The sequence below is a fragment of the Callionymus lyra genome, chromosome 5, assembly GCF_982586985.1.
Source record: "Callionymus lyra chromosome 5, fCalLyr1.hap1.1, whole genome shotgun sequence".
Lineage (NCBI taxonomy): Eukaryota > Metazoa > Chordata > Actinopteri > Syngnathiformes > Callionymidae > Callionymus > Callionymus lyra.
The window spans coordinates 12,496,839-12,641,017 of record NC_141822.1 but is presented as its reverse complement, the minus strand read 5'-3'; the positions used below and the strand labels follow the sequence as shown (position 1 = coordinate 12,641,017).

Genomic DNA, 144,179 nt, shown 5'->3' with positions numbered 1-144,179 from the left:
TGGACGACCTTGACCCACATGTACTTCCCGATCGATAGAAAGTGAAGCTTCACAACATGTAGGGCCTGAAGGGTGATTCCTGTTTGGAACCTGCTGTGGCTCAAAGTGCAGCCACTTGCATATTATTAAGTCACAAGCCCCGCCCCCCTGGTCCACACCCGGTCAGGCGTGACACTCTTACCTACAGGTGAATCTACCTGTGTCGATGACATGCGTTCCATTGCAGTAGCATTGACATCATATATTGTTTGAGTTGCGACATCGGAGCAGACACCGGTGCAGTGTTTTCCACGAGACGGCGTTAATCGACGGATTAAGTCTAAATGCGTTTTTAAGACGTGACGCTTCGTAGCTGGTGAGGATGATTCAGAAGTTCTCGTGGGTGGAGAAGCTACCTCACCTGTCTACTCAGGTCTCACTGGTGCCAGCAGGGAGAGTCGAGGGTGTCTCATGTGAAAAGAATGAGACGCTCCCCACGGTGACGCTTCTCAGAAGAACTCGTACTAGTTCGATCGTCGTGTTATGTATCGTCGTGTTGCTGTGCTTTCACTTGACTTGTCAGGTCGGATGACGTAAGAGCTTGAACCCCTTCAACCCCTCCATTGCATGAATCATATGATGATGTCAAATAAAATGTCATAAGTATTGTGAAATAACTGTCCTCAAAGTGTCACGGTCAACAGGGATTTAGTTAGATTGTGTAACCCGGTGGTCTTGATGCCTTAAAGAGGCAGAAGACGGGCAGAAAAAGAGTCTGTGTATTAGCGAGAATTAAGCGTATCAAGATACAGGGACCACGATAGGATAAAGTGCGATATTTATAGTGTTATGATTAAGGATATACTTGTAGTGTTGTCGAGTACTTGACTCTGATTTTTCAGAATTTACAGACCACATGACTTTTGACAAAGTTTTAAATGCTTTGTTTTGATACCAAATTATATCCAAACTTCAGCTTTAAAACCAGCTGTAGTCGACTGTATCCTCTTGTCCTCAGTCAAAGCTTGCAGGTTTTCATTGTTCCTTCTAGGATCGTCACTATAGGTGTAAGAAAATATCGATATAACGATATATCGCAATTGTATTGATTTTTTTTATTTTTATACATATATTTTTGCGCTAATGGAATGATGTGGAGGAGAAATCACACATTAAGATTCAACAGCACTAACTTTATTAAACATCTAAAGACGCATCAAAAAAATAATATGAGCAGATCGAAGACACATAAAGACGAAACGAAACAAATAAACTTTCTGTCGACACATGAAAGTCAACAATGACAAACATTCTTGGAAGTACTAATGTTGACTTTATCTTTAGAATCAATAAATAAATCCAATAAAGAGTTTGTGTTTAATACTAGTTAAATAAAAGGCTGGCAGCGCTGAGTTCCGCGTGTGTGACGTCACCGGACCCTCCACTAATTTAACAAACTTCATGAAGATCAATGATGACACAAAAATTAATTTAACAAGTTAAGTTTAGTCATAACACCATTAAATAGTTTACTTACTTACATTTTTTTAAATTTTAATTAATGAATAAAATAACTATGAATTAAAGTACAATGTTATTTCAAAGTATATATTTAACATCAGATTTTAAAGCTGATATTTGGTCTCATTTTGTCTTTAAAATAGAGTTTAAAGTTAAATAATTCGACACTGACAGATACTGGATATTACACGTTGCTCCGGGTTGTTTGAGATGTTAACACACTTTTGTATGTTGTCAATATAAGTTTACATTTTTGTTAATATTGTGAGAAGCACTTTCACATTTGATTAGAGAAAGTATTTACTCATGTCTTTGCTGTAAAAGCCAGAAAAAGTATTGTATCTTTAAAAGAAACAATATATCGTTGTTACTACAGTATCGCAATATATCGCAATATATTAAATCGTCACACGTGTATCGTGATGCGTATCGTATCGCCAGATTCTTGCCGATACACAGCCCTATTTAGTCGATACCAATAACAGTAAATGTTTTCGATACTTCGATACCATGGCTTAAAAAAAAAGCCTATACTTTGTAGTACATAACTTTATTTAATAAAGAAAACTAACAATCAAGCATGTCACATTTAAAGATTGGTGACGGTAACATTTGTTACCATAAAGATGCAAAAACAAACGGAACCAATAAACAAAAATTATAAAATATTCAAACAGTGTTGAGAACGGAGATAAATAAGAGAAGATTTTGTAAACGTTTTCATAAATAGGTTTTTCAAAAGTGAAATCAAAAGAGCTTTGAGGGTATGACAAGACTGCTTCAACAAAAGGCTGCAGTGTAATAAACCCATGATGCACTTTGTCTCACATGTGATTTCCAACTTAAAAAAAAAAAATGTACCTGTGAAAATTACTTTATTTACTTTAACATTGGAATTATTTTAATTTCAGATACACCTTCGTGGCTTTAATAACGGTTTAATAATATTCAAGTCATAATAAAAATGTATATAAAACATGTTTTCTGAAATCATAAGATATCTTCGCCTCAACTATAATATAATTCCACTGTTCTTAAAATATATATTTGCTCCTGCAGCATAACAAACATGGCTCCACTGTATTACCAGCTACATGGAAACCTCTTCATGTCAAGCCTATAAGTAAAAGTTGTCTTATCTTCTGAGTTGTAGAGAATCACTGTCAACATACAATAACATACAATAACTCCATCACCTGCACAAATTGTTGTTTATTACTTGATTGTAAGTAATTACCATTTTTGTCTCTTCTCTGCATGATGTATAGTTCAATACATCATGTTATGATCCAATCCTTGACATCCATGTCACGCCCAAAGCAACATAAATAATAGTAATGAATCTGGTTGCAAGACATAAAAGCATATATTTTTCTTTGATTGACAGTTTAAAATCACCTACTTAACGCAAGTCTTAGTCGACACAGAACGATGTGTGTACACAGGCTGTGATAAACAACTCTTTTCTTAAGTTTTGAGAAGACGAACTGTACTGAACGAACACATGAACCGCAGACTCTCGTTGTGGAACCGAACCCAGAGGCAGAACCAGCCTCAAACATGACGCCTCCAGAGTTCCGACACCTGAAACAAGGCAGGCGTGAGACTCCGCCCACTCATCACTTCCTGCTTGTCAAGGTGTGTCTGAGCTGGCTCGCTGCCAGAGTCATCAGCCCTCCGCGGGACACACCCAGGTCTTGGATCAAGTCCTGTTGAGAGATGAGGACTTGAACCTTGCAAGCCCTGGCTTGAGAACGTCACGCTCATGTTTCTCATCAGGTTTTTACAAATTTTTGTCAACTGAGGTTTGACGTACCTGTTATTACCCTTGATGGATGGTGTTGTTTAATTGTGTGTTTTTGTTGTTGCTGTAACAATAACATTTTATAGAGGTAAACTTTTCCACTTCAGGAAATAAAAGACAGGTGTCATGGTCAGCTTTCCTCAAAATAAACATCTGTATGAACACAAGTCGTCCTTCGAACATCAGGGTAAAACTGAAAGTTTCTGTGTGTTTTAATTAAATGAAATATGTCAATAATGACTGAATTAATTTAAACGTGGTGCTCAAGCAAAGTCAAACACACATTTATTTACTTTGTACAGTATTTTATTTACTTTTCTTTTATCACGCTTTGATCTCAGCTCCTCGTTTAGTATAGTATTGTTCAAACTTTATTTAAAAATACATGTAAAACTGAAGCATACATGTACAGGGTTCACACAGAAGCTTATTTCATTATACTTGAAAAAACCCTCGAATCAGAAATTGTACTTCCTTAAATTGAAGTCTATTTTTTGAGCATTTCAAAAGTTTCTACTGGTCTTTGTTGTATGTTGGTTGGTGAGAGAAAGAAAAATACTTATTATTTTATTTTAAATATATAATATTGTAAAACATTTTAAATATATAGTTTAATAAAAGCAGAGGAGACATTTTAACAGCTAATATTAACCAATATTCACTTCTGTGTGTCAAATGTGTGTTTGTGCGGCTCAGCACTCAAGGGGGGGTTTCTTGTGTACATGGAGATGACCCCTTGACCCCTTCTACACTCTTGGTCACACACACAGAGTTCAGTCAGGAAACGAGTTCTACTTCGCTCGCATCATGAGTAGTTTGTCCCGTCGTCCTGAAGTGAGTATCTTTACACTATTTCAAGTGAAAAGTACATTTTCACTCCAGGAGCCTTGAATTATAAGATTTTTTTCTTAAAGTAAACCATGTGTTAGATGTTTAACCTAGAATAGTAGCTGGTGTATTCCATTTAAATCATGTGAACTTAAAGATTTACATGCATTCATTTCTCAAAACCTTTCTATATATGACTCTTAAAAGCATGGTTTGATCGACTCAAAGTTGTGATTTGTTGTTAGCAACCACAGGCGGGTGATGTATGGCTGTACTGCTGCACCTTTAACCTTCCACTGTTTATCCAACAGCGCGAGCTAACGTAGCATCACTGCAACAAAATGTTGTAAAGCTTGATGTGCAGTGACTTCAGCGCCGACAGGAAACGGCACTTAAGCCTTCTTTTGTATTTTCAAGTATCACCGAAAAGCTTTAAGAGCCGTTGGAGTTAAGGTCAAGTGGATGGTTTATTATAATTATCCTTTTATAATGTGATAAAATAAATGAGTGGAAGTAACATCATGAACACCTATTTATTAATGGTTCATTTTTACGTTTGAATATGACATTTCTTAACGGAAATATTTTTTCATTTTTTTGAAAAGATCAATTTTGTTTTAAAGAAAACAAATAGTCAAGATAAAAGCTTCAATCTGAGGGCTCTTTGTCAAGAATCTGTCGACACGATACGTATCACGATACAGGGGCGATATATTCTGATACTGTAGTAACAAGGATGTATTTGTTGTATTGTCGAGTACTTGACTCTTGACGAAGTCGTAACTGCACCAATTTGTTTTGAAACCAAAATATGTCCGAACATCAACTTCAGCTTTAAGGCTGTATGGACTGTATCCTCTTGTCCTCAGTCATCACTTTAGCTGCAGAGGACGTAATGATTGCTACTTTCTAGTTGTTGGAATTTTAATTGCAACACAAAAATATACTAATGCGGTGAATATTTGCATGTTACTATAACTTAAACTTAAACATTAAAAAAACAAACATAAAATAACTTTGATTAAAAAAAAAACAATTTAAAGCCACAAATTTTTTATATATCCATAATTCATTGAGTTTTGGTTTAATATAAATGTGTTATCATCAAAGAAAGTATTTTATCAATTTTTCTCACACCATTAATCGTCACGATGCTTCTGGTACGGATGAAAAGAAAAATATGTTGTTAATTGAGAATGTCTTTTTTTTCTTGCATATTTCCAAGTTTTCTTACTGTTATTCCAGGAACTTGTTATTTCAGGAACTTGTTATTTCAGGCGTGTACTGCTCTCTATAACCAAGCCTCGTCTTGAGTTTCCACGGCAACCGAAAACATTTAGAAAGTAAATTGTTTCTGATTTGTTTCGGCGTGACTCTGTTGATACGACAAATAAGAAAAACAACACAAACATGATCCCAGACTTGTTAAAAGTCCCCGTCAGGAAGAGTGAGAGAGTACGAATCTACCCACATTCTTCTTTGAGTTTCGTTGAGGTTCTGTGAACTCCGTTTCATCGTCCTCCCTCCATCATCTCTCAGACGCTCGTCTGTGCTCCTGCTCGTTCAAACCCTCTCTCTCAGGGGGATTAAAACACAATGGACTTGTTTTGATTGCTTTTAATGAGACAACGCAGACTGTGTGTGTCATGGACGCCCGGCCCACTCATGTCGTGAAGCTTGTGCTCGCATTCCACCGGAGGAATTAATTACCCGGCGTTCATCCGCGGGTTTGATTCTTGTCTCCGCCGTGCATATGGCCACTTCCTCATTTTTCCGACGATGTGATTGTTGTTGATGTAAAGGTGGGTGGAAAAGTTTCACCGTCTCTGTAGGTCCGAAGCTTTACTGACTTTTCTGACGGCACTGATTTAAACATGATCCGCGTACAACCATCCCAAGAATGTTACAATAAAATGTATTTCTGGTCCGGGTCAGTTTGAAGTGTCACTTCTTTTAACCACAAGGCTTTTATTTTGCTGCAACAAACTCTCGCTCGACAAACTTTGAACACGGAACACTATAGTATTACTTTCATGTTGAACGATTAAAGACAAAGAAAAGAAAGAAAACTTCTTCAAATCTGGTTTAAAAGCGGAATATTGCTTGTATTATTTTATGCATAAACGTCTCAGGAAGATTCTTTCATGCTTTTAATTGTCAGACACTTGGTTTTGTTTCAAAATATTAAATATTAGATTGATTCATGATACTCTAATACTTTAAAGTGAAAATCTTGGAAATATTTTGAATATATTTTGAAACAAAAAAAATAAATATAGTGGTACTCTACTGTACACTTGTTTTTGATTGAAAATGTTTTAAATATATATATATATATAAAACAAAAATTTAAGTTGTTACATTTTTTTCAAGTACTCATGTTACTCCTTGTTGTATGTTTATAAGATGTTAAACTCTTTCAGTTTTAAGTTGTTAAACTTTATTCTAATCCATTAAAGACATATTACGCTCTGCTATAAATTTGTTTTTGTATTTTCACTTTTGAGTTGTGTCACTTTCTTGTTATCCATTACGAATTTGGTTCCATTTCAAAATATATTTGAAATATTTGAAATATTCTCACATTATTTTTTGCAGTTTAACAAAACTGCAATCCATAAAGCACACAAGGTACTCTTACTATACTGCGTATCTGGTTTCGTTTCAATATCTCTTTTAAATATTTGAAATATTCACACTTCTGTGTTGTTAAACTGTCTGCAATCCATAAAGCACACACTGTACTATACTGTGTATCTGGTTTTGTTTCAATATCTCTTTTAAATATTTTACATTTTATTTAAATTTTTTCTTTAGTTGTTCAATTGTTTTCTTATCTATTAGGGACACGTGATACTCTACTGTATATCTAGATTCATTTATTAGTATTAGAGTTTTTACTCAGCCCCTACGCCGATGAAAAAAAACAACTTTATATTTTGTAAAATAAATACAAAAGTTGAATTATATTGAAGAATCTTTCGAGTGCAAATACTTGGTTTTTCTCACGTAATTTCTATTGTTATAAATTTGTCCAGTTCTTGATTCCTTTCAAACTAATTTCTGAACTATATTTAACCCCCGACCTGACTGATGGTTTCTATCTCTCTCTTCATTTATGAGGAAAATTGTCGTTTTGAAAGTGAATAATATTATCTCTTTAATCCATACTAGTCGAGGCAACACGTCACTAATCTGTCGACTCTTGTATTTTTCTCTGCAGACTCTCCTGCTGAAACCAGACGTCACCGCGTCACCAGAGAAGTTGCTGCGACTGATAGAAGAGAAAATCCTCTTCCTGCAGGATCCTCAGGTAAACATCAACAACCTGTTCTCGTCTCACAATCACGTCTATTGATTAGCGTGTGATTGCATTAATGATCAGGAGCTGACAGGTGAGAAAAAGTTCCTGCTGGGTGAGTTTGAGAGCAGTTGAACGAGAAACTCGACACCCTCTGTACTGTTTTCCTAAAGACGGTCCTCGTTCAAATACTTTTACTTCTCCCTCAATCACTTTAACCCCAAAGAGAAAAATACTTTTACTGACGACTTTTAACTACTTAAGAAAGTCTTTCCCTCTCCAAAGCTGTGTGATAACAGAGGAAGAGAAACTCCTCTTTAATTCTCTAAGAAACTCAAATACTAGTATTGGAAGGTCCACCCCTCAGCTAATGTACTGCTCTCTGCTCTTAATACTGATAAGAAAAAACTCTTTAAACAACATTTAATATAACCCTTTAGGGAGAGGGATTATATTATTTTTAATGGATATGTTTTTAATCTATTTATCAAATTAACAAAAATATCTTTATAGAAGGTTCCTTCTCTATGTGTGTAAAAGATAAAAGACTTGAACCCTAAAAAACTTAAATTATATTAGATATATTTTAAAATCTACCAGGCTTGGCCTCAAATGCTTTCCTCGTTTCATTTAAATCATACTTTTTTTTTTTTGTTTTCTTCATAATCAACACAATTATGATGGTTTTTTTTGTTACTCCTGACAGTTTTCTCTTCACCGCTACATGTTATTTTCGTCTACGCTGGCTGTCGTCATACTTCAATTTCATGGAGGGTTTAGACAGTTGTTTAAAAAATGAACCGTACAGTCGTATGTTTTCAGTTTTAATTTACTCATAATTAAACAGTAGGGAACAGGCCGCAGTGAATGGAAAACTTGAAATAAATTGTAGGTTAAATGTGTTTTGTTTTTTACTGTAAAAGCTGCTCACCAGTGGCTCCTCAGCATTCTCTTCTTAGTATATCGTTTTTAAAAAGTCTTAAGCGGATGTTTGTTCGGCTTCCAGACAAATTTTAAGACGTGTCGGCGACATTATTCAGCCTTTTATTGTCACTGTGTCTGAAGGTTTTGCAATTTTTGGCTGCAAAGATGAATGGCTACCTTTGTCAACAAGGTGTTTGTACGTTTGTTTTGTATTAGTTCAACACCAACAGTTTGACAATATTTGAGATAAGTTCCAAATATATTTGTTCTACCATGAGTTTCATCCAAACTCAAAAATGTACTTGTTAGTATAGGAAGAAAGAAAAGTGCGTGTCTGTCTTGAAATAGCTGTTTTTTTGCAGAACTAAATGAATATGTTCTGCAAGATTTTAACCCTTGTGTTGTCCCTGGGTCAAGGTGACCCGGAGGGCCGAAAACAAATGCGTTAGAGGTATCCCTTGGGTTGTCTCTGGGTCAAGGTGACCCGGAGGGCCGAAAACAAATGCGTTAGAGGTATCCCTTGTGTTGTCTCTGGGTCAAGGTGACCCGGAGGGCCGAAAACAAATGCGTTAGTGGTATCCCTTGTGTTGTCTCTGGGTCAAGGTGAACAACCTCCACCACTACATATACATTTCTGTTCACCTTGACCGAGTCAACACAAGGGTGTAGCAAAACTGCTCCAGTTTGTACAGTTAGTCAGTCATGTTGGAATGTGAGCCGAGAGTCGTCTACATGTGATGAAGGTGACGGTGAAGAATTCAAGTCTCAGTACATGTGTGTAGACGTGCTAAACTCAAGGTGTGATTAGTTGCAAAACACACACATTGTTGTTGTTTCAGGAACTTCTAAAACAACATGTTCATATTATTAGTTCTTTAGTTTGAATTTTTGTTCAGCTCCAACATCTGTGTTCCAGGACAAACTCTGCAACGTTGCCGCCCTCAGTGAAGGCCTGACCTCTGACCTCCTGCAGCTGCAGAGGACGACTGAGCAGGAGCTCGGCAGCATCAACACACAGTAAGTTCACGTCTCGGCTGCACAATAGCTGGTTTACGAATTTAAATACATTGTAAATACCTGCACCGTATATCAACTGTACATTTTTCTCAATGTCACCAAACACAAAAGACGGATCATGAACCAGAAATGATCCTCATGAACGTCTGTTTGCACGCGATCGTTCTAAGCTAAGATTATACCTCAGGGCTGTCTCAGGTCTGCTGTGTCTGTCTGTGTGTCGTTCTCACACTTCCTGGCAAACATGCCTGTCACATGCACACACTCCTATGGACGTGTGTTTGTGCAGGAGTGTGTATGTTTGTGTTGGATTATTCCACTGAAGTTTGGACGGGACACACTAGAAGGCATTTACGTTGGTTATAGTTACAGATGAGTTTACAGATGTAAAGTGTTTTAAATCCATATATTCTCGTATAAAAAGGCGAGTTAGTAGTTTCCTTTTTTTAATTTCTATTTTTATTAGAAGAAATAGACACTGTTTTAAATGAGAGAGTAAATGAATTAAAATGGAAGTTTACACAAAAATAATTAGAAAAATCACCTAAAAATATGTTTACAAGTCACATAATACACTACGCTCCATACATCCAATAATCTATTACAATAAATAGATTTTAAGAACATGTTATTTCTTAACATTTATTAACATTTATGTGATGATTCACCAAGAAGCCTTTATATGTAATAATTTAAGATTAAAAAAATATCATGAAATCCAATAAAAATGTGAAGTAATGAAGGAAACTGTATTTAAATGGGACAGTTTCAGTTCTGGTTAGGCATGAGTCCTGAAGTCTGATGAGGGAGGTAACAAGTATTCAAAGACAAAAGAGGGGGAGGAGAAGGAGAGAGAAGTGAGTTCTTTCAAGGCCACATTCATGGGATATTTGTAGTGATTATTAATTTCCATGACAGTTGTGATGTTGTTTTAAAACAAAAGGGATGTTTCTCAACAGAAGTAGCAGCACAGCAGACATGTCCAACACACACTCTGATTTGTTTGTTCTGTACACACTTGAGTGTCAGCCCAGCTGCCTGCTGGGAAATACATCCTTACTACACTCACGCTGAAGTACCCTGAAACACTTTAGATCAATATTGTGATTTTCTTTTAAGAAGTAAATATAGTTTTCAGAAATGATTACGTGATTTCCAGAATGAAGAGAGCAGCATAAAAGCACCAACTATATTCAACCCTTGTGTTGTTTGGGGGTCAAGGTGACCCGGAGGCCCGGAAATAAATGCGTTTGTAGTATCCCTTGTGTTGTCTCTGGGTCAAGGTGAACCACTTTCCTGGCTTCCAAGAATACACATGCAGTGGCGAAGTGAAACTCAACATTTGTTTCCGGGCCTTTGGGTCACCTTGACCCAGAGATGACACAAGGGTTAAAAAGAAAAAAGAAAATGTACATAGATGTGTAACATTTATGTTGCATTAAATAGTTGGTTCATATAACCTATGTCTTTTTAAAGGTGTTCAGTAAATTATTTTTCATACAGTTCTTATAACAAGGACGTAACACGACTGGATTAAAAATATATTTTTAAAAACCTTCCAGATGTCCAGTTTCCGACAATCTTCTTTAATTACATCTAAAAGGTTTTGTCTTTTTGTATTGAGTCACTTTTTTACGCTGCCGTCTCCATCATCTGTCCACTGATTGGTTGATGCCAAGCTTACCTTCGTCATCTCTATTCCATATTCTCGATTATATCTGTGTTTTCTATCATGAGCTTGATGTGCAAATTGACGGTTCAAAACAAAATCACACCATCGTCTACTATTTATATGTCTTTTCTCACCGTCAGTGTTTCAACGCAGGGTTCAAAGCGTTTTGGAAAAGTAGAAACTTGTCTGAGAATTAGAAACCAGCTGACACTATTTTTGAGTAGAAATACATTTAATAAAAAACAATGATAAACAGTTTAAAGTACGTGATAATATTGTTTAATATCAGTAAAAGTAATTATTATTATGTAAAGTAAGCAGTGAGTTATTGTGACAGCACAGGCTTCAGGCTCACATGTTTTGTAAGAAATGACGTTGAAGATTTCCTTGTCAGAACATTCCAGGTTGTTTGCCAGTGAGCATCAGAGTGAAAGTTGTTTGGTTTGACCTGCGCTTCCCTCTCCCTGCCTCGACAAGCCATTTTAACTATTATTTATCCTGCAAGATAAAACAGAAACCAAGGTGTGCCAGAACACACACGGCATTGACAATATTCCAGGTAATCTCCCCGTTTTTCTCATCATCTCCGCGGGGCTCGTCGCCAACGCTGATGTCACCGCTTTGATCAGACAGATAGAGAACTTCTTCCCGTCTGTACTTTACATCCTGGTCTTTCTTGTGAGGACACGACGCCGCTTTTATTCTCGTTTCTCAACGGCTTATGCGGTTTGAAGGCAGCGGCAACAAGGGCAGGGAAGGAGGATCGAGCTAATGCTGATTAGCAACAGTTGCTACGCCTCGATGTCTTTATTTTTTTGTGGCACAAAGAGACGCTGCTTTTGTTTGGTTAACAACTGAAACTGGTCTTGAGTCAGGTGAAGCACCTCCCGTCGCGCTGGTTCAGGACAAGTCGACACAAGTGTTGGAAAAAAGTTTTAGCGAGAAACGTTTAATATTTAAAGCGACAGAAATTGTTGTAACACGACCGTTCGTCCCTGGAGGGCTGCTGGCAGTTCATCCATCCATCAACTCTTCTCTCAACTCTTCTTTCAACTTTCACAAAACTGAATTACTTCTGCAAGAGTTGAGACGGAGAGAAACCTCTTGACAGCCGACCTTTCAAACATCAAAGCAGGAATCGATTTGTGGTCTTAAAGGGAGTTATGAGCTTATGAAGCTTCGTGATGCTTTTAGTTTAATCTTTGCTTTTGAACAATCATTTCAAAGCAGAAATTATTCTCAAGCTAAGAGCGCCACCTTTTGGGCTCTGAAAATAAGGACAATGCTTCATGAAGCTTCATCAGAACTTTACTTTTAGTTAAGATACGATATAAGATATTTCTTTATTCGTCCCTCATCGGGAAAATGTGTCGAGTTGTCAAAAACGGGTCACAAAAAATAAAACATAAATACACATTAGATTAAACGTTTAAAGCAATTCATTTTTGATTAAAACTATATTTGATATTGATATATTAATATGTTAATTATTATCATTTTTGTTGGATTTTAATGTTTGTTTTGCCGCTTATTCTGTCAAATCTTCATCTCTTTCCTTCAGTTTAATCTGGTTCTTAACCCTTGTGTTGATCCAGAGGCATGAAAACAAACGTGTTTGTGTTATCCCTTGTGTTGTCTCTGGTTTAACTGCATATAAACAACTTGTTTTGCGCTGGGTCACTTTGACCCAGAAGTAACACAAGGGTTAAGAGTTGTCCGTAATATTAGTGAGTTAAAAAGACACACATACTTTATATAAATATCATAATTATGTGTTTTTGAGTTCGTATCGTACAGTATATATGTTTTGTTGTGTAAAATAAATAAAGAAAAATAGTTGGAACATTACAGCTTAAATGTGAATTGCTTAAAAAAAAAACAAAAAAAAACATAAATATACTTAATTTTATTAAAAAAAGAAGAATTTTTAGAATAAATTACCAGTAAACGGGTAAACTATCGTTTCTAAAGTGTTCGACTCATTTTCCATACGTCCTTGACAGAGACGCTGCTAAAAATAAACGTACAATTACTAGAACTTGTGTGAGCATTACAGCAGCCACTGGTGCCATACATTAATGTCATTAAATAAATATAAATTAACACCCACACACTGGTTTCACCTGCAATTACCGAGAGGAATCTATTTGTCACATACATTCCTGTAATAAGTCTTTTTTCACACGGATGGTGCCGAGCTCGCTGACAGCTGGCTCTGTGTGTGAGTCTGTACACACATGTGTGTTTATGCACATGTGTGACTGTGTTTCCATGCGTTCCACGTTCTCCTATGTCGTCTAGTCGGGAGAATAAACACAAAAGTATGTATGATATTTTTGACTACTTCATTGAACCTGTGATTTCGGAAATAAAAATGGTGTCGTTGATACAGAATGTTTCTTGTGACATGAAGGAATATATCGCCAGTTAAACATTTTTACATTTGTGAGCCTGTTATGATACACCTAATGATCATGATTAATTATTATATATAGAATAATGATGCAATTTTAGCATCATTTTCTCGTCACAAGATTTTCCTCTGCACTTTCTCCAACGACGCAACTTTCAGCGAGCGCTGGAAGACTCCCATAATGCAGCTCTTTTACCCCCCACGGTCCAGCATTACGTGAGAAATGTAATTATTGCACTTGACGTCTCTGGCAGAGGTGAGACACGCATGTGAAAGGAGAAAAATCCATCACCAGATGTTTGAACAAAAGTAATGAAAACAGTGATAGATGTCATTATCATGTATGTATAATGGTGCCAATTAGGTTTGGGGGAAGAAAAAAAAGAGAGCCATGATTGTGTGTTTCTGATTGTATGATCTCTCTTCTGCTTCCGTTTTTTTTGTTGGCGTCAAGTCAATCAAATACTCTCCAAGAAGCGAGGGGAAGAGATGCAGCGACTCCCAGTGGATTGATTGAGAACTGCATGTTTCAATATAAGTGTGGTCGCATGGATGTTGGAGTAAAAAACGGTCAAAGTTAACCCTTTAATAAGGGTGTTGAGACTGTAATGGGAGCTTCATTTGTTAGAGTTGTGGATCTCAGTTTAACATGTATTAAACTCTGGCATTTGTTATCAGTTTTATCTTGCCCTTTAAAGTACTGTATATACTTTATTGAATATTGTTTTGATTGTTAAAGCGCTTTGTGACCCTGGTCTGGAAAAGCACTATACAAATAAAAATTACTTACTTACATTAATCTAAATTAAAGACGTGATGAAGAAGCTCCTTCAACAAGACAACAAAATATTCAGGTCCAGTCAGCCATCAGTTGAGCAAATAGAGTTGAGATGTTGTGACAGTGAGAGGATTTACTTCTGGAAGGATCTGTAAACATATTACTGTTTGAAGAAGGGCGTTCTCGGGTCACGGGAAGTGACCACGGCAGAACGCATGTGATGAGAGTCGTCGAAGTTTCAGATGTGTAACTGCTGGTCTGTGCTGTCAGACTTTTGCAGATCTGGGGTCGGCGCCGGTGCGTGACCAGGGAACTGTTGGGGCTTCAGGCGAAGAAGGAAGGGGTAGAGAGTGAACTCGCAAGAAGCACCAGTCTGCAGGCGTCAGCTGTAAGTGACCACAGGAAGTGATGTCATGCAGAAAATGGAGATGAAATTCTTCTATAGAACCACTTGTTTAAGCTCCAGACTTTCAAGCATTTAAATGTAGTCTTTTGCTTTGGGTCCGCACCATGGCCTCCCCCTAGCTTGACATGTCTCATAGATGGCAAGAATCAGAAATACTTTTTTTATCCTTAGGGTAAATTGCTTTTAAGTTGCAGTTACTCAGCATGAGAAGACCGTGCGTAAAGTAAATGGTCTAAGATGTCTAATATTACAAAAATATACATCATTATGGAAAATCTTAAACATATCAAGAATTAACTTAATACAATCTATGTTTAAAAACATTTAAAAGGTAATATAATGTGTCTTGTATCAAATATTTACATTAAATGTAAGTAAGTAAGTAAGTAAGTAATATTTATTTATATAGCGCTTTTCGAGACCAGGGTCACAAAGCGCTTAGACAATCAAAACAATACTCAAAAAAGTACATACTTTAAAGATCAAGATAATACTGAGAACAACACAGAATGTTACTGTATTCTGAATTTATTGCACCGTTATATACATTTTAGATGAAGATGTCAATATAAATAGGAATATTTGACGTATTTATTGAAAGATTATATGATTTTATCTACAGTGTATTTTGCCATTTGATATTTTTCTACATCTTCATTAATCAATTTATATTTGGTTGAGAAAATTACATAAATATAAAGAAAAAAAGTAAAAAAAAGTCAGGATATTTTGCGCTTGAATCTGTGCTTGTTTTCAACATCTCTTCTGCTTCTTTCTCAGCTCCAACTCTGTGCTTTTCGAGAGCTCCAGAGTCGCATCACAAGCTCTTTGGATCAGTCCCGCCAGCTGATCTTCCAGGAGAAAGCTCTGAGCGAGCTCGGACACCTGCTGACCCAGGACCTGCAGCGGTACCAGGAGGCGACACAGAGCCTGAGCGAGCCCCTCCACAGGTGAACATCCTTCGTGAGGTGACGTTCTAAGACGTGGTAGCAACGTCATGATCTCCTTCACAGGTCAGGAGCAGAAGAAGAATCTTGCCCGAGGGCCCCCGGCATGCAGGGAAAGAATCAGACCGAGCAAGAAAATACAATGGTACAGTTTGACCTTCAATTTTTCTTTTTTGCTTTGCAGCTGCAGATGAAAAATACGACTTCAGAGAAGTTAAATATTCTTAATGTGGTGGTGTTTAATGGATCCATTAGAAGCAACAAATCGTTTTGTTTCTATTTGAGTCTTTATCTGTTTTACGTTCATTAACTACAAAACATTTGTTTCTTCAAAGCTACAGAAACGACTAACAGTCTTTAGGAAATTGACTTAAAAACTCGCTCGATGTGGTCTTTGTCCAGTGTGAGTGTATTCACAAGGGATGTTCTGCATTTTCAGTCCCTGAAAATGTTTCAAAAGTACAAACAGTTTCAGCCAAAACTATTTTATCACTGAAATAACTTGGTCGAGGCAAGACTTTATTAAAACAATATGCAGTTTTCCCATTACAGACGACGGATGTTTCTGATTCATTCCTGTGGTCTTCAATGTAAACACGTTAATAGATCAACACAGGACTCGGAGAAACATGATGTTTGTTCACTCTTGCTTCAGTTGTCACACGTGAACGATGCATTTAATGAAGTTGGGATTGCTATGGTGCGTTCAAGAGCGTAGGATATGTTGTATTGAAATACAAAATTAATAGATAGGCAGTGGAGTTTGTTTTCTGCTTCTACTAACAGTTGCACTTGTTCTGAATGAACTTTGAGTCATAATAAAATAAAATACACTTTGTTTTTATGAGTGAAACAATTCACAATTTTACAAACCCTAAAGCAGGTCCATCATGGGTCTGTAGGTTAACTTTGATAACCAACATTTGGTTTTGAAAGGTCATTTTTCCGTGCCAAATAGATTTGTTTTGTAATGAAAAGAAGAATTAAAAGCAAAATGCTTTGATCTAAGTGAGGCACCAATAATAAGTAAGTAAGTAAGTAATTTGTATTTATATAGCGCTTTTCCAGACCAGGGTCACAAAACGCTTAAACAATCAAAACAATATTCAATAAAGTATAAACTTTAAAGATCAAGATAAAACTGATAACAACAACAGGAGTCCCAGAAAATCAAGAAAAAGCCTGAACAAATAAAAACGTCTTAAGATGTTTCTTAAAGGAGTCAGTAGACTCCATCAATAAGTAGAACTATTATATAGTATAACGATTTCTGTGCCTCGATGACCTGTTTTTCGGTTTCGGTTTCGACCAAGAATTTTGATTTCGGTACAAATATTTTTGTTTGTTGTCTGTGTTAGTAGTATTGATGATGGGCTGCTTGTGTGTGTGCTACGCCGGATCGAAAACATGTACTTTGTAACTGAAAATATCTCTGTCCTTTGAAGTGAAACACTCGCGAGTATGTGCGTGTGAGTATTTTGTGTGTGTGCATGTGTCTGGCATCGGTCCAGCTGTTGTCAGTCTTTCTCAGACAGTTGGATTAGATACAGAGGAAACATCTGCCTGCTCATCTGGCTCGCTCTCTCTCTTCCTCACAAACACGCACCACATCTTTCCCCCTAAAAAAAAAGAAAGAAAAGAAGCATAATAGAGTGATCCAGCAGTGACAGGAGATGCTGAAGGTTTAGAGTGTTATTAGAACAGGGAAGCTGTCAAAGTGTCATCACAGTTTAACTGCAGAAGCTTCAACACAAACAAGGCGACAGGCCGTCTGCCAACATGCTGCAGCGTCTATACTTTTTTACACACTATCACTCACAACAGCAGCTCCGCACCAAGATGCTGGATTGTTAAGGTTTTATTTACACGTGTATAATCGCGGTCCACAAATAGAAACAAACGGGAACCTTCATGCATAGACATGTAAAATATCTCTACGACAAAATTGTCTAAATTCCATATGAATAAAAATTAGGGCAGATCTTGCATGGAGGTATATCAGGTTTTTTTTTTTTTAACATTTCTGAAACATAAAGTTAAAAGTTGAATTAGTTTCTATTGAATAATTTAATTAATAATTGGTTTATTGAATGTTTGAATTTGTTGTAATTTAGTAATTCAATTTAAAATTTGTTTATTGAAAGGTTAAATTCTTGTTCTTTATATTTTAGTGGCTTAAAGTAGCTATTTTTGTCAGATGACACTATATTACAAATATTTGTATATTGAATTTAAAGGTCTACAAATAAAGACATGTTGAATTTTACATTTTACATACAATTTTTGAACATTTACTTTTTTAATTATTGCAAAATAGTGGTTTTAGAACTTTATATTATTATATTTGTATCATCTTTTTATTATGTTTTATATTTATATATATTTAAATATATATATACATACACACAATACAATTAAGAAAATATATATATATATATATATATATATATATATATATATTTATTTATTTATTTGTATTAATAAATAAATGCTTCAACAGTTTAAACATTTGAAATGTTAAATTCAACCATTCATTATTCCAAAGGCACTTATATACTTTCATTATCAGGACAATGAGTTTGTCTCGTCGTTTTGAATGTGGAGATTTCATTCATTTCCTCCCTGTACTTCTGTCACTCAAAACATCCTGTTTCAAAAATAGGTGCCAAACTAATCCATGACGTTGTGTGTTTGTTTCGTTTCAGCCTATTTATCCCCTAATAATATTAGGACGAGACTAGAGATGAATAATATATTAGAATCTATCGGGCCTCAACTCCAACCCACTAACTTCCCTGCTTTGCCATCTATTTGGGTCAGATCCATTGTGTTGTCGCCGCACCATATGTCTGTCATGTAGAGTGGCCTCAGGGAAGTGTGTGTGTCTGTGTGTGTACGTCCATGTGTGTGTGTGTGCTGGGGAGGAGCTGTGTGTGTGTCCTCAGTCAGCTCGGATCGTCCGAAGATAGACGAAGCTGTCATTGTTTTGTCTCGCTTTGCATCGCACATTCATGCTGCTTTTTGTCACTCAACTTCCTGCCCATGATTTTAACGACAGGAAGTGACATCATCATATTATGTTATTAAAGCCTCATAATTCACTGCTTCGGTTTCTAGCAATCGTAACTTTTAAATGATAAAAATGAAACGTCAGTTTCAGGAGAAAAAAATATTACGGGTGTTAGAAAATATTGCTACGGCGATATTTACCGCTATATTCTTTTCTGATGATTTTCTTTCGCTCGCAAATTAAATTTAAACAAAATTATTGTATGCTTTGCAGTTAAATAAAGTATGAGTAAGATCAACTATATTTATTTAATATTAAAAATGTACAATTAAAATGCAAATATTTATGCTGCATTTATTTTTGGGACCAAAATATAAAAGGTCCATTAAAGTCCCGGGATGACTAGGGACAAGAGGATACAGTGGTCTCAAGCTGCTTTTAAAGCTGATGTTCCAACAAATTTTGGTAACGTCTTCGTCAAGAGTCATGTGGTCTCCACAATACTAACATACTTGTTACTACAGTATGGCAATATTTTGAAATGAATACTTATTCATATAATATTGTATTGTGATACATCTTTGATCACCAGATGCCAATACACACCTAAAAAACCACCCGGTGGTGACTACACCAGACTAGACACCACATGTCCACCAAACTGTCTTACGCGACCGGTCGGAGACGGAGGTTGCATTTGTATGAAGTACTGTGAAGTTTCCAGAGGGAGCAAACGGGGCCAACAATAAGCCTTTCTCTGATTTTGTAAACGCATGCACATGTTGAAGCTCTGCTCATGTGCAGTTACACTGTTTAAACAGTAAAACAGTAGAGGGAGCCCTACAAATATTTTAAATTCTCTGTACTGCTGCTTTAACCCTTTGTTATCCACATTTTTATTACTTTCTCCCCTTGCTGAGCTCTTCACTTCGCTTTTTCTAACTTATGTCTTTTATTCGCTGCTTTGTGATTCCATGTCTGTAGATAATGTGCTCACTCAAAATCAGGTTCATGGGCTCAGGGTCTTAACCCTTGTGTTATCTAAGGGTCAAGGTGACCCGAAGGCCCCAAAACAAATTTTGGTATCCCTTGTGTTATCTCGGGGTCAAGATGAATGTCCTCCACCACTGCTTATGTATTTAGGGAAGCCAGCACATTTGTTTTCGGGCCTTGACCCCGAGATAACACAAGGGTCAAGATGGATTTGTACTCTCTTGGTGTTACTTTGCAACACGAGCCACTTGTTCATCATTTGGTCCTTCAAATCAACGCTGACCTCTGACCTCTGCGCACTTGAAACTAACGTGATAACGTTAAATAATGCATACACAGGTCCCTGCAAAGATCTTCCCACGACCAGGTCCATCTCTGTCACTCTCTATTAAAAACACAAATGACATTAAAATGATCCGAGCTCAGAGCTAATCCCGCCGCAGCCTGTAAACATGTTAATACCACGGTGATTACCAGGGCTCTAACCCCCCCCCCCCCCCCCGTCCTCCCGGGCCTGGACCACTCTCCCATCCTGGACTCTCCGTCCCCAGGGGAGGCAGCCAGGCGAGTCCCTGGATTAAGGCCACTCGCTGCTTTGGACCAGAATCCAGGAAGTTAAACCGTGGACTCTCGCCACCTCATTTTTTTGAGTGGCATCAGGCTTATTATTGTTAATTAAAGCTGGATTTAGTCAAGAGGCTGATTAGTAAACAACTGAAATGCCAGTTTCCAAATCTTCATTTTATTCCAATTTGTAAATGAAGTGGAACTCAGAGTTCCTGTTTTTATGGAAATATTTATAATTTGTGTGAGAGACTTTGGGGTTGTGGGGGGGGTTGTTTCAGATGAGTGAGCAGATGTTGCCATTTCTCAAGAGGGATTTATGCCTGACACACAAACACACACATTCACACGCATACACACTATTAACACACACACACCATTGATACGAGTTCAATGTTATTTTCAGACAGAAGAGAAACTGTTCAAGTCTTGATAGGAAGAAGGTTTTGAGAAAAGTCTCATTGTATTTTAATTTTGTATTTTGTTTTTTTTAAATGTTTGTTCATTTTAATGTAGCGACTAGAGCTCACCTTTCTGTCATTTAAAAACATCCAAATACCTCCATACTGCTCGTCTGTAACGCCCATCTTGTGTTGAAGCCTCAACAGGAAAAATTGTTCCGAAAATAAATAAAACAAGTCTATATTTAATGCTTGTTTGTAGCAGAAGCTGACATGCTAATGTGTGTAATGCTACACAGAAGTAAAACACTCGGTCCTGTTGCAGACGAGCAGTACGGAGGTATTTGGATGTTTCTAAGTGTCTTTTTAGACGAAGACAACTGAGCTCCAGACGCTACAATAAAATGAACAAAAAATGTTGTCTATAACTCTAAAAAGAACATATTATTTTGAAAATAATATAAAACCCTTGGTCGACATGATGGTGAGTAGAAAATTAATGACTTTCACTTTAAGAGGTTTGCTTTTATATTTCACCGTATATTCGGGACTTTTCTCTTAAAATGTTTTGGGGTTATTTTGGTCGTAAAGAAAATTGTTTTGTTCAAATGCAGAGATAAAACGTTGACGGGGAGATATTTTTGAAGAATAATAGATATTTTGTTCTTATTTTTATTGTGTAATGTAAAATGTCTTGAGAATACTTTGTTCAGATTTGCGGTTCAAATAACATTGAATTGAAAAATAATGGTACAATATTTTTAATTTAAAATGTAAAAATAACCTACCGTAATACCAGGTAGTGATTTATAAAATATTATTAGAGGTAAATATTAAGCATTAAGGGTATTTAACTTCAATGCAAATCATAATAAATAAATGAAAGATAGTTCAGCCCTAGAAGTATCTAGAAGTACCTTTTTAAATGGCTTCTAATGTGTAGTAAACAAGCATGCTAATGCTAACTACCTTATTAATATTAACGAAAATATGTTTTACTAATCGAAGTAAATCACTATCAGAACCTAATTTGTACGTGGTCAGTTTCAGGTTAACCCAAGTCCGGCTAAATCCAGGTAAAGGGTCTCACCGGGTCCTTTCACAGAGGCTCTGGTTCTGTTCTGGTTGCACAGAAGCACTGACTGGTCGAGGAGGTGTTGTTGCTTCCTGTGTTTTCAGGACTGTGTTGTTGTCTTCACCTCTTTCAGCACGAGACCGAGTCGTCTCACTATAGTCTGCACCAGGACTCCAAGGAGGACGAGGCCCTGCGTAGGAGGCGGCCCGTGGGCCTCTCGTACGGCTCGAACCTCCATCGATCCGGCAGTGTCAAAGACCTCATAGACAGGTTCTCCGGTCCAGAATCCCCGCTGAGCCCCGGTTCTGGATCTGGAAGTTACTTTTCCGGGGAGTCTTTAGAGTCTCCAAAGTCTCTGAAGTCAGTGTTAGTGAAGCAGACGAGTCAAGAGCAGGGTTCCCCTCCCGGCATCACAGTGACCCCGGCGCTCCAGAGGTCAGGGGATATTCACGTAGCTAGATGGACGCCCGGTCGGGGTCAGGGGTCAGTGGTGGACTCTGGCACGGGATCGGTAAGCAGTGACGAGAAAAACCAATCAAACGTTTAACTGCATGAGAGCAATGGAAGTGCATGAGAGCATGACCGACCTTTTGATGACCTTTTGATGACCTTTCATGATTCAAGCACACGATTCAGGCCTTGAAGAAGAGATTCCTGATGCATGACCTCTACACGACCTTCTCTGATCGTCTCCGACGTCGTCGATTTAACTGCATGACAGGATGTCAGGGTTGAATCTGTGGGTGTGGGCTCGATGAGGGGGTGAACATCAGTCACGAGAGACGATGATTCCGATCAAGTCAAACAAGTCCGACCGGAGTTTGACCTACTTTTGATTCCTGTTGAAACTGGTTAATTACTGGATGTTAAAATGACTTCCTTGTTCAGATCAGTCTGTTGAGGTTATAATCATTAGCTGACATTCAGGTGTTTGATTCTCTGCCACTTTCTCTTTGCTGTTAATGAGCAAGGCAGGAATGGCTGGTTTGAGTCTGAGGTTCAGGCCACACAAAGGCAGTTTGGGTCTGAATCTTTCACCATTATTTAATTATAATAAAGTAGAGGGAAATTAATCCACTTTATAAGAGATTTGTTTGTTGGCTGCAGGTCATTTCTGAGGGTCAGGCTCCGCCCCTTTTATTAGGTTTTGAGGTTCACCACAGTCTCAGTCGACACTGATGCTCTGGAGAAGCAGTCGTGGAACGTTGAGGTTTCAATGAGTGATGGATTGTGATTGGTGTGAGAGAAAGAATCATTTCACGCACACTTCTCTTCCAACTGTCGTCACGTTTGTTGTTTTTATTGTGTGTGTGTGGTGGCTCAGCTCTGTGGTGTGTCGTCCGGCCGACGGTGTCGAGAGAGTCTCACCAAGGTTTTTATTTTTTTTCTTTCCTCCAGGAATCTGAAAGCGATTCAAACAAGCAGCAGGACAATCTGTCCGAGGAGGAGCCCCTCACTCCCCGAGTGACGCCCCAGCAGAACCCAAAGTATCAGCTGTTCCTCAACAACGACCTGAAGACCAACGGCCTGAGCACCAGAGTCGCAGATGGTCCGAGGGGCACCGGCTCGCAGGGGGACCTCAACCCCCGGCTGTCTCGCTGGGAGACCACCCGGACGGGAACGAACCACTACAAAGGGTCCTTGGAGTCCCTGGCCTCGCGGGACTGGGAGACCACGTCAGACCGAGTGGGTGGAAAACTGGATCTGGAAGATCGTTTTTTTTACCTTCAGAGAGTAGTTACACAGTGACACCTGCTGGTCATTACACGCTATCGTCCTGGAAAAACATGTTTATTGTACATAACACAAACTAGTATTAAAATAATTTATTTGACTTTAGTGTATTTTAAATATACATATAAGGAATGAAATTATACAAGAGTCAATAGTTTATATTTTTGACAAGTTACTTAAAATCGGTAATTCATTATCTATTCCTATATTATTATATAACTGTCTTTATTTTTTAATGTGTCAGGTTCAGGGCAAAATAATGATTCTATAACTTTTGTCATTAACTAGTTAAACGAAAAGAGCTACAAACTATTAGTATTATTCATTCCGACTGGGGAGAGGAGAGGTGTGGATGTGGACAGGAAGGATGAACAAGCGAAACAAAAGACCTAATAAGATACTCAAGTCTTTTTACATTTTCCCTCTTTTTTTTCTGAGAATTTAGAGCAAAATGACTCAAAGTGCTTACTTTAAAAAAAACAAATATTAGTTCTTAGCTTCTAAAGAGGTGAAACTACACACCTAAAGTTAAAATGCTATATTTTAGTGAGACAAAAATTGACATTAAGTGCTTGAAATTAAATCAAAGGGATTTTGTCTTCTGGCAAACAAATGTATTAACAGAACTTCATGAAGCACTGAACGAACTTTATCTACGACACATGCAGTGACTGTCGTGAGTCATATCCTGACAGACTGTCCTTAATCTCAGTCGCAATCTGATCAAATGAATGATGACCCTGGATTTGTTTACATGTGATACAGGAAGTAAAACAAACTTTACTTAAAGGTCAACTAATGTTAAAACCCAACTCTCCTCACTCACATGTTTCAAATGTTGAATCTTTCTCTCCAAGATGCAGTAAGTCTCTCATCATGACCATGTTTTAAACTTATAACTTTATAAAGTCCCCCCCCCCCCCAGAAATCTGGGCGAACGAGAGGTTACGGGAGCGGAGTCCATTATGACGTAATAATGGCTTCACTTCTCCTCCAGCCAGCTGTAATCACGCCCCGCTTTGTTTATAAAACGAGTCCCATGGAGGTGGAGACTTGTGGGATTAATGACGCGCTGTGACAAACCTCAATGCTTGACCAATCACAGCAGGGTTGGTGTAGGTTATGGTAAACAAGATTTCATCTCCAGAAAAACAAAGTGTTTTCAGTGGGCGGGGCTTAAGATGATTTTGAATATTTCAATGAAAAGATAGTTTTGTACAAACAGACACTGTTGATAAAATAGAGTCCAACATCTATTTAAGACACACTTAAATCAACACATATAGTGTTTGTGTTGTTGTGTTATGTGGCGAATGATCAGAAAGTTGTTCAAATACTCCTGAAATAACCGAAATAATCCAATCGTGCAGGTGGGAGTGGACAGTCCTCCACGAGTGTTCCACAGTCCGTACGCCACCACGGCCTCCATGGAGTACAACCCCGTGCACCGCATGTCCGACTTCAAGGTCGGTCCTCAGACGGTTCTCCTTCCTCCTCAGCGAGTAACCGTGGCGTTCTCTCCGTCCAGGGCGGTCTTTCTCCGGCCACCTCGGAGATGAACCTGTTCAGCTTCAACAGCCGCAGCACCAGCCCCAACCCCCTGAGCACCTCCAGCACCCTGCTCTCCAACCGACACAGGTTCTCCGCCTACGACACCCTGCTGAAGAGACGGGCCGACAGCAACCACCACTCTGTAGGCTCCGTAGACACGTCCTGATCATCGTCTCGAGTCCGTGTCTCACTCATGCTCTGCTCTCAGATGCCACAGGTGGCACCGGTGCACTACACCGTGCGCTCCAACAGCATGGCGTCGGGGCCCAATAGAAAAGACTTCATCGAAGAACTCACCAAACAGCTGGACACCTGTCAGAAGGTAGAGCCATGTTTCATTATAATAACTGTATTTATTCAAGACACGATCCATGACCTCGGCAGGTTTTCATGTTGTCGTCACATGTGATTTATTTTATATCAACTGATGGTTTGAATTTAACACAAGTTTTATATTATTATTATTATCACAATTAATATCAAATAGATTTCTGATTTAACTAAATAAATAGAGAATAATAATTTGAATATTTATGTGTAATAAAAAGTTAATTATATACATTTATATAAATGCATTTAAGTTTATTCTTTTGTAACTTGCATGCTAAAAAAAATAATGTTTTGTATATTACTATGAATGTACATCAATGCATCCAGAATATTGAATTTTTTTTTACATGTAAAAATAATTATTTTGAATAATTGAATTCAATGCTTTTTTACTTTTTATTAAAGGGGTTGAAATAATTGAATCTTTAAAAATGTATATTTTCCAATCAAATTCATTTTTTCGAGTTTTACATTCTTATTTCAATGACTCAAAAATATGTTTTCTGAATTTGTCGCCTTTTAAATTCAATATAAAAATGTTGGTATTAAAGTGTCACCATGATCTGATGAAAGTTGGATTAAACAGCTCGGTACTGACAAACAAATTCAACCTTTCAATTATTTAAAACTATAATAATTCAAGGCTTAAAAAACAACAATATTCATATAAGAAAATAAAAGTTAAATTCCAACATTCAATATTCTGGGGACCCTTATATACAGTATACAGTATATAATACTCTAAGAGAAAACTTGAATTTAATTTATAGTTTTTTTATTATAATATTTGGTATTTAAAAATTTTAAAGGTTAACATGTAATATAAATATTTTATTTTACTTTCACTTAAATAGTTAAAAAAAACCATTTGTTATATATATATATTATATTTTATATTTAATTGATATATTGTTTGTTCAACCATGAATCAAAGTTTCAAGTTTTGATGATTCTTTCTCCAGAGAAACCAGTTCCTGGAGGCGGAGAGCGTGGAGATGGAGAAGGAACGGAACCAGATCAGGTTCATCATTTATTCTCTACAAATTTAATTCTCCACGTCTTCATGGCTGATGTTTTCAAACCCGTGTGAAGGTACGAGATGCGCGGCCTGCTGGTGAACAACGAGGACCTGCTGAGGACCAACGCTCAGCTGAACAACGAGATGAAGAGGATGAGGGAGCAGATGCTGGAGCTGGACCGAGAGAAGCAGACTCTGGGCGAGAGAGTGAGGGAGATGGAGGTGAGGGTAGCGAGGAACGAGAGCTTCCCTCATGAGGACGGATGACGGATGGTCTTTCACTCACAGATCGAGGTGAAGCAGGCGCGGGACATGATGGTGGAGGCCAACACGCAGGAGTACGCCTTCAACTTCCTGCAGCAGTCACTCAAGAACAAGATCCAGGACGCGGAGGTAAGGCGAGGAACTGAGGACGACCTCGGAGCGAGTGAGCTCATGTTCTTGTGGTGTCTTCAGGAGAGTCTGGGGAAGCAGACGCAACACTCCCAGACTCTGTCGGAGAAGCTGTGGCAGGCTGAGAGGAGGCTGGAGGAGCTGGAGGTGGACAAGGACACCAGAGACAAGCGCACGTCCGACCTCAACAACACCATCTTCAGGCTGGAGACCGAGGCACGTTTTTATTGTTGTGGGGTTGAGACATAGAGAGTCAATCAGTTTGTTTATTTTAGTTTTTTTATCAAATAATTCAATACAAAAACTAAAATGAATTAGTTTTTTACACATACATTTTGATATTCCCATTAGTATAAATAAAAAGTTTTTTAAAATGCAATATTTTTTACATTTGTAGCCTTTAAATCAGATATAAAATGTTGATATAAAAGGGCCACTGTGATTGGTTGAAGGTCTGGTCAGTATTTTAACAAAAGACTATGAATGAAAAATAGATTGAATTTATAAAATGTATTTTGGAATTAGAATATCAAACTATATGTGTGGAAAAAAATGTCATTTTTTTAATATTACATTTCTTTAATTCAATTATTTAAAACAAACCCAAATGTAACCTTTCAATATATAAATTATAGAATGAATTGATTAAAAAGACATTTTAATAAACCCACAGGTTACTGTAGCTTCATAAAGTTTAATTCAATTTTATAAAAATCTCAATTTTTCTTCTAATCTGAAGGTCATTAAATCATGGCTGAAGGTATTGAATATATAGTTATTTATAGTTATAGTTATGTTTAGTTTGTTTGAAATGTGATCAGGAAATCAGAAACCACAGTAGTAACCCTTGAGACCTCCCTTGCTCGTAGAAATACATATCACTGGGTCACATTGACCCAGATACAACACAAGGGATACCTCGAACACATTTGTTTTCGGGCCTCTGGGTCACACTGACCCAGAGACAACACAAGGGATACCTCGAACACATTTGTTTTCGGCCTCCGGGTCACCTTGACCCAGAGACAACACAAGGGTTAAAGATAAAATTATAAATACATAATAAGAAATAACATTTTACAGCATTAATGAAAATCAATAACTCAAACTAAAATAATAATTTAAGAATAAATAAAAGATGATTGTCTTTGATGGATGTATAAGAGTCATTTTAAGCAGATTTGTTTAATCAATGATCGTGAAAAAAGTACCTCAAAAGCTCTCGATAACTTGTATTCATCAGAAAACAGAGAAACTGGTCAGTAGTTAAACTTGGATTGTTACTCACTTCTGTGGGACGCTTGTGTCTGCAGCTGGCCGAGGCTCTGCAGATGTCCACTCAGAACCTGGCCGAGGTGAACCTGCAGCAGAAGCTGCGGGAGGACGCCCAGAGTCGGTTGGAGGAGCTGGAGGAGTCCATGCTGGAGAAAGACCAGGAGCTCCAGAAGGTGCAGGTCCTGGTCACCAGGCTACAAGGAGAGGTGAGTCCACCTGAGAAGATATACGTTCCGTCCCGTCCTCTTGAGACACGCGTGCTTCCGCCTGAAGGTCTCCGGGAAACTGTTCGACAAGGAGCGCACCCTGGAGGAGGAGATCCAGCTGAGGGAACGGATCCAGCTGCAGAGCAAGCAGGCGGAGAGGACCGTGGTGGACCTGCAGATGGAGCTTCAGGCCACCAACCAGGCCAAGGACGACATCACCAAGCAGCTCAAGCAGGCTCAGGTACGTCTTCAACGTTCCTCTGAGGAACCCTGGACCAGTGGAGTGACGCTCGTGCTCACAGGAGAAGCTGATCGACCTGGAGACGGACGTGGAGGAGCTGCACGACAGCGAGCAGAGATGGGCCTCCAAACACAAGAGGGCGCTGGAGCAGGTGAGCACGGAGACCGCAGACCTCTGAGATGTTTGGACTCTGACTGACCAGGTTTGTCTTCCAGACGGAGCAGCTGCAGCTGAAGCTCATTCAACAGAAGGATCTGAACGAGCAGCTGGAGAGCGAGAAGGCCTTCACTGAGAGACAGGTGAGGTTTGAGGAGCTTTTTGTACAAATTACTCTTGATTTACCAAAATAAATACTTCCAACACTTGAAACTGTAAAACAGTTTTCATGTGGAGGAATAAATAAAACGATTATTTGAATGAATAACAAGTTTAAACTCTTGTCTTAGAAAAATAAAAACAAGAGCATCTTCATGTTGATTATTTAATTTAATGTTTGATTTTATTGACAAACTCTTTAAAAATATATTAGAATTCGAAATCTAATTGGTAGCAGTGAGCATACTTGGACAACAGGTGGCAGTAGTGTGACACTGACTATTGTGGATCCAGTACTGAAGTAAATCAGTGCGTAAAAATAATCAAGGGTTGAATTTAACGTTTCCAATGTTAAAACTTCATCATTGAATTAATTAATTTGTATATCCAAAGGTTGATAATCCAAATAATTAAAAATACATGTTTTATACGTAACATTTTTCATTTGTATCCTTTTAATTTAAATATAAATGTGGTAAAATAGTGCAATCGGACGATACTGAAATTATCCAGATACTCTTTTGCCAACATTTTTAATTTAAATTTACAAAGCTACAAATAAAAATACATTTGATTTATTTATATTTTAACATCAAACTCTTTTTGTAAAAAATATTTTTACATTATAAATATTTTCAATTTTAAAAGGCAAAATAAATTCTAAAATTCAATATAGAAATTATTTTATTTCCTCATTGCAAGAAAATGATGAAACATTTTAATAAAACCATTAAAGGTTTCAACATTTGAAATGTTCATAACAACCATTATCAATATTCTGGCGTCACTGATAAACATCATCAGGGCTGATCCAGGAACAGCTTCAAAGTTGAATCCCTTCATAAATCATTTAATGTGTCGCAGGTTTATTTTTGCAGTTTGTAAGTTCGTACTGGTTTACTCCGGTTTCTTCCCACTGTCTGAAAACATACAGAGCTTTGTTGAGGAATCTAAATTGTCCGAAGGTGTGTGTGTGTGTGAATAGTTGTGTGTCTTTGTGTGTGTGCCTTGCAATAGACGAGCGAACTTTTCAGGGTGTCCCTTGCCTCTTGCCCGAAGTAGTTTGGATAGTTTCGATCACAAATTCATGAATAAATATGTGTTTTGTTTTTTTTATTTTTAACTTTTTATTCTCCATTTTTCCAAGTAATCACAAGACAAACATGCTACACACATACAACAACAACAACAAAAATCAAATAATAATAATTCAAGAAAGCAAAACAAAACAGGGGTGTTACTTGCATATTACTCATTTTTCCTTTTTTAATAATCAGTCCATTTTTGGCACGACTATGTAATTAAGTTGTATTTTATTCATTTACATGTATTTCATTCTACTCTGTCCTGTCATCACCACAATCAAATCCTGTGTTTACAAAACTGTCGATGAACGTATTATTTCTGTGACTCTGATCATGACGAACAGAGTAAAAACTTAACTTAACTTATGTCATGTTGTTGTTCCTGCAGATGCGTGAGCTGCGTCTGGAGCTGGACGAGCTTCAAAGCTCCAGAGTTCCAGACGACATCATCTCCAGGACGGAGAGCAAAGTGAAGGAGCTGGAGAACGCTCTGAGGAACGAGGAGAGGTGAGTTTCCCGTCGTCTCCACCTCGCGCCAGACCTTCCTCACCTGAGCCATACCTGTGCAGGAACAAGGTGGTTCTGTCCAACACCGTGGGGAAGCTGGAGAGGAGGATCAACGAGCTGAGCGACCAGATGGAGGAGGAGCACAGAATAGCCAACGAGCAGCAGGACCTGGTGACGCTTCCTTCTTCACGTTCTTCACGCTCGTTTGAAGGGTGACCTCTGACCTCTGACCTCTGACCTCTGACCTCCAGATGACCCAGAGGATCCGCTCGCTGAAGCGGCAGCTGAACGAGTCGGAGGAGGAGGCGAGCCGGAAGGACACCCAGTACAGACACACCCAGAGGGAGCTGGCCGAGGAGAGGGAGACCAACGCCCGGCTGCAGAGACAAGTCCTGGACCAGCACCTGCAGACCAAGTACACAGACTCTTGTGATTCATGACTCGCACACGTGTCTCTCGTTCTTCTGTAGATGATGTTCTCAAAGTGTTGATGATACGTTGAACGTACAAACTCAACATTTTAGATGAGGTGACATCTCCCATGATGCTTTGCCGCCCAGCCAACCAATCACAGATGTCGATCACTTTTCACATAGACATAGAATTGAAGTCCAGTATTGTAGCGACTAATCAGTCAGGGTGTAGAAAGGCATCATGGGAGTTCATATCTGTTGGCACCATAGGTGAGGTATGTGCGTTAATTAGTGCCTCCAACAAAGTTAATCTGCTGGTCAAATAATCCAGGGTTAGTAACTAAATGAACGTTGACTGTTTCCTGTCATCAGTGAGAGACGACACAAGAACAACACAAAATAACCGTCCACACTTTCAATTTACACACTTTCTGCACTATATTAATAGTTCAATTGTGTTTTTATTTATGTTAATTGCACAACTGCACACTGATAGCAATACAAATAATTCTGAAAATGAGGAAAGAAATTGGAAAGCTAGAAAAGCACTCTAGAGTGAATACCTCTGCCAAGGAACTCATGTCACATGACTACAAAAACAGCCAACATCAAAGTAGGTGTTCAAGGATTAGCAGCAAGTAGTGATGATGAGGCTTCATAAATCATTGAGTCCGGCAGGTGGCGCTCTTGGCTCAAAAATAATGTGTTTTTTTTTTTGTTAAAGAAGAAACAGTGCCATCTAGTGGGCTCTGTAAATGACGTTATCCTCGTGAATGTTGTCTCACTCACACAACATTTAGACACGAAATAATACTGACAGAACTTCACAAACACAAATTGTATCGCTATAGTTTTCAGTTCAAAACAAACAGATAAAAAAGTTTTTATTCTAAAAAACTGTATGTGGTTTAAGTCATTACTTATGTATAACTTATTCATTCTTAAGGTTTCATTGAACAAGTGATCACATGACCTTAGCAGAGAAAGGACAAGATTTTAATTCATGAAAGTTAAAAAAAAGGATTGAGCTCAAAATGATAAAAAGGAAAAACATAATTTTTGTTCACGTTGTAGTCGTTCATCTGTTCATGTTGTGCGTTTGTGTCGCCACAGGCGTAAAGACACGATGACCATCCGTCAGACTCTGGACAACCTGCGTCTGGACCTGAGCGCGGACGACGCAGACGAGGACGTCGGCGTCGAGCCGCCGGTGACAGGTGAAGTCACGAAGGTGTAACTGGGAAAGAGAGAAAAACACTCCTGATCACTCACTGGATGTCGAGAAAAAGATGTTGGGAAATATGTTGGGATGTTTGTGAAACTGTTTTTTAAATCACGTGTAAAGTTGATGATTCCTTGTCTTCCTGGGACTCTCGCAGTATTTCAACCTCTTTGTTTCCAGGATGTTTTTGTTGAACAATTATTTATATTCTGACGATCGCTGCATGTGTTTCTCTGAGCTTTGCGGGGCTGGACGTGATTTGAGTCGTGATTTTTAAGCGGATGTTTTGACGGATGACGCGCGTGTTCTGTTAGGAAATCGGTCGGTGATGTTTTATAACAACTTCCTGGATCAACATCCGGACACTTTTCTCACCCAAAGTGCTACTTTGATCATTTGAAGGACAGTGACTGTGGATTCTTCCGTTTACACTTGTTTTCTCTATTTAATTTGTACCTTTTTTTTTTTTTTCGTTTATTCTCCTCCTCACACAACGATCACATCCTCCTCTTCTGGTGATCACGTCCTTTAGGGTATTTATTTGTATTTTCACTTTGTCAAATAAATTCTTCTCTAAATTAATTTCGTTGGGATGTTTTTTTTATGCATTTATAAATTGATATATATTCAAATTAAACAAATGAATTATCATTTTTATATAGATTTTAATATTTCTACATTTATATTTTGTTTCCACTTTTGTCTCACGTCGAATTTCCATGTGTTAATATATTCTTGATTTCTAGATCAAAAGATTTAAAAAAATATTTACATTTTTTCAAATTCTTATAAATATTTTTACATGTATAGCTTTGTTTCCGATGTTTTCGACGCAACCAAATTTCATCTTTTTCCTGATCTGGCAACACGCGATGATTAGGGTGGAAAACGGAAAAGATCCAATAGTCCAATAGTCATTAAAAAACTTTTTTCAGCGTTCGAGTATTTTCTGTGAAAAGACGTGTTTTACCTTCTTTTTTCTCCGTGAGTTTCTAAGGTGGGACAATGCTGCCCCCTGCCGGGCATCTAACGCTAAGTGTAACGTGTGAGTTATTGCACGATTCAACTTTTTTATCATTTTAACTACAATACTGTTTTATTCCTGTGATTAGCGTTAATATTTAGTAGAAATGTATTGTTTGGCTTCAAATCACATTTTATGTTTTACCAACGTTCTTTAATGGTTCACAGTTCAATAAAACAAATGAAAGCAGTTACGACTTCTTCAAGAATAATGTGGTCTGTAAATTCTGCAACACCAGAGTCAAGTACTTGACAATACTACACATATATACTTGTTACTACAGTATCTCAATGTATCATATTGTTATTCCTGCACCATGAATATTTGTGGTTTCACCAGATTCTCAACCAATACTCACCTCTGGTTACGGTTATAGTTAGGATGAGAAAATAATTGAGATAAAAAGCAAAGTAAAATTTAAAAATATGAAGAAGATTTTTTTTAATTAAATATTTGTTTGAAAAAATATATTATTATGATTTGTGGGTTCGAGATAGTTTAATTTTAACTAGTTTTTCTCAATATTACACTAACTTAAAAATGATTGAAATAAATAAATACAATTTGTGTGGGTTAATATTAGAGTTGAAGACAGAGTTTAGGTTTAAAGTTCAACTTATGTTAAACTCTATAAAACTCCAACTCGTCTGAATCTTCCTCTCTAAGATGCAGTAAGTCTCTCATCAGGACCATGTTTTGAACTCATTACTTTATAAAGTTCTCCCCCGTCTGAAATCTGGGCGAACGAGAGGTTACGAGAGCAGAGTCCATGATGACGTAATAATGGCTTCACTCCTCCTGCCAGCTGTAATCAGGCCCTGCTTTGTTTATACAACGAGTCCCATTGAGGTGAACACTTTCGGGATTGATGACACACGGTGACAAACCTTGATGTTTGACCCATCACAGAGTGGCCGTAGTTATATAAACAAGATTTAGTCTCCAGAAAACAGTGTTTTCAATGGGTAAAATTATTAAGTATATTTGCACAAATGTGATAAAAAATATTCAGAACTTACAATGGAAGCAAATATGATGAGGATGATGGAGTCAAAGTAATCAAATGGATTTAAATGTATTGTATAAACAACCTAATACGACATTTTAATAAATAACATTAGGGAAAAAAACGTTTTTTAAAAATAAAGATTTTAAAAATGTAAAGTTCTCATAAAAGGTTTAAGTTCTTTTTCCTCAGAACTCAAAGTTCCACAAGAATAAATACTTTTACTTGAACTGTATCTTTACTGTAAACACGTGACACATGTGTCAATAATAATTAAACTGTAATGATGAAAATAAAGGGGAAAAAATAATTTCAAATAATTAACTTACAATTAAAAATGATCAAATAAATACATGAACTATTTTTTAAACATGAAAACGAGTTTCAAATTGTATGTTTTCAAAGAATATTGGAGAGAAAAAAAAAGAAAGAATCACTGTAAAAAAAAAAAAATACAATTATTATAATTATTCGTTTATTTTTCAATTGAATCAAATTAAAAATGATAAAATAAACAAAAACACCTTTTCAAAAGAAAATGTTTTTTTTTATGTTTTTCCCCAAATTCACACATTTTTACGGTGAAAAATCTATTATTAAAAAAATATAATTTATATTTTCAAAATGTGTTTTTGTTTATTTTATCATTTTTAGTTTGATTCAATTGAAAAAGAAACGAATAATAATAATAATTGTCATTTTTTATAGTGATTCTTTCTTTTTTTTTAATCTCCAATATTCTTTGAAAACGTACAATTTTAAAATCGTTATCATGATTAAAAATAGTTCATGTATTTATTTGATTGATTCAATTGAAAAAGAAACGAGTAATAATAATAATTGAATCATTTTTTAAGTGATTCTTTCTTTTTTTTTAAATCTCCAATATTCTTTAAAAACGTACAATTTTAAAATCGTTATCATGTTTAAAAATAGTTCCTGTATTTATTTTATCATTTTTAATTTTAATTAAAAAATAGACGAAAATAATAATAATTGTATCATTTTTTAAGTGATTCTTTCTTTTTTTTATCTCCAATATTCTTTAAAAACGTACAATTTTAAAATCCTTATCATGTTTAAAAAATAGTTCATGTATTTATTTTATCATTTTTCATTTAATTGAAAAATAAACGAAAATAATAATAATTGTATCATTTTTTAAGTGATTCTTTCTTTTTTTTAATCTCCAATATTCTTTGAAAACGTAAAATTTTAAAAACGTTATCATGTTTAAAAAAATAGTTCATGTATTTATTTGATCATTTTTAATGTAATTTAATTATTTGAAATTATTTTTAACCCTTAAATTTCAACATAACACTTTCATTATTAATGACACATGTCAAAATGTATTATTAAAAAATATAATATATTTAAAAAATATATGTTTTTGTTTATTTTATCATTTTTAATTTGATTCAATTAAAAAATAAACGAATAATAATAATAATTGTATCATTTTTACAGTGATTCTTTCTTATTTTTTATCTCCAATATTCTTTGAAAACGTACAATTTTAAAATCGTTATCATGTATTTATTTGATCATTTTTAATGTCATTTAATTATTTGAAATTATTTTTAACCCTTTATTTCCAACATAACACGTTCATTAATAATGTCAAAATGTATTTTTAATTGTTTCAATAATCGAACTACTGTATAAAAAAAAAACAAAAAAAAAACAGTTATTTTAAACTACAAGATGACGTCACATATTCCAATAGGTTTATTCCGGTCCTTGACAGGATGTTTACAGCGGCGGCCCCGCCCCCCCTCACGCGCGCTCATCCAACCACAACAGCGCGCACGTTTCCCCCCCCCTCACCCCCCCTCCTCCTCGCGTGACGTCATCTACTCCGAAAGTGCAATGGCGACGTCGGACACAAACATCCTGCTCCCCGGGACCCCGCGTGCGCTGGCGCCATCCGAACCCCGCTCGTCCCGCCGCCGGCTGCACGCGCGCATGTAACCTCCACGCACGGACCCCCGGACAGAGGCGCGAGCCATGACGCCATAAGACAGGTGAGCGCGAGCCTGCATCAGGAGGAGAGGAGGGGCGTGGCCGCGAGCCTCCTGACTCCGGGATGATGCTGATAGCTTAGCAACAGCGAGCAGGAAGGAGGAGGCGGGAGACAATGGCGGGTTACTGGGCAGGATGATGATGCTGCTGCCGCCGCTTTGTCTGAGGAGGCGCTGCTCAGAGGCACTCCGGCAGTGTGTGTGTGTGTGTGTGTGTGTGTGTGTAAGGTGTGTGTCCACACATCTTTGTCAACAAAGTTGGCGTGATGTGAGAGGAAGTGCGGGTCAGCAGTGGTCAGTGGTCGCAGGTGTGTTTGTGTTTTGAGTGCAGAGAGAAAAGTGTCAAAACATGTTTGCTCAAAGGTTGTTGTTGTTCATGGGATCCTTGGAAAGTCAATAAAGGTGTTGAATTTGTGAATAAAATGTGTTAATTTGCTTTAAAATGTCTGGAAATGAGAGTAAAATAGAAAACATTTGTCAAAAACAGCATGATGGGAGTCAAGGACAGTTTTTTTTTTAAATAAACATTTGGGTAAAATTGTCCCTTAAACATATATAACTCATGTAGTGTTTATTTTTTTCTTTATTGACATTTTTGGTTTATGGTCTAGTTGGTCTTAAATTGCATTTAAAATACTACTCAAGAGTTTTGGGTTTTTTTTTGGTTTATTGTGAAGTTGGTCTTCATTTTAATTTCAAATGGTATTAAAAAGTCTATAAAGGTGTTGAATTCATGAATAAAAGGTGTTAATTCGCTTAAAAATGTCTGGAAATGAGAGTAAAATAGAAAACATTTTTCCAAAACAGCACGATGGGAGTCAAGGACAGTTTTAAGTGAAATAATAAGTCATGTTTATTTTTATTTTTTGGAATAAACATTTGGGTAAAATTGTCCCTTAAACATATATAACTCATGTACATAAGTAAGTAATTTGTATTTATAGAGCACTTTTTCAGACCAGGGTCACAAAGCGCTTAAACTATCAAAACAATACTGAATAAAATATATACTTTAAAGGTTAAGATAACACCAAGACAAATAATATTTTTCCTTTATTAACATTTTTGGTTTATTGTGAAGTTGGTCTTCATTTTAATTTCAAATTATATTAGAAAGTCTATAAAGGTGTTGAATTTGTGAATAAAAGGTGTTAATTCTCTTTAAAATGTCTGGAAATGAGAGTAAAATAGAAAATATTTTTCAAAAACAGCACGATGGGAGTCAAGGACAGTTTTTAGTGATTTTTTTTTTTTTTTTAATAAACATTTGGGTAAAATTGTCCCTTAAACATATATAACTCATGTAGTGTTTATTTTTTCCTTTAATGACATTTTTGGTTTATGGTCTAGTTGGTCTTAAATTGCATTTAAAATACTACTCAAGAGTTTTGGGGTTTTTTTTGGTTTATTGTGAAGTTGGTCTTCATTTTAATTTCAAATGGTATTAAAAAGTCTATAAAGGTGTTGAATTCATGAATAAAAGGTGTTAATTCGCTTAAAAATGTCTGGAAATGAGAGTAAAATAGAAAACATTTTTCCAAAACAGCACGATGGGAGTCAAGGACAGTTTTAAGTGAAAAAATAAGTCATGTTTATTTTTATTTTTTGGAATAAACATTTGGGTCAAATTGTCCCTTAAACATATATAACTCATGTACATAAGTAAGTAATTTGTATTTATAGAGCACTTTTTCAGACCAGGGTCACAAAGCGCTTAAACTATCAAAACAATACTCAATAAAATATATACTTTAAAGGTTAAGATAACACCAAGACAAATAATATTTTTCCTTTATTAACATTTTTGGTTTATTGTCTGGTTGGTGTTAAATTTCATTTAAAATACTACTCAAAGTGTTTGTTTTTTTTTATTTTGGTTTATTGTGAAGTTGGTCTTCATTTTAATTTCAAATTATATTAGAAAGTCTATAAAGGTGTTGAATTTGTGAATAAAAGGTGTTAATTCTCTTTAAAATGTCTGGAAATGAGAGTAAAATAGAAAACATTTGTCAAAAACAGCACGATGGGAGTCAAGGACAGTTTTTAGTGATTTTTTTTTTTTTTTTAATAAACATTTGGGTAAAATTGTCCCTTAAACATATATAACTCATGTAGTGTTTATTTTTTTCTTTATTGACATTTTTGGTTTATGGTCTAGTTGGTCTTAAATTGCATTTAAAATACTACTCAAGAGTTGTTTTGTTTTTTTTTGGTTTATTGTGAAGTTGGTCTTCATTTTAATTTCAAATGGTATTAAAAAGTCTATAAAGGTGTTGAATTCATGAATAAAAGGTGTTAATTCGCTTAAAAATGTCTGGAAATGAGAGTAAAATAGAAAACATTTTCCCAAAACAGCACAATGGGAGTCAAGGACAGTTTTAAGTGAAATAATAAGTCATGTTTATTTTTATTTTTTGGAATAAACATTTGGGTCAAATTGTCCCTTAAACATATATAACTCATGTACATAAGTAAGTAATTTGTATTTATAGAGCACTTTTTCAGACCAGGGTCACAAAGCGCTTAAACTATCAAAACAATACTCAATAAAATATATACTTTAAAGGTTAAGATAACACCAAGACAAATAATATTTTTCCTTTATTAACATTTTTGGTTTATTGTCTGGTTGGTGTTAAATTTCATTTAAAATACTACTCAAAGTGTTTGTTTTTTTTATTTTGGTTTATTGTGAAGTTGGTCTTCATTTTAATTTCAAATTATATTAGAAAGTCTATAAAGGTGTTGAAATCATGAATAAAAGGTGTTAATTCTCTTTAAAATGTCTGGAAATGAGAGTAAAATAGAAAATATTTTTCAAAAACAGCGCGATGGGAGTCAAGGACAGTTTTTAGTGAAAGAATAAGTCATGTTTATTTAAATTTTTTGAATAAACATTTGGGTAAAATTGTCCCTTAAACATACAGTATATAACTCATGTAGTGTTTATCTTTCCTTTATTAACATTTTGGTTGAGTGTCTAGTTAGTCTTAAATTGCATTTAAAATACTACTAAATTGTTTTTCTTTCTTCTTTTTTTATTTTGGTTTATTGTGAAGTTGGTCTTCATTTTAATTTAAAATGGTATTAAAAAAGTCTTTAAAAGTCTTGAATTACCTTTAAACTGTAAACAAATAATACAAATAAAATAGAACTAAAACAACTTAAATATCAGACCCTGGTCCTTAAAAGTGCTCTATAAATACTAATTACTTACTTACTTACTAATATGAGTTAGTGTTGTTATATTAAGTGTTTCAGAGCGTCCATGTTGTGAGTCGATGCTTCATGCTAACAGTCATATATCACGTCCTGGTTCACATGGTCAGTTACAGACTTTTTTTTTTAATCAGAAAGATTTGTGTGTAACTCTTAATATCTGTGTTGAATCAAAATATTTTTGTAATATTATTGTGTTTTAATTCTTACACAAATATCCCAGCTAGCCTGCTTGCTAACCACGTGTTAGCAGTAGCGTCAACTTTTAAGAGTAAGTAAGTTTAATCTTTTCGGATATAACTAAAATGACGTGAATGTCATTAGTATGAACAAAAAGTTAGTGATGATGAAGGGAATTTAAAGAAAGACGAACAAAACAACATATTCTTGTCCCTGGTGTTGTGATTCGATGCTACATGCTAACGTTAGCCGACAGATATCACATCCTCTTGACTTCTGGTTCAAGCAGTGTCAGTTTCAGACTTTAACTGACAGTTACATATTTTGTTTTTGTTTCATTCTTGATATCTTTTCTTGATTCAAACTGATTTTTAAACATTATTCTGCTTTATTCTGAGGTGGATATGTCGGTTAGCTCCTTTTATTAGCCACATGTTAGCAGTAGCTGTTGAGCAGTAGCATCAACGTAAAGAGTCAATATCACATATCTTCTATAGAGGGAAGATCAGAATATATAAATATATATATTGAATTCTTCAACTGAAATGACTCTCAACAGAACCTTGTCTCTCCTTCAATTCAGTCAGTGGTACCAGCACCGACTTCTGCACAAGAGACATTTTTCTGTTTCTCCTTGAAGCACATTCTTTATTTATAGTCTGTGAGTGTCACCAAACATCCTTCTGCTGGGAAACAACTTCAACAATGAATTCTCTTCTGTCAGCGTATTAAGAGTATTCTTGCTTCAAAATGTTTTGTTTAAGTTTTGGCCACAAACTTGACTTGTCTGGCCAGATTTGGCCCGTTGGCCTCAATCAAGATCAAGCGAACTTTTGCCCTTCTGGTCCACGGGAGGTTTCCGTCCTCCCTGAGCTCGCCTTTGAATTGCTGGGATCTATTTTTCCTTAATCAACTGTAGTCTTATTTCAACTGTATAGTGTCTTGAGATAACTTTGTTATGATAAGACACTTTAAATAAAATTGAATTGAATTGAATTGAATTGAATTTTATTTTCCTGGCTTGTAGCTCGGTCGTCCATGCAGTTAGTTTTGTGTGTTGTTTTTTTTCTAACCAGGTAATTGATTCTCCTTTGTTTGTGGCGTCCCGGCAGTTTTCCAGGTGTGACGTGTGATTCCCAGCATGGCGGCCCAGGAGCCGTCCCCCCCCTCATCCATGGAGAGCAACAAACCCGGATACAACAAGAAGATTCTGGGAAACAAGCTGGAGGACAAACATCTGTGCAACTGCTGCCACAACATCCTGCGCCGGCCCGTCCAGGCCCAGTGCGGTCACCGGTTCTGCTCGTACTGCTTCAACCGCACCGTCAGGTCGGTAACACATGAGATACGTTCGCGCTGACTTTACTGCCACGTTCGATGTGTTAGCACTGGAGCCACATTAGCGCTTTGAACGTGACGTCACTTGAGCTGTTAGAATTTTATATAATGAAAAGTACAAAAAACATAGTGTTGAACTAGCGCCTCAGATATCAGACGGCATTTGCTTCTTAAAAATAAATGACAATAAAAATAATTGGATCGCAACATAACATGTTAGTTTTTTGTATATGTTAGCACTAAAGCCAATTTAGAATGAAAAATGCATTTGCACTTATGATATGTTTGTTAGTGATTTAGATACATTAACACTTACAATACATTAGCAAATACGTTACATTAGCTCTTTAGGTACATAAGCACGAAAAATAGATTTACACTTACGATGAATTAGCAAATACGATATGTTAGCACTCCGGATTTGTTGCACTTTAAATACGTTAGCACAAAATATACATTAAAACTTAAGATACATTCACTCATAGGATATGTTAGCACTTCAGATTTGTTGCACTTTAGATATGTTAGCACGAAATATACATTAACACTTAAGATACATTTGCACATGCGATACGTTAGCACTTCAGATTTGTTGCACTTTAAATACGTTAGCACAAAAGATACATGAACAATTAAGATACATTCGCACATACGATACGCTAGCACTTCAGATTTGTTGCACTTTAAATATGTTAGCATGAAAGATACATTAACACTTAAGATACATTCAAACATACGATACGTTAGCACTTCAGATTTGTTGCACTTTAGATACGTTAGCACGAAATATACATTAACACTTAGGATACATTTGCACACAGGATACGTTTGCACTTCAGATTTGTTGCACTTTAAATACGTTAGCACGAAATATACATTAACACTTCAGATACATTTGCAAGGATACGTTAGCACTTCAGATTTGTTGCACTTTAAATACGTTAGAATGAAAGATACATTAACAATTAAGATACATTTGCACATATGATATTAGCACTTCGGATTTGTTGCACTTTAGATACATTAGCACAAAAGATACATGAACATTTGCGATACATTGGCACATAGGATACGTTAGCACTTCAGATTTGTTGAACTTTCAATACGTTAGCATGAAAGATACATGAACACTTGCAATACATTTGCACATACGATATTAGCACTTCAGATTTGTTGCACTTTAGATACATTAGCACAAAAGATACATGAACATTTGCGATACATTGGCACATAGGATACGTTAGCACTTCAGATTTGTTGCACTTTAAATACGTTAGCATGAAAGATACATTAACACTTAAATACATTCGCACATACGATACGTTAGCATTAGCCCTTTCCGCATCGTAACACTTTAGATAGATCGATCTATTAGCACCGGAGCTACTTTATAATTTCCTGTAAACTCTAGGTGGTACTTTGGCTATGCTACAATAGCTGTTTAGCTACATGAAAAATATGTAGCACTGTAGCTACAGAACATTAGCCAGTGCTGTTGTTGTGTTGATCCTGTCTTTTGTTTGTTATGGGGCAGTAATGGACCTCAGAAATGTGGAGCCTGCATCAAGGAGGACATTTTTGAAGAACCCACGTCCATCCTAAAGCAAGGATGTGTGAGTTACGTGCACCTCCCATGCTAACATCTAGCCAAGATTCTTCTAACACAAATATTCCATGATGGCCTCTGACTCTCCGTCGGTTTTTCCTATCAGGCGTTCCCGGACAACGCGGTGAGGAGGGAAGTGGAGGGTCTCTTGTCCGCCTGCATCAACGACAGCTGCACTTGGACTGGAATCATCAAGGAATACGAGGTCAGTCTTGTTGTCGGGAACAATGCGCCGACGCCTCCTTCTGTCCGCCCCCTGGTGGCCGCTCTCACGTCAGCGTCTCTCGGCAGCAAAGCCACGAGGGCAAGTGTGAGTTCCTGATCATCCCGTGTCCGTCGTGCAAGGAGCGAATCCGCTTCAGCGAGCAGGAGCGCCACAACGAGCGCGAGTGCCCGGAGAGGACGCTCAACTGCAAGTACTGCAAGGAGCCGTTCCACTTCAAGAACATCAAGGTCAGCCATCATTTATTCACCGTGCTGTCACTCGCTTCACCGAGAGAGAGAAACCCTCGTCTTTGTCTGGCAGGCACATGACGAGATCTGCCCCAAGTACCCCATGATCTGTGAGGGCTGCGCCAAGAAGAAGATCCCCCGAGAGAAGGTGATATTTGTAGTATTGTCGAGTACTTGACTCTGGTGTTGCAGAATTTACAGACCACATGACTCTTTACGAAGTCGTAACTTCTTTCATTTGTTTTGAAACCAAAATATGTCCAAACATCAGCTTTAAAATCTGCTGGAGTCGACTATATCCTCTCGTCCTCAGTCATCATCTAGATCATGTGGGATGTAATGACTGCTGTCATCTAGTTCTCAGAAGTTTAATTGCAACACAAAAATGCTATACACACTTCAAATATAAACCATAAAATACCTAAAACAAAAATTCAATAGAATTTGAAAGAAAAAAAGAAAAATTTGATACAGATCTTTTGAATATGAATACATTGTAGAGGAAAAAACATTGCAATATATACATGTATTTATATTTTCTCACAACCCTAATGGATTATCAGTCAGAATTGGTATAAAAAATAAAAAATAATATGTATATATACTGTATTTTAACCCTTGTGTTATCTTAGGGTCAAGGTGACCCAAAGGCCCGAAAACAAATGTTTTTTTGGTATCCCTTACGTTGCCTCTGGGTCAAGGTGAATGACCCCCCTGGCTTCCACGATTAAATATGAAGTGGTGGAGGTTGTTAATTATTATTTATTATTATTATTAATATTATTATTATTACCAGGGTTAATTATAATTTCTTCTGTTATAATTTAAGCAGCAATAAAATAAAATATCCATGTGTGGACGAGTTAAGTCAAACACAACTTCAGTTGACTCAATAATGATCCTCACCTACTGAAGGTCATTATGAGTGTTTTAATTGCAACACATAAATAAAAAATAAATACACTTTATTGAAACAAAAACCATAAAACAACAATGATTAAAAATGAAATAGCCCAAAAAATAAATACATTTAAAAGCGAAAACATTTTATTTATATGGATACAGTATTGTTAAAAAATATATATTGCAATACTTGTTATTTTCCTACACTCTACTAAGGGTGGTTCTGATGCTGTGCTCTTCTGCTCCAGTACGTGGACCACATCAAGTTCTGCAGCAAGTTCCGAACACCATGTCGCTTCCACGTGGTCGGCTGCGACATCTCTGTGAGTATCTCACCCTTAAGATCCTCCTCCTCTGAACCCGGTCCTGATCCTCCAGGTGGAGAAGGAGAAGATCCACGATCACGAGCGAGCGTTCGCCTACGAGCACCTCAACCTGCTGCTGCACTACATCATGGGCATGAAGGTCAGCATGGAGGGTCTGCAGCCGCAGGGTCTGGAGGTCGCCGGCCACAAGCTGCTGGAGCTGCAGCAGTCGCTCCGGGAGCTGGAGGCCCGTGTGTCCCTGCTCAGCTCCTCCTCCTCCGGACCTCCCGTGCAGGGAGCCTCCTCCTCCTCCTCCTCCTCTAACCCCGGAGCCTCCTGCCCTCCGACCTCCGCCCCGCTCCCGCCTCCGCCCGCCCTGGCCTCGACCCTGTCCGTGTCCACCTCCTTCACCCCCCTGCCCAGCTCGGTGGGGGCGGCGCTGGAGCTGCAGCTGCACAGCGAGAAGACCAAGGTGGCGGAGCTGGGCAGGAGGTGCACCGACCTGGAGGTGAAGTCGGGAACCTTCGAGAACGTGGTGTGTGTGCTGAACAGGGAGGTGGAGCGCTTCGCCACCACCATGGAGGCCAGCAACCGCCAGCACAAGCTGGACCAGGACAAGATCGAGGCGCTGAGCAACAAGGTGGGAACGGACAGAATCTCTTTTTTTGATCCCTAACGTCCTTTTTTCTGTTTTGATCTTTTTGAAATGTCACGTTTCCTCTTATTACACCACCAAAATAATGTGATTTTAATGTAAATAACGCAAGTGTACACATATGGAAGTATTTGATTGACATCAGAATATTGAATTTAACATTTTAAATGATCAAACTTTTCATCTTTTTTTTCTAATGTTGTTGTTTTTTAAGCATTTATTTATTTTAAAATAATTTAACTTAATCATTTAATATAGAAAGGTTTTTAGGATAATTGAATGTAAAATGTTGAATATTTTCAAGATGACACAGAGTTTGATTTTCTAGTATTTATTTAAAAAATAACTTTTTCTTGAACCATCATTTCTTGATTAGATGCCTTTAAAATACAATATAGAAATATTGATATAATAGTGTCAAAAGACAACATTATTATATTGAATTTAAAAGGATACCAATTAAAATATTAAATTTAGAACATTTATTTTTGAATTATTGGAATTAGAATATCAAACTCTGTTTAAAAAGAAAAAATAATTTTGAAAATATTCAACTTTCATATTCAAGTAGTTAAAAAAAAAGATTTAATTTCTAGTATTAAATAAAAACTAATTCAACCTTTCAAATTTAGTTTAAATTGAAACACTGATCTACTTCCATAAACACATATTAAATAAATATTAATTGACATTTCTGGGACACTTCATGAAACTAGTTTGTTACATACATGTCACAAAGGTGTCATCAAATTGAAATCCTCGTTGTATTCTCTCCTTGAATCGCGTCCAGGTGCGTCAGCTGGAGAGGACGGTGGGACTGAAGGACCTGACGGTGGCCGAGATGGAGGGTCGACTGCGAGAAATGTCGGCGACCACGTTTGACGGCGTCTTCGTCTGGAGGATTTCTGACTTTGCCAAAAAGAGGCAGGATGCCATCGCGGGACGAGCGCCTGCCATGTTCTCACCTGGTGACTTACCTGTCCGCCTTTTGGTGTTATACGTGGAGTAGAACAACAGTTATATTAGAAAATATACCAGAGCCATTAGAATATTTAACATTTGAAATGTTGAACCTTTAATTTTTTGGGTCATTATATATTTTTCTTTTAATAATTAAATTCATTTTTTATATATAAATAATGAATGGATACTTAGAATACTTGACATAAAAAATGTGAATATTTTCAAAATTTATTTTATTTTTTGTTCTAATTTCAATAATTGATAAATGTGATTTTTTTTTTTCACTTTGTAGCTTTTAAATACAAAATATAAATGGTATACATTGGTATAATACTTTCAAGCAATTTAATAAATATCTAATTAGAATATCTGTGTAAAGAAATGTGTAAACCATTCATTTAGAATTTATTTTAATTTTAATTATTTAAAGAAAACAAATACGACTTTTCAATTCAGTTGTTAAAAAACTGCATCCAATCGCATTTCAAAGAAAAGAAAAATCATATTTTCAAGATTTTAAATGTTAAATTCAACGCTTCAGTATTATGATGGCACTGATATACTTAAATAAAAAACATTTATATGCAAGATAGCATCTTTTTGAGACGTATTTGCATCTGATTTGTCTCTAAATGTATTGTGTTCAGGCTGTCTTAGCAAGAATAAAATCCTCAGCTGCTAGTTTCCTCACCTGTCGTGTGTTTCCTCACAGCCTTCTACACGAGTAAGTACGGCTACAAGATGTGTCTGCGCATCTACCTGAACGGAGACGGCACCGGGCGCGGCAGCCACCTGTCGCTGTTCTTCGTGGTCATGAGAGGACTCAGCGATGCCTTGCTCAAGTGGCCCTTCAACCAAAAGGTGACGTCAATTATGGCCTTTATAAAAAAGTTACTTCATATGATTTTTTAATCAGGCAATAAAGGGGCAACAATACGATATTGAGATACTGTAGTAACAAGGATATATTTGTAGTATTGTCGATACTTGACTCTGGTGTTGCAGAATTTACAGACCACATGACTCTTGATGAAGTCGTAACTGCTTTCATTTGTTTTGAAACCAAAATATTGACTTTTAAAGCCGCTGGAGTCGACTGTATCCTCTCGTCCTCAGTCATCAAAAAAACATGTAGGCTTTCATTGTTTTGCATACGTCTAAACATCAGCTTGAAAATATGCTGGAGTCCACTGTATCCTCTCATCCTCAGTCATCGCCAGGATATTCCTTAAGCTCCGGAGGATGCAATGACTGCTGCCATCTAGTGGCCGGAAGTTTATTTGCAACACAAAAATCAAGAAATTCTGTAAATATATTTGAAAATTAATTGTAAATGAAAAAAATCGAATTATTGTATTTTATGCACACATTATTGAAATATAATCCATTAAATAACTATGATACAAATAAAATATGATTTTTAATTACTATATTTGTACAAATCAACACAGTATGGTTAAGAAAAACTAGATAAACCCACAGAGAAATCACAAGAGTGCTCTGTGCGCTTTGCCCTGTGACAAAAAAAACATAAAAGCTACAAAAGAGTAAAAATCCCACGGTGATAATTTGGACTTTTATCTACATTTTAAAGTTTGAATAGTGTTTCTATGTGAACGTACGCCAGAGCAGGAGATGTTTGAAAAACGTCGGAGATTTGCGACTTTTTTGACCTCGTCCCATTCATTCCTTATGTGAAATCTATCGCAGTTTTTCACAACTTACGTAAGTAAGTAAGTAAGTGTTCAGGAACCATCAGTAGATTCTGATCCACAGACCTCAGAGCCCGAGCTGGGGTGTAAGTCTGGATCAGATCACTGATGGAAGGTCTGACCATGAATAGATCTGAAAGTAAGAACCAGAATTTTAAAATTGACCCTGAAAGAAACTGGCAGCCAGTGAAGAGTTTTAAGGATCAGAGAAATGTGAGTTCTTCTACTAGAGCAGGTCAGAATTCTCGCTGCAGAGTTTTGAATCAACTGCAGGCGAGACAGATCCTTCTTGTTATGACACCAAAATAAACTTTTGCAGTAGTCCAGGCAAGAAGAAACAAACGCATGGATTACAAGCTCCAGATTCACATCATTTTCCTAAGTTTAAAGATTTTTCTCAGCTGAAGGAAATAAATATAATAAAAAATAATAAATGTCTTTATCAAATACAACACCCAGGTTTCTCAGGCTCAGTTTGACAGACTATAGTCAGTGAGTAATAGTGACGAGCACAGCAGTATTTTTTTACTCAACTTATAGATTATCACACCATATTGACCCTACAGAAAACCCACTGAGGAGCCAAAACATTATGACCCCCCGGCCAAAAGTCCTAAATAAGTAGTTTGACGGTGGTTTGATGGTGTTCTCAGGTGACGCTGATGCTGCTGGACCAGAGCAACCGCGAGCACATCATCGACGCCTTCCGCCCCGACGTCACCTCCTCGTCCTTCCAGAGGCCCGTCAGCGAGATGAACATCGCCAGCGGCTGCCCGCTCTTCTGCCCGCTCTCCAAACTCGACGCCAAAAACTCCTACATACGCGACGACACCATCTTCATCAAGGCCATCGTGGACCTCACGGGGCTCTAGGGAAGCTCGCCGCCTCGTCCTGGTGGAGAAACGTCTCTTCAGAGAGGTGTTGGAAGAAGCGGCGTCACGCTGGCCGGTGACGGTCGTGGCCGAAAATCGGGGCGCTTGATTGATTGACGGCACGAGCCCTCGAACAAGGGGTTCTCGAGCATGTGAGGCGTGGCCTGTGGGCGTGCGAGGAGACGCCGCTCCGGGATTGTAGATAAGACGTGGACGCGGGGAGTCGACGGTTCGGGTTGACGGATGGTTTTTTTCGCTTTATTTTCCTGCAGATTGTCGATATTGTGAGCTTCTCGAATTCCAGTGGAGTGAATTTTTGCATAGACAAACGTGGAGTTATGTTCCGAATAAGATTCTAGGCGTTTCATTTTGAGGTGCATGCCGCTCTAGTCCGGGGGCCGGGTTCGTTTCCGGGGCCAAGCTTCAACGAAAAATGGGTTTTGTCGTTAGTCGTAGTGAGTTTAGCCATCCGTGATGGTGGACATTGCCTGCATGTGTATTTTTGGAACCAGGCTATTATTCTACGTGTCCAGTGCCGTGTGTTTTCGTTCCCGTTTCGGGTCGGTGGTTCTGATCGGTGGTTTGGTACATCTGTGGAAGATAACAGTGGAGTTACCGGGCAAGCCTGCCAGTCAAGCCTGAGGGCCACACCTCGGCGTTTGCTCACCTCACATCTCAACACATAGTACCGTGTCCACCGCAGGTTCACCGCAGGTTCACCGCCACAGTCGACCGAATGTTCCGGTGTCGTCGGTTCTGCCGCCTCCGCCCCGAGTGTCCTGGTGTTTGTGTCGCAGAGGAGGTCGACGTGCGGCGGAGAGAGATTAGTCGTCGTCGACATGGTCGGAAAAAAAAATGCTATTTTGACGAGTCATTGTTTACATTCAACTATTGTATGGAAGTGTTTCAGTGGCAGTAGAATGTTGGAGGCTTTCGTTTCATCTAATAGTGAAACTTTTGATTCAAATATTTCTTATTTTTTCAATTTTTATAATTCAATAATTTCTATATTGAAAGGTTGAATTTGTTATTTCAATCATTTCATCAATATTTTTAAATCATGCATTTTTTACACATATAGTTTGGTATTTTAATTCCAACTAATCAAAAATGTAGTGATTAAATTCTATATATTTACAATTTTTGGGGCTTTTAAATTGAACATAAAAATGTTGGTATAATAGTTGCAAAAGATGACCTTGATCAAACTTTTAGCCAATCATGGTGTCTCTATTAAACCAACATTTTTATACACAATGAGATTTTATTTTTGAATTATTAGCGTTAGAATATGAAAAAAAAAAGTAAAAACAATTCAATCATTTTTGGAAATATTCAATTTAAAAAGAAAAATCAATTATCAAAAGAAAAATCCAATTAAACTGTTCAATATAGAAATTATTAAATCCAATTCAATTATTAAGTGCTTAAAAAAACAACTTTTTTTAATTAAAGAAAATTGGAAATCTTAAATTCAAACCTTCAATATTCTGGAGTCACTGACATACTTCCAAAGTATCGCTACATTTGCGTGAACATCAAGATTCCGATGTCGGCTGGAGTTGTTACGACATATTTGATGGACAAGAGCTTCATTTGTTGACGCTAGATAAACTATTTTCGTTGAAACTGAAGGTCAAATATTGAGCCAAATCTACTTAAAAAAAAGAATACTTTTTTCAAAAAGTTTGTCCAGAATTGACGACTTAAGTACATTTTGGCTGCTAAAGAGACTAATTTCATATAATCGTAACAGTCAAGAGAAAACATAGAATAAAAACAATCTGTGAAAATTAATTGACATTCAGATATTAAGATGAAAACTTCAAATAATGTCAGAAAAAAGATCTGAAATATTACCGTAACACGGTCGGACGACAGCGTCGTGATCGGACTCCTGCTGTCCACGCAACTGATCCCTCAGTTTTCTTTAGCGCTCGCTAACCTTTAGCACACTTAGCATCTTAGCATCTTAGCATGCATGCTGAGGTCTCGGCGGTTTACTGCTGGCCCCGATCCAGTCCGGACCTGTATTGGACCCTCTCTGTGCATGGGAGGCTTCAATCCAAAACCAAGAGAGCGACGGCGTCTCGTTCCCTCCGGGCCGCCAGCGCCGGCATCTTTATTTCTTCGAACTTAAGTAGAATAATATTATTACTATATATCCGGCCGCTAGCAATGCTAGCTGCCTATTTTCATAACGACTTATAAATATGACTCTTTGATACGATAACGAAGTATTCTATATAACCTGCTAGTAGAGCTTTATAATAAGTGATAGTATTACCAGATACCTAAATACTTTGATATCTTTGAATCCAGATTTCCGTTTGTCCGACGGTTTTGGACCGGCCAGAGGAACCCGACCGCCATCATTTGTGCAATATCCGATTCTGTTCACGATCCGAAGCTACTTCAAAAGTTTTTTTTTTTATATAGATATACTGTAAGAACCCGAAAAAAAGGAAGCACTAGTATTCGTAGAAATGCACGAAAGTTTTATTTGTGCCAAACGTTACCTCCGTGTTTTGTCGTGTATCTGCGAGAAAAAGGTGCCAAATAATGTTGTGTTTGTTTTTATTGCTGCTGTTTCTGGAAACATCGGATTACGTCGTAGGTCGTAGTTTATCGGAAGAGTACGATTGTTTTATCAGGCGACTCGAAGAGCAGATCATCAGGTGTAACTGTTTTACTTGAAGTTATTACTGTTCACATCTACTGCTTCACACAGTCGTGATCCTTGGGAGAAAACACGTACAAAATCGTCCGAGAACATCGCGATACTCTTCCGATAAAAACGCTCCCGATACGTATATCGGTGCGCGGCACCTTTTCACGATGAACCGTCAGAAGAAATTACGATTCAATTGAATGTAACAAAGTTCTCCCGTGACGTGACGTACTGATGCTTTTTGTATTTATTGATCTATGGAGAACTTTATTGGTGCACTTTGTCGAACAGGGTCGTTGTAAGTTAAGAGCCATAAATACTTGTTGGTGGTTGATGTTTCATGATAAAATAAGCTGCAGTTATTAAAGACTTGATGGTTTCAACTCTGCCTTGTTCCTTCATTGGTGTTTATTCAGTCAAGACTTGACGAGCAGAAACTGTGTCTTCGACTTCTAGGAGCGTTAGACTAGAAGTTTTTCCAAATCTCCGCTGGGCGTTAATGAACCACTAGAGGGCGGTGTTGCCTCGTCCAGCTCTATATGGGTTCCAATGAGCTCTGGAAAATGTCAAACTCGTCTATTTAAAAGGCTCAAAGCTGTAACTGTTTTGTGTAATTGTAGTTAAAGGGTTTTTTTTACTCATTTTTACAACAAAGATATCTAAAAAAAAAAACTCACATATAATTATCACCCTCATTTTTTTAAACTAAATCTTCATCTCAGAATAAGTATTATTTTTGATGGTTTGCTCCCACTTAAAGTCCTGGGTGTTGAGGGTCCTAGTGTCTGAGACAGTTGTCCCCAGCCTCACATGCTGGCTCCGGTCCTTCAGGAAGTCTATGATCCACCTGCAGAGGACGATCTTGTCATGATCAAAGTTGTGCTCTTTTTTTATTATTATTATAATATACAAAAATAATAGTTTATGTCCAGTAGTTTTACGTACCACCTCGTTCTAGTATAACCCTCGCAGGAGCCGAGGTCTCAAGCAGTTTAATGAGACTAATTTCCTCTTCTTGAGAGTTAGAAACCCTGTGACACATGAAAGATAAAACATATATAGTATATTTAAAAGAAGAATATTGTCTATATAAGTGTTGTTAACCACCTGATGTGTTGCGACTGAGTATAAAACATATATTTGTTTAACACCAGGGGTGAGAAACTCAAGCACACAAGGGGCCAAATTATCAGCTAGACTGCGGGGGCCCCAAAAACCTTGACTTTTAACTTTATTTCATATTTGCAAAATAATTAAAAAATTACAAAATAAAAAAAAAATTAAAATATTTTGCTTCTCGTGTAAATATCGACTTGTTAATTTATCTATATACTGTGACAAACACATTAATATTCAAAAATACAATAGGTGTGTAAAAGTTCTGGAGTAAAGTAAAGTAACATTTATGCTCATAATACAACGGCAGGAGCGATTCCTCCGCCAACATGTTCCACATCCAGAACCAGGTCAGTCCTGAGTTTCTTGTCAATATCTCATTAATCAACAGGAAACAAGCCCGGTGCCTGTTTCCTGTTGTAAATATTTCTGTATATCATGTTAAAAAAAACTGTGTCTGAAGGTTTTTTTAAAACATGGAAACTATTGGGTTTAATATCAAAACAAGACAACCTTTAACAGATCATTACATTTTAATGATAGAAACAGAAGTCAGATGAAAACAAACCAACAGAAAATTCAAGCACATTAACAAGGCATAAGCTGCTTGGTTACCATGACGACGCAAACAAAACTGCACATCAAACCTGATTTTGGGAACAAATCCACTTAAACTGGATCAAGGATTTTTCTGTTTAATCGATAATCTCTGTATAAAAAAAATCTGTATTTGATTGAACATATTTTGTAAAGAGTTGAATCTAATAACTAAAGTGGGGCTGAGACCTGGTCCGGAACAGCCCAAGATGACCTAATCTGCACAGAAGAAAGAGGCTAATTAATCTGGTCTGGACACGCTGACCTTGTTAGCTTCTGATGGATTATTCTCACTATTGATTGTTTCGGATTCTTCATTTCCTGCAGCAAAGCAGTCGACTCCCGGACATATCAGCCGCCGCTTATTCAGCGTTTTGTTGCCGTTTTTATCTGGATTAAGCATGTTTACTAATAATCTGGATTATATTTAGAGCTGCTGGATTGATCCGTCCTGTGGACTTTTTGAATGTGACCAGGACGTCAGCATCACCTGGGTGAAGAGAATACCTCTGGAGGTAAGAGTGGGCATCTGAGGGTCACGTGTTTTACCTGAAAGTCTTCAGCTACGTTAGCGCTCTGACTCTGTTGGCGCCGAAGCTACTTTATGATAAGTTTAATTTTATTATAACGAAACTGCTGCTCTTTTTTGCCTTTTAGGCCGAGCTGAAAATATGTTCATTATTGACAAAAATTGTGTATTTAACTGACATTAATTTATAATTCTGCTCATTGAAGTCAGAGCTAATTTATTTTGACTTCAGATGAAGGATTTGTTTCATTAGCATCAGAAAAAAGAGCTAAACATTTAAAAATTGAAAAAAGTATCTTTAATTCATCGCGTTTTTGTCCTTTTACGTATGATATAAATACCGCAGTACAATTTTAATAAATAAAACTCTTGTATTTTAATATTATTTGAACGTTTTATTATTTTTTTAATTGTCTTCTCTATAGAACAAATACCTTTTTTATTTGAATGTTGCATCTAAAATATTATAATATTATTATTAATATAAAATTATTTATTTTATTAATATATTTAATATGAAAACAGATGTATAACCCCCCAAAAAAAGAACAATAGAAATTAACAAGAAGGTAACACAAAAACACAGAATAAAACATATATTCCATTTGTTATAAAACATTTTAAATAGAAAAAAAGGAGTTAAATAGAAATAAAAAGGCAAACGGAAAACTGAAGTAAAACACGATTACGTTAAATTCATAAATACAAAAACAATATTTTAAATAGAATATTTTTTAGATTATTTAAAAATTGAGATAAATAGGAAAGATTGTAACATATATATAAAAAATAAACTGCTTCACTCAAAATACCATTTTATTGTATTAATATTTTGTGTAAAAACGGGATCTTGCAGGTTATAAAACGGGTGCTATGTAAATAAAGTGTTATTGTTATTTCATGATGAAATTATATAAAATAATTTTAAGAGAATAAAAAAATAGTTAAAACTCAGGTTAAATAAATAGTATTTACATTATGAGTCTTAAAATAGAAGAAAAAAAAACGAACTACAAGAAAACCGCGGGAGTTCCGATTTCCGATCGCCCTGAACGCACCAAAGTTAGCTCGCTCGATATTAGCTGCTAGCATTGACTGATCGATCTACAGTTACATGATGAAGTCGGCATTACGTCACAGGCGGAGTGCGCGGGAGAATTCTGACGTCACAGAAGCTCAACTGGTCGATTTTTCCACGACGTTTAAGAGTAAGAACACAAATTTAAAAGTTTTAAAATTGTTCTGTCTTTTTGTGCTGGTTGTGTTTACAAATGACAATGCAGTCGTGAGACATTATTTCAAGTGTAGAAATGTATAAAACCTAAAAAGAAAAAGAAGAAAAACGTTACTATGACGTCATGCTAATGTTACAAGTAAACTTCCTGTTGCGCAAATCTCCGTATTTTACCCAGAAATTCGGTTTTGTAAGATTTGTTTATTTTTCAGTTGAATCAATAACAAGTCACATTAAAACATTTTGGTTTAGAAAATATACTGTTTCTCGAGTGTTTAAGCTAAAATATATTATGATATTTATTGTTTTACTATAATTTGAATGAAATAAAAACTTGTATTTCTTTTTTTGAAATTCCTTCTCTTTAAAAAGTTCAACCTATTGGTTTTCACTTGTTGATTGATATATTCTGATAATGGATAAACTGTAATAAAATAATATTATTATAAATAATTAATTTCATTTTAACCTTTGGCTATTTTGTCTCGATGACGCTTTGATTTAAAATGTAAATATTTAAGGTTTGAATTTAATTTAAATCTAATTTCGTGAAAGTTTATAACGTGGCACAACTTTACGTTAAAGCATGGATGTATGAATGTACTATAGTAGGAAACGTAAGAAAGAAAGAAATGTAAAAGGAGTAAAAAGTTGAAAAAGAAAAGAAGTCTTCGTTATAAAAAGATACTAGAATGGTGTGAAAGCTTTAAGGTAAAAAAGTGTAGTTTAGAGAAAAAAGTTGGATTTTTTTGTTACATAAATGTTGGTTTTACAGAGTTGTGGTTGTTGGAACTTTAGTGTTTTCTCAAGAAGAGGTTTGAAAACTCTATGAACTTTGGTTTCCTGGATTAAACCGTAATCCTCTCCTGGGCGTCGCTGACATTCATGCCACTTATAATCCAGCCAAGTTCCAATGCAGTCACATCCGGATGATTCCCAGCGAGAGACGATCATTCAGAAACATTACAAAAAACATGTCGATCGATCCGACGCTGGCCCGTGTTACAAACTGTGTTGACCCGGAGCGAGTTAATCCATTGATCAAAGAACACAAATGAAACAATAATACTTGAGTGACACTGACGTATAGGAAAATATCTAACGTTGGGACAGACCTGCTCAAAGTGCAGTACGTGGATTACATTTCACTGAAATCATGTGATCATGTACACACAAACTATTTTATTTTTAGTTAATACTTCATCTCTTAACATAACCACAGGGTATTTTTTGACCCTTAAAGAAAAATGAAGCAAATAAGCCAAAATCTTTTGTGAAAAAATGCATTTATATAAGATTTAAAAGAGAATAAATAGTTACACATTACAATACAATTGTAATTTTAGCATATTTATCTTGTTTTTATTGGATTTTTATGGTAACTTTCTATCATTTCATTTGGTTTGTCCATTATATTGGATTTTTTCACTCCTTTTATTGTTTTGCTTGAAGACCCCTCGCTGTAAAATATGTGGCCCCTGAGGAACTCAATTGCCCACCACTGTGTTAGGATAAGGACGGTGACATAACTACTATTTCAATGTTTTATTTTGTTTCTTAATCAATAAAATCATGGAATTTTTATAATGATTAGAAACAAAATACATTGATATACAGTCACTGACAAATGCTTGTTTAAGAAAACTTGTTTATCATTTAAGTATTTCATGTTGACACAGAAAAAAATGACATAAAAGACTATATGTGAACAGTTTTACTGCCATAAGTTACACGTTTGTCATCATAAGTTGCAAGTCCTCTCTCGTCTCCCCACGTCTCTTCTCTTTCATATTCCAAAGACACGTCCTCCTCTCTTTGTGAGTCTTCCTTCAGTTAATAAGGTCCGGTGCGACTCTGACCGGGTCAGCGAGGCGTTCAGTGTCCGCGGAGACTCTCGGCGCTTCGTTCTTTGTCCGCCGTAATTGCCTCTGATCGTTTCCGTTCCACTCCGGCGCCATCATCAGCTGTGGAAATGAAGAGAGATTGAAGATTCTCTCTGTGGATTAACGACGCCGGGCGTTTGGAAAGACTTAGTGAGGCAGGACGAGCCGTCAACTTTGTTCTGTGGAAGTCACTCGCAGACGCCGTGACTTCAGAGCGTCTGGAGTCTCTGACAGATGACGGAGCTTCTCAGTCGCTCAGATGTTCTTTCAACCAGGAAGTTCATATTTTAGAAAAATGTTTCTTTAGTTGAGAAATTCTCAATTTAACATTCTTTTGTCTGCTGACAAAGTTTCTTACTTTTTTTGTCTAGACTAGGGGTCTAAATGAAACTGGGGGTCACCAGAGGTCAATTCTTGTGGAGGCTCGGCTGCAAGTTTGTTGTTTTTTTTATCTTTGACACGTTTGATTTATATTTTCATATTTAATGTTTCATTGATGTTTGTGTTATTTTATCGCAAACATGTGTTGCATCTATTATTCTTTTTATCAAATATTGAATGTTTGACTTTAATATTTAAAATTTAGAAACAATTTTATTCTTTATAGCATTAGAACATGACCTTGAGACTGAAGTCACTTTCTGGAGATGGAATGTTCTTCACGATAACGACGACCACTCTGCTGTGATGGGTCAAGCATTGCGGTTTGTCACCGCGCGTCATCAATCCAGGTAATATCCACCTCCAAGGGACTCGTTGTATAAACAAAGTGGGGCGTGATTACAGCTAGCTGGAGGAGGAGTGAAGACATTATTACGTCATAATGGACTCCACTCTCGTAACCTCTTGTTCGCCGAGATTTCAGACGGGGGAGAAATTTATAAAGTAATACGTTCAAAACATGGTCATGATGAGGGATTTACTGCATCTTGAGAGGAAGATTCAACATCTTTACCAAACTCTTGTTAACACAGTTTCCTCTCACACAAGTTGGTCGAGCTCTTGCATCTCACAGAGATCAGGAGTAGAGCAAGTGAACATGTAACTTACAATGACAACTTAGAATGAAGCATTATTGACGACTAAACACTGCAAAGACCCTCAGAGTCCCTTCAGGGGTTCCACCCGAAAAAAAAAAACGACCATCTTTAGATGTCGTGCCCCACTCAAGTTAATCCCCTTTAATCTGAGATTATTAGGGGAGCAGAAGAAACGTCCATGCAGAGATTATGGCTCCTCTGAGCCGGTTTCTTAGAGTTCTGGTCCATGTTTGTCCGAGCGGTGCTGATCTGTTCAGTGTCACTAAAACAGACTCGACAGGAACCGACTCGGATCTCTGCTACTGCGTCGTGTCCTGGGAGACAAAATGATGAATAAACGACAGGACGAAGGTTCTAGAGTTTAAAGATAAACCTGGGGAACAATGAGGTGTATTTGCAAGAGTCTACTGAAACGATATGTATCACAATACAGGGGCAACAATACAATATATTGAGATACTGTAGTAACAAAGATATATGTGTACTAATGTCGAGTACTTGACTCCGGTGTTACAGAATTTACAGACCACATGACTCTTGAGAGAGTCGTAACTTCTTTAATTTGTTTTTGGACCAAAATATGTCCAAACATCAGCTTTAAAAATCGGAGTCGACTGTATCCTCTTGTCCTCAGTAATCGCTGGGATGGTTCTTTTCGCTGCGACGCACGTTATGACTGCTGTCATCTAGTGGCCAGAAGTTAAATTGCAAACACAAGAATGAATGCAGTTAATTTTTTTTCATGTTAATTATAAATATATATATGACAAAAAATCGAATTGTTATATATAAATACACACTTTTTATATATACCATTTATATATAAACCGCAAAGTACCTATGATAAAATAAAATATGATAGTGAAAACTAAACATTGATTGAATATCGATAAGGTTTCGTGGAAAATATCCATACACTTAAATTTTGTAATACTTTACTGAAATTCAACAGCATCGTATCAATGTGAAAAGATATTTTTTGTCTTTCAAATTATATTTTTTTTATTGTTTTTTTTTAATATATATTTCAGTATGTTTAACATAAAAACATTGGATTTTAAACATTTTTTACAATGAACATGAAAATATTCCCAGCATTTTTGTGTTGCAATTCAACTTTCGGCCACCAGATGGTATCAGTCATTATGTCCTCCGCAGCTAAAAGATAAGTGAAATTTTGCAAGATCCCAGTGACTAAGGACAAGAGGATACAGTCGACTCCATCAGTTTTGAAAGCTGACAGTATCAAGATATATATCCTTAGTTACACACCTCTTCTATCAATCTTTTTGTGATTTAAGAAACACACAAATTACTTTTCATGGTACTTATGAATTGTAATCCTCTTTAATAATGTTAATATATGACAAATTGTACTTTAGACCTGAAGTGGCTAATGAAGCGTGAAAGTCTGGGCAACAGATTAGTGTTTGATGTATGTACTTCATAATATTGACAGCAGTAAAACTCGTCAGCGAGTCTTACATAAGTTGTCAGCAGAGACGTCGCTGGTAAATGTGCAGCTGGAGGAAACCATGCAGTCACAGCCTGGCAGACGTTACGACGTAAATAATGTTTCTGGTGATCAGTCTCTGCTGCTTGTTAACTTTTATGACTTCATGAACCCACTGTTCGATCCTCGCTGAGTTACAATCTGTTCTTCAGCTGTGAGAGGTTTTTTAACTTCTCATGCCTGTGAGGTTCTTCCTGCTCGTGAAGGTTTAGAGTCGAGAAGTTAATAACAATGTATGAATGCTTGTTTTACATGTTCTACTGTTCTCCTTCTCCTCTTCCTCTTTTTATGCTCATCATCCTCTTCTTTAAGATTTTTCACTGTTCAGGAGGAAATCTTCTCATCTTCTCTCCTTCTCATCTTCTTTTACATTTTCTACAGTTTTCCTTCTCCTCCACTTCCTCTTATTCTTATCCTCATCGTCTTCTTTTAAAACAATTTTTGGTTCTCCTTCTCCTCTTCCTCTTGTTCTGCTCCTCATCGTCTTCTTTTACATTTTCTACAGTTTTCCCATCTTCTCCTCTTGTTCAGCTCCTCATCCTCTTCTTTTAAAAAAAATGTTTGGTTCTCCTTCTCCTCTTCCTCTTGTCATGCTCCTCATCCTCTTCTTTTACATTTCCCACTGTTTCTCCTCCTTATCTTCCTATTGTTTTGCTCTTCATCTTCATCATCTACTGTTTCTACTCTTCCTCCTCCGCCTAGTCTTCTACCCTTTCTTTTGTTCTGCTCTTTATCCTCATTTTTTTTAAATGTTTAACTGTTCTCCTCTTCCTCATCTACTCCTCTTCTGCTCCTCATCTTTTCTTTTACTTTTCCTACAGTTTCTCCCCCACTCCTCGTCTCTTCCGTTTTCTACTCTTTTCTACCTTTTTGTCTCATCTTCTTCTCATTCGACCTCTCTTCCTTTACTTTTTCTCCTCCTCCTCTTCGTACTCTTCTTTACCTCCTCTCTCTTCCACTTCTCCTCCTGCTTCTCCTCTTCTTCTGTTGCTCTTCCTCATTCACCCCAATGTTCATTCCCTCCTAACTTTTATTTATTCCTTCATTTTCTACTGCTCTTGTGAAGCATCCTGGTCACATGTTCAACTCTACCAGGTCCTTCTATCATCGACCTCCAGATGAACTAGCATGAGTGTCAATCACAGACAATAGTTCTTCACAACTCTGCTCAGAAAGTCGTGGATCTGTGGACCAGCCGCTCACTTCTGTCCCACAGATGGTGCTGAGAGCCTTGATCGTCTTCTGAAGTGGACAGAACCAGCACGGATCCTCCTCCACATGAAAGACATGTTAGAGTTATGAGTAATAACCCGAACATCTGAGTCCGGTTCACAGCTTTAATTCTGTTATAGACTCAACACAGAGATGTTTCCAGCTGAGCTCTCGCATCAGCCTGGGATTGATCAGAGGTTTTGATTCTGAGGTTTTCATCTCCCACTCGAACAGTGACTCGGATCGAGCTCCGGGTCACGGCAAATATAAACTTCACACGACACTTTGCTGCCGTCTCAAGACCGCGGTGTGGACGAGGATCTGTTTCCTGTTACTCAAGTGGGTAAAGGTTGTCCACAAATAAATATTCGCTCCAAGTCTTCGGGGGAATTTTGTGTTTTGGAAAAGATGAAGTCCTTAGAGAGGCTGTGTCTTGATGACTCAATTTCATTAAATTATACAGAAAGTGCCAGTTTGTGACTAAGTTATACAATTTATTATCGAAGGAAAAAGCTGGTCCCAGCAAATCATAACAGGCGAAAACATTTCGTCGAGGAACAACTTTCTTTTAACAGGAGAAAAAACCTCAAGCAGAACCAGACTCAGGTGTGGACAGACTCCTGCTGTGACCAGCCGAGGGATAGAGGGAGATACAGAGGGAGGAGAGGAAGAGGAGAGTTGAAAGAAAGGGATATTAGGGAGGAAATAGTAATGATACAATATAACAATATATACTGATACTGTAGGAACAAGTATATATTTGCAGTATTGTCGAGCACTTGACTCTATAATTAACGACCACATGACTCTTGACGAAGTTGTCACTACTTTAATTTGTTTTAAAAACAAAATATGTTAAAAAAAAATCAGCTTTAAAAGCTGCTGTAATCGACCGTATCCTCTCGTCCTCAGTGACCGACGGGATCTCACAGGTTTTAATAGGTCCTTTAGCTGCGGGTGACATAATGACTGCTGCCATCTTGTGGCCCAACATCTAATAGCAACACAAAAAAACAAATGAAAATTGTCAATCAAAATATTTTTTATACACGATTGATTTTCATAGTAAACTATTACGCAAATGAAATATGATTTAAATGCAACAAAAAAGTTTTTTTAAGTTGTATATTGCATAGATAGATGGATGGATGGATAGATCTATACTTTCTTACACCTCTACTTACAATGTGCTGCTCAGTGGCCTGAGTTTCATTCTTCTTGATTTGTTTCTCTCTGCAAAGAGTACAAATCTGGGCTCATGTGGGTTCACTTGTCTTGTCGTTCGAATGATAGTTTGTATATTTGGTTGTTTGGGTGAAAATATCATGTTGCTCTCTTGCTGCGATCCAACATTTGTGCCTCAACAGTGAGTCACTCGGCCGTCAGCGAGGTCCGTTCAGACGTGTTCGCAACAGAAACTCGATCGTGACCCGATGCAGCTGAGACGCACTGACCCAGTTCTCCGGTTCCTCACACACCCTGGGTCAGTGGAGCAGGTCTACGCACTCATGACAACGATGATGATGATGATGATGATGATGACGAAGGTGGACACTCGAGTTCAGTCTGGGTCACAGCGGAGACATCCTCGTTGTCTCGCGACGACTTTTTAAACATGTTGTGTTGTTTCAACAAACTTGACTAGACCAAAATTACAAGTATGGGACACCCTGGAAAGCTATCCTGTCTCTGATGGAGCTCAGTGTATTGTACTGCATTCAAAGCAACGTGCAGTGGAATAAAACACAGGAAGAAATAATAATAATAATCAATAGAACAGAAGTTATATAAATGATTACATTTACAACTTTTACTGACACAATCAACAACAGTTATTTGTGTGTGAGTGTATGTCAGTGTGTGTGAGTTCCTGTGTGCATATGCACATCTGTGAGCTTTTATGTGTGTGCGTGTGTGATGTGTGTATTTCCCATGCATGCCATTCTGGGAGTTTGTGTTTGACGTGTTTGATTTAGTTTCCTTTTGTGTGCACACATTTGTGTTTCTTTTGTCTGCAACTTGATTTGTGTGATGTGCTTGAACTAAATTGCTTGTTTGTGTCTCTGTGTGTGTGACACTTTGACATGAGAGTGTGTGTGTGTGTGTGTGTGGAAGAATATGCATCTTTTTGTTTATTGTTTGTCTGCATTCTTATCCTGTTACATAGTTGTGTAATTGTGGTCATGCACAAGTGCCTTTGCGTAGGTGTGCGTTGATACTGTGGAAGTGTGTGTTTGTTGATGTGTTCTTGTGGAAGTGTGTGTTGCTGTCTAGTGTGTGCAGATGTGGTTTAGAGTGACAACACAACACACTGTCACCGTGGCTGTGCTGCAGCATCCAGTCAGAAGTGAGGTGTCGGCTGTTGAACACTACAGTAGACGTTCGCTCACACACACACACACACCCTGACACACACTCCCTCTGATGCACTTCCTCTCTCTCTCTCTTTCTCTCTCTCACACTCCCTCTCTCTCTCTCTCTGTGTCTCAGTGAGCCGGGGCGAGCGGTGAGTCAGGATCAGCAGCTGCCGCCGTCGCTGCCGCTCGTCTTTGTGAATGAGTGAAACCCGGAGGAGACTGTTGTCGTCACGAAGCCGGTGAGACTCTTGATTCTTTTGCATGAGTGTGTGCTGCTCACACCAGTGCCTCTCGTGTCCGTCCTCCTCCCGTTGACAGTCTTTTGTGGTGGAATCACACGTGGGAACGTGGACAAGCTAATGTCAGGTGGAAATACTCCCCTGCTCGCTAGGGGGCGCTATTAGCTTCTAGAGTTAAAACTTTTATACCAGTGAGACTTTCGCTTCTTCACTAGGGGGTGTGTTTTGGCAAAGATCTGGCGATACGATACATATCACGATACAGGGACAGCAACGTTTGTAATACTTTAGTAACAAGGATATTTATTCGTAGTATTGTCGAGTACTTGACTTTGAATTTATTGGCCACATGACTCTTGATGAAGTCCTTACTGCTTTCATTTTATTTCTTTAACCAGAATATGTTCAAACATCAACTTTAAAAGCTGTATCCTCTCGTCCTCAGTCATCATCAGGATTTTTGCAGGATTTCATTGTTTCTTTAGCTGCAGAGGAGGCAAACCGCTGCCATCTAGCGGTCTGAATTTAAATTTCAACAAAAAAATTATAGATGCCTGAATGCATGATAACTGTACAAAATAAAATAAATACATGTATTTTAAACATACTTTATTTAAATAGAAATAGAAGAACTATGATTCAAAAATATTAGATAAAAAAAAAAGAAACATTTAAATACACATCCTGTTCCACAGTCCTGTTGAATATCGACAGGCTATCGTGAAAAATATTAATATAACTATATTTAAAAAAAATTCTCAAACATAAAGTCAGCCTAGAAGAATCTTGGAATCACAGTTGAGATCCGTGGAAATGACCTCCGCATATTCTGATCTTAAGTAAATGATGCTTTTCAATGAGAGACATTAATGCGATGAATTATGATTTACCTTTGTGAGACTGGTTTAAAACTTGACATGGCATCAAACAAATGTGTGTCTTAACTGAATTAAAACTGAAAGTATGGCCTCCAGCATGAAGACAAGAGAGGATGAAATAAATAACAAAATGACATTTAAAAATGGATACTAGAAACCTTTTTTTTTTCTATTGTTTATTTTTTGAGCAACAAGTGGTACTTGTAACTTGTCAAGTACCCGAGGAAAAAATCTAAAGCATATTACCAATGATACAACAAAGCAACGACACTGAGCAACCTTCGAACATTACACTCTACACTTTAAGCTCACTCCCTCTCAGCGAACTCATCGCTATGATTCTGCTGAGAAGTACTTTATGTGTATGTGAATCTAATCCGCATGTGTTAAACTCATGGCCAAGTCCAGCCCCCCAATTCATTTTATGTGGCCCCCCAGATGGTTTTTACAAAGTAGATTAATGTTTATTTTGTGGATGGATTTGATTAACAGACCAGAAGGTTATGGTCATTTAAGATGAATTTATCCGGTTTTAATGAAGACAACAGGATTGTCAATAAAGGGTTAAAGCTCTTGAGGACGACAACAAAGAGTTGTTGGCTTTATTCGATGGGAGCTGCTACTGAGTCGTAGAGAAGCAGACCATTGCCTCAAGGGTTATTGTACATTAAAGTCTTTTAATCAGCTTCTCAGTTAGATTTTCATTAGAGTGTCTTGACCAGACCCTGCGAGTGTCGTCTCCAGTGGAGATAAACGTTTGAAGATGAAGGCGTCGGTAAAAATGTCCATTTGGGAAAACCGTTAAACCCTTTTCCTCTTGTCTGCTTCGGCCTCAATCGCTTTTCCATCATGAAGATTAAAGTGGTCTTGTGGGCAGAGGACTTGGTCCATTTAGCTCCATTAGTTCGACTTAATTGAAACCCGGGTCCTGCCGCAGTTTCTGGTCTGGTTTGTGACGCACGACCCGCAGAAATGGACTCCAGCGACTGCTCATTTATATCTTTTTGACTGGTTCATTTTCCACACAAAACGTTCAGTCAACAGCGACTGGAAACGTATGAATTTTCAGGACGACTGGATGTGTATGATGGGGTCCCTGAAAGATCGATAACCCCTCTGGGGCTTGACCTCTGTCTGAACCCATCTAAAGAGCCTCCGATGGGTTTCGCGTGCGGACAGACAGTCGGGTTGTAGGTCTGATTTTAATCTCTAGGTGTCGATGCTACAGCAAATATACGACCGCGGGTCGAGGGGGTCGGCAGGTTTGGACGGTAAATCCTGGACCCTGGAGTCGTAAGATGGTCAGAGAACAGATGCAACCAGACCCCTGGAGATATAAAGTCGTATATCATTGAACTTCATTGCATTATGACCACCTGCCTGAGCGGTCACCGGTGGTAAAGTCTTGAAATGAATGGTCCCGGAGCTGTATCTTTGCACGACGACTTCAACAATCGTGAGTCAAGTTAGCCAGATGTCTCCTGCTGGGATCTACATGTTAGCAGTAATACAGACGTTTATGACCTTTTCTTCATGGTTCTTCCTTGCTTGTATTTTTTTTTACAAGTATTTTACATGATAAATAGAACCTTTTTCATACCTGCATATGTCTCCTTCTAATGGGATTTGCAATAAAATGTTTGTTCGAACATGTGGCAAAAGAACCAAACCAAGAGAAAGACAATGGCGTCTTTTATTGTTTGTGCTGGATGAGTGTAGCCAGTTGAGGTTGGACGGAGCAACAAGGAATGAAAACATAATGACTCTTGGGGTAGATGGCAGAGATCTTGGTATGGATAACCAAAACAAAGCTACACCACTGGACCTGGTGAGGAGGAATGGGGGGCCACACACAGCCTTAGATAGATAAATATGATGATTGTGCATATCTGTGTTTGCATGTTGAGGGAGAACCAAGAGAAGTGAGTTAAGGAAGCAAAGCTCTCTGAACTATATGTACAAAAGGTTGTTGTGACATTGAGTAAATCTTCATGTATATAACAAAATGTGACACTGTTATAATAAAGGGAGGACTGGTTGATAATTGTGATAAAACAAGATGAAGTCCAGTCTTAACTTCCTCGTTTAAGAATGTAGAAGGAACTTAGCGGCCATTAGTAAGTAAGTAAGTAAATAATTGATATATATTGAGCGCTTTTCCAGACCAGGGTCACAAAGCGCTTAAACAGTCAAAACAATACCCAATTAAATATATGTTAAAACGTCAAGAACAACACAGAGACAAACAAAGGTGTCTCAGAAAATCAAGGAAAAGCCTTCACGAATAATAGGGTCTTAAGATGTTTCTTAGTGGCGTTACAGGGAGTGACCGGAAGCCCCTTGTCGCTCGAAATTGCATGTCATTAGAAAGAATTTTCTTCCCAAAAGAAGGAAACTGGAAGATACAATGATACCGGAACAAAGGAACCCATCATTCGCGCTGGATGGTCCTGGATGATAGTGATGTGAAGGAAGGCACAGGAGAGTTCAGAGTTCAAGAACACATTAAAAATAGAGGGAGAAGCAGATGAATGTAACTTGAAAACTGAAGACCTCTTCTTCACCCATAACTGTTCAATAGTAGGGATGGGGAACAATTCTCTACACTATATTGGCCATTGTTCTACAAGTTCAAGTTCTACATGCTCTATTTGAAAAAGTGTTCCATGTCTGAAATAGAATCTCTACTTTCTCTTTACTGTATGGACTTTCCACCGCAGTCCATTAACCGGCTCTGTTAAAAAGCTGCTCGGATTCGTGCGATTGTTCTGTCGGCAACTGTAACTTCTGCAATCATCTCCGGGTTTGGTTTCTCATCTGCTGCAGATGTAGACCACGTCAGGGTGAAACTATCTCAGCCGGAACCTTAAATTCATGAGCGGCAAATACTTTCCTAAATACGTGCTCCTTGAATCAAAGCCTCCTGCAGGTCCAGGGTTGAGATGAAGTCTTGTCTAAAGTACCAGATGTTGTTTTACCTTATGATGCTAACAAAGAGCTGAGCTTACAGACAAAAAGTTGATGGTGGACTTCACGTCTCACTGTGGTCAACATCTTCTTAGAAGAACAATATCACAGATTTGTTCTCTGTGGGTTACTGGACTACTTCCTAAGTTGCATTCATGAGGACCTGAAACAAAGGTTTCATCCTTTCTTTCATCTCGATTGTTCAACTTCCTTTCAGCCTGTCAATCAAACCTTTTGATCTATAATGGAAGGTTAAAGTGTCACAACTGTGTCTTTAAATATGCTGACAGATACTTATTTGTCTCATTTTACAGTAAATTTGTGAGGAAAAATCCAAAAATTCCATCCAGTTTTTCCATTGTTAAAGCACATTATTAGCGAACTGCAAGGTTCCTCTGACGATTCCTCAGAGTAAAACAGATGTTTGGAATTAGATCCAAGATTTCCAGACAGGGGTAGTTTCTTGGTTTTTCCGTGAGAAGAACCTGAGCAATGGTAATGTGCCAATGTCACACTAAAAAAAACTCTGGCTGTGGTGTCCTCTGGCGACCCATGTCTGTGGTTTCCTTTAATTACTTTGGCATGTGATCTTTTATGTTGGACTGAACTCCAGGAGATCAACTGGTCTCCAATTTTGACATCCAATGTTCTTGTCTAGTCTGATTTCCCCCCACACTTGATATGAATACTCATTTCTTTAAGAGTTGAGATGCAGTTTGCAGATGATGTGGTGTTAGGTTTTGACATCTTGGGGATCAATAAAGCAGAACCCATCATTTGTAGAACCCATCATGGATTAAGTTGGTTTAACCCTTCATTGACAATCTTGTGGCTGCCGTCACTGGTCTGACCTGCACAAAATAACTCCTTAAAATGTTTATTCTAAGTAGAACATTAAAAAAATAGTGTGAAAGAAAAGGACCGAAGCTTTTGCACTCATATTACTGTAATTACGGCATCACCTGTACTGGTGACCTCAGAGTAGATTCACCTGCTTGAGTCAACATTGACATCGTCCCGATTGTTTAAATGAAGGCGACTAAAAGCACACCGGTGCAGTGCTCTGAGAGTTCACTGAGTTCACTGAGAGGTACTGGTCAACAAGTGAAAAGTGCAAGTCCAGGAGTGAAAGTTTAATGTTTTAAATATTTCAAATAGTTCAGAATCATTTTACATAAATAAACCTACACTGATGCATCGGTAAGTTCACTGAGAGGGAGTGAGAAGAGGAGAGAGCAGTGATGAAAGTTTAGAGCGCATTGTTGTACGATAATACCATTGATCATCAACTGTTATAACTAGACAGATTAACAGATTTTGTTTGTTTTTTTGTTTTATTCTCCCTAATAAAGTTTCAACTAAAATGCAAACCTTCGACATGTATCTAAACATAGTCAGAATCAGTGATTCCCAGCATCACTCTCTCTCTCTCTCTCTCTTCACCTGAGTTCACCTGACAAAGTCCTCAGTCACACAAACTCACTCTCACAATTGAACCCCAAAATAATATTGACAGAACAATGTCACTTTTGTTTTGGAAAAAATAACAGCTTCTGATATTTTTTATGCACTTTAAAAAAAAAACCTTTTTTTTAAATTTAAGAGATATCTGATAAAGATATAATACTAGTGACGTTCACTTTACTACAAAGAAATACCTGTTTTCGGGGTGTAAACCAGACCATTTCATTATAAATAATTTATAGCTAAAATCATTTTTTACAATTAACGAGCAAACATTTTACCGTTATTTCTGTTGCAATTAAACTCCCGGCCACTAGATAGCAGTAGTTATAGGTTGGTTAGGTAGAACTTTATTGATCCCTCAGGAGGTCTCCTTCGGGAAGTTGTTTTGTTATTTGTTATTCGGGAAATTGTTATTGCGTCTTTCTCAGCTAAATTACATTGAAATCTTGCAAGACCCTGATGACTCGGGGCGAGAGGATACAGTCGACTCCAGCTGCTTTTACTGCTGATGTTTGGACATAATTTGGTTTCCAAACAAATAAAAACAGTTACGACTTTGTCAATAATAGTGTGGTCTGTAAATTTAGCAACACCATAGTCAAGTACTCGACAATACTACAAATGTATCCTTGTTCGTCCAGTATTGTATATACAGATTCTTGCCAATAAACACTCCTAATTATAACTCTATAGAATGAAGCAGTTTGCCTAAAAGAGTGATTGCATAAGTGCTATTAACTGACTCTTGGCTGAAAATCCGCAGTCAAACTCTCAAAACCTCAAATTATCGACCTCGGCGGCTTGTTAAGACTTCTGCATGACCTAGTTTACAGATTTACGTCAGCTACAACCCACATTTATTCCAGCGCAGAGCAGATGTGCCAGTCTTGGTGAAACCAGATCCTTCTTTCATATCCTGGAAGTTGCCGTCCAGGGGATGCACGACAACAAGAGAGGTCACGGGTCAAATGGGAAGTCAGCGGAGTGAGATGAAATAAAGAAGAATTGACGAGCCAGGTTTCGTTTTCCAACTGTTAAAGGCACAGAAGCATGATGTTCTAATAATATCTGATTCCGGAGCGAGAAGCCAAGGCTTCCTTCAGCTCATCCAGAGCAGGCCAAGATCTCAGGAGGGTGCTGGAACGGATCCCAGTCGGCCCTGGTGAACACTTTCTCAGTGTACTTCTTTACATCATCCTGACAGTTTGGTCAGGGAGAGGTTGTTCAGATGTTTACATCTCTGTAATGGTCTCCATCATTTCCTTCAGCCAATGTGAGCAGGAAGCCACAAACTTCCTGTTCCCATTATCCTCCTGCAACTGAGGTATCCAGAAACCTATATTTGAGATCAGCAGAGTAGATTTTGGCCTTAAGTGGTTTCCACAGAGAACTGCAGTCAGTGTCTGCCCAACGTCTCAAGTCATCTGAACACTCCATGTGAAAGGCTTTTGTAGAACTTTGAGCTTTTGTTGCCATCACTGTTTGCTCCCTGAAGACCATATGAAATTCTGCACTTTATCCATTAAACCCCCCCATAATGATATTATGCTTTGTTGCTTTCAAATTTTTTTATTACTATAGGCCTTTTAAAGGAGTATTTATAGAATGAAATAATTTTTTTTTATTTACAATGACATTCATGAAATACAATTCATTTTTGTCTTGCAATCAAAATTCCTGCCACTAGATGGCAGCAGTCAGTACGTCCTCCGCAGCTAAAGAAACGATGGAATCCCGCGAGATACAGCTGAGGACGAGAGGATACAGTTGACTCTTAATCGACTTTTAACCTTTGTATTATCTCGGGGTTAGGGTGACCCGAAGGCTTTGGGTCACCTTGACCCTGAATGGACACAAGGGTTGAAGCTAAAGTTTGGACATATTTTGGTTTCAAATCAAATGAGAGCAAACAGCCGAGTATTAAAACGTGCTTCATCTTTCAGCGTCAGGTGTTCTTGTTTATTGTTGTTGTGATTGCATTTAAATGACTTGTTTACTGAAATTACTTGTCTTTGCTGGAAGTTGAAAAATAACAACACAATTTTTTTTACCATGTTCACATTAATGGTTCTTTATTTGAGTGGTTTGATTGTATGTGTTTTATGAAACCAAATGTCCAGTATTTTCCCTCCTGTGTTTTGACCGGCAACAATGTATAGAAGACCAACAACTTGGTTAGCGATTGGCCATACCTGACCTGATACTGTGCAGAAAACAGCCATAGGAAGTTTTTTTAAGCGTTTTAATTGATTCATAAACCGCCTCAGTGTGCTATGGATGACCCTCTCTTGCAGCATATGAGCAAGATTGTGTAACACGGTGGTTTCTTGTCCCAGATATCTGGTTTCAGGACTCCTCAGAGAAAAGGTGGTAAATGTTTGAATGAAAGATTCCATTAGGTTCCTCTTTGGCAATTTGTATGATTGATTGATTTTGTGGCTTCATCACAGTTGGACATGCATGAAAGGAAGTGGTTGGGTCTTGATTTTCAGAATAAACGTGTAGAACCACTGAAGCATGTCTGAGCAACCACGTATTCCAGAGCAGGGCATTTATTACTGGGTCGCACAGAAAAGAAAGAAAAAATAATTAAACCATTTCTCTTCTATTGATCATTACTGCCTGAAAGATGTTTTATTTTGAGAGAGTATGGTATTTTTTTTTGTATGTGCCTATGACTATTGACTCATCACGGCACCTGTTTAACTCAAGTTACTCAAACAAAAATTCATTCTGATTTTTTTTTAACATTTTCATTTGAAGGTCAGTCCGAGAATATACAGTAAGTAGTAAGTAAAGTAAAGTGATAGTTCACCCAAAATTAAAATTAAACTCACCCTCATGTCAACTAAGGGACATTAAAATGAACAAACATTTTTGTCTATAAATCTAAAAAGGAACAGATTACTCTGAAAATAATCCCAACCCTTAGTCAACATGAGGGTGAGTAGAAAATTGTGAAATTTAGATTTACTGGTTGATAAACTGGTCCGCGGTGCAAAAAGCCTTGTTGGCCCCTGATGTAAATAACTGTGTTATCTAGTTATTGATAGTAGTTTAGTCTGGCTTCCTCTTGTCTCTTTTTGTCCTAAAAGATTCACAGCGGATCTTGATTATTATTTTGCGGTAAATGGTTGAGAAAAAGCTGAATAAGATGTAGCCTTTTCACAGGAACAAAGTACAGATACTGAAATACTACTGTTATAAGGTATTTGTAGAAGTCTGTGTCATCTACTGACTTGTGTTCCAGATCCCTCGTCGTTCACCTGACCTGGTGTCAGTAGAACCCGACACATCATGGGTACCAGACGCCTCCTGAGCTGCTTCCTCCTCACGTCTCTCCTCTGCTCGTCTCACGCTGCCGTCGTGAAGAAGCTGGTCCGCCACAGACGACAGACCCTGAGCCCCTTCAAAGACCAGAACCAGACCCTTCCCGGCGCCGCTCGCCCGATGGTCTTCAACCACGTCTACAACATCAACGTACCCGCCGGATCCCTCTGCTCCGTGGACCTGGACGCCCCGGAGAGCTCGGAGCTCCCGCCCAAAGACGCACCCGTGTCCTCGGGGTACCAGAGCGCCGAGCACACGGTGGACGGGGACGACCAGATCGTCTTCACTCATCGCATCAACATTCCTCGGAAAGCATGCGGATGTGTGGAGGACCTGCCGGGGCTGAAGGACCTCCTGCAGCGCCTGCAGGTCTTAGAAGGAGAAGTTTCGGCCCTGAAGCGTCGGAGTAGCGTGGGTTGCTGCGGTGAGCCGACATCAGGTGGGTTCAAGTTCTAAACTTAATCCTTGTGAACCAGTTTCATGGTCCTGCCTCTTCCTTCAGTGCAAGTACAGGAGAGGTTGATGGGGGAAGAATAGAGTATGTTCTAAAATGAGTCATGCACATATTCTGTCTTATCTTATCTTAAACCCTAGCATCTTTATAGGTCACCATACCTACATGAACAGTAATCTATTTTGGTTTTGAACCATCTGGTCCAAATAAAATAACTTTAGAGACTGAATTTGGCCCCCATGATTCTCTACTTCAACATACTTGTCTCACAGCACAGGATTCAATATTTGACCAATGATCATACTTTCCATTTACATGGGAAAAGAGGGTTTGAATTCTGTGTATATATCACTTTGAAAACTATTTATAAATTATTTAAGCTTTTCTCACTGTTTTTTTTTATTCTCTAATTCATCTGAAGGTTTCCAAAATCACTTTTTTGTGCCTTAGTTGTTAAAATAGTGTTCGTTCACAGCCTGAAGTGGAAATGTTTTCGTCAAATACATATTTGATAAAATACGTATTTTGATTTGATGACTTACAGCACTTGTATATAGACCTGAGGGGGGCTCATGTACTAAGAGGTCGTATGTTCAATAAAACGCGTGGAACTACTTTTCCACGTCAAAGTCCATATGTATCAATAAGGAAAAGAGCGGTAAAAAGGTTGGAATACCCAACACGTTTGTAGGTCGCGTTCGTACGGCTCAGCAGCTCAGATGCATGTCAGCCTCACTAGTCAAGTATAGATGTTCACATCAGAGTTACATTAACGATCAATATTGATCAAAAATTAAGTAAGTAAGTAAGTAAGTAATTTTTATTTATATAGCGCTTTTCCAGACCAGGGTCACAAAGCGCTTAAACAATCAAAACAATATTCAATAAAGTATATACTTTAAAGATCAAGATAAAACTGATAACACAACAGGAGTTCCAGAAAATCAAGAAAAGCCTGAACAAATAAAAATGTCTTAAGATGTTTCTTAAAGGAGTCAGTAGATCCATCAAACGCAAAGAGAGAGGAAGATCGTTCCAAAGCTTAACACGTGTTTGTGATTTCACGAGTGGATATTCAATTATTCACAAACTTATTAATATGTTCTCATTCACCAAACTGATGGTCTTTATTTATTAAGACAACATCGATAATTTATAATGAATATTTGAATCCGCTATTTCACGCTATTCAGAAAAAATTAAAGTCCCAGGATGCCTTTCTGCACAAAAAAAAGGAAATATGAACTTGTTTTTTATAATATAACGAACAAAATGATCAGCTTGTGAAGTGTGAAGTGAAGCTACAGAATGAAAGCAGCTAAAATGTATCTCATGTGATCACGTGATCGGAGCCATCCTCTTGAAAAACACACTAATATAAATACACCATCACAGGATTTGTTAATTTGTGATTTCTAACAAAACGCTTTTATTTCAAAAAAGTAATAAGAATTTGCGTGTGTTGCTCAGCTGCGCCACACATTGATATGAATTTAAGACAATGACCATCTTCATCATCATCATCACTACTCAGTGCTCTCTGTTAGTGATTTACAGTTTTATTATTGTTAAACTCCAATTTAAGATGTTTCAAATAAGCCCTTGATCGTCTGTGTAAATAAAGTATTCGCATTAATAACCCTGAATTTAAAACATTTACACCAGAGCTCGTCTGCACTAATTTAAATGTAAGTATGTGATCAGAAATGTTTAAATGAACGAATATAAACTATTAATCAAGTTAAAATTCATGTTTTTATTCTTTTTTTCTGATCGTGGAGAGAAAAATCACAGACTCTGGTTCATTGAAATATGTTAATGACGGCGTGGAAAGGGACGAACAAGTCTGCGATTAATTCTACGTTTATTGGGACGTACAAAAGAAAAATAGCTTTTATTTGTGTGTACGCGCAGATTCATACATCTGAATAATTTTGTTCGTACTCCATTTTCTGGATTAGAGTGTCCAACTGTATTTATTAGAAGATGCAAGAACTTCTCTGTAATGAAGCCCCTGGTGTTTTGTTGTTTTCTTAATTCAATTGACATTAATAATATCTGTTCCCTATTTTATCTTAAACACTGTCATCTTTCTAGGTCACAATATCAACATAAACATACGTTGTTTTTTTGCACATCCTGCGGCGGGCCATGTAAAATTAGTTTGCTGGCCAGATTTAGCCCCCACGCCATATTTGACATTTGACATTTAGACACAAGAACACAGAAATATTCAGCCACGCTGGTGGAAACTAAAGGTTGCAGCAGCACGTGGGAATAAAGTACAGAAGAATGTAACTAACAAGAAATGCATTTGTTCAAGTCTGTTCTAAACAATTAATTTCTTTATGAGAAGACAAATTTTATCTTTTATAATAATACTTATTGTATGTTCATCAATTTAAATAAAAATCACTCAAGTTGAGTGTTTTTCTCAGTTATTAAATAGATTAATTAATTACAGATAATGATGTAATAATAGCATTAGTTTTATCACTATATTGAAAGCACTCATTAAACAGTCACAGTTTTGTCGAAAACCCATCTTGGGGATCAAAATACTGACTCACTCAGCACTTTTGAACAATTCTAAAGCCATGGAATCTAAATAAACTGTAGAATTGTAGTCATGAAAGAGTAGAATCAACATGAAAATCTTCTTAAAAGCAGAGTGTTTGTTTAAATGCATAGCTGTCTTTTAAAGTCAAAATATTTGAACCTGAAGTGAAGTAAATATAGCAGTTTTTAATTAAAACCGTCTAAATCCAGAGTCACAAACTCTAAAGCAGGATCGACAGAAGCCATCGAAGCCTTTCATTTTCCTGAGAAGTGTGTGAGGCCCGACCGGTCGTTATGCCGTCCACACGAAATATCCTAAAATCTGTTTGACTTTTCCCACTCAGGAAAGAATGGACTTGATTTCTGTGAACTTCTGGTGATGGAAAGAACTGTGTTGGGGGCTTTTGTGGGAGTGAGAAAGAGAAGGTTTCATTGTTGGACAGACCCTCAGGGAGACTTGCACAAATAGAAACATTAAACCTCAGATAACAATTCCAGAAGAAACTTTTTTGGGTTGACGATCACTTTTCCATGTGTCCAGGTGACGTGGGAACCAAGCCTTTCTGCAACGGTCATGGAAACTTCAGCGCTGAAACGTGCCTCTGCGACGAGGGCTGGACGGGCGCCAACTGCACCGAGCCGCCGTGTCCCGGCGACTGCCAGGGCCGCGGTCGCTGCCTGGACGGAAAATGTGAGTGCGACAAGGGTTTCTCCGGAGACGACTGCAGCCGGGACGAGTGCGCCCCGGACTGCGGGGCGAACGGTCAGTGCGTGGGAGGCGTGTGCGTCTGCTCGGACGGTTTCCTCGGAGACGACTGTTCTCGGACCAAATGCCTCAACGACTGCCAAGGTCGTGGGCGCTGCAGGGACGGCGTCTGCCAGTGCGCCCGACCCTGGACCGGCAAAGACTGCTCCGATCTGGCCTGTCTTAAAGACTGCCACCGTCGCGGGCGCTGCGTCAACGGGACGTGCCACTGCGACGCCGGGTTCAAGGGCGAGGGCTGCGGCGAGCGGACCTGCCCGGACGACTGCCAGGGCAACGGGTTCTGCGTGGAGGGCCGGTGCGCCTGCATCGCCGGGTTCGGCGGCGACGACTGCTCCGTGCTCACCTGCCTCAAGGACTGCAACGGCCGCGGCGCCTGCCTCAACGGGATGTGCGTCTGCGACCACGGCTACCAGGGCGAGGACTGCAGCCAGCTGGCGTGCGTCAACAACTGCAACAGCAGGGGGCAGTGCATCAACGGACGGTGTTCCTGCGACGTGGGCTTCAACGGCGACGACTGCTCCGAGCTCTCCTGCCCCGGTGACTGCCTCCTCCGGGGTCAGTGCGTGAACGGACAGTGCGTGTGCGAGGAGGGCTTCGCCGGCGAGGACTGCAGCGTCAGGACGTGTCCGTCCGGCTGCAGCGGCCGAGGCGAGTGCGTCGACGGGCGATGCCGGTGTCACGCCGGCTTCCAGGGCGGCGACTGCGGTCAGCTGAGCTGCCCCAACGGCTGCCTCCACCGGGGGCGCTGCGTGGACGGTCAGTGCATCTGCGACGAGGGCTTCGTGGGCGAAGACTGCGGCCAGAGGGCGTGTCTCAACGACTGCTTGGCTCGAGGGCACTGCGTCGAGGGGGCGTGCGTCTGCCAGGAAGGCTACGCAGGCGACGACTGCTCCGTGCTCGCCTGCCCGGAAAATTGTAACAGCAGGGGGCGCTGCATCAAGGGACGCTGCGCTTGTCAGGTGGGATATCGGGGGGAAAGCTGTGCCGAGCTGAGCTGCGTCAACAGCTGCCAGGACAGAGGTCAGTGTGTCGATGGCGGCTGCGTCTGCGACGAAGGATACATCGGCGAGGACTGCTCAGAAGGTAGGAAGGAAAAAAAAGTTAAATTTGCAACTTCAACTTCTGCTACTGAAAACGGCGCCGTCTTTATCCAGTCTCTCCTCCGACGGAGCTGGTCGTCGAGGAGGTGACGACGGACTCCGCGGACCTTCGCTGGAACAACCAGATGCTGGTGACGGAATATCTGGTGTCGTTCGTGCCGACGGGCAGCGACCACCTCCTGGAGAAGTTCACCATCCGTGGAGACCAGACGGCCACCACCATCAAGGATCTGGAGCCCGGAGTGGAGTACCAGATCAAGGTCTACGCCGTCCTCAACGAAAGGGAAAGCGTTCCCGTCAGCGCCAGCTTCACGACTGGTATGTCGGTCTGTTGCTTTTAAAATAGTTTTGTCGATTGAAAGGTTCATTAGTTCTTTATTTAAGTTGTTCAAAAAGTAGTACACAACCTGGTTTATGTAGATACCTGTGACCACCTACCACAACAATGTTCATCAACACAAACTGCAAATACATTTTTTAATTCAAATAGCTGAGGTCCCTCACCCTGTGGCGATTCAACTTCCGCGTTTCCGCTGGTTAAAACAGTGAACTCCCATGATGCCTTTCTACACACTAATCTTTGTGGCGACATTTGATTGGTCGCTACAATACTGTAGTTGAATTATATGTCTATGTTGCTATGTCGTGATCGACAGCTCTAATTGGGCGGCAAAGCATTATGTGAGCTGTTCAGATCACTGTTACTAAGAGGGTCTTTGAGAAGGATGGCACCTCGTATACAATTTAGAGTTCGCAAATTCAATTCAAATAAATTATGTTCATTTAAACTAAATAATTAAACACTCACTACTTTCATTGAATGCTTGAGGACTTCAGAACATAACTTGGCTATGAACGAGGGACCACTGTAACTACTCTGAACACGTGAGGTCGACAACATTTTGTTTTGTAATGTCATATTTTGATAAACCCTTGAATTATTATTATTTAATTTAAGTTGTATTGATTATAATTGTTATTAAAGATGTTTTATTTTGGAGAAAAAAAAGTCAAAGTCAAAGCCTTTGACTCTTAACATGTCAAGATACTATTTCATTCAAGTTTAATCAAAATAGTTCAACACAAAATCTATGTTGGATCATCTTGTTGTGGAGAAGTCATCCCAGGGCTCTTGCTGACTCAGCGTTATATTGAGTTGTTTTTTTTAATGTATCAAAAGGCCTTTTTATTTTATGTGTAGGCCGGTCCGTCAAAATAATGCTGACATTAAACCGGTCTGCGGTGCAAAAAGACCTGGACCACTGCTATAACACATATGAAGAAAGTAGCCACTGATGTTGCGCAGCTTTTGCTGTTGTGGTTTCAGGGAACATTTTGAATTAGCATGATTTTATTAGCATGATTTTATTAGCATGATCACCTTTCATTAGCCAACAGCAACACATTGTTTAATTAAAACCTGTGTTTTTTTCCCGTCAGTCCTTCCACAGCCTGAAGGTTTAGGGTTCAAATCTGTCAGCGACACGTCTGTGGAGGTGGTCTGGGATCCACTGGACTTTCCCTTCGACGGTTGGGAGATAGTTTTCCGCAACACGGTGAGTTGTTGATCCTGATTTTTCCGCACATGTTGAAGCCATAGTTTAGGATGAGAGAACAGATGTTATTGGCTTTACTGGTCGCGCGACATGTTTTAATAGTGTTTCAACATGTTTAAAGATTGTTGTTGAAAGGTTTGGAGGGTTTTAACATCTATCACGACCAAGGTCAGCTCTCAACACCGTTAAAGATGCTACGACTAAGAGAAGATTCTTATTATTATTGATTTGTTGTTTGTTTGACATTGTCTTTTATCTTTGCTTCCTTTCCAGAAAGAAGAAAACGGCGCCGTGCTCAACAGACTTCCATCCTCTCTGAACCGGTTCATCCAGTCTGGTCTTGGACCGGGGCAGGAGTACCACGTGTCCCTCAACGTGTTGAAGAACCAAACCAGAGGAGCTGCACAGTCCCTCACAGTCACCACCAGTGAGTCTTTTATCAACGTTCTCTGGTACATGTTTCCAATCTTAGTTTTAATCTCTATTGCAACAAATTAAATCCAAAACAACCTTCAGATATGCTCAAATGCTGCTTCAGAGAAACTCGGAACATTTATTATTGTATATTGTGGCAGGTTTTTCCCCACATCATCCAGATCTTCTGCAGTTTGTGAACTTTATTTTAATCTGTCAGGTTTAACTTTTTTAAATCTGAGTCAATTATTTTACCGTCTTTATCCTGAACTATGTATTTTTGTTTAAACATATTCATCCTAACCTTGTATTTTTCTAGTTTGAATTGTCTGTTTTTTGGGGGGTTTTATTTCTTCAAATTTGTAAAAAAAAAAGTACCATATTTTTTTTAAACTTTAATTTTTCCCTGTTTGTGTTATCTCTGGGTCAAGGTGACCTGGTGGCCCCCCAGAGATAACACAAGGGTTAAAAAGCTAACAATAAAAACAAATCTTTTCATTTTATTTCATTATTATGGTCATATTATATGACCGTATAATCATTATATTTTTGCTTATAGCCATATATATTTATTGATGTTTTTTAACTAGAGAATGTTTTTTTTTTTTATTCATCTCATAAACTTCTTCTGAAATAGTAAAATAATTCTTAACAGTCTCATCCATGCTCCCGGCTACAGTACTGTTACTGGAAGTTTTCTGCTATTTTCTCCAATTTTCCGACCATTTGTTGCTTCTTTTATAGGAACTAATAATGTTTTGGCTGCTCAGTGTCGACCCAGAGTCGGCCCGGATCAGTGCTTGAAGAATGAACTAGAATTTATAGATTAAAAATCATCTTCAGGATATTCTTAACATCATTTTCCACTTTTCAAAAGTCGAGCTGCAGAAGGTTGTTGAGTCTTTCGATGGAGTATGGATGAGAAAAGGGGGAATTCGGGAATCGTAAACGTCCCTGAGAGGAAATTCCACAAACTCTCTCCCGCTGACTGGGTTCTGCTCCAAAATGAGTTTGAGCTTTTGGTGAAAACTTCTCCAGCTGCTTCGCCGTCAAACTCAAAGTCTGGAAAAGTCGTTGAGTTTGCGTTGATGTTTCTGATGTCACGTGTTGACTCAGCTACTCAGAGGAATAACCAACGGTGCAGGTCCGGTCTACGAGGGTCTTCATGTGTCCTCATGTGAACGTCTGTTGAAATGTTGTTGTTTTTTCAAGCTTTAAATCATTTTTTTTAATTCAGTTTAATAACTCCTATATTGAATGGTTGAACTATTGCTTTTTAATGTCAATTAAATATTTAAAAATGAATAATGTTTATTACACATCGACTTTGTTAATATAATTGGAATGTGGTTGTTGTTTTAAAGCCTTTTCTTTTTTATATATAATTTAATATAATTAGTTGAATTTAGAAATATTTCCTTTTTAAGATAGAGGTTTTTTTTGATGATATGCATTCATTCATTCATTTTGTACCACTTTATCCCTTACCGGGGAGACTGGAGCCTATCCCAGTATCATAGGGCGAGAGGCAGGGGACACACTGGACAGGACGCCAGTCTGTCGCAGACAAAGACACACAACCATTCACACACACACTCATACCTATGGACAATTTTCCCAAGTTCTCAAACAACCTCTGTATGTTTTTTAATTGTGGGAGGAAACCGGAGTGCCCGGAGTAAACCCACGCAACACAGAATTCCAATAATTTAAAAATACATATTACAATTCAATACAATACATAAATTACAATTCTGAATTCAATAGAAAATTTGTTTGAATAATAGTTCCAACATGATTGGCTGAATGTTAAATCAAGTAGCTCGGTACTCTTTTGGTATTGTCTGGTGTATACCAACATTTTGTTTATTTATTTAAAAGGCTTAAACAAATTTAGAAAAAAAAAAAAAAAATGTATTATTGGATTTTCTTTTAAATTAAATGATTTAAAAAAAAAATACAATATAGAAATGATTGAATTTAATCGTTAAAAATAAGAATTCAATGCATTATAAAAACACCATATCCACTAAATGTTCACTTTATTTTAAGTGCCAAGTGTTTTCTCAACATTACTCCTAGTGTTCTGTATCCATCCATCAATCCATGCTTCTTCTAAAGCTTGTCTGAGGTCAGTTCGTTGGGGCAGCCAGGTCTCCTCCCTGTTGGACACCCTGAGCCCTCCGGTAAAGAGGTCCTAGAGCCACCTCAACTGACTTTTCTCCTTTTGGAGGAGAAAAGTGATTCTACTTTGAGTCTCTCCTGAATGACTCACCTTACTCACGAACAAAAGCCAACGACTCGTCCACCTGGTCAACATCTCTCATTCATCTCTTCTTCTCTGCCCAGAGATCGATGCTCCTCGGCAGGTGGAGGTGAAACACGTCACCGACTCATCGGCTCTGCTCAGCTGGTCTCAGTCGCTGGCGCCGCTGGACAAGGTCTCTGTGTCGTTTGCTCCTGGTTCTGACCCGACAGCTGACGTCCTCGTCAACGTCTTCCCTCCTGACAAGCAGCTCAACATCGCAGGTCTGTGTGGAGAAAGATCAGTGCCACCAGCATATTGAACTGTTTCATTTAACATTTCAAATGTTGAAATTTTGAACATTGTTTTTTAAATAAGATTTCTTAAATTAATAAAAAGAAATGTTGAATATTTTATTTATAGTATATTACATGAGTAATTGTATTCAATAATTTTATTTTTAAATGGTTGAATTTAACATTTCAAATTTCGAATGATTATTTTGTTTAATTGTTGGATGTTTTTAATTGATTAATTAATTAATCTTTTGGAATCATTTGAATTTAGTAAATTGTTTATTTAAATGTTGAAAAAGTTTTAATCAACAATTTTAAATGATTTCAAACTGAATTCGTTTTTGTTTCACACAAAGGATTTGATATTCTAATTTTAATCTAAAAATGTATTGTCTGGTGGATCTATTATCATACCCACATTATTATATTGACCTTGAAATATTAAATTCTGATTTATTTATTTCTTGTCATTGGAATAAGACTCCATGTGAAACAAGGATGTTTTGAAAATATTCAGGTTGTTAAATTCAATTATTTAAAGAAAGAAAAAAAACTTTAAATATACAAACAGAATTAAATAATTTTTAGAAATGTTTTAAAAAAGAAAACAACATTCCAATTAAACAATTGTAAATGTCAACAATTTCATATGTTGACTCCAAGCCTCTCTCAATCTTCTGATGATATTCCTCCGTAGGTCTGAAGCCCGACACGTACTACAACGTGACGCTGACGTCAGAGCGAGGAAACATCAGCAGCCACAGCGTCAGCACCTCCTTCACCACAGGTCTGGTCCACACAAACTCTCCTGGTGTTCCCCTCACTCTTGACCACTCATCAAACTCACCTGTCCCTGTCAGACCTGGACGCCCCAGAACACCTGCAGGCTCCGGCTCAGAGCGACACCAGCATCGCTCTGGTCTGGACCAACAGTCGCGCCAACGTCAGCAGCTACCGAGTCAAGTACAGTCCCATCTCCGGGGCCGCTCACGGCGAGGAGGTCTTCCCTCGAGGACCAGGGGACGTCACCGAGGCCACCATCAAGGGTGAGAGTCCACACACGACCTGGACCAGGATCTCTCTCTGATACCAGTGACTGTTTCAGGGCTAAGACCCGGCACGGAGTACGGGATCGGAGTCACGGCGGTGAAGGACGAGCGAGAGAGTCTCCCAGCAACGACCAACGTCGCCACAGGTCAGTCACTCACTATCTATATATAATATAATATATATATATATATATCTCAGCAAGACACTCCTTTAATCAACTCTTTTCTATTTTTCTCTTTGGAACTACATTAAAATATTATACTGTTGAATTTTACATTTAAAATGTTAAAGCTTACTACACTCTCTTTAAATCTTTCACCTTATGTCAAAGCTTTTTTTAAATTATTATTATTGTTTATTTAATGTTGTGTTTTGAGGCTCTGATTTTTTTAAAATAATTACATTTTAAATTGTTTATATTTTCTTAATTTATGTATTTATTTTAACACATTGTTTGATATTCTAATTCCAATAATTAAAATATACTTTTTTTTATATTAAATATTTGTTTATTCGTAGCCACCACGATCATACCAACATTTTTTATATTCAATTTAAAAGAGTACGATTCAATTTTTTTTTTTTTTTCCAAAATCCAGTTTTGTATATTTGGAATTACAATATCGAACTTTAAGAATGTTTAAATGTGATAATTTAAATGTTTAGAAAATCTAACAAAGTATACCTACATAATTGAATTCAATTTATTAAATAATATAGTGCTTAAAAAATGGCAAGATTTCAATTAAAAAATAAAATTTAATTGTCAAACTCAGCCATTCGATATTCTGGCGACACTGATATACTTCCATATATTTCTGTCAATAATCTCAACTCATTTTTTTAAATGTCATTTTCCTTGCATCATATGGACTAATCCGTTTTAAAATAACCATTTTTGTTACAAGGAATCTAATTTATATCTATTTTATCATTTTGTGATATCAGGTTTTGAGTTTATTGAGGTCTTAGTTGTTAGCAAAAAAAAAGCCATTAAATTAATGTATAAGACTTAAAAACTGTCACTTTTTTAGTTATATGCTATCAGACCGAGATACTACTGTGACCTAATGTGTGAAGCTGAGTGAAGTGAATACTTAGTTTTCAGTGAACTTGAATTATGTGTAGCAGCTCCTTACTTTTTTTTTTTGGAACATGGACTATATTTTTACATTTTCATCCGTTTGGCTTCCCCAAAACGCCTTTTTCCAGTCACACACTCTACAATTGAAGACATCATTAATCTGTATATCTCGGCCACTTATCCTGGTTCTCCCCTCAGAACTGGATCCTCCCGGAGATTTTAAGAAAGTGGAGTCTTCCGAGACGACGCTGACCCTGTCCTGGAAGAAACCAGAAGCCAAGAGCACAGGATACCGACTGGTTTACGTCTCCAGCGACGGCCAGGTGGACGAGGTGGTGGTGCCGGCCACGGAGACCTCACACATGCTGTCCGACCTGACGCCTGGAACCGGCTACACCCTCAGCCTGACCACAGAACGTGGTCACAAAAGGAGCCGGACCATCACCCTGCAGGCCTTCACTAGTGAGTAGCTTTCTTTTGAGGTCTTGTTGTGGCTGTTGTGATGAAAAGTTCAGGAAAATCCTGGACCAACTTTGTCCTCATGTTTGGACCCTCAGTTGTACTAGATTCTGGTGTGGGTCATGGACATCCTTTCAACTGGTTCTCTTGGGACATAAAAAGTGAAATTCTCTTTCTGTCTTGTAGCTTCTTTCACCCTCTATGTGTCAGGTTCGGAAAAGCCCGAAACCACGACTACTCCACAGCCAGAGGACAATGTCATTAGCTTCGTGAACTTTGACGAGTCCCAGCTCTCCAAGACGCGGCCGGAGGCAAAGCTCGGAGAGCTGACGGTCTCCGACGTCTCGCCCAGTGGCTTTGACCTCTCGTGGACACTGAAGCCCGGTGATCTCCATGACAGTTTGGCGCTCGAATACAGAGTTTCACAGCAATTATGGGACGCCAGAGAAGTGAAGCTACCCGGAGATGCCACTGGTTATGGAATCCGAGGCCTCGAGCCTTCGACAGAATATGAGCTGAAGCTCTTTGGACTGCTCGGTGGACAGAGGACTGCACTGCTGGAAGGAGTTGCAGTCACAGGTAGAAGACCTTCGTCGCGCTTCTGTTAGCATTGCTAACCCTGGATTAGCATGATTCTAATTCGCTGCCGTTGGTAAACGAACAGCAATAATGTACATGAAACTACAGCATGGAAATAAGATTTGGACAAACTGAAGAACAACTAATTCCTCTTTCCCACACTGGCTTCATCTTCACTCGCTCGTGCTGAGTCAGCTATCTCGGCTTCCTAGCATGTTCAGGGTCTGCCACAAACCTTTTACCTGTCACTGATTATTTTTTTTAATTGTGTTGGAAAACATTTATATAATCACATTATATTCAAACTAACATTGCTGCTTTAACGTTACAACAAAGAGACAACATGCGCACGCTAAGGTTAATGAAATCCTCTTTGTTTACGTAAACAGCTAAGCTAAGTAACTCACTGTTTATGTTAGCAGCTAACTAGCTAAGTTCCTTGGCAAGACAACTGTCCTTGGTCAGAAATTGAATCTGGAACAACATGCTTTCTTTCCAGATGCCTTTGCTTGAATTACTTACTTTCACGCACATTTATTTCTCCAAAACTCTGGAGCTCTGTTGCCGGCTAGCCTGAATAGTGTTTGACGCCGCTTTGCTAGTGTTTATTCTTTGCAACGCAGCCATAACTGGTGTCTGTTTGCTGGCTATGACTTCGGAACAACTCGGCTATGACTCGGCCACCTTCAGACATTTCCTCTCCAATCTTCTTTCAGCTGAAGACCATGTGACTCTTTCGATTATTTTTTTATTGCAAGAATTTTTTAACCTTTTCTATCCCCTGCAGCAGCCAGGTCAAGGTCACAGGTCACTGGAGCTCCTACGACGTCACTTCCTCTAAACACTGACGCCCCTTTAGTGGACCTGGAGGAGAGCTGGAGTTCTGGTATCGGGCCAGAGAGCTTCGATTTTAACCTTCTGTCAAACCTCCAGATCACTAATGTCACCTCCACAGGCGCCACTCTGCAGTGGTCAGCACCGCACCACATGTTCGACCACTTCCTGGTTGAGGTCATTCCTCCTCTCGGGGGGACAGCGTTTCCTGTGACCACTGTACCAGGAAGTGTGAGGAAAACTCAATTGAGCGGTCTGTCGTCCTCCACAAAGTTTAAGGTGTTGGTACGTGGACTTGAGGTGGAGGGGCGGAGGTCTTCACCCCTCAGAGGTGTTTTTACAACAGGTACTTGTGCGCCTCTATCTGATGACCTTTCCTTTCATCTGAATTCTCAAGATGTAAAAACACATTTGAGCTGTAGTTTAACTGTGTTTTAGAGGATCTGCCCTGTGACATGCTCTCATATGGACACTTTGCTAGGGAGGCAGTCAAGAGACATTAAACAAGATGTCTGAGCATACTATTGTCATCTCTTGGAGGAGCATTTGTCTTTTAGCTCAGCTCTTTCTCTCTGATCTAAAACCGCTGCATGGATCCGACTGTCCACCTCCATTCTCTTATTTGTTACGCTAGGATCTTTTCACTTCTTCATCCCTTAAATTTAGCTCCAAAATGTTTTATACCGCATCACTTGCTATTTTAAAAACAATGTACTTATTCTGGTTGTACTTACTGACATTGAACGTATTTTATTTGGTACTTGCCTCTGAAAAATCTGTCAAAATATCTGAGGATTAGTTTGTTAAGCTACGGAGCCGCACGACTACTTCGTTAGTATTACTCTTCGAGGCTCTGCAGTATTACTCTGCGAGGCTTTGTTGTATTACTCCTTTAGGCTTCCTAGTATTCCTCCGCGAATCTCTGAAGTATTACTTTGCAAGACTTCTTTGTATTACTCTGTGAGGATTCTTAGTATTGTAGTATCCCTCCACAAGACTTCTTTGTATTACTCCATGAGGCTTTGTAGTATTTCTCTGCAAGGATTCTTAGTATTGTAGTATCACTCCACAAGACTTCTTTGTATTACTCCATGAGGCTTTGAAGTATTACTCTGCGAGGATTCTTAGTATTGTAGTATCCCTCCACAAGACTTCTTTGTATTACTCCATGAGGCTTTGTAGTATTTCTCTGCAAGGATTCTTAGTATTGTAGTATCACTTCACAAGACTTCTTTGTATTACTCCATGAGGCTTTGTAGTATTTCTCTGCGAGGATTCTTGGTATTGTACTTTCAGTCCACAAGACTTCTTAGTATTACTCCATGAGGCTTTGTAGTATTACTCTGCCGGAATTCTTAGTATTGTAGTATCACTCCACAAGACTTCTTAGTATTACTCCATGAGGCTTTGTAGTATTACTCTGCCGGGATTCTTAGTATTGTTTTGCAAGTCTCTGTAGTATCAATCCACAAGGCTTCTTTGTATTACTCTGGGAGGCTTTGTAGTATTACTCTGCCTGGTTCTGTATTACTATTAAGGAACAAAGATCCTCACAACAAACATCATTGTTTATATGACTTTGACTGTAAAGTTTAAATAGAAAACATTTATACAAAAAAATGACTCATACAATTGGACTAAAATGGCAAATCATCCTTCGGCCAGTTGAGTTTGGGACACTTCGTCCAAACTAGTGACGCCTCAGTGCAGTTGATGGATGTTTCTGGAGAGAAGAAAGTCCTCTGAGAGCTCCTGAGAAAACAATAACTCATCATAGGCTCTCATACTGTCATCGTTATGAACAAGATTAATTATTTGCGACTTATTTATTGTACTTTCTTGCTAACGATCCTCGATACGTCCACATAACTACAGCTCATCGTTGAAAGTAAACATTTTCATATCTTTGGGCTCAACTTCTCTGATCCAAGAGGACTTTTGACGGAGCTCTATTTGTCCAGCGCCAGACTGGAACCGGTCGGTGGTGAACCTGACGGTCTCTGGTGTCAGCTGGGACAGCTTCACTGCATCCTGGACCCCGATCGGCGGAGACTTTGACAGTTTCGTCCTGGAGGTGACAAACCTGGACAACCAGGAAGAGAGCCAGAACCTGACGCTGTCCGGCGGAGCGTTCAGTCTGGAGATCTCCGGGCTCAACCCGAACACCACCTACCTGGTGGGGGTCTACGGCATGATCGACGGATCCTACCTGGAACCTCTGTACAGTGAAGCCGTCACAGGTATCACCCGGTCTGCTCCGGACTTCCTGCTTCAAAGGGCCTTCTGAGTCTTTCTGTCCACTTCTGTCCACTTCTGTCCACTTCTGTCCACTTCTGCAACTGCTGCATGAAACCTGACGTCTCTCCTGAACTAACACTTCTGTGGAACCCTGACCATGTTGGATTGATGCAAGATTTAACAAAATACATCAAATCTGCTTCAACGTAGGAGTCGTGAATCACTTCCTGTTATTTACGATGATTTAATTCAGATACATTTGATCATAAGAAATGAACAATACAGTCTATTTTAGCTATTCTAACACATTTACTCAACACTTTTGTTGTCAAACTAAATATTAAACTATCAATTAATTTAGCTTGATATTCTTTATATTTTGTATTTTACGTTTAGTTCAAGCTTTACGTATTCACTTTAATTAACACTTATGTTTAGGTTATATATTTGGGTTTTTACCCTCTGCCTTTGTATTTTCAACTGGAGACAATTTTTACATTTAAATTTAATTTAATTTTTTTTCTGGCTCCCCCCAGTTTGATAATTTTCTGATCACAGTGTCAGAAGAAACTTGTTTGTGACTCGATTAAAATCCTATACACGGGTCTCTTTCCTATATTCTTATCCTGGAAACTTCCAGAGGTTATCTCGATAGTTATGGAAATAAATGCAATCACAGCCATGAAGCAAGTTGGTATTCTGGGGGGTGACCACTGGTTTCCTTGTGAATAACATAATAAAATAATTGCTAAACAGTTCAACATGGAACTATCGTTTTCAAAAATTGAAATAATAAATCTAAAATGGAAAAATTTGACACATTTAAAAAACGGTGATATGTCAAAATTCTATCTTTCTAAAATATGTATTTTATTGTGATTTTCACTTCAGGTTTTGAGGTTTTTATTAAAAAGCAAATACTGTATTTTGGTTGAAGTCTACATGGAAAGAGTTTATTTTCCATTTAGAAATTCAAGTGTTGCGATTCAAACTATCAGCCAAAAACTTGCTACAGTCACATTTTTCAGTTTTTTCAGAAACTTATATATGACAGTTTTGCTCGACCTCTGACCCCATCTCAGCCGCCCTCGTGGGCTGAGGCGCTCGCATCACTGACTCCCTCCCCCCCCGCACCGGGGTTTGACGCTGATGTGCTGCAACGAATCCGAAAGCAAACTGAGCGACGGCTCGCGAGCATGAAACTGATTGACCTCGAAGGCTCGCTTGCCTTCAGTCTTCCTCCGGCTTGTTAAACAAAACTCACAGCGGCCAATGTATCGTTTGTCGAGGCGACGACTAACACGTCTGATCGAGTTCTGCTGCTCTGCTCACGTCTGCTGCCTGGAAATGATGATGTGAACTTGAATCATCCTCGCATGACAAGTCTTCAACTTCATGTTGTCTTTTGATTACTTCTTATTTCTGATTTTTTATGTTATGGTTCCATTCAAAACTAGTTCAACTCTTAAATTCCCGTACTGCTGTTTTTATCTTTTACTTTATTTTTTAATATTTTGTATTTAAGCTTTTTTCCTTTCCTATTTAAATCTTGTTTTTGACAATATACCAACATTTCCCCATGACTTTTATTGGCCAGATAACGGTCATTATTTTATTTTATGTAAGTAAGTAAGTAAGTAATTTTTATTTATATAGCGCTTTTCCAGACCAGGGTCACAAAGCGCTTAAACAATCAAAACAATATTCAATAAAGTATATACTTTAAAGGTCAAGATAACATTGAGAACACAACAGGAGTTCCAGAAAATCAAGGAAAAGCCTGAACAAATAAAAACGTCTTAAGATGTTTCTTGAAGGAGTCAGTAATGTATAATTACTATTTACTGAAAAACAAAAATAAATAAGAAGAGAATAAGTAACGATTTTTTTAAGCTGAATTCTAACAATTTTCCTTCTAGCGAGTCGACCAGTGATCGGAAACCTCGACGTCTCAAACTTGACGTCAGAAAGCTTCTCTGTCCGCTGGAACGTGACGGAAGGAGAACTCGATGGTTTCGTTCTCGAGGTTATCGACTCCGATTGGCTGATGGAGCCACAGGAGTTCAATTTACCGCACGATGCGATGTCGCACGAGGTCGCGGGACTTCGACCTGGCACTGACTACATAGCCTACCTCTACGGGACCTACATGGGATCCCGAACCAGTCCTCTCAGTGTTGTTGCCTCTACAGGTACATTTGTTTCTCCGAACCTCAACTTTGTTGACGCTGTCAGCCTGTCTTCATGGTGACGTGCACAAACACTTGTGTGAGTGAGTCCTAGAAGCTACAAAAACTATTTTTAAATGTAGCAGAAACTAGTTTTTATTCATTAACAAACCCAATCCAAGCGGCCAAGTCGTGGCCAAACAAAACATATGTTGAGTTCACTTAATTTTGATTCAGTCATTTCCTTCTCCTAAATTAATTTAAATTAACTTCAAACAAATTCCAGTTTTACTCGTATTGTTTAGATCCGTAATCTCTGTTCCTTATCTTATCTTAAACATTTTCATCGTTATAGGTCGTCGTATAAACATGAACATTATTGATTTTCCGTCGGGCCTGGTGAAATTATTTTGAGTATCAGATGTGTTTGACACGTGATTTAAAAGGAAGGTCACAGCTAGTGCTTGGAGAGTGTTCTGATCCTTGTCAACAACCTTTTGAAACAATACTTCTAGTCTTTAAAACCATCTTCATGTCACCAGGACTGTATCGCTACAATATGATGGTAGTGTTGAATCGAAGTGACGATGATTCTGGATTCTTTAGTTAAACTTTGTTCGGGAAAAAGAGCCCCCTTTGTAAAATACAGAAAATTATGCAATATATGTAAAGAAACATCAACTTTAAAGTATATAATATAATAATAATATATATTTCGGGTAATCATGCCCATTTTTCAGTTTTATACTATACGTTTGCTGCCTGATATTTTGAAATCTTAGATGACCACGAGATCTTTGTTTTATAGACACAGAATCTTGCTCCGTTCTTTTCCCTGTCAGGAACATGTCCATTTCCTGTTTGCTAGCTAGCTACAAGCTACTTGGTCATTGGCGCCTACAGCCAAGTTGACACTAGTGTAACATCATTGTTTAGGTACAGGTATCGGAAACTAATCTAAAGATCAAGGCATTTTGCTCAGGCTTATGTTCAGAAAAACTGGTTAAAAATATATATATATTTATATTATATTCAATTCCAATCCATTACATTGTGCCGAGGCTAACGGCTGAATCTAGTCGCTAGCTGTTAGCATGTTGCTACCTGGTTCGACCTAGAAGTGAGAGCAAGAGGTGACATCGCAACAGTACACAATCGTTTGATTCAGTCCAACTTTCATGTAAATATGGACAACTAGCAGAAGTCAAACCTCAGGAATGATCGAGCTAAAAGACCTGGTCAGTTTTTTCCTTACATATGATTTCAAGCAGTCCCATTCAACATGTAAAATGGAGAGAGTCATAATAATGTGAGATAGTTCTCAATATGTCAGAGGTTCGACCAAGACATGGAGAGGCTTCCATCGTACGTTAAGATGTTGTTGAACCACAAATGACAAAAGTAATGTCACCACAGCCATGTGTTTAGTGAACCTGTCGTAGAGAACATTAACTCACAAACTCAAAGATTTTTGTGCACGTGTCTTTGAAAACAAGTGCACGAGAAACAAGTTCCTGAGTCCAACCAACATATGCTTCTCCTCCCCGTAGCCAAAGAGTCGGATTTATCCGGTCTAGTCGTTTATAACGTGACATCAGACAGGTTCTATCTGTCATGGCGGGCGGCGGGAGAGAGCTTTGAGAACTTTATCGTAGAAGTCCGGGAGTCTGCTCGACCCTCACAGGCCATGGGACGAGCATTACCGGGAGACGTGCACTCCACCGTCATGTCCGGCCTCAGAGCCAGTACGAGCTACGACATCAAGCTCTACGCTCGCCGCCATGGCCAGAGATCTGAGCCGCTGTTCGCCGTGGCAACCACAGGTATTGACCTCGAAACAACCATCCAGCGTCGCCACAATCCCACTAACGGAGGAGCTCTGTGCTTTCTATCCAGAGGAGGTCCCGCAGTTGGGGCCACTGGCCGCCGCCTCGGTGAGCCCGCATAACCTCAGCCTGTCGTGGAGCACTTTGTCGGGCAACTTTGAGGGTTTCGTCCTCCGGGTCAGCGACTCCGAGCAGCAGACCGACCCGCTGGAGTTCAGGCTGCCCGGGGGGGTCTGTAACATTACGATCGCTAACTTGATGGACGCCACCGGGTACGACGTCGAACTGTACGGTATCTCTCACGGGCGCCAAACCCCCTCAGTGTTAACTCACGCCATCACAGGTATTTCCTCCCCGAAGACGTTTGATTTGAACCGTCGCTGAAGGTACGAATGTGTCCCAGCCGGTGACCGAACGCTCTCAAGTTTCTAAAGGTCACAAGTTGACACATTTTGAAAGGCAGACAGAATTTATATTGGGTTGATATGTGTCATAAAAATTTCTGTTCAATCGTAAAAAAAATAATTAAATGGATCTGGCAGAAGTTGGCACCGGCCGAGACACGTTTTATACCGACAGCTGCTTTCTCCGGGAAGTTACTTTGGAAAAGCGTTTGGGCGACTCGAGCAGGTTTATTATTACAGCTCGTCTGGTGGAGAGATTTCGTGGATGATTGAGGAAATATTTGAAAAGTTGCTTGTGTGACTTCTTCTTAGGGGCATCACATCAAATAACAATAACTATTTTTACCTGTATTTATTTAGTATTTCATCATTTTATCTATATTAATTTCTTTAAATTGGATACTTCTTAATTACTTTACATTTATAATAACTGATGAAATTAGATTTTTTAAAGTTATGTTTAATGACAGAAACTACACACATTTTCTCAAATGGAATTATTGAAGAGAATATTAACAGCTACAGCAAGAAATGGTAAATAAAATGTCAAGTTTAAAAAAAAAAAGCTGTAAAAGAAAAATAGACGTTGAGCGAAACCAGCGAACAAGGCGGTTGTCGTAATTTAAAACATTAGTCATATTCTTTAATGTAGCCATTAGTCAGACAAGTGTTGTCACCAGGGATGATGACACCTGTTTAGATTGTTCAGACATTCATCATGTATTTAACTCTTGCGTTATCCCAGGGTCAAGGTGACCCAGAGGGCCCTAGAACAAATGTGTTTGTGGTATCCCTTGTGTTGCTTTTTGGCCAAGGGGAACGACCTCTGCCACTGCATATGTATTTCTGGACCCTACGATAACACAAGAATTAAAAATAGTGTCGTGAAGCCTCTTTGCCTTAGTTCATATTTTGTTAGTGACATTAACAGCGAAAATTGTTGATGAGGTCACCAGTGAGCAACAGCTGCTTCATGTTTGCTTTGCATCATCGCACGTTCCCTCCTAACGTTCTCCACCTGCACCATTCCCCCCCCCCTCGTGCCTCCCAGCTCCGCTACCCAAAGTGGATAACTTGACCATTTCCAACGTCACTCCCTACGGCTTCCGCGTGTCGTGGACGGTCAAGCAGCAGCAACAGCAGGATGACTCGGCGCCCCCTGGCGGCGGCTTCAGCCACTTCCACATAGTGGTGACGGACTCTGGGTGGCTGCTGGAGCCCCAGGAGTTCACCGTGCCCGGGAACCAGACCAGCCTCAACATGTGGGGCCTCATCACCGGCATCGGCTATGAGGTCCGGGTGACCGGCGTCACCGACTCGGGTTATCTTTCGCGACCTTTGACCACGGTGGCTGTGACAGGTACTGCCGACCGGTACCAACCCCAGTCCTGGTTCTTCTTGAAGCCTGAAACCTACGCCTGCAACAACCTTCTGTGTCTCTTCTTCTCTAACAGCTGCTTTCACCAACTCAACATGGGTCACCAGGATGATACAGCAGTGCCATCATTTAATGTTTGACCTTCTTCGAAGCTTCAGTTCAGATTGATTACTTGCTGGTTTTCATAGAGAAACAGAGATAAGATCATTTTTCGTTTTCCATCTTGGTCAGGAAAGAGGAAAAATGGGAGAGAAACACAGCTGGGTTTATCTTTGTTGGGAATGATCTCATGATTCTTCTTTGACATTGCATTGTCTTCCTTGTCTCTCATCGGAATCAACTATCTGTCCTATAAGAAACTCCATAAATCCTTGTGAAGACTTAAATGTCTGCTGTTAGAAGTTTCAAGTTTATTTAGTTTCTGGACACTTTGAAATCGACATCATGGTTTCTTTGTTGTGTTGGTGATTCTCTAGTCTTTGGTTCACAACTAATGCCTCCTTTTCTCTCTGTCTAACTCACTCCTTCCATCATCAGAAGAACACCTTTCTGGTGATAGTTCGCCCAAAATTCGAACTTAACTCATTTTCTACTGACCCTCATGTCGACTAAGGGTTGGGATTATTTTACAAGTAATTTGTTCCTTTTCAGAACTATAGGCAAAATGCATGTTCATGCTAATATAGCAAGAAATGCTAGATTTATTTTCATATACGTCCAAATAGACACTTAAAATCATCCATGGTTCTCGTCTACAACATCCCTCTTGTATTGAAGCCTCGACATTCAGAATTAGGAATAACTCGAAAAAGGAACAGATCACTCCCAAACCCCAAACATGAGGGTGTGTAGGAAACGAGGGACATTTTGGGTGAACTATCCCTTTTAACATGTTGCTTCTCCACCATATTTCTTTTCAGCACGCGTGACTCCTGCAAGGCAGGAAGTGACCGATCTGCTCTGTCCTCTTGTCTTATGACGCTATTCAAGACCTCGCAACTTATCCTCCCTCTAAGAATCTGACTTCTGTAACTCGACAACCTTCTGTCTCCAGAAGCCGAGCCGGAGGTGGAACAGCTGTTCGTGTCCGACATTTCCTCGGACGGCTTCCGGGTGTCCTGGGCTGCCGAGGAGGACATGTTTGACAGGTTCGTCATCAAAATAAGGGACAGCAAGAGACTCCGGCATCCTCAAGAGTTCAACGCCCGCGGGGACGAGCGCACCAAGGTCTTGACCGGACTGCTGGGGGGGACGGAGTACGAGATCGAGCTCTACGGGGCGACGCTGGACCAACGCTCGCAACCGGTCACTGGTGTGGCTCAGACGGGTACAAACACAAGGACATGAAGATCAGATAGTTTTAACTGTCTCACGTGTGACGCAGTTTTTCTTGTCTCTGGGTAGCATTGACGACTCCAAAGGGTCTCCACTTCTCTGACGTGACGGACTCGTCTGCTGTCGTCCACTGGTCTGTGCCTCGGTCTCCTGTGGACAGCTACCGCATCACCTACCTGCCGTTTGAGGGCGGTAAGAGGTCACATGATTAAGTCCGTTTAAAAATATTAAATTGTCCAAACAACACCATTTAGGGGCGTCATAGCTCAGATGGTAGTGTGGTTGACTCGTGGGAGGTTGCGGGTTCAATCCCAGTTCCGGACGAGATTGCATCGTTGTGTCCCTGAGCAGGACACTTTACCCTGATTGCTCCTCATGGTTGAGCTGGTGGGCTGCGTCGCAGCCTACTCCCATCAGTGTGTGATTGTGTGTGTAAATGGGTGAATGTGTAACTTGGTGTAAAGCGCTATATAAGTTTTAGCCATTTACAATTTTCAAAAATAACTCCATAAATAACATTCTTGGTTGAGAGTCCCAACAGGCCGACATTTCCGTCGAAACTAAAATACACACAAAAATAATTTGAATGGTTTGTGTTCATCAGACAAACCTATTAAATAACAACAATAATACTGAACAATACTATCTAAAAAACATTATTGACAAGAGGTTATGCATTTTTTTCGTGTGTATTTCGCCCCTGCTAGCTTTTGCTCGGTTAGCATCTTGCTAGCACTGGAATTCTGTGCTGTGAACAAGTGTCTCATCAACATCACGGTGTTTTTTGCAAATTGCAGTTGCGTTGTCATTTTCCTTGACAGAGAAGTTTTGCCAAACGACCACCATCATGATGGCATTATGGTCTGCAGCATCATAACAAGGAAATGTTTGTAGCTGCAAATGCTCATGTCCGATAAATTGGCCGATCTCTACAGCCCTACTTATGGGTCGTAACCTGGAAGTTCTCCTGCCTTTTTTCAAAATCGTCCTTGTGTGGTTCACTCTGGGTGGGTGAAAAGTGGCGTACACCTTGTCTTGGCCATAAAAGGTGGAGTAAAAACACAATCCCCATATAAATCCCAGTTTTTGATCCAAAAGTGAAATCGAACTCTAGACTAGGTGCAATAAGGTAGCTCATGAGCAACATCATATGTAGGGGATCATAACCTGGCAGATCGTGACAGAGACAGTTTTTTCGTTCTACAACCAGGAAGTCCAATGATGGTGACGGTGGACGGCGACATTCTGGAGGCCTTGCTGCCCAACATGATGCCGGGAAGTATGTACCAGGTGACCGTAAGCGCCATGAAGGGTCTGGAGGAGAGCGAGCCGAGCAGCGACACCGTCACCACCGGTAGTGTCACGTTTTTTTGATGGATCGCACCTGAACTCAGGAGGAATAACCAGATCTTTGCCTCAGCTCTGGATCGACCGCAGGCTGTCAGAGTGACGAACGTCACCGACTTCTCCGCCCTGTTGTCATGGCAACCGACTACGGCGATGGTGGACGGATACGTCATCAGCTACAGCGCCAACTCAGGTAGCAACGATTAAACGTTTTGACTTCCAAAAACATTCTGCCATCTTTTTTTTTTTGTGTGTTTGTTCTTCAGTGTCTCCGGTAGTGGAACACGTGTCTGGTAACACGGTTCAGTTCATGATGTCTTCTCTGGTTCCTGGAACTCGCTACACGGTCGAGGTTTACGCCGTCAAGGAGGCTCAGAAGAGCGAGTCTGCGGCGGCAGAGTTCGCCACTGGTACGTCTGCACTTTTTTCTCACGAGGTCCATTCGTTTCACTCGTTCTTTTGTCTAGATGTGGATCCTCCTCGCGACCTGATGGCCGTCAACATCCAGGCGGACGCCGCCACCTTGACCTGGAAACCTCCACAAGCTGCTGTTACCGGGTACACGCTCTCGTTCGCAGCAGAGGGCGAGTCCCCCAGGGTGAGTGCCGACGCCCTTGAGCAATCTGTCTCAGATGTTCTGTCGAATAAGTATACGTTGATTAAATTGTGTTTTTGTTGAAGGATATCTCTGAGGTGCATGACTAGCTAACCACGCTAACTCAATCTTGCTGATACAGGAAGTGGTTCTGAGCCCGACCGCGTCCTCGTACAACATGGCCCAGCTCACCGGGGGAACACAGTACAGCGTCAGGCTTCAAACTATCGTGGGAGCAGAGAGGAGTCGTCATGTGACCACCGTGTTCACAACCGGTAAGAAGAAAAGCATTTTAAGACAAAGCAATTTCGTGAATGGAATTCTGGACATTATCCCAGCTACCCAAGGCAAGAAGTCAGGGATACCTTTAACAAATCCTAAGTCCTTCAGAGGACACACACAAACGAGTAACGTATGTTACCATTATCAACATCTCACTACCAGAAATGGCACGTAAACCCAACTCTGCTTGAGGCCTTGGCTCAGGCAAATGTTTGAGCGATGTCATCTGTCTGTGATGCCACTTAACTTACGTGTTGTCTCAGGGTCAAGATGAACGACCTCCACCACTGCACGCTCACCTTGACCAAGAGACAACACAAGGGATACCACAAACACATTTGTATTCTGGGGTCACCTTGACCCTGACATAACACAAGGGTTAAAAGTCTTTGTAACAGAAGATTTAAGTTTTGGCTGGACATGGATCCAAAATCTTTACCTTTATTTTGAAAAACATGTAGTTTATTATCAAATATTAGCCTCTAGAATGAAACATGATTTCACAAACTGTTCAGTTTTGATTCTTTGAAATATGTTCGACTAATTGTTCCACAGAAGGTCTGGTAGAAAGACCAAGATATCATCACAAAGACATGTTTGTACTACGTTTTCTTTTCAGTCCGACAGCCAGAATTTTTAAACCAGAACCAGTCAGGCCAGGTTTTTCTTGGCCTCTGGTGGCTTCCTAAACCCAAACACACCTGTTCAAAGAAGGCCTCCCTCGCAGACCTGACAGGGGTTCTGGGCCTCCCGTTGAGCCCTCTGGCAGGTCTTTGGTTCCGGTCCATTTGTCACCGAGTCTGACCTCCTGCCACATTTCCTGCTGCTAATGTTCCACGGACACTGACGGTCTTTGGTTGTGCCTTCAGTGGGACAGATGCACAGGTTCCCCAGAGACTGCGCTCAAATCCTGGTGAACGGCGAGACCACCTCTGGCGTGTACACGGTCTACGTGGGCGGGGAGGAGAGTCAGCCGGTCCAGGTCTTCTGCGACATGAGCACGGATGGTGGGGGATGGCTGGTGAGGATGCCGACACACACACACACACACACACACACTCTTTCAAAGCAACGTTCACTTTTCTGGAACGCCTGAACGGAATTTAGATCCGACCTCCACCTGGAGTTGGTGTCAGTTAGATGACAACAGGAGTGTCTGCTCGGCTGCACAGCAAGTGTGGCGGAGATGATTGACAGTCAGCTCAGACGCTAACAGAGAAACTTTCTCATGTGATCGTCTGTGGTTCAGTTCTGTATGTTTCGTTCATGCAGGATTCACAATAGTTCATTGTTGTCGTATATTTGTGTAGTTTTACACGCGTTTGATTGGTTCTTCAATACCAGAATAATCTTGATAACAACTAGACTGTATTGTCAAGAATCTGGTGAAACCATTAGTTTTAAGATACACGGTCAACAATACGATATATTGTGATACTGTATAAACCAACATATATTTGTAGTATTGTCCGAGTACTTGACTTTACAGACCACATGACTCTTGATGAAGTCGTAACTACTTTTGTTTAGAAACCAAAATTTGTCCAAACATCAGCTTTAAAAGCTGCTGGAGTCGACTGTATCCTCTAGTCCTCAGTCATCAATGGGATGTCGCAGGATTTTTTTGTTCCTTTGCCTGCAGAGAATGTAATCTAGTGGCCAAAAGTTTAATTACAACACAATAAAATGAACAGACACTGTGAATATTTGCATGTTAGGTTTTAATTTAAGAAATCAAATTATTTTCATTTATACACACTTATACTAAATATAACAATAAAGGAACTGTGATAAAAAAAAAACATGATTTTAAAGACAAAAAATGAATACAGTGATGCAGTATCGAAAATAAAATATTTCTTCATATCAGTTTATCGATATTTTCAATGCGAAATGTTTCTCATACAGTACGTTAGCTTCTTATATGTTAGCTTCTTACATGTTAGCTTCTATCATTTTAGCTTTTTATATGACAACTTCCTTCCTGTTAGTTGCATATATGATATCCTCTAAGATGTTCACGCCTACTATGTTAGCTTCTTATTTGTTAGCTTCTAACTTGTTTGTTTCTCATATTTTAGCTTCCAACATGTTAGCTTCTTATTTGTTAGCTTCTAACTTGTTTGTTTCTCATATTTTAGCTTCCAACATGTTAGCTTCTTATATGTTAGCTTCTAACTTGTTTGTTTCTCATATTTTAGCTTCCAACATGTTAGCTTCTTATTTGTTAGCTTCTAACTTGTTTGTTTCTCATATTTTAGCTTCCAACATGTTAGCTTCTTATATGTTAGCTTCTAACGTCTTTGTCTCTCATATTTTAGCTTCTAACATGTTAGCTACTTATATGTTAGCTTCTAACTTCTTTGTCTCTCATATTTTAGCTTCTAACATGTTAGCTTCTTATATGTTAGCTTCTAACTTCTTTGTCTCTCATATTTTAGCTTCTAACATGTTAGCTACTTATATGTTAGCTTCTAACTTCTTTGTCTCTCATATTTTAGCTTCTAACATGTTAGCTTCTTATATGTTAGCTTCTAACTTCTTTGTCTCTCATATTTTAGCTTCTAACATGTTAGCTACTTATATATCAGCGTTAAGGTAAAAAAGCTAAAAAGTTACACTGTGCTGTTGAATATCGATACAGTATTGTAAAAATAATATCGTAATATATAAGTTTACCAACATTTTCTCAGACCTATAATAACAACAGGTTAGCATCCACAAATGCTACTGTTGCTACATTAGCCACGTTCATGCCAAAGAACGTTGGGGACCAAACCTCCTGCGATGGTTTGATTGACAGCTTGTGTTGTTCCAACTCTCCAGAGAAAAAAATGAATGAACATCTGTGCAACAATTTTTCCTGAAAAAGCATATATTTCTTCTCAGGTGTTTCTGAGACGGCAGAACGGAAAGTTGGAATTCTTCAGGAACTGGAAGAACTACACGGCAGGCTTCGGAAACATGAATGATGAGTTCTGGCTCGGTGAGTCCTCAGGAAGTCTGCTTCCATCGCTCGATTTCCACTGACTCCACTCACGTCTCAGGTCTGTCCAACCTGCACAAGATCACGTCCTCGGACCACTACGAGCTGCGAGTGGACCTGCGCGACCAGGGAGACTCGGCCTACGCTCAGTACGACAAGTTCTCTATCGCCGAGCCCAGAACCAGATACAAGTTGTACATCGGAGGATACAGCGGCACCGCAGGTCATTGCTTTGATTGTTTTGTTTCACAGCGAACACACAAGTGTGATCGACACACTCTTAGCTAAACTATCCAGCAACATAATGACTCCCTGTTGTCTCAGGTTGATGGGTAGTGGAGTCATAGTGGATCAGAGTCGGTTAGCTCCTTTTGTGTTCACATGTTAGCTTCTCACATGTTAGCTTCTCATATGTTAGCTTCTCATATGTAAGCATCTCACATATTAGCTTCTCATATGTTAGCTTCTAACTTGTTAGCTTCTAACTTGTTAGCATCTCACACGTTAGCTTTTCATATGTTAGCTTCTCATATGTTAGAATCTCACATATTAGCTTCTCTTATGTTAGCATCTTAACTATTAGCTTCTCATATGTTAGCTTCTCAGATGTTAGCTTCTCAAATGTTAGCTTCTCATATGTTAGCATCTCACGTATAAGCTTCTCATATCTTCGCATCTCACATATTAGCTTCTCATATGTGCACATCTCAAATGTTAGCATCTCACATGTTAGCTTCTCACATGTTAGCATATCACATGTTAGCTCCTCATACAGTATGCCAGTTTCTTATATGTTATATTCTAACATATATTCCCATATGCTAGCCTCTTACATGTTAGCTTCTCATATGTTAGCTTAACGCTCTACAAATATAATTTAATTACTTGCTTATCATTAAGTATGTTAGTTGCTTATATGTTAGCTTCTAACATGTTAGCTTATCAAATAGTATGTCAGCCTCTTATATGTTAGCTTCTAACATGTTAGCTTTTAAACATGTTAACTTTTCATATGTTACCATCTGACATGTTAGCCTCTAATATGTTAGCTTCTATCATGTTAGCTTCCTATATGATACTTTCTTATAAGAAAGCTTATAAAATGTAACCTTCTCATATGTGAGCATCTAACATTTTAGTTTCTTGTATGTTTGTTTCTAAGATGTTAGCCTCTCAAATGTTAGCTTGTACCATTTTAGCTTCTTATATGATAGCTTATATATTGATAGCTTCTAAAATGTTAGCTTTTGAGGGTGTTACATTCTTATATGATAATTTATAGCAGGTAAACGTATGTTATAGCTTCTCACATGTTAGCTTCACATACTTGAGCTAGCTTAGTAACAAGCTACTGTCTTATTTGATAGCTTTTATAATCTGCTACTTCTACTTCTCACACACTTGATGTCTCCTGTGTTTACATCACAGCTACAACTGTTGACGTTGATGCTTCTACTGGGAGACTTAAGAATAAATTGGTGTCTTCATTGCTCAGGTGATTCCATGATCTACCACCAGGGGCGCCCTTTCTCCACCTACGACAATGACAACGACATCGCGGTCACCAACTGCGCTCTGTCTTACAAAGGAGCGTTCTGGTACAAGAACTGTCACCGCGTCAACCTGATGGGCAAGTACGGCGACACCAGCCACAGCAAAGTGAGTAGCTAACGCCGCCCGATTCCACACCGGCGCGTCCTTGACCTCCTGCCTGCGTCCCTCAGGGCATCAACTGGTTCCACTGGAAAGGACACGAGACGTCCATCCAGTTCGCAGAGATGAAGATCCGACCGGCCAACTTCAGGAACTTTGAGATACGAAAGAAACGATCGTAGACTTCTTCTTCTAGCTCTGTCCGATAACCCGTCAACCAAACTCCCCGATTCCAGTATTTATTTTCTAGCCCGACCCGAGTCCAGGCGGCCCATTTCTTCCTCGTGTGTTCAGACGTTGCTCTCGTGAGGAATATTTTAGTCGTTTTTCTGTCGTGTGTTCAGGCGTCGTTTTTGTAAATATCAGACTCGAGCCGTTAGCAGGACTAACTTGTATCTTCAGCTCAAAGAAAGATAGTTTTAAAACCTTCTCGGCTCCAGAACTTCAAACCTTTTACTGTGGAATGTTGGCGCCGCCGTGTGGCGAGGAGGTCAAACCTGGAGCAGCTCCATGAACCTGCTACAAAAACGAGAAGCGCGTCAGGTTGTCGCAGTTTGTGTCGTAATCTCAGGAAAACAGTTCATAACGTTCTTTGATATCTGACATCCAGTGTTGCCTCTTCACTCTTTCATTTGTTTTGCTACAGCGCCCCCCTGTGTCGTGTATAGAGGTTCAATTGCTTCTTTATTATTCAATCCGAAATACATTTTCGTTGGAAAAAGGGGATTTAATTATTAAAAAAGAAGGAAATCATAAAAAATAAATGAAAAATCCTAAATGATATCTTGGTGTTTGAGCAATAAATGGGTAGGAATGTGTATCTAATTGATTAAGTCCGAAAAAAGTTGGCCCTGAATTCATTTTCAAAATGATATAGTTATTACAGTATTTAAGAGCGAGTAAGAACAAACACAAGGCTCTGTAAGTCTCTAATTTATTCATTACACGTTTATTTAGCCTGTAAATGATACAGAAATTCTTCCACCAGCGATTTAAACGAAAAAAAATAAGTCACGAAAGTTTTATTTTTTCACTTGAATACACACACAAACAACTAATTACTGATATAAAAACATTAAATTCTAATCTTTTGTATTTTTTATTTGGGATTTTCATTATTAAATCAAGTTATATTAATACATTTGATTAATTTTATACATTGACTTTCAAAATATTGATAAATTCTTCCCCAATTTTGTAGCAGAAATGCAACTTTTTAATGTAACACACATTAAACGCACATTGTCCTTTTAAAATAAAATGAACCAAACTGAACTTAAAACAAACGGCATTAACTTTGTCACTTCGAACTGCTGTGACTTCTCATTATTCTCTTATCTTTTGTCCTTTCATTACTTCCACTATGATCTCTTGTCTTTCATTTCAGAAACAAATGTTTTTTCAACACATTTCTTTCCATCAGCAGATTATGTTGACATCCGTGTTCTATCCATGGACTTATTAAAGACTATTTCAACACATTTCCTCTCATTTTAAAGTTAAATTCACATTAAAAAAAACACTCAAAACGTTCTGAAATAACTAAGCAAAGATTTGAGGGGCCAAAAGAAAGAAGGATGGAGAAAAAAGAAGAAGAAAAGATGACCTTTCAGCGTAATGATGTCACAATGTTAAAAAAAGATATGGGTAAATTGTGATTTCATTGTATGTGATGTGATTTTATATACGTTTCATTCATACAAGTCATAGTAAACCGAACACAAATGTTTATATTGAGCAGAAGAAAACTAAAAAGAAAAACACTTTTTTGTAGTTTTAAATATTTGTCAGTGGTCAGAAACATTTATACAACTTCAAATATGGCCGTCAGGCCGTCATCACACTCGTCTTGATGACGTGTCACTTCAACCTTGTCTGGACTCGGGTCAGAACCTCTGCCCAGAACCTCCTATACATCCATGTAAATCTTCCCACAATCCAACACAATCAACCTGTTTAGGGACCAAAGCGGAGCAAACGTCAGCGGCACATATTCCTCTGTCATCACTTGAAAAACAATAGTTGTGTTCGTGTGTGTAGTTCAGTGTCTTCTGTTCATTAAACGTTTGGACAAACTCCACGGTGTGACGTCATCATGATGAGAAGAGTTTCCTGCAGGTGTCAGTGTTGGACTGGATCACACTCACTGCTGTAGTTCTCTCTGTGACCAGCAGGTGGTGGTGACCACTGCTTGAAACCTGGTGACGTAAAGTCAATTTTGGCAAATTAATTTTCTCAAAGACGTTTTTAAGTTTAGTTCAGTTCAAAATAAATGTTGATCTACACTTTAAAACAATAATAACAATAATATTTGTTTTATTTTCCTTTTTATCAACCGTTTAATGTTTATTTTACATTTAAAAAAAGTCAAGCTTGACTGTTTAATTGTGTCATAATATCTCATCCGGTTTTCTGCTGACCCGCTTTCCAGAAATCAAACCCGCACCCGTCGACCCGCCAAAGTTCCAAAGTTTGACTTTTATCTCTCTGTTGCAACTGTAGCCTTGAGTCCGATTGTGTAAGCCCTTTCCAAAAAAAACCTCCCGGGGCTGGTTAGTGGTGATATTGTTCGATAAAAGTCAGCAGATCCTCTTCCCCTGCAGCCACAAAGCAGGAGGTCAGGGGCCCCCTGGAGCCTCAGGCGATGCGGATTTTATTCAGACATCATCTCATGATGGTTGGTTCACAGCTCCACTATATTGACCAGTATATACCTATAACGTAGCATAGGTGCTAAGTGAAGCTAACTGGTCCTGTTGCTAATCAAGCTAAGTGCTAATGCGGCTAAAGTTCTAACTAGCTTAACGTTTTATGGGAAGATTCTGAACTGGAGGCTAATACGCTAAATGGTCTGTGGCGCTAATGTAGCTACAATACATGTGCAGTGAAAACAACATAATTGTAGTTAAATTGCTTGTTTTGTAGACATGCTAATGTTGCTATAGTGCGAGAGAAGTTTCAATTCAACTTTATTTAAAGTGTCAAATCATGAATGAGTTAACTTAAGTCACTGAACAGTTCAAATAACACAAATAAGAGAAGAGAGAAACAGGTTGATCACAATGTGTGGCGAGAGAAACTTCCTTTTAAAAGAAAGAAACCTTGAGCCGAACATAATCGTGAGCTGCAGCGCTAATGTGTTTATATGCAAGCAAAGCTAGTTGTTGTGTACTTTTCAAAATAGTAGCCAAGCACTTTCTATATTGAGAATTTTTCGTTTTTAATTAATCGTTGAATTTAAAAATTCTAAACTCTTCAACTACTAACTCCTGAGCAGGAGCTGCTGACGCTCCAACAATCAGGAAAATAACTTGAAATCCACATGTTTGAGGTTTTTTTCAAGAAAGAAACCTTTCAACTGGTGATTATTTCATGCTCGGGTCAAAACTGCCAAGAACTTCCTCCATATCCATGTTACTTCCAACATTCAACACAATGAACTTGTTTAGTGAGCAAACGTCAGCGGCACATATTCCTCTGTCATCACTTGAAAAACAATAGTCGTGTTTGTGTGTGTAGTTCAGTGTCTATAAGAGCTGAACTACACACTCTTGAGCAGCAAGTCATCAACTTCTTCAACAGACATTCCTATAGACAGTAAAAATATAAAAATTGTGTATGAGACTAAATTCTTGGGAGTAATTTTAGATCATGAACATAGTTGGAAGCCACATATAGAGTATTTTAAAAAGAAATAAGCTAAATAAAATATAGCTGCATATATTATACTTCTCACTTATAATGCCATATAAGTCATATTGTGTTGAGGTTCGGGGAAATACATGCAGGACATACATGGATCTATAATTAAACTCCAGAACAGAGTTATTATTATTTAAATAATTAACAAAGCTTCTTATCACCAAAACCACTAATACATTATTTATAAAGTCTGGCATCTTAAAATTCTTATGCAACGTACATATGAATCATTAAAAATATTAATTCGAGCAAAGAACAAAAGCCTGTATTCAACTGTTACTGTTTGAAATAAGAGAAATAATTGTAATTTAGGAAGTTTAAAATTTCTAAATTCTATATTTTTGATTTATTTTAAATTCAATATAAAAATGTTGGTATAGTAGTGTCACCAGACAATACCGATATAGTATCAAGCTACTTTATTGAACGTTCAACATAACTTTATTTATATACTGAATTTAAAAGGCTATGAATTAATTAAAAAAAAAGTAATTGTTGAAATACATCAGAGTTCATGTTCCTCAGTGTGAGATGATCCAACTGCAACTGATGTATGGTAATGTAGCTGCAGTGCTAACGCCACTCACAATGCTAATGTAGCGAAAGTGCTAACGCCACTCACAATGCTTATGTAGCTAAAGTGCTAACGCCACTCACAATTGTAATTTAGCTGCAGTGCTAATGCCACTCACAACGCTAATGTAGCTAAAGTGCTAACGCCACTCACAATGGTAATGTAGCTGCAGTGCTAACGCCACTCACAATGCTAATGTAGCGAAAGTGCTAACGCCACTCACAATGCTTATGTAGCTAAAGTGCTAACGCCACTCACAATTGTAATTTAGCTGCAGTGCTAATGCCACTCACAATGCTAATGTAGCTAAAGTGCTAACGCCACTCACAATGGTAATGTAGCTGCAGTGCTAATGCCACTCACAATAGTAATGTAGCTGCAGTGCTAAAGCCACTCACAATGCTAATGTAGCTAAAGTGCTAACGCCACTCACAATGGTAATTTAGCTGCAGTGCTAATGCCACTCACAACGCTAATGTAGCTGCAGTGCTAACGCCACTCACAATGCTAATGTAGCTAAAGTGCTAACGCCACTCACAATGCTAATGTAGCTAAAGTGCTAACGCCACTCACAATGGTAATTTAGCTGCAGTGCTAATGCCACTCACAACGCTAATGTAGCTGCAGTGCTAACGCCACTCACAATAGTAATGTAGCTGCAGTGCTAATGCCACTCACAATGCTAATGTAGCTAAAGAGCTAACGCCACTCACAATGGTAATTTAGCTGCAGTGCTAATGCCACTCACAACGCTAATGTAGCTAAAGTGCTAACGCCACTCACAATGCTAATGTAGCTGCAAAAGTGCTAAGCTGGTGAAGTTGCTAATGCAGCGCTGACGTTGGAAACATGACGATGCAAACTTGCTAACGAGGCGGCGGTTTTGACCGTGTCTCAGGATGACGTGGACCAGTTTAATCGAGTCGCTCTGACGCGACACACTTCCTGCTCGACCCTGATGTTGCTAAATCAGGACTCGTGAGTGAAGAGATTTGGTCGACCGCTGGATTCTAATCCGCTTCCTGGAATTAAAATATTTGATCCCTCGGAGTTTTAGGAAGGATTGTGCAGAATGATTGACACCCAGGTCACCAAACTTCCTGTGAACCCCCTCCTAACTTCCTGTTGTCACAGATCTCGATTGATTCGCAGCTTCGACGTATCCGTGGATCTCTTCACGTATGACTAAATGATTCAACGCACCGTCTGGCAAGCGTTCGTAGGAAGTTTCTAATTTATCTACAGTCTAGTAACTTCAGCTGAACAGTGAAGTGATGAAAACATTTACATTTGAAATCAATTTTGTCGTGATCTCAAAAATGTGAAGATGTGAAGACAAAACTGTATATATACTGAATTGTTTTGATCAAAAATATAACTTTTTTTTATTATTATTTATTTAGTTTTATATAAAAAGATTTAAACCACAGAAATATTATTTTAATTTAAAGAATATATTATAGTACAGCAGTTGAGTTGTAGTACATTCGTTAAATTGTAGTACAGTCATGGGGTTGCAGTACAGTCATTGGGTTGAAGTACAGAAGTTGAGTTGTAGAAGAGTAGTTGAGTTGTAGTACAGTAGTTGAATGTAGTACAGTTGTTGAATTGTAGTTCAGTAGTTTTATTGTAGTACAGTCGTTGAATTTTAGTACAGTAGTTGAATGGTAGTACAGTCTTTGAGCTGTAGTTCAGTAGTTGAATTGTAGTACAGTCATTGGGTTGTAGTACAGAAGTTGAGTTGTAGAACAGTCGTTGAATTGTAGTACAGTCGTTGAGTTGTAGTACAGTCGTTGAGCTGTAGTTCAGTAGTTGAATTGTAGTACAGTCGTGGAATTGTAGTACAGTAGTTGAATTGTAGTACAGTCGTTGAATTGTAGTACAGTAGTTGAGTTGTAGTACAGTCGTTGAATTGTAGTACAGTAGTTGAATTGTAGTACAGTAGTTGAGTTGTAGTACAGTCGTTGAATTGTAGTACAGTATTTGAATTGTAGTACAGTAGTTGAGTCGTAGTACAGTCATTGAATTATAGTACGGTCGTTGAGTTGTAGTACAGTTGTAAAATTGTAGTACAGTAGTTGAATTGTAGTACAGTAGTTGAATTGTAGTACATTAGTTGAATTGTAGTACAGTAGTTGAATTGTAGTACAGTCGAGTTGTAGTACAGTAGTTGAGTTGTAGTACACTTGTTGAATTGTAGTTCAGTAGTTGAATTGTAGTACAGTAGTTGAATTGTAGTACAGAAGTTGAGTTGTGATACAGTCGTTGAATTGTAGTACAGTCGTTGAGTTTCAGTACAGTTGTTGAATTGTAGTTCAGTAGTTTTATTGTAGTACAGTCGTTGAGCTGTAGTTCAGTAGTTGAATTGTAGTACAGTCGGTTGTAGTACAGAAGTTGAGTTGTAGAACAGTCGTTGAATTGTAGTACAGTCGTTGAGTTGTAGTAAAGTCGTTGAGCTGTAGTTCAGTAGTTGCATTGTAGTACAGTCGTGGAATTGTAGTACAGTAGTTGAATTGTAGTACATTCGTTGAATTGTAGTACAGTAGTTTAGTCGTAGTACAGTCATTGAATTATAGTACGGTCGTTGAGTTTTAGTACAGTTGTAAAATTGTAGTACAGTAGTTGAATTGTAGTACATTAGTTGAATTGTAGTACAGTAGTTGAATTGTAGTACAGTCGAGTTGTAGTACAGTAGTTGAGTTGTAGTACAGTTGTTGAATTGTAGTTCAGTAGTTTAGTCGTAGTACAGTCATTGAATTATAGTACGGTCGTTGAGTTGTAGTACAGTTGTAAAATTGTAGTACAGTAGTTGAATTGTAGTACATTAGTTGAATTGTAGTACAGTAGTTTAATTGTAGTACAGTCGAGTTGTAGTACAGTAGTTGAGTTGTAGTACAGTTGTTGAATTGTAGTTCAGTAGTTGAATTGCAGTACAGTTGTTGAATTGTAGTACAGTCGTTGAATTGTAGTACAGTAGTTGAATTGTAGTACAGTCATTGGGTTGTAGTACAGAAGTTGAGTTGTAATACAGTCGTTGAATTGTAGTACAGTCGTTGAGTTGTAGTACAGTCGTTGAGCAATAGTTCAGTAGTTGAATTGTAGTACAGTAGTTGAATTGTAGTAAAGTCGTTGAATTGTAGTACAGTAGTTGAGTTGTAGTACAGTAGTTGAATTGTAGTACAGTCGTTGAATTGTAGTACAGTAGTTGAGTTGTAGAACAGTCATTGAATTGTAGTACAGTCGTTGAGTTGTAGTACAGTTGTTAAATTTTAGTACAGTCGTTGAGTTGTAGTACAGTTGTTAAATTGTAGTACAGTCATTGAATTGTAGTACAGTCGTTGAGTTGTAGTGCAGTCATTGAGTTGTAGTACAGTTGTTAATGTGTAGTAAAGTCAATGAGTTGTAGTACACTTGTTAAATTGTAGTACAGTCGTTGAGTTGTAGTACAGTTGTTAAATTGTAGTACAGTCGCTGAATTGTAGTACAGTTGTTGAATTATAGTACACTAGTTGATTTGCAGTACAGTTGTTAAATTGTAGTACAGTCGTTGAGTTGTAGTACAGTTGTTGAATTGTAGTACAGTCTTGAATTGTAGTACAGTAGTTGAGTTGTAGTACAGGCATTGGGTTGTAGTACAGTTGTTAAATTGAAGTACAGTAGTTAAGTTGTAGTACAGTTGTTAAATTGTAGTACGTCGTTGAGTTGTAGTACGGTTGTTAAATTGTAGTACAGTCGTTGAGTTGTAGTACAGTTGTTAAATTGTAGTACAGTCGTTGAATTGTAATACAGTCGTTGAGTTGTAGTTCAGTCGTTAAATTGTAGTACAGTAGTTGAGTTCAAGTACAGTCGTTGAGTTGTAGTGCAGTCGTTCAGTTGTAGTACAGTAGTTGAGTTGTAGTACAGTAGTTGAGTTGTAGTACAGTAGTTGAGTTGTAGTACACTAGTTGAAGTGAGTTGAAGGTTCAATTCCACTGGTCTCAGACCTGCAGGACACAGTAGTTGTTCAGAACCAGCCTCTGGTGATCATTAGTTCTGTTGATCACTGGATTAACTAACGTTTACAAACACTCGACCTGATCTATACGTTGAACCTGGACCGGTTCTGTTGGTCCACTTAAGAGGCTTTGAGCCCAAACTGGTCCAGATGGCTTCATCAGGTTCACCAGCGGGTCCACGATCATACGTGTGCATCAACATGCCAACAATCCTCTTAGGCACAGGTCCAAGTCCACGTTACATGACGGTATATGTGAGGATCATCTCGGCGCCACCATCAGGTCCGACCCGGGATCCCATTCTATAGGTCTGACCCCTGATTAACTTAACCAGCTTGTTAATCCTGATCCACACAGATCTGATGAACGGAGCCAGATCGACCCGGTCCAGATGTCAATCATCTTGATGATTAATGGATCAGGTCTCCTGGCGCCGGAGCCTGATGGTTCTGCTGGACCCGAGCATACGATGACCGCGGTTCTATTCCATCCAGTCCATTATAAATGATTATAATTTTTTTTTTTTATTTACACGTTCTTCAATATTCAATGTTCTTATTTGGTTCAAATATTTGATAGATTTTTTAGATTTTTTTTTTTAAACTAAATAAATTATAATTATAAATTTTAATAAATAGAAGCTAAATTGAAACTTCTGTTGTGTGTTTCCATTATAATTCAAAAATATATATATAAATATATAACTCAACGACTGTTCTACAACTCAACTAGTGTACTTCAATTCAACAACTGTACTACAACTCAACTAGTGTACTTCAATTCAACAACTGTACTACAACTCAACTAGTGTACTTTAACTCAACTACTGTACTACAATTCAACGACTGTACTACAACTCGACTAGTGTACTATAATTCAACGACTGTACTATAATTCAGCTACTGTACTACAACTCAACTAGTGTATCATAAATCAACTACTGTACTACAATTCAACGACTACTATAATTCAATGACCGTACTACAACTCAACTAGTGTACTAAAACTCAACTACTGTACTACAATTCAACGACTGTACTACAACTCAACTAGTATACTAAAACTCAACTACTGTACTACAATTCAACGACTACTATAATTCAATGACCATACTACAACTCAACTAGTGTACTAAAACTCAACTACTGTACTACAATTCAACGACTACTATAATTCAATGACCATACTACAACTCAACTAGTGTACTAAAACTCAACTACTGTACTACAATTCAACGACTGTACTACAACTCAACTAGTATACTTTAACTCAACTACTGTACTACAATTCAACAACTGTACTATAATTCAACGACTGTACTACAACTCAACTAGTATACTTCAACTCAATGACTGTACTATAACTCAACGAGTGTACTACAATTCAACGACTGTACTACAATTCAACGACTGTAATACAACTCAACAAGTGTACTTTAACTCAACTACTGTACTACAATTCAACGACTGTACTATAATTCAACGACTGTACTACAACTCAACTAGTGTACTATAATTCAACTACTGTACTACAATTTAACGACTACTACAATTCAACGACTGTACTACAACTCAACTAGTGTACTTTAACTCAACTATTGTACTATAATTCAACAATTGTACTACAACTCAACTAGTGAACTATAATTCAACGACTGTACTACCAATCAACTAGTGTACCTTAACTCAACTACTGTACTACAATTCAACGACTACTATAATTCAACGACTGTACTATAATTCAGCTACTGTAATACAACTCAACTAGTGAACTATAATTCAACGACTATGCTACCAATCAATTAGTGTACCATAACTCAACTACTGTACTACAATTCAACGACTGTACTACAACTCAACTAGTGTACTTTAACTCAACTATTGTACTACAATTCAACGACTGAACTACAATTCAACCACTGTACTACAACTCAACTACTGTACTACAATTTAACTATTGTACTACAATTCAATGACTGTACTACAACTCAACTAGTGTACTAAAACTCAACTACTGTACTACAATTCAACGACTTTACTAAAATTCAACTAGTGTACTTCAACTCAATGACTGTACTATAACTCAACGACTGTACTACAATTCAACTATTGTACTACATTTCAATACTGTGCTACAACTCAACTACTGTACTACAACTCAACTACTGAACTACAATTCAACCACTGTACTACAATTCATTTATTGTACTACAATTCATTTATTGTACTACAATTCAATACTGTACTACAACTCAACTACTGAACTACAATTCAACCACTCTTCTACAATTCAACTAGTGTACTACAACTCAATGACTGTACTATAACTCAACGACTGTACTACAACTCAACTATTGTACTACAATTCAAATACTGTACTACAACTTAACTACTGTACTACAATTTAACAACTGTACTACAATTCAACTACTGTACTAGAATTCAATTACTGTATAAAAACCTACTCTGTTATTTTTTAATCTGAACTGAATGTAAAATGTAGTTCTTGTCGTTTCATGATCTTGTTCCCCTGAATATTTATCATCATCTGTATTGAAAGAGCAAGAACGAACGTGTGTTCAATACGCTCTCAGGACAGCGACCGGACTCTAATCTGGATTAACAGACGTCGGTAAACATACATACATTCACGGGCTGTAGATTAAATGTTTCAGATGATTCTCTAATCTCGTTTCCTTCAGCTCCGCGACCTTCACCTCACTCTGGAGCTTCACGGTTAATGACGCGGTCCCTGAGGACTGAAGAGCTGAGCCAGAGGCGTCCTGTGGCATCCGTGAGAGATTCAGGGTGTACACCTGTGTGGACGGTGTGTACCTGGACCTACCTGAAGGAAGTTAGCAGACATTTAGCCACTCGCTTGATAATCTGGATTAGCGAGCGCTTGCAAACACACACGACCTGATCTATAGGTTTGATCCAATTGGATCTGTGTGTGTTTAGGCAGGAAATCTGTCCCAAACGTTTAATCTACAGTCCGTGGATGTACAGATCGAGCGAGGTTGCCAGCGAACGGTAATCCAGATTACAGTCCAGCCGTCGTTCCGTGAATGAGATCGGCCTCATGGAGAACACAGGTTTGTCACATACTGTCAATAAAGTTTCATTTTGACGTTTGTTCACTTCTTTTGACGCCGTCAAGTGAGATGAACGTGAAAACACTTCATGAGAAAATACATGCGTGTGTGAATGTGTGCGTGTATGTTTTTGTGTGTGTATCAGTGTGTTTTTATGTTAGTGTGTGTGCATCTATGTGTGCGTCTATGTTTGTGTATGTGTTTGTGTGTATGTGTGTTTGTGTGTATGTATGTGTGTGCATGCATGCTTGTATGTACAGTATGTGTGTGTATGTTTGTGTATGTGTTTGTGTGTATGTGCATGTGTAGGTATGTGTGTGCGTGCATGCTTGTATGTACTGTATGTTTGTGCATGTGTGTGTTTTTATGTATGTGTGTGTATGTTTGTGTGTGTGTGTGTTTTTATGTATGTGTGGTTGTGTGCGTGTGTGTATTTTTATGTATGTGTGAGTATTTTTGTGAGCGTGTCTCTGAGTGTGTGTGTGTTTTTATGTGTGTGTGTGTTTTTATGTACTGTGTGTGTGTGTGTGAAAATGGGTGTTTTTTGAGGAGCCACTCGTTCAGACGCCTGTCAATCATTCACTCGCAGCAAAATCGTGTCAATAAATCATGTCATCCACACTAAACTTTTCTAGAAGAAACTTTAGAGTGTTGAGCATTAGCTCTGCAGCAACATTAGCTCTGCAGCAACATTAGCAACATCAGCTCTGCAGAAACATTAGCAACATCAGCTCTGCAGAAACATTAGCTCTGTAGCAACATTAGCTATGCAGGAACATTAGCAAGATTAGCTCTGCAGCAACATTAGCAACATCAGCTCTGCAGCAACATTAGCAACATCAGCTCTGCAGAAACATTAGCTCTGTAGCAACATTAGCTATGCAGGAACATTAGCAACATTATCTATGCAGGAACATTAGCAAGATTAGCTCTGCAGCAACATTAGCAACATTAGCTCTGCAGCAACATTAGCTATGCAGTAACATTAGCAACATTAGCTCTGCAGCAACATTAACAATATTAGTTTTGGTGATCTGGGTGTCAATTGAGTTTTCTTAAGGAACTCTAGGTGGGATTAAACCAAACAGGTTTGAGCTTCTCTGTATTGAAGGTCAAGTTTAAGCATGAACCTCCTCGCAGGAATATTCCAGATTCTTCTCAGAACCGACCGTCCCAGTTTTGTTGCTAATCTGGTCCGACAGTCACACATATTTGACCTCAACTTACTTCAGAATTTATCGGCGCCTCCAGCTGATCCTCGGAAGAACAAGTTCCACGTGTTTGGAATTCTGTCGGAATAATCCATTAAATTGACGGAGAGGAAAATGATCTTGTGTTAGTAGTTTACAGTCGTTTTGGAGAAGATTTCTGTATCAGGTCTTTTTTCTTTTAATATACAAACCAGATTCATTTATTTTTACTTTAAATTAAAATAATCCGGAAACTTCTTTTCCTTTGTTTTACGATGTTTAGATTAAGACATAAAAAAACGAAAAGTTGTGAGATTATGGGAGGATAAAACTTACCAAATATCTTAAATCAATCCAAATTTTTCTCAATATTTTACATTCCTTTTTCCCTCATTTAATAATAAACTTCTTGAGAGTTGGATTTTTCTCTTAATCTCAGCCTCAAATACATTACATTGGAGTTAAAAAGGAGAATAAACGGTGGAGCGAATTATTTACAGATTAGTCATATGGTGAAATTACAATATCACCACCAAGAGATTATAAGCGTGAAAACAATGTTTTTTAAACAAAGGATTATCAGATTATCGAGGCAGTTTGTCTCCGAGGACCCACTCACGATCTGGTCCTTGACGTGTCCAATATGATCATCTTTAGGGTATGTTGGGATTATGAGGGATTAAAACATATGTATCACTAATTAGGATGGATTACGAGTCACAAAAAGGGAACAAATGAGAATCGTGTTGAGATTATAAAACTGTACAGACAATCGGTTGAAGGGTTGAGAAAATATGAACAAATGAAGAACAGATTAAAAGGAAAACATATGACTGAATATAAAAAGACAAGAAGGCCTTCTCTTAAAAACAAGTGTCTTTATTATGGAGCTCAAATACAGATCTGAAGCCAAACTGCGGAACGTCTCTCGGTCTCGTCCCGACGTCGGAACCAACGCGAGGAGCCTTCAGGGAAATTTAACGACAACGATCAAAGGAACTATATATATATATATATATATATATATATATTTATATATATATATATATATATATATAAAAAAGATCTGGACAAAATCAAAACAAAAGGTTGTGCAGCAGCTGGTGGGAGGTCAAAGTTCGTCTAGTGGACGTCGGATCTTGAACCTGCGACGTCTGCGATCACTAGATTCACGAGTTTGAACCGTTTCTGTATTTTGGTCGGGTAGAAAAAAACACGTCGTCTGCAAACACGCCTACAACTTGGAGTTTACATTCCGATCCAAAGTCACACAAAAATCAACGACTTTTCTACGAAATCTGACGAGTTTGTACCTTTTTTTTCTCCGACGAACGGATCATCGTACTTTATATTATTTTCATTAACGTAGGTTTATACAGACAACATCTTCACGATGTTCAGAAAGTAGCTTACGACGTGAGCGTCAGTTTGCGATATCCTGCATTTTACGTGTACCTTATTTTCACGATTATGGTTTTGCTAGCATTGGACGTAAAATGCAAGTATTTATCGTCAAACGACAGTTATTTTTTTGTTCAATTACACAAAGATATGAAGAAAAATTGTACCAATATCAGTGTCAGTAACATGTACTACGCAGTTGTGCGTATCTTGTGTATTTGGCTTCATGTTTCCGAAAAAAAAATCATATCGGAAAGTTTATGCCTCGCGTGTCGGTGAGAACGTACCAGTGCGGCCATCTTGTCGCGTTAGCACGAACTAGCGTAACGCGCGACTCAGCAGTGACTCCTCTGTGGTAGTTTATATATTTATCTCTATATAGATCTTTAGGAAATTACATCTGAAATGAGCCGATCCACTCATGTAAACGTTTCTGATACAGAAAAATAGCGAGTCTCTTAAACATCTATAGTCGCTCTGGTATGGGAACATATATATTTTATAACAAAATAAATCTATACTGTCGTCGCGCGGCCGACCGCTGCTACGATCGCCACAAACACAAGTGAAGCAGCTCGAAGGAGGCCTGAGAGGAAGTTCGTGAGGTCAGGGTCGCGACTCCTCGGTGGGAAAAGGTCGCACTTTGACCCCAAATCTATGTACACAGGAAATAAAAAGGAGCTTATATTGTGCAGGTGTGGAGGAGGGTTTGTTGCATAGCAGGTCAGAGGAGACAACGAAAGAAAAACCAGGAGCGGATCCTTTTTGGTTCGACGGGTGAAGCGGATGAGGGGTCAAAGTTCGGCTCCATCATAATGACGACTCGTTCAGTCCACAGAAGAAGAAGAAGAAGAAGAAGAAGAAAAAAAAAGTGCCATTATGCTACATCAGCTGATCCAGCCTGCTACTCTGCGTCACTTCCTGATTCTATGGGTTTTGGTCACATGGACGGTCACTCGCACAAAATGGCGGACGGGGACCCCGCCTGAAGAGTTTCGTACACAAACATTCCAGCTGGTAAAGCTCAGAAAGGTATCGAAGCACCGTGTTCGGGGAAAAGGCCTCTGACCCCCCCGGCAGGTTCCGTGCTCCCAAAAATAAAGCATAGGTACATTCAGACCCGCCGCCGCCCCCTGCTGGTCCGGGAAAAGTCTCTGAAACGATTCCAGGCTTTTATATCTCCAAAAGGGTCAGTCCAGGGGGGCAGTTCATCTAAAGTCCCCCCACGTGTCCTTCTCAGGGGGGTGGTGGTGGTGGTCCAGCAGGGGGCGCTCACCGCCGCTGCTGCGCGTACACCGGGTACGCTAGCGTCACATTCAGAGAGTCGTTGTGCTGGACCAGGGACGTGTGCTGGTAGTGGAGGACCAGTTCTTTCAGGGACCCGTACAGGTTGTAGGGCTCGGCGAAGCCGTAGCCCGTCGGGGTTTTGTTGATGACGCAGTGTTTCACCTCCCCGTCCACGCTGTGACAACAACAACAACAACACACAACAGTCACTCCACACGTCCTCCAGTCTGAAGAGCACGGTGGCTGAGGAGGGTCAAAATAAAACCACAATGGAAGCGAGTCGGATTATTAAACTTCGATACACTTTTGTTTTTTAAAGTCTAGAAAATACGTTTTGATGTTTTATTTATTTTGACGCAAAGATTCACAGTATTTGTTAATTTTTATGTTACAATTAACTGTTGCTAGATAGCTACGTCCTCTGAAGCTAAAAGGAAGGATGAAATCCTACAAGTTGACTGAGGACGAGAGGATACAGTCGACTCCAGCAGCTTTTAAAGATGATGTTTGGACATATTTTGTTTCTAAAACAAATTAAACAAGTTACAACTTCATCAAGAGTCATGTGGTCTGCAAGTACTACAACACCAGAGTCAAGTACTCGACAATACTACAGATATATCGCAACATATCGTATTGTATCGCCAGATTCCTGACAATACACACTCCTAACTCTCATAGTATCGATTGTTCCAGTAGTCGCTCAATTTGATTGTCCTCTCTCAGCCACCGTAGACTAGTTGTGTACTTGGGTGTGTGTATACGTACACAACGCTGCAGGCGTAGCATCCCATCTTGCTGCTGTCCCGGATCAGGAATGTACCGTCTCTCTTGCCCTTGAGCAAGGCCTCCCCCTTCAGGCGGTTGATGTTGCCGACCTTCCAGGACCGCTCGTCGTGATGAGGCAGGTCTTCGTCGTCTTCCACCATCGAGTATTGACTGTCAGGGACAAAGGTCAGAGGTCAGAGATGTTCAAAGATGGCTGCCACCGTGGCTCAAGCTCCTCCCCCTCCAACACTCACTCTTCCGGGTTGTCGTTCTTGATGCCGAGCCACTCGTTGAGCTTCTTCTGACGGACGCCCTTCTGCGTCAACCACCTGCGAGGAAGCGTCAGGGTTAGCGACGGTAGCGCCGGCGAGGGCGGTCTGGGTCAGATGATACGTACATGAGGTACTGGTCTCGGGTCTTGCGCAGCTGGATGAGATCCGGTTTGATGCTGTTCATCTTCTTGTCGATCTCTCTGTAGTCGGCCGCCTGCTTCTTCAGGTCCTCCTCCAGCCGAGTCTTGCTGTCCACGATCTCGCTGATGCGCGACTTCAGCTTCTCGTAGTTTCCCATGATCCTGTGGGTGAAGGTCCGGGTGTGAACAGGAAGTTCTGGAGGACGTTGTGTTAAAGGATAGTAGGCGGTTTCACTCACCTCTGGATCTCTTTGTCGTTGCCCTCGCGGCGGAACTTCTCGATGTACTCTTTGCTGTAGCGCTCCTGCGTCTGACACTGTTCCTCGAAGATCTTGATGGTCTCGTTGAAGGCCTCGATGGCCGTTCGCTTCATTTGGATTTCCTGGACAGACAGAAGGTCGTTAGCTCCCGTGTTAGCTTCACGCTAACAGCTGCTGCAGACACTTGGAGCTTGAAATGTGTTTCTTTCTTTAGCTACGTTTGTTTTTCTGTAAATAACAGAATCCATTTGTGGCTTTCTCTTTATGTGGACATTTCCATATTATTTCCACATTTTTATTTCCATATAATTTCAATTTTTTCCTCCAGATTTTATTTATATTTATATATTATTTATATTTGTATTCTATATTATTTTTATTTCCATATTATTTATATTATTATCTCATCTTAATTCTACTTTTATTTTTATTTTATTTCCATAATATTTCCATTTTTATTCTATATTATTTATGTTTTTACTTCCATATTAGTTCAATTTTATTTCATCTTATTTATCTTTTTATTTCCACATTATTTATATTTTCATCTCATCTTAATTCTACTTTTAATTCAATTTTACTTATATCTTATTTCTATTTTATTTCATGTTTAACATTATACATCTTAAATATCTTTTTTTTTCTTCAGTTTTTAGACAACAAGTACCTGATATTTGTGTCAGTGTTATGTAGTTGTTCTATTTAGTTTCAGTTTCTTTTACTGTGAATTTTACCTTTTTTTTTCCACACGTTTGTTTGATTTTTCTCTTCTGTCATTATCTGATCTGCACTTTTGCAGTTTATAATGTATAAGCGTCACTTTAAGTTACATCGACTTAATCTTGTTTTCACAGACATTTCAAGGTTTGTTAGGGACAGTATTTCGGTCTCACCTGCGAGGTCCTGGTGTACTCCTCGTACAGGCGGTCGTACTCCTTGTTCTTCTCCTGGTACTGCTGGTGGTACTCGCACAGCTTCCTGCCCACCGCCTCGATGTTGTCCTCCTTCACCACCTGGTCCTGGAGAAGCAGGTTCGGGTCAGACTGGTGTTCACGCAGAAGCTGCTCAGGGAGGACGAGGAGACGCTCTCGCTCTCACCTGCTGGTGTTTGGACACCGGGTACAGCAGTTTGACGTCCAGCTTGGGGTTGTACTGGGCCAGAGACTCGTTGCGATAGTGGTTGATGAGCTCCACCACGGAGCTGAAGGTCAGCGGGTCGGAGAAGCCGTACATCCCGTCGCGGTGGAAGATCTTGATGAGCTTGTTGTTGCCTCCTTTCCTGTGAGACCGAGACAAACCTTCATGACAACTTGGACTTGCTGATGGACACATCATCATGTCCAGCCTGTGGACTAGTTCACGCCTCGACTACCATTTCCTGGTTAATGTAACTCAAAAATATTTAAAATAGATTCACAATCTTACAAATAATTTAGCACAAATATATTAAATAGCAACAGTTAAGTGTCTCCTATGGAAGTACATCAGTGACATCGGAAGATTTAATGGTTAAATATAACACTTCAAATGATAAAACTTTAAATATTATAAAACTTTCTTTACAGGTATTATTAATTTCATTATATTGTATAGTTTTTAAAGCCAAAGATACATTTTCTAAATTCAATCTTTTGATTTATAGCCTTAAATTCATTCTATAATTATTAATTATTCTAAAATAAATGCTTAAAACACTGTTTAATCCTTTTTTTTTGGTCAATATCAGAAACCGTTCGACAAGTTTGTATCAGTTCCACCTTGACAACATCAGGACTATGGGCGTCTGGACTCACCGGAGGGTCAGGGTGTAGTCTCCGTGCATCTTGGTGGAGGCGTCTCTCACCAGGAAGGTTCCGTCCGCCGTGTCCCTCAGCTTCTCGTTCACCTCCTCTCTGGAGATGTCGCCCCAGTACCACTCGGCGTCCTGCAGCGTCATACTGCTGCTGCTGCTGCTGCTCACACCGTTGCTGCTGCTGGTGGCCGCCGCCGCCGCCGCAGGTTTGGGGGGCTTCGGGGGGAGAGCTGGAGAGACAGAGAGGGTTGGATGATCAGCCACGGTTTCAAGATGACAAAAATGAAACGAAAACACAGACATAGCTCAGAACTTCTTTTTTTTTTTATGAACCATCCATGCAACAGTCAAAGTATTTGAGTTCGAAACATCAACAAAACTTCTCCAGTTGAGCAGTTAGCATCTCTAGCTACTACACACACAACTACAACAATACCTCTAAGTATTTAAAGCAGCGTCTTGATGACATCATCACAGAGACGTGTTGTGTTTTGTTGGTATAAATGTCGGTAAAATAGCACAAGACAATACATTTGAACATAGAATTTAAAAGGATGCAAATTTCTCCAATGTGGGATGAATAATGTTATTATCTTTATTATAGTATTAATAAAACTATTTTGACTTATATATAGTATAAGATCTATAGAAATACAAGAATAAGAACATCAAACCATTTGTGTTAAAGAAAATGAGTAAACTTATAAAATATAAGAGTTTTTAACAGAAATTTTAAATAATTAAGAATTAAAATAAATTATTTAATTAAAAGAAGAAAAAAAAAAAAAAAAAAAAAAAAAAATCAACATTTCAATATATAAATGAATAAAATGCCAAAAAATCAACTACATTTAATAAAAAGTGTAAACATTTGAAACGTTAAATTCAACCGTTCATTCTCCTTAAGTAACTGATTTACTTCCATAATCCGACACCTCCTGAAGCAGTTCAAGAAAAGTTCACGCTTCAACAAACATGGCTGACATGAAGAGGTTTTAATTTCTTCCTTGATTTCTACTAAAAAAAAAAAAGAATCAAAGTGTATTTTACTAAATATTAATGCAGGAAATGTCACAATCAGCAGCAGTTTCCGACCTCACGTCTTCATTTCTAACAGAGTCACCGTCGCTCTTACGTCAACCTGCATCAATATTTACAAACTGGAATATCAAGAGCCGTGATTGGCCGACGCCGGCGGCTCGGTTCCCCCTGGTCCCCCCCCTCGCCGGGGCGATGGGAGGAACTCAGAGTTCTGAAAGGTTTCATTTCCGAATCGCCTGCTTCAGAAACAAAGAAACCAAGACATAAAGGGAGACGAAGACGGGATCGCCGGGATCTGGAGGATCCATCGGCGGCTCCGGTCGTCACGGCAGCAGCAGCAGCAGTTTGCTCAGTAACACGTTGCATCACTCACCACAGCCAATCACACGCGAGCCTCCGTCCGCCGCCTTCATGTCCACGAGCGACCTCCACCCGAGTGCTAAACCAGCGCCGCCACTAACACCCAAGACTCTGAAGCTTCATCTGACACCCGGGAGCATCCAGCATCAGCAGAGACCAGCAGCCCTCAGATCCATGCTTCCCCTCCGTCGTCCTGTCCTGCAGCTCTCAGCTCCTCCCCCTCTCTCTTCCCTCTCTTCCCTCCCTCCGTCCTCCCTCCATCCCTCCCTCCCCCCTCTGGCTCGCTGACAGGGCCAGCTCTGCTGCAGCACGTATACCAGGGCGACTCGCACAAACCCGGTCAGCTCCAAATACGCCGCTAATCCGCCCGGGCAGGAGATCACCGGCTCGGTTTTCCCACCGGAATAGATCTGGTTCTCGGTAGAGCGGAACAAACGGCGGCGGCACCGGGGGCTCGTCTCCACGGCGACAACCGTGTCACAGAAGTTAAAAAAATAATCTAAACAAAAAAAAGTCTAACCCTGAACTCGGGTCAGCGACAGACTTTTCACGCGTTCATTCCGGGTAGAACCCAGGGGGGCGAGCGTCCGAAGGTCCGAGGCGGGTCGTCACACACTTACATTGAAGGCTGTGCATGATTCTTTTACTCCAAAATCCAGCCAGGTGGTTCTCCAGTCCGCCGGCCAGACTCCATTTCATAGTTTCTCTGAGCGCTGCAGGTGCTGAGCGGACGACTGACGCTCTGAAGGAGGTCGAGTGTGTGTGAAGTCAAGACTGTTAATGATTAGCCTCGGCTGGTGTGTGTGTGTGTGTCTCTGTGAGTGTGTGTGTGACTGACTGGTCACTCCCTCTGTGCCTCGGTCTGTTTGTACAGGGGGGGCGGCGGGAGGGGGGGGTCTTCAGTCTTATGATTAACTTGCAAAAGTTTCAAATATTTGCTGAGCTGGGCTTTTTGGAGGCAGCGAGGACATGTGTGGAGGGGGAGGCGGGGGAGGCGGAGGGAGGGGGGGAGACGGAAGGCAGCTCTGTTAACAAGAAGAGCTCTGTAGAGCGGCCAACCAAATCTAAGTAGACCTTTTGACGCTTTCCTAAAATAGCCTCACAGTAACTGGGAGGAGGTTTACACACTCACTCACACACACTCACTCACTCACGCAAATAACACACTTTGTGCGACAGAATCAAAGTTCCGAACAGTTTGTTCCAGGAGAGGTTCTGGACCGAGCGAGGAGCTGCGTCCGTTTGTACAGTTTCTTAAGTTCTGAGCAGGAGTCTGAGTCTCACCAGAACAGGAGGTTCAACCGTCTTTATGTTTCTTTATTAAATCAAATCAATCAAACGTGTGCGAGTCAGAGATGCTTCGACGTTGTTGCTAGTTTGTGTGTCCATAACACACGACACACACAAGGTTGTTGTCGTGAGAGACAGAAGGAGGAAGAAGACTGACCTGGAGCAGTCTGACTGTCGGTCCACTCGCTGGTCACCAGCAGCTCCATGATCCTCACATGAGAGTCCAGACTGGGTTCACAACTGTAGAGAGAGACGCTTGAGTTTGTGAAGAGCAGGTGTGTGTGTGTCTTTTGTCTGTCTGTGTGTGTATCTGTGTGAGTTTCTTTTTCTGTCTGTGCGTGTATCTCTGTGTGTGTGTGTGTGTGTGTGTGTGTGTCTTTTGTCTGTCTCTGTGTGTATCTGTGCGAGTTTCTTTTTCTGTCTGTGCGTGTATCTCTGCGTGTGTGTGTGTGTGTGTGTGTGTGTGTGTGTGAGCGTGTGTGTGTGTGTCTTTTTCTGTGTGTCTAAGTGTGTGTTTGTGTCTTTGTTTGTGTCTTTTTCTGTGTGTGTGTGTGTGTCTTTGTCTGTCTGTGTGTATCTTCTTCTGTCTGTGCGTGTATCTGTGTGTGTGTGTTTTTTTGTCTCTGTGTGTGTGTCTGTGTGTGTGTGTGTGCCTGTTTGTGTGTGTATAAGCATGTTTCTGTGTTTGTGTGGGTCTGCTAGTGTGTTTTTGTGTGCGCATAGACCTCTGAGTGACATGAGAGTTAAAGATATGTGGATGTGTATGTTGTGTTTGTGCATTTGTGTTTCCATGCATGCGTTTATGTATTTTAGTGTGTGTCTGTGCATGCGTGTTTGCATCTGTGTCTGTTTGTGCATTTGTGTTTGCTTGCGTGTCTGTTTGTGTATTTGGGTTTGCGTGTGTGTGTATGTGTCTTTTGCATGTGTGCATGTGTGTCCAAGTATTTCTATGTGCATGCATGTGTGTGCCTGTGTGTGCCTGTCTGGGCATGTGTGGGCATGTGTGTGCATGTGTGGGCATGTGTGGATATGTGTGGACATGTGTGTGCATGTGTGTGCATGTGTGTGCAAACGTATCCATGTGTGTGCATGTGTGTGCATGTGTGTGCATGTGTGTGCATGTGTGTGCATGTGTGTGCATGTGTGTGCATGTGTACCTGCTGCTCTGCTGCCTGAAGAAGACGGGGCTGAAGATCTCTCCCAGGGTTCTGGGCGTGAGCAGGTTCTTGGATCCGTGGCGACAGACGCGAGCGAAGTGTCGCAGCAGACTCTGCAGCGTGAGCCAGTACTGGGGCGGCAGAGACGGGCTGCTGACCACCAGACGCAGCAGCTGGGAACACTCCTCGGAGCCGGACACCTCTGCAGGAAGACCCTCCAGTCAGAACCTCTCGAGTCTCAGGAAGTAGGTCGACTGACTGAGCCAGACGAGCGACTGCACACCACACACTTCCTGCTCCTGGTCACGTGACCCGCCAACGCTGCCTTGCAAGAAGACTTTTGCGGCGAGGATCTGTTCTCGGGTCACGTGACCAAGTTTCTGTGGTTGTTTTGACGTACATCTTGTTCCACTGTGTGTGTGGGTGGGTGTGTGTCTGTGTGTGTGTGTGTGTCGACACTCACCTTTGGCGGTGTGCAGCAGCTTAGCGTGGACGGCGGCGGGTACCACGGGCACAGGCAGGTCCTGCAGGTAACGCCGCAGACCGTCGCACAGACTCGGGAGGTCGAACTGGTCCAGGTCTGCCGAGGCCGGATCTGAAGAAAGAGTGACGAGGCATCAACCATGACAGCCAAATATTCACTTCACCTTCGACTTCCTGTTCGCTCCACAGGAAGTTGACACATGTTCTCATTTTTATCTTGCTGTTCATCTCAGGTTTCATTGCTGCTCGACTTCCTTAATCATTTTATTTTGTTCAGACGTTCATGTACTTATAGTTTCTGCCTCTCTTCATCCAACATAGGCCCGGGGGCCTCATGCGGGCCTTTGACTGTATTCATGTGGCCCTCGTGAGGTCAAAGTAGAAAACATCATTTTTTATATTTACTATAAATATAACTTTGTTCGGGGCTTTATCTGTGAATATTTCTTGCCCCACAAATTAATTTGAGTAAGTATTAGATACAAGTTATTTTCTGTCAGTTTATATTAAAGCATATTAAGGTTTATTTTGTTCTTCTTTGATTCAGGTTTTATCCCCAAGTTTTTCCAATGTATTTTAGTTCCTCTCTTTAGGCCTGACGGGCTCCACAACAGTCACAGTATATATCGTGGCCCCTGAGAAAACTTACCACATTCGTAGTACTGTCGGACCTCCAGTCCTCCCCCAGCAGTGAAGGTCCGGTACAGCGTTGGGTTCTCCAGACCTGAGAAGGAGAGGGAAAAAAAGGGTTAAATCTGCTCATTTAAAAAAAAACAAAAAACCCAGAGAGGGTCAAAGTTCAGCAGCTTATCAGTTCTCGCACCTTTCCTCTCTATGGCCTCCAGCAGTTTGGCCAACATGGGCGGCGACGTCTCCGGGAGGCAGAACTGTTCCGTCAGGTCGGCGAGAGCCAGAACTGCAAGAGAGAGGAGGAGGGTCTCGGTTCAGTGGTCCAGATGTTCAACAAACCTCAACATTATCACTGACCACTAACACATCTGCTGATATTAGACGCAAGACAAGGAGACACTAGGGGTTTTAGAAAATATGGATGCACTTAAACCTCGCAATGGTTTTTTCCATGATACCGTTTCAATAATTAACAGCTCTGTATTTTTTTTTTGTGTGTGTGTCATAGTTTATCAATAAAGTGTGTTTACAATAAAATCATTCAATGTTTGCTTTTACAATGAACAAGCAAATATTCATTGACTGGCAATGACTGAGAATGAGGGGATACAGTGGGCTCCAGTAGATGTTTGGACATATTTTGGTATAAAAAAAAAAAATGAAAGCAGTTACGACTTCGTCAAGAGTCATGTGGTCTGTAAATTCTGCAACACCAGAGTCAAGTACTCGACAATACTACACATATATCCTCGTTACTACAGTATCGCAATACATGGTATCGTTGCCCCTGTATCGTGATTTCACCAGATTCTTGCCAATACACCACCCCTACGAGACGATGCTTCACAACCTTCCACACGTATTTTAGTTGATATTTAATTTTCTTAGATCTGCAAGACCTCTCAGATTTATGAGCCAACGCACCTGCTGAGCCAACACTCGGGCGGACATCAACCAGGTTGACCTACGCTAGGACAATCACATGGTATCGCTAATCATTTGTGGGATCCTTGACTCCAAGAATGAAAGGAGATCAGCAAGTGTCGCCAAAAAAACATTTTCAACTCTTCAATATAAAAACTAAAAACAATTAATTTCTTCAAGGTTTTAATAGTTGAAATTATAAATTCAACCATTCAATATTCTGATGACACGTCCATATGATCTCTCAAATGATTTGAACCATCAAAGGCGACGCCCAACAAGTCAGCCCGAGTCACTTGTTCTGAGACGGGTCGAGCAGCACCAGTGGACACGGGTCCAGCAGAGCCGTGGACGGTCACGAGACGGAGAAGGTTTCCATTCATCTGGACTTACGAGCTGCTGGACTTCAAAAAGAAGCCGCTTGGACACCAAAGTGTTTACAGGAGCGCGATTGAAGAACAGGAGGTGGCGGGTTTGGCTTGTCGGGGGAACTGAGCAAACAGGCTGTGATATGAGGTAAGCCGGGGTTGAGGCGGCTCCCCTCAGAACCGGGCAGCCAGGTGTGGACATGAAAGCCAGCAGGCCTTGGCAGGAGACTTATTTGGATTTGCAAACGTGAAGGAGTCGTCAAAGGGCCAACTGTGTTGGGCGGCTACAGCACCTATGAAAGGAGTCTTTCTGAAAACCATATTTCGCTTTCTCTTTTTTTATTTAACTCCTTAGTAGCCCACCTCTCCTGACCCGTCCAGGTACTGAAGAGCTGGGTTCTGATCAGCGCTGAGTGGGTCAAAGAGACCACGACATCTTGTTTTTGTTTATTGTCATTTTAGACGTTGAAAAAAACTTTTCTATTCAACGACTGTGACATTAAATATTGTCAACAATCCTGAAAGTCTCAGATCACAGATAAATTACATTTTATTTTAATCATAGTTCGATCATAGTAAAGTATATAAACTAAAATAGTTAAAAATTTTCACATCGTTTGTTCATTTTAGTGTCATTAAACTTCAAACTTAGATGGCGCAATCGTGATGCCCTCAGCAGATAAAGGACACGAAAAATCCCACGAGAGCCCTGCAATGACTGAGGACGAGAGGAAACAGTCGACTCCAGCAGCTCTTAAAGCTGATGTTTGGACATGTTTGGGTTTTGAAACAAATAAAAGTAGTTAATACTTCTTCAAGAGTCATGTGGTCTGTAAATTCTGCAACACCAGAGTCAAGTACTCGAAAATACTACAAATATATACTTGTTACTAGAGTATCTCAATATATCGTATTTCGATAAATATCGCAGGATTTATGCCAAAACTCACCACTAGTGAAAGTGTCCCACACATAGTTGCTTTTTGGAAATTGGTTGTTTTCTAAATATTTATCCTGTTGCCTTGTTTTGTCTAGAGATGATTATTGGAAGCCAAGAAAATAGTTCAAAGCCATGAAGAGTATTTTTAATTGGCACCTAAAAAAGACATTCTTTCCAAAAGAACAAGCAGAACCAGTTCCACTTAAATCGTATTTTGCTTTATGACTCTTTGAAACAAGATGAGCATGAGGGGATCCTGTTCTTATTTTGTTGATTTAAATGTTCTGTCTACATTTATTTATTTATTTACATTCATTGTATGTGTTTTTGTTCATGTTTTTTTTTCTTTTTGAAAAACTCTCTTTACTTGCAGCCCTCAACTTTTTTGCTTGACTTTGAGATTTTAACCGATGCTGGACGTCTCGGGAGGTTCTCTGGTGAACACAGAACTCACCTGGAGGACATCAGAAGGGGGTTGTGGTGTGTGTGTGTGTGTGTGTGTGTGTGTGCGGTGTGTGTGTTGTGGGTTCTCAGAAGCGGCGGACATGGAGGCGTCCATAAATAGCGAGGAGGAGCAGCAGCTCGTACAAGTGTCACCTTTTTCTCAGACAAGACATCCAACACGTCCACTACTGTTGAGATTTTCTCAGAATATGGATTCAAGGCCAGCGGCTAAACTTAAACCTGTTCTTCCACGAGACCCCTCCCACCCCCCCCACCAATCACCTCGTCTTTCTTCAGCAGCAATAACTCACAGCGGCCTACTTTTACTGCCGATAACCTTTGTGACGCCTCACAGATTACAGCTTCTGTAAATCATCCACCGTGCGCGGCGGCGAGGAGATGATACGTTCTTCCAGGAACAAACACGACACTCCTCCGAACGCTACATTCTCATGGCGGGCGGGGGGCGGGGGGGTGAGATGTTTGACTGTTGTCGCACAGCTGCTGACCTTTGGAGCGCCACAGTAGAGGTGGCCCCCCCGGTCCGGTTGCTTCTCGGTATTGAAAGCGATGCGACAGTTTCCGCGGCGACGGAAACCTATCGGGTGGTCGAGGGAAGTATGGCCGACATGTCAGATGCGATCGGATTTTGGCCGGCGATCAATGACGGGGGGCGGCCGCTGGCGAAGACGGAGGAAGACGAGCAGGTGACTTATAAGGAGAAGCTCCCCCCCCCCTGCAGGGTCGCTCAAAGTCCGGGACCCATGAGCGAGACCCATGAAGGGTATACGTTAAATATTGCATCTTCACAAGGTCACAGGTTTACCAATACATGCGACATACGTGCAGTACCTCAGGTTTATTTAATCCATGAATTTAATGCTAATTAATATCACAAACTAATATTAAAGGGGGGGTAGGTGTTCCTAATAGACAGGGTGCTGCAATAATTCAAGCTAAGATTGGACGATGTTTTTACAGTATCGTACGTCCACCTAGAGCAGGTGGGCAATAAAAATTATTCAAGGGCCACATTAAGTTCTGTGAATGTTGTTAGGGGCCGTCAAGCAAAAAAAAAAAGACGAAAAATATCCCTAAGAAAATGGACATGCACCATTAGGCCATGACATTTATTAAGCTAAATAAGCTGCAATTTTATTGTTCTATAGATCTTGTATACAGTTTTTTTTCCAAAGCATTTCTTCAATTAACTTAAAATACATTTTTTGAGGGATTAATATATATTCCAAAAATTACACACAAAAAGGAGGGAAGTGTTTTGGAATAAGTAAATTAATAATGTATACAAAATACATTTGGTAATGCATTAGAACCATTTATACATGATCATACTTTGACATTACGAGGACTGCATTAATACAGTTTGCCCAGGTCTGACCTGGAGGCTAAAATGTATTTTAATTAATAAACATTTAATTCCTCGATACAATTACGATGTAAAGGAGTTTTAAGAAATATACCTCCGTTTATTCACTTCTCGTTCCTGCCTTATATGGCATACATGAGAATACAGTGTATCTACATCTGCATCTCTTTGCTAACCGTTTCCTCCAGTCACCTCTGGTGAAACTTCTCTGAGGAACTTCCTTATTGGGATTTGAACCCGTCACCCTGCATCGTCAGAGTCAAACCTCTCACCAGGAGAGGCTGAATGAACGACTGTCACCCCTGGCTCGGGGGAAAAAAAAAAAATCAAACATCCCGAGCGATCAATGCGATTCCAGCGAGGACGAAAAGAACAAAAGTCAGGTTGCAGGTTCAACTCCAGTCGAACTTGCTGACCTGAGAGTTGTGCAACAAGGTGGGCTGATTCACGTCCGGACAAGTGCGGGTTTAGACTTTTTTCGTCATCGAAAAAGCTTCATGACATGAAACATTTTTGGAGGGTTTTTTTGAGGTTGATGTTTAAGATCTACCGGATCCTTCCTTAAGCGCCGCTAAGATTAGACGTCCTTCTTTTAGGCCGGGCGTCCTAAAGACTTTGTTTAGCGTGGTTGCTTCACCGTTAAGCTTATTTCAGGAAGGGAAGTAAAGGCAAGCTTGAAATAGTGAACCGTGTTTACAAAAAGTACAGAATGTCTGATGACTACAGGAGTATTTCTGAGGTTTTATTTCACTTCTTTGGTGGTAATAAACGTCAGCGAAATTAAGACAATGACAAAAAAAAAGCATCAGAATTGTACGAAGATAAAGACGAAGAATCTAATAAAAGCGCTTTTTCTTGACTTTTTACTTTTGAAAGAGAAGCTTGTGAGGGTGTTTTGAAGAGCAATAAATGACATCATTGTAAATAAATACTAATGCATTTATAAAAAATTGAATGACTTCTTATTTTCTGTTGGTAGATGAACGCTGTATTTCTGTGTAAATACTTTTATTTGTTCTTATATTTTTAATCACTACCAGCGAAATGTCAAAAAGTAGAACAATGTGAATACATGAATAAATAAAGATAAACATAATGAACATTTATAAATAATTAACTGTACAAATAAATACATTTTAAAATGTATAAATAAATAAATGTATATATACACAGAAATGGCACCATTTGACTAAAATAAAGTAAGTTATGACATTTTTCTTCTCATATTTGTGTATAATTCTCCAGCAGGTCAATCAATAAGAGAAATAAAGCGTCATTACAGCGACAACATTACAATAAACATACTTAAATGGAGTCGAACATCTGTTCAGTAGCAGAGTCACAGAGAAGGTCTCCACGAGTTCTGCCGACCACAGGTTGAGGAAGCTGCTGCTGTGGTGGTGTCGAGGGGGTGTGGGGGGTGTGGGGGGCGGCAATGGGTCGTCTGAACCGGGCGAACTGCCGTCTGCGGGCGGGACAGGACCGGGGCAGCTCGGCCACTAAAGATAGATCCCGCTCGGGGTAAATTTAGAGACGCCTGCTCAAGTAACCGTCGGTTTCTGTCCGAGCGTGTCTCGTCGTCTGGGGAGGAAAAGGATCTCATGAGGGGCCTCGGTGGTACAACCGAGACGCACGTGTCACGCAAACGGACGCGGGAAAAAAAAAAACGTACGAGTAAGCAGACCAGCTGCCATTCAGGTGCTCATACGCTCCATCACCTTCACTCCTGCAGCAGCGGCACCCCCTGCAGGAGGAAGCCTGAACTGCAGCGGCAGAGGAAACAGCCAATCAGCAGGCTGTTGCTACTGCCAGACCATTAACCCTTCAGAACATCCACCTCACTGAAGGTGTTTCCTGCAGCAGCAGATCATTGTTCATCTCCAGAGAGAAGAAAACACACACTTGCGAGGAGGAGAAATGTTTTTTTTAAACACCTTCATGCATTCATGACGTGACATAAGACTTTAAATTATAGATCTCACTTTAGACATGTGTTGCAGGTTCTTCTCTGGTTTAAGATGCACTTAAGAGTCATCTAAGACTGATCTCGGTTCAGTTTCATTCTCATGAACTGATGCACAAAAGAATCAACAGTGTGAAGATAGTTTTTGGACATAACTCAACAAAAAATAACTACTAAATATAAATAGTATAATAGTCAAAGAAGTCAAACATCCCTGAAACAACTGCTGAGTGGAGGCACAGGTAGGAGGCGCTACCGTGCACAAGAAAGTCGTCCACAAAAGACTTTAAAACGACCAACACGTGAAGCTCTGACAAAGGACACACAATCTTGTGTGGAGCTTACATAAAGACACACCCACCGCTCTCCCCCTTTCGGCCTCCCCTCCCTCCCCCCCCGGCACGAGGTTCACCTGGCAACACCAGCTCGTCCACGCCGTCCCTCATACGTCACATATTTCAGATGCCTGCTCTTGTTCCTTGACGACTGTTGGAACACAAACCCGCTGCTCGCCCAATGACCGTGCAGCTTCTTTTATTACCCGCACTCCATCACGGTGGGACGACAACGTCGCCTGGAAAGAACCGGCTCTGAACTACCTGGACGGGTCTCGCTGATAAAGACTACGTGATAAGAATCGTGAGAACCGATCGACAGAGACACGAGTGATTCTCGACTGTGATCCTTCCCTCTCTGGCTCTGTGAAAGTGTCACACACTCTTGTCCTCCACACATCCCGATTAAAATAGAAAATACAACAGTTTGATAGCCCCAAAGGTTGGTAGTATTACTTGAGTACTTGACTCTGACCACATGACTCTTGACGAAGTTGTAACTGTTTTCATTCGTTTTGAAACCAAAAATATGTCCAAACATCAGTTTTTAAAAGCTGCTGGAGTCGCCTGTATCCTCTCGTCCTCAGTCACGGCCAGGAGCTTGCAGGATTTAATTGCCTTTTTAGGTTCGTAGGTGATGTGATGACTGCTGCCATCTAGCGCCTGGAGGTTGAATTGCAATTCAGAAATGAAAAAACGCTGCGAATATTAATGTTAATGGGTATTTAAAAATATATATATATATATATATAATGTAAATATATACATCAAAAATCGATAGAGTACTATTAAAGATAGACGAGAAATTTGGTTAAAAATATTGTGATACCTACTGTATATCGACACCTTATGGAAGTTTAACGAGTATTGAATAGTAGAATTTAACATTTAAAATGTTGAAACTTGAAGTCGTTTATTGAAATTTTGTCGTTTTAACTTAAACATTGAATAACTTTTTGGAACTATTCAATTCAACAACGTGTATATTGACATGTTTAATATTTTTGACCAGAAGTAAAAAATAAATTCTTCGTAGTAAATAAGTTTGTACACGTTTATAAGTGGCTGATGATACCATGACTGGAATTTGAATTTTTAAGTCTAAATAAAATTAATTTAAATTGAATAAAAATGACTGCTTTAAAGCAATGACTTTTACAGCTTGAAATAGGTGAACTAGGGCTCTCAACCTCAATAAAAGGGGCCACAATTTGGATTACGCCCGGACAAAAAGACCAAACAAATCAAGACCAAAAACATCATTATGACTCCTTTAAACACGGAGAAAAGTTCAGCCAGCTTTTCAAAATTTGATCTTTTACCTTCTTGTTTTAACGCATCAAATCATTATCAGAAGGTGAAACAGACGTGTTAGCAGTTCATGAAATGTTCTCAACTCGGATTTTTAATGTTAGTGAGGTTTGGTGAATGCAGTCTCCAGAATCTGGAGTGGCTTCTATTATCTAGCCATCATGCTATAGGTTGCAACGTCAGTTGGTAGAAAATGTAGGATAAAAGGAGATTCCATTGGGACACTTTGTGTCGTGTATTCTTTTGAGGCTGAACTGTGTGTGTGCGTTTGTATTATGTGTGTGTGTGCATGTCTGTGTGTGTGTTTGGCTATTCCAGGAAACAGTTTACTACAGTTAAGTGCTGAATGACTTTATCAGTTGAAATCAACATTCCAATCAAATAGATGCTATTATTAAATCTCAGAGGACGCGATACAAAAGAAGAAAGAAGGTTAAGCCGACTCTACAGTAGGTGGCGTCAGGAACAAAGACGAACCGCCTTCAGCGGTTTCTCTTTTTTCGCTTGGATAAGGAAGTGGAAAAAAGGGTCAACTTACATATTTCATTGGTGCAGCCAGTTTTATTTTTATACTCAAATGTGTGTGACGTCTAAAAGTATTTTTTAGAAGTGTGTAGTGAAGCGTTTTTTCAATGTTTTTATTTGAACAGATGGAAAGTTAAATAAACATATGCTACACGATCAAATGTATGTCTTGCTCTTATTATACAATCACTTGATCTTTAAAGTATATACTTTATTGAATATTGTTTTGAATGTTTAAGCGCTTTGTGACCCTGGTCTGTAAAAACGCTATACAAATAAAAATTACTTACTTACTTACATGACAAAAACATTCAAAGAAACAGCAAATTGAACCAAAATCGTAATAGTCCTTATTCAACGTAAGAACTGGACTCATTACCATTTTAGTTTCCATAACTACACTCATGTTGTTGGTTGGTTCGTGAGCGCAGCTCATTGTCACCACATTTATTTTTTTGTTTCCATTTAACATGCACTTACAGCTTTTAAAAAAAGTTTTATGTTCTTGTCGAAGATAAATCCACCGAAACGTCTCGAAAGGCACACGTGTGGAATCGTTTTAGCGACTTCTCCTTCAGGAAACTGAATTTTTTATTTGGGAGAAGGGAGGTTAGCGGAGCCACCGCCTGCTTACATTTAAATGCTGGAGTCTATTTTTAAAGTTGTAGCCGCTGCGTGAGAGGCAGAGCAGGAGCGAGAGGCCAGCAGATGTCGGAGGAGGAGGAGGAGGCCCTCAGAAGGAGCCACATTATCTCAATCTGCAGCTATGCAAACTGCTCTGCCCAGAGCCGAGCGCTCTCCAGAAGGAAACTTCACGTCCAGCTCTCACGCAGACGACTCGCTCGCACATCACACAAACCCCAAAATCATTTTGGAATGCAGCATGAAAACCTGCTGATGAGCATTGAACGTTTTCCCTCGACAAGACGCGACACGCCGGCCCACGAGCGTGTCGGACCAGAGACGCTCAAAGTCAGTCGCAGAAGAATGTTCCTCGTCTGCAGACGGCGCTGAACAAAAAAACTCTTCAGTCAACCCAGAATTAATGGATAATCCATCAGATTCGTATCAACACTTGAACGTGTTAATCCTGAAATAACAGAGCTCTTGAAGAGCGTCGGATGTTCGCGTCGCCTACGGCGTCAAGATCGATGCTAGGGTTCCGTATCGATCGGGAATTTTCAACGCCAGTGAAGACACTTCGATAATGGAACCAATTTTATGAGACAAATTTTTAACAAAATTAAGTTACACAGGGCAAATCTCGAATGTTATTTTCAGCTTTGTTGAATTAACACTTCAAGCTGTTGTTTTTTTAAAGAGGAAATAAACAGATCATTTTCAGTGCGAAAGAAAACTGGCCAACAAGTGACAAATTAATCTGTTCATTGCCTTTTTCCTCAAGTTTTGATCACGCCTGGTAACAGACATTTGGCAGCAAAAGACAAATTTCTGGCGATGCCACAAAAGAACCAATGCTCAATAACCAGCCCAACTCTCAGCACATGTGTAATGTCAAATCAACAAGGAAACATTAAGAAAATGAACACAAGGATTCGGCCAGAAAGATCAAACTAATCTTACCATAAAATATTCTTAGAAGTCCTACTTTTCAAATACTGTGTCTCCATTTCATGACGTCCATCCATGTTTCAAAGTGCTTTTGTTCATGAAAAGATCATTTGACATCTCATATTCATCACAACCTTTAACCCTGACATGATGACAGACCATCATAGCTTCTTTTATCAAATCTTATTATTACATTATAATGTCTTGTAAAGGTTCTTAAAATGCATTATACACTATCAAGACCTTCATAGAAACCCCACTCAAGTATATTCGTGTTATTTTTTTGTTTATTCTCCTTTTGTCGTTGTGTGTACCCTTGTGTTTGCAAAATAGTAACATTAAAACCATATTACTTGTGTTGATGCTTTTTGTGGAACTAAAAAAAAAAAGAAAGGGAAGCATAAAAGAAACGAAAAGATTGATGATCTTGTTTCTGTTTACACAGGCTGGATCTGCAGGGCCCACCCGAGGCCAGACCCCCGGGGAACCCACCAGAAGATTTGTGACAGGAAGTGAACTGTGGTTGTGTAACTTTATGAAAATGTGGATTTCACAGTTGTGGCTTCACCTTAATCTCCAGCAGCTGCTGCTTCTCTCCACGAAGACGACTCGGTGAGACAGAAGCGACTTCATCCAGAAGCTGCTGACGCTGCTAAAATCTAAACGTTTAAACGTGTTTTCTGTTGGAATGAGAAACCGGATGATCCTGATTTCCTAACTAACGGGGAGATTCCTAAAAGCTAGGGACACCCTGGACAGTTCACTAGCCCTTCTCACACAGTCAAACAATACGATATCCCAGTTTCTTTGCAGGAGAAGCGGGGGACACCCTGGACAGGATGCCAATCTGTCGCAGGACCAGTCACACACACACTCATACCTATGGACAATTTCCCAAAGTTCCCAATCAACCTCTGTATGTTTTTGGACTGTGGGAGGAAACCAGAGTGCCAGGAGTATACCCACGCAACTGGGAAGCGAACCTGCAACCTTCTTGACGTGAGTCGATGGTGTTTAAGGAAACTGCGCCACAGTGCGCCCCTAGTTTCTGGACTCGCAACCTCAAGAAATGTATGACAATCGTCCTGAAACCCTTAAAAGTTTGTGTTTGATTCACTCAGGAGAATCAGGCGAGACGCAAAAATAGTTTATTATAAAACCCGGCAGCTTGAAGAGGAAATCAACAAGTGCAGCTCAAGTTTCGAGAGGCACCAGAGATTTCCTCACAGAATCCTGTTTGCAATTTCGACACAGCCCGGCAAGAATGGACCTTTCAGAACCGGCACTGAAGTCAGGCATGAGCTGCCTCGGCATCCGTCAACGTCAGAAAAGCTTCACTCTAACACGTAAAAGATGGGGGTATGAAAGGAGCCCTAATAAGAATGGATGGGGCTCTGGTTCTGAGGTCCCCGAACCTTTGCTCAACAGGCCCCAACACATGCGTTTTCCCTCCACTGAGGGGCCCAGAGAAAGGAGCTGCACTTTTATGTTTGAGAAGAAAAAAAAAAAAAAACAAGAGCTGGAATGAGGCGGAATAGTTTCCCAGCCTGGCCCTCTTCTCTTTCTCTGGCCACATCTGCTGCGCTCATGTAAGCCCCTGTGGCTTAGAGAGGAGAGGCCCCCTTCCCAAGACCCATTCTCCACCCCGCTCCCCCAGCCGGAGCCCACTGTAGGAAACTATCAAAACACCCAGAAAAGAGAGGAGGAGGAGAAAAGCTGTGGAGGGAGAGATAAATCACACAAACTGTGGGAGCAGAGGGCCCCTAGTCCACGGGCTCTTCAAAGCCCCCTGGGTCCTCCCAGGCCCCGGCACCAGCGCCGCTGCCAGCCTCAGAAGTCCGCCCTGATCCCTTCACCAACCAGCACCACCACCCCAGGGCCCCTCGCCCTCCTCCCATCGTCCCCACACACAGAGACTTTTCTTCTCAGGGTGCTGTATTCGCTCAGCCCTGTGCTCGCCCGGACAACACACCCCTGTTCCCCCCTCGCCACAGAACGGGGGAAACAGCTGCTCGGTAGGTGAGCGGCACCTCGTCGACGGATTTCGAAAGAGAAATGGGAAACAAACCATCAACCCTGTGTTGACTCCAGTCAGAGCGCCATAAACTAAAAGAACACAACTGTCAACGATCACAGCAGTCAATAAAACACCAGCGACAAACCAGTACTTCTTGAATCTGTGCCAAAAGTTTGTCAAACGGACACACTTTGTCCAAAACTCTTTTGCAAAATAAAAAGTAATCTCTCGCAGTATCGCGGTTTTACCTTCCTCCGTCTCGCCGGTGAACTCCCATGATGCCTTTCTACACAGTGATCCATTTAGCGACGGCCGATTTAACCATTAAATACTGTATTTTAAATTTGATGTTTATGTTGCCGTTTTAAAAAGTGATCGCCACCTGTGATTGGTTGTCTGGGCGGCAAAGAATTATGGGAGCCGTTTAGATCTCCGTTACCGAGAGGGGTGGCACCTTATAGGCAATGTTGGGTTCAAATTGTTACAGTGAGTCTATGCGTGTCGAGAGGGATTCCTTGTTTTAATGGACAGACTGGTCGTCTCTGTGGTTTGCTGCTCATTATAATGAAAGAGGAGCCGGAGAAAAATTATGATAATACTCTTGGTCAGGTTTGTAAACAATGTCGCCCCAGTAGGTCTGTGCGGTACACCGGTTTGTACCGAAAAACTGTTTTTATTTTCGTTATGATAATCATTTTTCATTTACCGCTATAGCCGTGAATAGCAAAAACAACATCCGAAATGTGTGCGGCGGGAAAGTGTTTCGGCGGGGACCCATTTCACTGCTGCACAACAACAACACAGCGTCTGCACAGGTAAGTATTGATGATAATGATGGTTAACTGCACTGATTATGCAAACTGTGTTCAATAAAAATGTTATTTTTTTGACTGCAACTATTATCATTTTCATCTTTAACTTAAATACTGCCACCCTATTGGCCACCATACTTTGAAGGGGTCGTTCTTTTACCTGGGTCTGGATATGAAAGATGATACTTATGACAGGAAAATGGGCCATTTAAAGCCAATCACCTGCAGTTATCATTTTCTTATTAGAAGAAAATGTGCATGAAAATAAATAACGTAAAAACGACATGATTTAAAAAAGAAAACGTGATGTGAAAATGATGTCATACCTTCCAGCCCCACATCCCAGCGACTCAAATTTGTTCTGTGGACAAAATACGATCTGAAACTCATGAAGATACCACCTAGAAGAGTCAGGAAAACATGGTCCAAAAGACAAACGGGAACTCCTCGACATCCAGTGTCTCCGTATCAGAAGTACTTCCTCACGAGCGTGAAAGTAAAATTAAACGACTTCTAAAAACAGATGGATGCGCAGGGTTAAGCGGAGCTTTGAATAAACCTGCTCTCCTACATTTGCAGCAAAAGCCGACCAAAGACATGAAACCTATTTTATTTAAACTCTTTATCTGGCGCAGTGGTTTAACTCCAGGTCAGGGGGATTAGCAGGGACGGGGCACGGCCGTATTTGGATTCGTCAAATGTTACACAAGGGACAAGAAGAGTCGGATGTAATCCTCGGAACACGGAGAGACTTTGGGGAAACGCCGTCACTCGCGACCAGATGCACGAGTCGACTCGTTCCACTTTTCTTCAGCAGGTTAAGAGCGGTTTGAGATTTCGACTGAAGGTTTCTCAGAGCTGAGGGTGTAGGAAAATTGAAGATCCAAGATCCCTGACACGGTTGCTTATGATCTAGTGACGCACATTAATCAGAAAAGAGACCCACTCGGTTCAAGACAACAAACACTGCTAACATACTCGCAGTCAGAGCTTTATTTTGGAAACTATTTTGTACCATTTACACGATTATAACCAAAAACTAAATAAAATAAAGTAAATAAATCAATTGGTTTCAGTTTCTATTTGTTCAATATGAATAGTTATCGGTTAGATTTGTTTTCATAATAACAATCAACCGTGGCGTACCTGACCACCATCTGCTTGGACGGCGGTGAACCTCACACTGACACATCGAAACTGAGATGTTTCACAGAAACACTATGAATGGTCGACTTGTGAAAAAGGAACATGTCAATCAGAAGACAGAAGTCAGTCGACTGCCAACATATGTACTGTACCAGGTTTTTGGCTCGCACTACAGCTGGACTGGTGCCAGAGCCTTTGTCCTACAGAACCGCATTTTCAGTGGCATTCGGAGAAGACATGTTGTAAAAAAAATATACGTGCCACTAAACAACGCTTCGTTTCTTTTCACCGTACAGAAATTCAACAGCACTGCATCGATTGTATTTTTTGGGGGGGTTTCGAATTGTATTTTAGTCTCTTCATGAACTTTTATGGTTTATATTTTAATGTATTGTGTATAAAATTGAATATTTGCATGTTAGTTGTAATTCATTTTTGTGTTTCAAGTAAACTTTCGGCCGCTGCTCTATGACTGAGGACGAGAGGATACAGTCGACTCCAGCAGCTTTTAAAGCCGATGTTTGGACATATTTTGGTTTGAAAACAAATTAAAGTAGTTACGACTTCATCAATAGTCATGTGGTCTTTAAATTCTGCAACACCAGAGTCAAGTACTCGACAATACTACAATGTTTTGGATAAAGATACCCTTTCTTTGATATCATTTTTTTTGCTTTGTTAAATTTTAACTCCAAATCAGTTTCCTACTGAAAGATAAATCATTTCCAGAGCAAAATAACACTTGCTTACAAGTCTAGATGTTCACAGCATTTGTCACTTATCAGTTTCACTCCAGAAGAATCCAAACACCAAATGTTTTGAATAGCACGGGTACAAAAGAAAACTGGCACCAAAAGATTCCGCATGTTTTGATACTTGTTACTCGTCACAAGAGAACCAAAGTTTGATAGTCCAGCCTGATCTTGATATATACGGTACATCGTATCACCAGACTCTCGAATGAAGAATTAATGCCGGGACAGTTGAGAAAGACAGTCAAACACTAGCCTTGTACTTGCACCACCATTCTGGACTCAAGAACTCTGTATGACACCCCAAAGCTGTTAAGATATCAAGATTTATAAACGTGGAAACAAGACTAGACCAGATCAAAACTCTGGATCACGAACCTCCAGTCATAATAGACTTGACGTGGCGCCCAAAGCCAGTAATCATAGAAGAAGAACGTCTTTAATTCAAACCAAATCCAGCATTTGATCGACACTTCTGTTTGAGGCCCGAAAACGTCAAACGTTTTGACAAGGCCTGCTTCTGGCTCTTCCCTGTCATCAGGTTCTTTAGAGGTTTCCTCCCTCCAGGCAGCGAGACTTCAGGAGTGATAATTGCCCGTCAGGAGTCGACACATTAGCATAATAAACTTTTCCGAGAAGAGCCGGAACACAGGATTCACAGAAACTCTCGGGCTGTCATCACTCCGCCTGATGCTTGACACACCAAACAAGATCCTGACACACGACTCACCTTGCTCAGGGTCCGAGTCCGACTCGGTTCTGTAGGCGCCCGGGGCCACGGGCAGTGGTCTCAGGGGTCTGGGTTTGGGCGTCGGCGGGGAGATCCACTTCTTCCCGACGTACTCCACATACGTCCCGGGGAAGTCTCCCTTGGCCTGCGTGGTTTCGTTCAAGCCGGGCAGCCAGCCGATCTCGTCGGGTCGCTGCTCCAGCCCGTCGGTGTAACCCAGGGCCACCAGAGCCCCCTTGCTGACCAGCAGCGTGTCCCCCACGTGCAGGTCGATGTCCTCCTCGCGCTCCTTCTTGTACTCGTACAGCGCCCGGTACTGGTATCCCTCCGCGCTCATGCTGACGACTTTTGCGTCGGAGATTCTCGTCCAAAACAATGGCTTTTGTGTCAGAAACCGTGTCTTTACACTCCAGGAATTCCCGACTCACTTTTCTTCATTCTTTCACAGATCTTGTCTCTTCTGAAGGACGTGAGCGTCTCTGAGGGTGTCGACGGACGACACGTACCCATCAGAAGGAAAGCGGGTCGCGATCCGGAGAACCGTGGATCTGCCAGACAAGAGAACACGAAACGTTTCGGTTACGATCAGATACACTCGGAAAGATTCTCACAAGTATTTGTGCACCGGGACTTTAAGGAAGGGGTTTAGTTTTGATGGTCAAATTAAGAACACGTCGTGCTCATGACAAATTTGAGGTTTCAACCGTAAAATGTTTAACAAGGCCACGTTTATTCAAGTCCATTATTGTGGTAAAATATTTTTGTACGATTGTTCTTGTCAACGTTGTTGTGTTTCCCGCTACATTTTCTACCGCAGACTTCGGTGGAAAGGTCAAGAGTCTTCTGTCCAATAATTATATTATATTCTTCTCTAAAATCTCAATTTTTTGCAATTATTTGTCCTAAAATTTGCTTTTCCTTCATTTTTGATTTCCCAAAAGAATCCTCAGCCAAGTAATTGAAATCAAAGAAGAAGAAGAATCGTAGTTTGGTTTCGGACGTTGTTTAGTTGAAGGCAAGGAGATGATGGAACCATCGTAGGTCAACACTGCAAAACCATAAATTGTGAAATGTTGTTGGAGTGGCGAGGACTCGACTCGTCTCATGGGAAATCGTGGCGTACAACGGGATATAAAAGAACTCGATGAAATTGTCGATTGCTTCGCTGACATTCACAAGAACAACAAAAAAGCTATTTTACAATGACTTAATAATAACAACGTAAGATTCTAATCTGCATTCCAAACAAAGAAAATCACTTAACAATATATAATTAATAGTTTGATTTCCTCTTGTGGCGTTTAGTGTTAAATCACGGTTAGCTTCTAGCTAACCTCTAGTTGTGAGGACAACAACTAGCAACAATTGTAATACATTGTTCTTCTCACTTCTGGAGTTTTTTACACCTAAGACTAATCTAAAAAAAACCCATCAATTTCCTCTCTGTTCATGACTTTAAATAACACTTTAGCAGTTTCTAGAATCAAGTTTATATCAAGTACACTGATGGGAGAACCTTGTATGGTTTGAATAATCTAAATTAATTCACATTTTCCCATCTATAATTGTATTTTTCTGTAAAACCATGTTTGCATTTGTGCAAACTAACTAGTCACACTTTAGACTAAAGAGTCTAAATGCTGATAATAACTATATTATTTTGACATTGAAAAGGAGATCATGCATGACTAGTCAAAGGGTATTTAAGTACAACATTAATTCTTTATTTGGATTAAATATATGATAATACTGTATTTGAAGAACTGTGACAACACACAGGTATTTCTAATCTCAATATATTGGAAGCATTTTTTAAATTCCTCAATAGTTATTTGTTATTATTATTTTTCCATTTGGAATGAATTGTTCTGCAAACAGACGTTGTAAGATTCACGGATAAATAACATTTAAAAGAGTAAAAAGTCCAAGCATTGGATCGTGTCGTGGCTCAGAGGTTCAGTGGATGAAGCTACTTATTAGCAGCTTTAGCGCTAACTTTAGCATTCGAGCCTTTATCGCATTTATCCTCCGTATTTGTGATAAAAACATGGATTCTCAACTCTTGCTGCAGTCGTGGTAGAAGATAAACGCCAGGAAGGTCGTAAAAATCCAAACATTTATCTGCAGTTTTCAACTTTTCTGCGGTGAAGTTTCGTCCATCTGTGTGCAGTAACTGTACATGGCAGCGAGGAGGTCGTGAGGGAGACACAAGTAGCAAAACTAACATCAAAATCGCCATAATAAATATCAGTTTTAATACAATGTGACATTTATTTTACATTAAAAAAAAAATAAAGGAGGCGACGTTGTGATCGTGGACTATTTACATTATAAAGATCAGACATGTCGAAGCTTTTATGTAAAAAATACAGTAGTAGATGCTCTAAAGAGGCAGTTAAAAAGTAATTCTGGAAGAAATAGGATTTAAAAAGTTGAATAAAGTTGGTGTTCGCCAGCTGTGCTAGCTGAGGACACATACCGAGTCTGCACGAATCCTCACGAGTCCAAGCGCAGTCGATCCGTGTCTTCTCGGAAACACTCGGGAGGATTAACTTCCTTTTCCTGGAAGATACAAACAAAAATCCTCTTTTTTTTTGGACTAAAATCCAGTTTCAGCGACACGTTCTCGTTGCTCTCGCCGTCGATATAACGGCACTTCTCTCGCGTTCTGGTCCGACCGTCGCCTCAACTTGCAGCGAGAGGGGGGCGAGTCAAAATCCACCGCCGCCGATTGGCCCGTGAGCCTGTCAATCATAAACAGGAGATGCTTGAGCCAATCGGGTGCGAGCCAGCACGGACGCGCCCCTGTCGATGGGCCCCGTACGCAACGAGACACCTATGACGGTTACATAACTGATCCACTCACTCCCACAGATCCACTTCATTCACCTTTTGTCCCCGCGCTTTTTTTTACGACCCACTCAACTTAAATGTGTCTCTTGTAATGAAAATAAAAAAATTCTACTCTGCAGTATTTTACAGCTGCAAGAGCAAATGTTTCAGATAATATTTGCTTTATTTTTGATCTCTTGACTCCTAAACTAATAGTGGCCCCAGGATGTATTCAAAGTGAGTACAGCAGAGAACATCCAAAGTACAAACACAGTCGTGAAAAAGACAATCATTGATTTCTGTGTAAGCTTAGATATTAAAAAAGACCCGTCTTTACTACAAAAAATGTTCTCTTTTCTGAAGTATCACTAGTTTTAACTCTTATTTTCCTGTTTATTATTTCAACACTCTTTCCACATCTCCGCTTACAGTCAATTTGAACTTTTACATGATTTGTTTTTCAAAACCAAAACAAACTTGTTCCCACCCGAACTGAAGTAAAGACTGGAAAATATCATCAAAGTTATTCCTGGATCGGCCCCAAGGACTCCTCCCAGTGGTCGACCGAGCCGAGTCCAGAGTCAAGTCATGCTTTTCTAATGATGTGAACCTTTAACCTGTTCTTCAGCAACAACATGAAGACTCGGGCAAAGTTCCTCGCAGGAGCCGAACACACCCTTTGTTCCTGTCTTCATGTAACCCTGGTGTGGTCGGAGACAAACTAGAAAACTGATTGTTTAACCAAACAACAACATAATTTCTATGTATAACTTTTTTATTTTAAATAAAAGCATATCCACTCAAAAAAAAAACAATAATAAAACATTAAGTATATTCAGTCAAAATGTAAAATTAAAGTGTCTTCATATCATATTTTTATGACTCGTTTTGAAAACTGTCATCCAAAAATGAACAACATTATTGTTAAATGTTCACCTGTTTATTGACTAATATTGAGAAAAAAAAAAGAAAAAAAATGAAGTATAAAATCAAATAACCATTTTTGAGGATTATTTTTAATGTCATGATGTTTTAATTTTGTTTGTTTTTTAAATATCCTTCTTTACTTAATTTCTATGTATTAATAACTTTAATAGTCTCTTAAAATTTCCAATATATCGTTTTTTCTTGTTCAACTTGTCTTCCTCTTGTTCAGAGGGTCGCTCACAACAGTGTCTAATGTTGAAGCCCAACTTTATCTGATATCAGGTCGCTGGGGCAGCAGCCGTGACAAAGAAGTCCAGACTCTCCTCTGCCCAGAAACGTTGGGGAACACCAACGTTTTTTTAGGTCAAGAATGAGGTCTGGGTCCGCCCCATGGCCTCCCCCCAGTAGGACCTGCTCAGAACACCCCTGCGGCAGTTTGACCTGCGTCCAGAATCACCAGGTTGACCTTCTGACCCTAAGTCATTATCACTATTCACCAGTCACTGTTGATGCTCACGCCATCACGTCTTCCTCTTCCAGCCCCGGGAAGCTCGCAGGCATCATGTGCAGCACATGACTGAGAATGTGGGTGGCCTAATTATGGCGAGCGAGAAGGCCCGGCCCGGAGAAATCCCCTATCAAGTCTAAACCCGACGGTCCCGGCTGAGCTAAAAGAAGGAGTAAGCAGCTTTGCAGCGATGCCCGTCGGTTAACCGCACAGTCAGAGGAGTGAGGTGAACAGCAAGGCTGTTGGATGATAGGAAGTGATATAAACACCGGCTCTGGTGACCCATCACTTCCCAGAACTCTTGCACTGCTCCCTTCAAGCACACATGTCGGCGAAGAGCAGTCGGGCCGAGGATCAACAGACACTTTCCTTGCTCAAACACGCCGAGTCAACAGTTTGGAGCTGGTTACTCTTCAAACTGGAGTG

General features: G+C 39.5%; 4 protein-coding genes across 8 annotated transcripts; 3 read left to right on the top strand and 1 right to left on the bottom strand.

Annotated features, from left to right (window-relative positions):
* The first annotated feature begins 3,060 nt into the window (after nucleotides 1–3,060).
* Nucleotides 3,061–32,505, top strand: LOC148079430 (uncharacterized). The gene is made up of 22 exons (XM_087792284.1): nucleotides 3,061–3,138; nucleotides 7,356–7,445; nucleotides 9,274–9,374; nucleotides 14,508–14,625; nucleotides 15,424–15,593; nucleotides 15,657–15,735; nucleotides 23,032–23,319; nucleotides 24,738–24,833; nucleotides 24,896–25,060; nucleotides 25,127–25,240; nucleotides 26,211–26,269; nucleotides 26,341–26,488; nucleotides 26,555–26,659; nucleotides 26,723–26,875; nucleotides 27,973–28,140; nucleotides 28,208–28,381; nucleotides 28,443–28,532; nucleotides 28,597–28,680; nucleotides 30,170–30,288; nucleotides 30,351–30,459; nucleotides 30,540–30,703; nucleotides 31,815–32,505. Exons 1-22 carry the CDS (start codon nucleotides 3,061–3,063, stop codon nucleotides 31,936–31,938), a joined length of 2,796 nt encoding a protein of 931 aa, XP_087648410.1. The 3' UTR covers nucleotides 31,939–32,505.
* Nucleotides 32,506–35,843: 3,338 nt separating this feature from the next.
* Nucleotides 35,844–48,268, top strand: LOC148079429 (TNF receptor-associated factor 2-like). The gene is made up of 11 exons (XM_087791001.1): nucleotides 35,844–35,980; nucleotides 40,489–40,705; nucleotides 42,249–42,327; nucleotides 42,427–42,525; nucleotides 42,612–42,773; nucleotides 42,847–42,921; nucleotides 43,925–43,999; nucleotides 44,055–44,621; nucleotides 45,427–45,604; nucleotides 46,312–46,460; nucleotides 47,965–48,268. The coding sequence occupies exons 2-11, from the start codon at nucleotides 40,518–40,520 to the stop codon at nucleotides 48,181–48,183; spliced, it is 1,791 nt and encodes a 596-aa protein (XP_087647127.1). The 5' UTR covers nucleotides 35,844–35,980; nucleotides 40,489–40,517; the 3' UTR covers nucleotides 48,184–48,268.
* A 5,954-nt stretch (nucleotides 48,269–54,222) lies between these two features.
* LOC148079428 (tenascin-like) lies at nucleotides 54,223–101,607 on the top strand. Of its 3 annotated transcripts, XM_087790987.1 has the most exons (31): nucleotides 54,223–54,304; nucleotides 62,469–62,574; nucleotides 71,137–71,655; nucleotides 74,771–76,078; nucleotides 76,150–76,413; nucleotides 77,536–77,651; nucleotides 77,925–78,078; nucleotides 80,415–80,594; nucleotides 81,304–81,393; nucleotides 81,467–81,652; nucleotides 81,712–81,801; nucleotides 82,939–83,202; nucleotides 83,386–83,778; nucleotides 84,566–84,958; nucleotides 86,574–86,852; nucleotides 88,770–89,042; nucleotides 90,569–90,841; nucleotides 90,915–91,187; nucleotides 92,300–92,608; nucleotides 93,681–93,953; nucleotides 94,031–94,153; nucleotides 95,172–95,315; nucleotides 95,382–95,501; nucleotides 95,575–95,718; nucleotides 95,776–95,906; nucleotides 96,046–96,178; nucleotides 97,055–97,206; nucleotides 99,075–99,171; nucleotides 99,233–99,394; nucleotides 100,667–100,830; nucleotides 100,896–101,607. In XM_087790987.1, the coding sequence occupies exons 3-31, from the start codon at nucleotides 71,184–71,186 to the stop codon at nucleotides 101,004–101,006; spliced, it is 7,071 nt and encodes a 2,356-aa protein (XP_087647113.1). In that variant the 5' UTR covers nucleotides 54,223–54,304; nucleotides 62,469–62,574; nucleotides 71,137–71,183; the 3' UTR covers nucleotides 101,007–101,607. The 3 variants fall into 3 exon arrangements, with proteins under 3 accessions (XP_087647113.1, XP_087647114.1, XP_087647115.1); XM_087790988.1 differs by lacking the exons at nucleotides 88,770–89,042; nucleotides 90,569–90,841; nucleotides 90,915–91,187; nucleotides 92,300–92,608; XM_087790989.1 differs by lacking the exons at nucleotides 83,386–83,778; nucleotides 84,566–84,958; nucleotides 86,574–86,852; ... (2 more) ...; nucleotides 90,915–91,187; nucleotides 92,300–92,608.
* Nucleotides 101,608–115,921: 14,314 nt separating this feature from the next.
* Nucleotides 115,922–142,138, bottom strand: pik3r1 (phosphoinositide-3-kinase, regulatory subunit 1 (alpha)). 3 transcript variants are annotated; one of them, XM_087790978.1, is made up of 15 exons: nucleotides 141,966–142,138; nucleotides 139,487–140,034; nucleotides 124,454–124,546; nucleotides 124,280–124,354; nucleotides 123,611–123,742; nucleotides 123,148–123,349; nucleotides 122,148–122,230; nucleotides 119,301–119,529; nucleotides 118,606–118,786; nucleotides 118,401–118,526; nucleotides 117,487–117,629; nucleotides 117,233–117,409; nucleotides 117,090–117,164; nucleotides 116,836–117,006; nucleotides 115,922–116,242 (listed from the first exon to the last, which is right to left on the bottom strand). In XM_087790978.1, the coding sequence occupies exons 2-15, from the start codon at nucleotides 139,821–139,823 to the stop codon at nucleotides 116,053–116,055; spliced, it is 2,214 nt and encodes a 737-aa protein (XP_087647104.1). In that variant the 5' UTR covers nucleotides 139,824–140,034; nucleotides 141,966–142,138; the 3' UTR covers nucleotides 115,922–116,052. The 3 variants fall into 3 exon arrangements, with proteins under 3 accessions (XP_087647104.1, XP_087647105.1, XP_087647106.1); XM_087790979.1 differs by lacking the exons at nucleotides 122,148–122,230; nucleotides 123,148–123,349; nucleotides 123,611–123,742; ... (2 more) ...; nucleotides 139,487–140,034; nucleotides 141,966–142,138 and adding an exon at nucleotides 121,321–121,426 and having other exon boundaries at nucleotides 115,925–116,242; XM_087790980.1 differs by lacking the exons at nucleotides 122,148–122,230; nucleotides 123,148–123,349; nucleotides 123,611–123,742; ... (2 more) ...; nucleotides 139,487–140,034; nucleotides 141,966–142,138 and adding an exon at nucleotides 120,714–120,768 and having other exon boundaries at nucleotides 115,925–116,242.
* Nucleotides 142,139–144,179: the final 2,041 nt, after the last annotated feature.

Coding starts and splice junctions, on each gene's coding strand:
- LOC148079428 (XM_087790987.1), top strand. CDS start 71,184: ATGGGTACCAGACGCCTCCTGAGCTGCTTCCTCCTCACGTCTCTCCTC. Junction 83,779..84,565: donor GGAAGGAGTTGCAGTCACAG/GTAGAAGACCTT, acceptor TATCCCCTGCAG/CAGCCAGGTCAAGGTCACAG. Junction 89,043..90,568: donor CAGTGTTGTTGCCTCTACAG/GTACATTTGTTT, acceptor TCCTCCCCGTAG/CCAAAGAGTCGGATTTATCC.
- LOC148079430 (XM_087792284.1), top strand. CDS start 3,061: ATGACGCCTCCAGAGTTCCGACACCTGAAACAAGGCAGGCGTGAGACT. Junction 3,139..7,355: donor ATCACTTCCTGCTTGTCAAG/GTGTGTCTGAGC, acceptor TTTTCTCTGCAG/ACTCTCCTGCTGAAACCAGA. Junction 24,834..24,895: donor ACCGCATGTCCGACTTCAAG/GTCGGTCCTCAG, acceptor CTCTCCGTCCAG/GGCGGTCTTTCTCCGGCCAC.
- pik3r1 (XM_087790978.1), bottom strand. CDS start 139,823: ATGAGCGCGGAGGGATACCAGTACCGGGCGCTGTACGAGTACAAGAAG. Junction 119,530..122,147: donor CGACAGTCAGACTGCTCCAG/GTCAGTCTTCTT, acceptor CTGTCTCTCCAG/CTCTCCCCCCGAAGCCCCCC. Junction 118,787..119,300: donor GACTACACCCTGACCCTCCG/GTGAGTCCAGAC, acceptor TCGGTCTCACAG/GAAAGGAGGCAACAACAAGC.
- LOC148079429 (XM_087791001.1), top strand. CDS start 40,518: ATGGCGGCCCAGGAGCCGTCCCCCCCCTCATCCATGGAGAGCAACAAA. Junction 45,605..46,311: donor GCCTGCCATGTTCTCACCTG/GTGACTTACCTG, acceptor GTTTCCTCACAG/CCTTCTACACGAGTAAGTAC. Junction 46,461..47,964: donor AGTGGCCCTTCAACCAAAAG/GTGACGTCAATT, acceptor TGGTGTTCTCAG/GTGACGCTGATGCTGCTGGA.